General features: G+C 39.6%; 1 protein-coding gene across 1 annotated transcript; it reads left to right on the top strand.

Annotated features, from left to right (window-relative positions):
- The first annotated feature begins 33,523 nt into the window (after positions 1-33,523).
- On the top strand, positions 33,524-104,458 carry FTCDNL1 (formiminotransferase cyclodeaminase N-terminal like). Its single transcript, XM_058549519.1, is given in 8 exon segments — positions 33,524-33,845; positions 35,359-35,483; positions 37,002-37,006; positions 38,418-38,508; positions 39,748-39,809; positions 39,811-39,918; positions 58,603-58,788; positions 104,413-104,458. Coding segments are annotated over 6 exon segments (564 nt in total). The 5' UTR covers positions 33,524-33,845; positions 35,359-35,368; the 3' UTR covers positions 58,786-58,788; positions 104,413-104,458.
- The last annotated feature ends 6,895 nt before the right edge of the window (positions 104,459-111,353 follow it).

The following is a 111,353-nucleotide window of genomic DNA, read 5'->3' as shown; positions in this document are numbered from 1 at the left end:
GCTACTAGAGATAAAGGAGCCCCCACTCACTCTGCCAGACTTGGGAGAGATGTACTTCTAAAACAAAAATTAGAACTCGTTTTTTCTTAGGAATAATGTTAAAAGATAGGTACTTAGGTATTCATGTGTTAAATGGCCACTTTATGGTCTATTTTAGGAACATAAAACTGTTTATGGCTCCTCAATTACAAGTTCTAAACAAGCTTCTCTTAAAAAAAATTTGAAAGCTAAGTTGAGAGCTTCTTATCTGTACTGGTGTCCCAAGGAGTGGGGAATAGTTCACCTCAGCAAGAAGGAATATTTTATTGCTGACATTCTTTAGAATTGCTGTCACATGATGATAATAATAATAATGAAGTAGACCTATTTTGAGCCTGTTTTATTATTGTCTTTAAATTTTCTTGCAGCTAGTGCTCCCTTGTTGCCTGCTCCTGGAGCTTCCACTCTCCCCTCCCCCACTACTTGGTACACCTCTGCTTATTTATGAATTAGAACTTGGGACATGGAAATCAGAGTTACCTTGTGAGACAAGGAAGAATTCTGAAGGAAAAAACACTGGATATGAATCTATGTTCTCCATTTTACCAACAAAATGATCTAGGACTAGGAACAACTTCTCTGAGACTCAGATTTCCCATAATTAAAATAGGGTTAAAATATCTATTTTGTTGTGAATTAGATAATGTAATGTATTTAAAGCACCTGGCACTTAGCATATATTCTCAACAAATAGTAATTCTCTCCTGTAGTAAACGTTTTCTTATCTTCTGGCTGCTTGGGATGTTTTGAACATATTTGCCGTGTTTAGGGAATTTCCAATCTTAATGTTAAGTGCTGCTTCCCCAAAGTAAACTCTAAAAACGAAATCTCCAGGCTCATAGCTGGGGCGCACACGTGTGACCTAGGCTTCCACATTCAGCACACCTGCATGGGACTTTGATTTGGAAGTTAGAAGCTTGAGGAAGGCAAGATTCTTCTTGGAAGCCAATTTGCTGATAAAGGCATCTGACGTTTGGGGATGGCAGTGCTTGCACGGTTGAGTCCCTAGTGCAGAAGTGGCTTTGGTGGCAGTGGGAGTGGCTGCAGTCACCTGCAGTGTTTGTTGGGGCAATGGTGAGTCGTGGCCTTGACTTCCTCATCAGATCAGTTCTGTGGGGTAGTTGTAAGCATTGTTCCCAGAAGCTTAGTCCCGTAACTGCTCCTCAAGCTTCCCAACAATTCTCTGGGTTCTCCCATCTCCTTGTAATAACATTTCTGCTCACTCAGCCAGAATCAGCTTCTGTTACTTGCAACTATGAGCCCTGACTGATCCACATTTCTGCATTTGAAGTATTGTTACCTGTGAGCAACAGGCCAAGAAGAATGTCAAGGCAGAGGCAGTAATAGTGTAGTTATAATCACCTCAAACAAAGATACGTAATTCTGGAAAGCAAATCCTATGAAGCTTAGTGAGCTATAATTGAGTGGAGATTGAGGAATATAGCTTTTGAGGAAATTATATATAATACTGGAATACTTTTGCCAAATTTCTCTTTCTCTATTACTATGGGAAATAGGTAAGAGAACTTGGACTTTCGTGTTCCCCAAAAGAAATTATTTCAGAACCAGTTTATAAAAAAAAACTTTAATCCCTGGATATTGATTCTGCAGAGCCATCCCAAGTGAGTTTATCAATTCAAGTCAAAGCCAGAATCAAAATAAATCAGGCATTATATGGCATATTAAATTTCTGGAGCTCAATTCAGTTCCCTTAATCTCTCAGCAGCACTAACAGAGTGGCGGCTCTCATTCATTGCAGTGGGGAAATAACAAAGCCAGAGTAAAATTGCTGTTGCAAAATGAAGCACATCACCACATTTCCCTCGAATGCATTAGAGTTCATGAATCTCTCAGGAGCCAGAAAATACAGCGAAGTCTTTAAAAGTGAATCCAGATGTCGCCCATCACCACAGCAGTGCTTTAATTATCAAAAAACAAAGAAATAACTCCTTAGGTACATTCTAAGCAGGTGTTCCTTCACAGAAAACAGAATAACTGAAGAAACAGCTGGGGCATTATATCTGCTTCAAGACCAGGGAGCAAAACTACGACCGAAATCAAGAGACTACCAGAGGCAACAGAGAGAAGTCATAGTTATTAGGATTTTGCGGGTATTAATCTATACAACATAATGACTGATTAATATTAATTACTCCATTTTACAGATGGGAAAACTGAGTGCCTTACATGACAGCCATTTCTAATTCAAAGTCTGTCAGTCTTCGACGAGTTCACTACATAATGAATTTATTTTGCAAGATCTTTTAAATTTACCGTATAGAATGGGGTAGTTTTTAAGAAAACATTTATATATTTTAACACAAATAATCCATTTCATTTGGGGAAAATTAGAAAATAAAGATGAGAAAAAAGGAAACCTTTAAACCATCTCTAATAACTGCTATTTTAAGCTGGGCTTCTAAAACTGGGTCCATGGTTGGACCTCAGGGGATCTGTGAACCTCTGAAACTAAGCGAGAAAAGGCAATGTGCGTTTCTCTGGGGTGAGGGTCTGTATACCTTTCATCAGGTTCTCAAATTGTCTATCATTTAAAAATTGAGAACTGTCTCTATCCTTCTGGACTCGATATAATGTGACTGGAGGAACAAAGACACCACCAACAAAGACAGTCACAGCCAGAGAAAGAAGATGACCTTTGTCGAAAGTGTTATGTGGGCCAAAACAAGTAGTAATTTCTAAAATTTGGCTTGGCCTTTGTGCAGCGGTCTTTCAAAATTATGGAATATTAGGAAAATATTTCCTTTCTTCCTTAAGGATTTTATTTTATTTTGTGCATGTCTGTGTCTGTGCAACCTGCTGGACAAGTAGAAAAATAAAGAGATGCTTCACACTGGGGAGAAGATCCGGCAGAAATAATGAAGTATCTGCAAGAAACAGCAGAGTTAAGGTGGTGATACTGTGGATGAATAATTAAAACCTGAAAATACTTGACAGCAGAGGAAAAAAGCCAGTTGAAAAGGAGAGAGAGAGCAGATAAATAGGGAAGTGAAAGAACTGCTGATGTAGGCATAAAAGAGCTGGGAGTAAGGGCTGTGTGATTGAACATGAGTGGGAATTGGGGGACCATCTTCCTTTGATGTTAATGAGACAGTAAAAAGGAAAAATATTGAGAGATACCCTTTGGTGAAAAACACATTAGATGGATGGGATATTTGATGCTTTACATCATCCATTAACAAACTCTTAGGGAGAACTTACTATGTATGAAGCACTATGGTTAGAAACATGCAAAAGAAATAACTCTTGGCCCACGGAATTTACAGCATAACCAGGGAGACAAATATAAATCAGTTCTGCAAAGCAGCAGAGTCACAAATGAGGAATAGTAATGTTTGTGAGAGCACAGTGGGAATGGTCAGGAAAGACGTGAAGCTATGGTCCTCGAAATGGGTCTTGAAACATGAGTAAGATGTGTTGTTACTTGGCAAACAAGGAGAGAAAGGACAATGCGGGAGAAGAGAGCAAGTGCAAAGGCACGTGGGGGTAAGAAAGCACAGCATGGGTAGAAAATGCCTTGTCAATTGACTGGTGGGGAACAAAGGTCTCAGGGGGTGTGGACGTGGCTAGTAATGCAGCTGGTTTCTGCAAAAGCCCCAGGGGATGGGGGGGCGGTGGAAAGATGGAAAGAGAGATCCTCAACTAAGGCAGTGACAGTGGGGAGAGGGAAGAGAGGATAACTAGAGAAACAGTTAGAAAGTAAGAGTCTCAGGATTTAGTACCTGTTGGGCAAGCCATTGTGAACACTTGTGAACACTTGCCCCAACACTGCGTTTTCAACAAACAAGATACTGATACATTCAAGTTAGAATCAAAGTCCAACCCTCCTTTAAGAGACTGTAAGAAATAGTTCTATTATGTCTCACATCTCTGTTTACCTCTGTTTATCTCTGTTTGGGCCAAGCTTCCCTGAAATTTGTTGTTAGTGCTACCCAGTCGATTCTGACACCTAGCGACCCTGTGGACAGCAGAGCAGAACCCTGCCAGGTCTTTTTGCGCCATCCTCCCATCTTCTGGTGCTATATCAGACAATGCTCCCTGCTATTCACAAGGTTTCCATGGCCAATTTTTTCAAGTGGGTGGTCCTTCTCCCTAGTCTTAGTCTGGAAGCTCCACTGAAACTTGTCCACTATGGGTGACTCTGCTGGTATTTGAAATGCCAGTGGCATAGCTTTCAGCACCACAGCAACGCACAGCCACCACAGTATGACAACTCACAGACAGGTGGTGTGGTTCCCTGACCGGGAAACAAACCCAGGCTTTGGCAGTGATAGCACCAAATCTTAACCACTAGTCCACCCACGCTGGCTTTCCCCAAAATGCCCATCCTCATATTGCTCCAATGACTACCTCCAGGGCCCTAATTTCGCAAAACTCGGGAAGTACTGTTCAGATTGCATTCTGTGTGAACAGTACGCAGGCTAGAAGGTGACTGAGGCCCTGCTCACCCCTTCCCTAACTCCCACATCCTTCACTGTGATCTCCAAAATGCCCCCAGAATGGCTTACTCTGATCAGCAAACTGCCCTACAGCCTCAATCTCCTGTCTGAGTGGCTCCCTGCCTTAACTGAGAGCTTCCTCAGCTCCACTGTCCTAGCTGCTCTTGCAGCCTTCCACGTGGAGACAGTTTTTCTCTCACATCTAAAGTGCTCAGGGCTAAGGAGGAATAGATGGCTTGGCGTCCCATAGCTTTTTTCAAACCGCTTCATGCTCTTCTTCAAAACTCATCCCTCCTTCTTCCCCGCTCATCATCGTCAATGTTTAATATGCTCCCTCCCATCTCAAAGAATTTACCTTTTGGTTCACAGTCTTTCTCTTCACCTCCTCCTCCTATGTCATCCTTAGAACTTTGTCATTCATGCAGAAAACACATTTTCCTCCACACTCCCGTAGCCATTTCCTGAATTTATCAGAGCCAAAGTTTGCACTACCTCTGAAATTTTGGCAGCAAATATTTTGCCATTATCCTTTTATCTTTTCACCATTATCTTTTTATCTTTTCACCATTATCCTTTTATCTTTTCAGCTCTTTTTCTGTAGAACTCCCACAGCCACCATTTGTTGATTTAATTGAGACTCCCAGGACCCTGAACCCACCCCGTCTTCATTATCAGTTAACCCCCTTGTCCTTCTACCTTCCTTTTTTTCTGGCCTAAATTCTATGGGTGATTATGATGATGACTCCTTTGATAATAGCTATCTTTGCCTCTTTATTCGTTCTGCCTGGAGAGGTAGAGAAACTTTTCTGATTGGAAAATTTGGGGAGAATACACTGGGCATGCTCAGCTCGACTCCTCCCTTTTTTGCCTTGGTAACAAGCCTGCCTACAAAGGGCACACACTCCGCTGTACCCCTGTAAAGGCAGGCCCTGTGCAAAGATGGGAAGAGGCCTGCCCTGGCCCAGGGCTGTGCTGTGGTGGGTGAACAGGCTAATTCTGGAGTTCAGTATTAGGAGACTCATTTCTATTTGCCCCATTTGCCCGTGGTGTTCCATTCATACTGGTCTCTGATTTCCTAGTATAACCCAGCCCTTCGCATCTTCAGGGCTTTTGCCTTTCTCTTCCTGTTCACTCCTTCTTCTGCTCCTTTTTTGGCTAGGTTTTAATTTTTTCAGGTCTCAATGTACAACTCTCTAAAGAAGTCTTCCCTGACTTTGCTATTTAAGGTAGGTTATCCTCCTCCCATTATTCTGGTCTCAGCCTTTTGTGGAGTTTAACTTGAATTGAATGTATTGATCTGGAACTCAAAAGAGAAGGCATATACTAATTAGGATTTAAACATATGGAAGCATATAATGTGGCCCAAGGAAACAGTGTTGAATAAGTAGGGGGCCAAGATCAGAACTCTCAAGAACCTATAATAATTGTTTATAGGAAGAGAATTCAGTGACGGAACTTGAGAATGAATGGTCAGAGAGATAGGAGTACCTTAAGAGAGATGAGGAAGGGGAGATCTTTAAGAAGGGTTTAGTTTACAGTGTGGAAAGCTGCAGAGTGATCCAAAGGACCAGCGCTGAAAACTCAAAAGGAATCCAAAGTTGAGGCCTGGGCTTTTGTTACCTTTGCAAGAGAAATTTTAGTGTAAATAGTGGATTGAAGAGTGAATTAGAGATATAGAATAGTTTAAAATAAGTATTTTTGGAGACTTGGCTGTGAAAAAGAGAGAGGTGAAGCAGTGGCTAGAGGGCAACTTAGGACCAAAGGTAATTTTTTTTAACACTGGAAAAGACTCACCAGTTTATAGGTGGAGCTAAAGTATCAAATAGAAAGAGAGCAATTGGTGGTACAGATAAGAGAGTCTATTTGCTAGAGAAGGGAAGAGGTAGCAGGGTACTTAGCCTTGAAGAGAAGTAGCTAATTCTCCCTCTAACTTATGAACACTTCTTTCTCTGACACTGGAGGGAAGAATGCATATGGACATAGGTAAGTTTGGGAGACAGATGGACTGGAAATGGAGAGTTTTCTGTGAAGAAGGAAACAGAGCCGTCTGTTAGGAATGTGAGAGAAGGGGCCTTGAGGAGAGTGGTAGAAGTTTGTAATAGCTCTTGGGATGGCAGCTGAGGTGAGAGAGGGAGTTTTCACCAGAGGATAATAAGAGGATTGGCGAATAGTATTAAAGCTCCAGCTGAGACCAGTGTAAATTTTTGTCAACAAACTCAGGTCTGCAGAAAATACCACACTACCAATTTAAATTGAACTCTGAGCCTCAAGTTAGTAAAGCTGGAGAGTAATTCATTCTCAGTCATTATTGAGGCTCCCAACCTTATCCTCCCGGAATTGTACAAAAGCCACTACTGCAGAGACCCTTCCAGACACCTGGGTTTAGGTTATTGGCTCATTCTGTTTACTACTGAAATAACCACTGTCCCCACATGTGACCAGTCCTTAGATCCGGTAACTGCTGCCTGCTTGGGGAATAGGACTCTTTTGTAGTTGGGAGCTCCTGTGCCTCTAGTCCAGTGTCCCTGTATTCCGTCTGACGTCTTACGTTATACTTGGTGCTGACACTGGGATCTGGCAACCTCTGACCTTTCCCAATAAAGGAGGTAATATAATGAGAATAAAATTGTGCCTGGAGAGGCAGATAAAAAGAAAAATTTAAATAAAGTGTTACAAGCCAGATTGGGGGTAGTGGTGGAGTATTAAGTTAAGTTAATTCATCATTTACTAAGAGATTAGCAGCAAACTAGGTGGGAAGTTTCAGAATCCTGTTTTCTCAAATCAGATGATTAAATTTTGAAAATGTTTACAGTAAAACTTTGGAAAATTTGAAACTTGAAAGATGCCTAGAAGCATATGAATTTCTGGGAAATTAAATTCTCGAGGCTCAGCGTAAGTATAACTAGGGTTGTCAGTTGACATGGCAAGCCGAACTCAACTGTGGTGGATTAAAGATGGCTGCAGATTCTTTGACATTCCTCTCATTGAGATGTGGGGTCTAATTCCTCACTTCTTGAATCTAGACTGGACTTAATGACTTGCTTGATCAATGTTATATGGTGGAAGTGACATTCTAGAACTTCTGTGGCTGTCATAAAAGCCTAGAGTCTTCTGTCTAGGCCTCTTGAGACACTCCCTTTTGGAGCCCTAAGTAAGCCATGTAAGAAGTTTGATTTCTCTACAAGAGAGACAATGTGGAGAGGGGCCCACCTAAGCCCAGCCTTCTAAATGTCCACATTAAGATACAGATGAGTGAGTTACACTGTCTTTGACCCTCCAGCCCAGCTCAGCCATCAGCTGAATACCACCCAAGGGCCATCTAGTCAACGCCACTATGGAGCAGAATAATCTCCTAGCCAATCCCTGCTTGAATTTATGACTCATAAAAACCATCAGATATAATAAAATTGTAGTTTTTTTAAGCCACTAAGTTTTGGGGGAATTTTTATGCAGCAATAGATAATCTGAACATCAACAGAGCAAGCAGAAGTCCCAATAAGGACTCCATGAATTAATTTATAGCTTTGGTAGAATGATCCTGGAAATAAAATCTAATCTTCACTTGGTCTCAAATCTCTGTCCATTGACCCATATACCAGTTTGGAATCTCTGATCTAGCCCACCTGTGATGACAAACATATGCCGTATAGTTAGGTAAGTCAACTGTAATGATGAAGTCAAACCCATAAAAACAATGAGTTGGGAATAAAGTGTTATTTATTTTTTTATTTTTTTGCTGAGGAATATTCACCCTGAGCTAATGTCTGTTGCCAATCTTCCTCTATTTTGTATGTGAGCTGCCGCCACAGCCTGACCATTGATAGACGAGTGGTGTAGGTCCACACCCAAGAACTGAACCCAGGCCGGCCAAGTGGAGTGCGCTAAACTTAACCACTAGGTCACCAGGGCTGGCCCAGGAATAAGTTTTTAATTATTACTGTTGTATTTGTTATTTTAAGTATTTGAAAAGGTAAAGAGAATTTGATATATTAGCTTGTGATTTAAATCAGAAAAGATAATTTGATGTTAGACTTAAGGTTTTCATTTGAAATGTATAAAAGAACTAGTTAATTTGTAAACAGTGTTCGAATGTTGAAGAGAGCCCTGATTTAACATATGTATGAGTTTGATTCATTAGACTTATGATAGTTAGGAATATTAGATTTTTTTTTTTTTTTTCGGTTAGGAAGATTAGCCCTGAGCTAACATCCATTGCCAATCCTCCTCTTTTTCCTGAGGAAGATTGGCCCTGAGCTAACAGCTGTGCCCATCTCCCTCTGTTTTATATGTGGGACAACTGCCTCAGCATGGCTTAATAAGTGGTGCGTAGGTCTGCACCCAGGATGGAACGAAACCTGCAAAACCCAGGCCGCCAAAGCAGAGTGCGCCAACTCAACCACTATGCCACCAGGCCAGCCCCATGAATCTTAGATTTTGCTTGTTGAATTAGTGGCACATGTAATCAGATATCTTAAATTTGTCAATATAATTTAAAAGTCTTAATTTTCCTGTAAATGGGGAGCTAATTTTTTAAGAAATTTTAATTTGTCAAACTCATGAATTAATTGAACATTCATCAAATAATAAATGAAAGTCTTTTATAAAGGATTTTTATCCCCCATCACATTGGTAATGATGAAAAAGTCAGACTATACCAAGGTTTGGGGAGGATGAAGACCACTTTGCTTGAAGAAATGTAAAGTGACGGAATCCTTTGGAACACAATTTGTTATACCTTATAATCTAGTGATTCTACTTTTAGGTATTTGTCCTAGAAAGATTTTTACATGTATACACTGAGATATGCTCAAGAATGTTCATAGCAGCCTTGTTTATAACAGCAGAACAAAACAAAATAAAAACTGAAAACAAACCAAACGTCCACTGACAGAAGGATGGATATGTATTTTTTTGTTTATTCAAATTATGGAATAGTATACAGCAGTGAAAAACAAGTGAACTATAACCAGATGGAATAACTTAGGTGAATCTGAGAAATACAATGTTGATTAATAAAGCAAATCACAGACAAACATAAAGTATGATATAGTGTAAGTTCAAAGACGTAGAAAACTAAACAATATGATTTAGGAATATATACACTCATTTGTAAATAGAACTATTATGGAATAGCAAGGAATTATAAACGCAAAAATAAAATAGGTAGTTATTTCTGGAAGAGGTGGTGGGGAAGACGATGTGATCAGGGAGAGGATGAAAGGGCTTCAAAGGTAATGTTCGTTTCCTTAAGCTGGGTGGTGGCTACAAGGATGTTTATTATTCTTTAAACTATATATATTATTTTATATGTATCACTTCATATATGTGTATACACACATACATATACATAGATTCTTTTGTAAGCATGAAATATTTTAAAAATCTACAATAAATTAAAACAAAGTGAATTTATTAGATTTCCAACTTGTGTTGCAAGACTTAAGAAAAACTAGTTTTACATCACAACTTGAATAAATTGGATGCTATTAAAAGCACAACAGTTGTTAAGGACTGCAGACCTTTTCACCCATAAAAGCCCTTTAGAACATTTCAAAACTCAGCTGGCACAGGGGATACCTCTCTCTCTGGCTGCCCTTTCTCCCCTCCCAATGGGATTCCTACCATAATATCTTTGATGAATTTTGGCTTTACAATAGATGGAAAGGACTTGAGTATACTTTTGCTTTTAACCTAAACCAGCTACAAAACTCCCCTGACAAAGGGAATCCAGAGCAGGGCTGCCTGCTGGAGGCGAAGGGAGGGAACATACAGGGAAACACTGAGAGGACAAGCACGACTCCTAACTCGAAGCCCCTTGCTGTAGATGTTTCAGTCCACTTTTATAATTTTTCTTTTCATGTTCTATTTTTTCTAGGATTTTTACAAAAAACATTTATATGACCCCTTCCTATTAGTTTATTATAAATTACATGTTCATTTAAAAACTCCATATCTTATTTTAATAGCCAGAAGTTTTTCTCCCCTAACAAATATTTTTTGAAGTTTGTTTTAAATTGGTCTATTCCTGAAAGTCAGTCTTTCATCCTGATCTGAGTCAGGGAAAGAGCCTTAAATCATCCCTAGTGACTTTATAATCAAATTTCCTTCAGTGAAATCCCCGTGTGGGTATTCGCAGACTTGAAAGAAAAATCTCACAACTACAAATTGCCCTGTAGGTTCTGGGTTCTGTGCTCTTCCTTTCAGAAACTCTGCTTAGTTCTTTTCCTTCAGCAGAATTTTCTTTTCTGATGGATCTTAAGGGAATAATTAGGCAAGATACAAATTCCAGAACCCCTTTGCCTTCCTTTTCTTGCCTTTGACCTTCAGTTTTCCTCTCCTGTGTATTCATTCCTTTTCTCCCTGTACCTTTTGCTACTTTTCCTTTTAACTCCTTCCCCTTTCTGAGTGTGTAACTATTCATTCCCCAATTCCCCAAATAAACATACGAGATTCAGTGTTTGGTTGTTAATCTGCCCCACATTTTGGCTGCATCTCTGTTTTGCTTGTCTCCAGCCCCTTTTCAGTTCCTTTGTTCATATCCTGCCTCATTCCAAACATAATTTTATGCCTTCTACCAAACACATTTTCTCTTGGTTTTATTTCTTTTTTTGTGTGTGTGAGGAAGATTAGCCCTGAGCTAACATCCATTGCAAATCCTCCTCTTTTTGCTGAGGAAGACTGGCCCTGGGCTAACATCCGTGCCCATCTTCCTCCACTTTATATGGGATGCTGCCGCAGCACGGCTTGATGAGCAGTGCACCAGTCCGTGCCCGGGATCCGAACCTGCAAACCCCGGGCCGCCCAAGCGCACCGCGCCAACTTAGCTGCGATGCCACCGGGCCGGCCCCAGTTTTATTCCTTTTTAAACTTTAACTCTCCTTTTATAGGTTGTTATTTACAAAAGTTTGACCTGGGACAAAAGCAATAGTTTGATCTCTAAATTCTCATTTAGCATTTTATGGTAAGGAAGAAGTAGTTATTATCCACATTTTACAGATCGCTAAAGGAGGTGTAGAAAGGAAAATATCTTGCCTTAAACCATATGCTAAATCTGTTAGAAAGGCAAACTAGGTCAGAGAACCACTGCCCCCACATCTACCATCACCTGGTGCCCTTATCACCTGAACCATTTTTTCTCAAAAGGGAATCTAGGGACCATCTGCATCAAAAGTCATCCTTGGTGATTTTCTGCTCCAAACCCAAGAATTCACAGATTAGGGAGATGGGGCCCAGGAATCTCCATTTTTAACAATTCCCAAGGTCATTCCTACGCACACTAAAGTTTAAAAAAAAAAAGCTACTGTTTTAGCTCTGCTTCCTAAGATGGTAAGGGCACTAATCCTTTTGGGGCACATGCTGTGTGTCTGATATTGTGCTTTATTTTTATATAGAAGTGTTATTAGTTGATTTAATTCTATAAAAACCCATTGAGATAGGTTTTCTTATATCCATTTTACAGCAGAGAAACTGAGGTTTGAGTTAGGAAACTGCCCAAGCTCACTTAGCTGGTACCTGGAAGAGGCAGTTTAAAAAGAGTCCATGTCTGACTCCATCACGCTGGATTTTAAGAACTATGTCATGGTAAATGTTTTAAATTTAGCATAAATAGCTATTAGATATAATAAATGTTACCATATTTATGAGATTATATTAATCCCATAGTATACTGCAAACTATAAAACAGATAAATTGATTAAACGCATTCAAGTGTGTCTTTTTTATTGGGATATAATTGACATATAACATTATATTAGTTTCAGGTGTACAACGTAGTGATTTGATATTTGTATATATTGTGAAACGATCAGCACAATACGTTGAGTTAACATCTATCACCATACATAGTTACTATTTTCTTTCTTGTGATGAGAACTTTTAAGATTTACTCTCTTAGCAACTTTCAAATATGTAATACAGTATTATTAACTATAGTCACCAGGGTGTACATTACATCTCTAGGACTTATTTATTTTATACCTAGAAGTTTGTACCTTTTGACCCCCTTCATCCATTTCACCCACCCCCAAACCCCACATCTGGCAATCACCAGTCTGTTCTCTGTATTTATGAGTTCAATTTTCTTTTTTTTTTTAAAGATTCCACATATAAGTGAGATCATATGGTATTTGTCTTTCTCTGGCTGACTTATTTCACTTAGCATAATGCCCTCAAGATCCATCCATGTTGTTGCAAATGGCAGGATTTCCTTTTTTTATGATTGAATAATATTCCATTGTGTATATATACCACATTTTCTTTATCCATTTATCCGTCAGTGGACACTTACGTTGCTTCCATATCTTGGCTACTATAAATAATGGTGCAATGAACATGGGGGTGCAGATATCTTTTTGAGTTAGTGTTTTTGTTTCCTTCAGATAAATACCCAGAAGTGGGATTGTTGGACCATATGGTAGTTCTATTTTTAGTTTTTGAGGAACCTCTATACTGTTTTCCATAGTGGCTGCACTAATTTACATTCCCACCAACGGTGCACAAGGGTTCTCTTTTCTCCACATCCTTGCCAACACTTGTTATTTCTTGTCTTTTTGAGAATAGCCATTCTAACAGGTGTGAGGCAACGTCTCATTGTGATTTTGATTTGCATTTCCCTGAAGATTAGTCATGTTGAGCATCTTTTCATGTACTGGTTGGCCATCTCTATGTCTTCTTTGGAAAACTGTCTATTCAGATCCTCTGCCCATTTTTTTATTGGGTTGTTTGTGTTTCTTGCTATTGAGTTGTGTGAGTTCTTTATGTATTTTGGATATTGACCCCTTATCAGATACATGATTTGCAAATATTTCCCATTCCGTAGGTTGCCTTTTCATTTTGTTGATGGTTTTCTTTGCTTTGCAGAAGCTTTTTAGTTTGATGCTGTCCCACTTGTTTATTTTTGCTTTTGTTGCCTTTGCCTTTTTTTGCAGATCCAAAAAATCATTGTCCAGACCAATGTCAAAGAGCTTACCACTATGTTTTCTTCTAGGAGTTTTATGATTCAGGTTTTACATTCAAGTCTAGTCTATTTTGAGTTGATTTTTGTGCATGGTGTAAGACAGTGGTCCACTTTTATTCTTTTGCATATATCTGTCCAGCTTTCCCAACACCATTTATTGAAGAGATCGTTTATTTCCTCATTGTATATTCTTGGCTCCTCTGTCATAAATTAATTGACCATATATGCATGGGTTTATTTCTGGGCTCTCTATTCTGTTCCACTGATCTATGTGTCTGTTTTTATGCCAATACCATACTGTTTTGATTACTGTAGCTTTGTAATATAGTTTGAAATCGGGACGCATGATGCCTCCAGCTTTGTTCTTTTCTCAAGATTGCTTTGGCATGAAAGTCATGATTTTACCTTTGCCTGAAAATTGTCTTTTAACATAGGAAATATATAATCAAACATCAGGACAAAAGAATTGAAAATTATGACTGTGCTAACTATGTCATAGAATCATGATCACATGCTAGTCATAAAAATTACAATGAAGTGTTTTGGGTGGGGCATGCCCCTTTTTTCCTTCCTGCTACCTGGACTATAAATGCAACAGCTGGAGGTAGAGCAGCCGCCTTGAGTCATGAATTAAAAATTGAATATTGAGGATAGTAAGAAGAGCCTGAGTCTGAATGTGTATCCATAATACCAGCACTGAACTGATTTCTGGATTTTATGTGAGAAAGAAATTTCTCTCTTATTTAGACTGTGTAATTTGGGGTTTTCTGTTTCTCACAGTTGAACCTAATCCTAAACAGTAATTACTTCTGTTATAAAACTCTATCATGATAAATATTAGTGATTGTGAAAGTTAATAAAGCTATCTTTGGTATCATTTCAAAACCCTAGGTCAACAATGAGCATGTAGTATTTTAATGGCAATTAATACATATATTGCCATTTTATAGGTTCTCAATTACAATTATTAAAAGTCTGTTTTGTGGTTAGCAACCCAACATAAGAATTGTTTGTAGCACACTTTAAATTTAAAATAAACTCAAGATGAAAATCACATAAATCCATTGTTAAAATAATTATTTCTGATTCGATTGTAACCTTTTAGAGACAGCTTTGCATGTCAAAAATAAAATTTGAGTTTTATAGTATGAGTAATACATTGAAACAACAGAGACAACTCTCTCTTTTCCCAAAGTTTCCAACCAGGTTTCTGGCCCTATTGCACCAGGCCAAATGTCCCATATCCATGTAAAGTACTCTAGCAGATTTAGGATTGGAATGCAAAAATTTTGTTGTAACACTGGATAAAACTGGGGCTAATGGGAGGAAATATGAACTCTTGGAGAAAGTTCAAGTATCAACTGAGCTAGTCAACGAATTACAGTTTATCATCGTAATTGGTACTTAGAAAAATGTCTTCTGAAGACTGAAGGTGAAAATCTTGCATTTCTTATTCTAGAAGTTGACCCATTGTACCTAATTCTGTTATAGCAGAATTTATTCCCACGATTTAAATTTTGTTTTTTTCACCTTGCCCTTCTCAGAGGGACAGCGTCACACGTGTAGGAGGAGGTGGTGGTGTTTTTAATCCATTTCCGTTGTATGTTTAGAGGATGGGGAGGTAAAGTAGGATTAGATTTAGGAACCCATACAGAACATGAAGAATCAGAGTTTGATTTAAAAAAGGAAAATTTAGTGTTTTATAACTAAGGTAACAAATTTTAAGGAATTCCTCTCTTTTTGTTATTATTTTTGAATGTGAGATGCACAACAGGCCCAAGGAGGAAATTGAGAAGTGGACTTTAGTGGACTTAATACACGACTAAATGTCTGCATTTAGAATAGATACTACTAATATTTTCCTAAATGTTCAGATTTTAAAAAATATATATATATAACTTTAATTTTATGAACTTAATAAGTTGGATTTCCTCCTTTTTTATTTAAGATAAATTCACTTGGGACTCTAGAGGTACTTTCTGCAGCTATTAGAGCTACTGCAAATCACCACACAGGATTCCATTTTAAGATCTTCCCTAGAGGACAAATTTAATGAAACTCAGTTCTAATTTTCCTCCTGTATCACGCTAGAAGACCAAACTGACCCTGTTGGGATTTGATCCTTTAACTCAGTGATTTCTCACCTGAGACTTGGACCATTTACTAGTGCTTAAGTACTTTAGCAAGGCATTCCTACACTGCCTTTCTAATCAGGGAAGCATAACAGAAGATCTGTCCTTAAGCTGGTTTACTTTGCCATATAATGGTCTCCATTTCCTTTCATGACGCATTATCTTGACAAATTGCTGTTTCTAAAGATCACTTTTTGCCTGGAAATTGTGCAATACTCTAGATCAGGCACGAAAAGGTCTTTGTTGGGGTTGAGATTTTGGCCACATGTTGAATAACCTCACTGCATGCTGTATTAATACCCCACTATTTTCCTGATTTTGCTCTTTGTTTCTAATCTGTATATGGTTATTCTAGCAAATTAGACTGGGTGAATTCTCCCAATGATAAAGCATACTTTTTAGCTAAACTAAGGACTAAAAAGCATACAAGAATATTATTATACTCAGAAAAATCCACAGAGTACTGAAACTCTATTTAAAAAAAAGAAAGAAAAGAAATAGAACAGTCCTGTAAGTCAGGTCACATTCCTTGAATTCAAATGTTAATTATTCCCAGTGAAAATTACCATGGTAATTGATTTATAGAGATATGTTAAAATTTGAATCACTTACCTACATTCATCCCTAGAAATTTAGCAGTAGTTTAAAGAAAACTTACATGGTAATTTGTCTGTACTTATTACACTTGGAGGAACACTTAAAAAACACTACACACAAACAAAATACAAAGCAGGCACATCGCTGTGGAGTACAAGTTCCTTAGAGTGACAATAACAATTAGTATAAAAAGAGCAGCGTTGGCTCCACTGAGGACTACCATTTCCTCAAAAGCAAAGGAGTAATTTAGGGGAAAGCTATTGGAATTAGTCACCATATCAGTGAGCTCATTGTTAAATAATGCCCTGAACTGACTTTGAAATGACACTTGGGTATAGCAATGCTACTGGCAAATGATAAAAAAAGCATTTCTGAATTGATTTATATTTACCTGACTTTTCTTATTTGTCAAGTAAGTTTTTTACCACCACAAAGTCAAGCAAACACCTGTCCCTCTGTTAATTTTTCTATAGTATTAGATTTATCTCTCTAATAGAAGATTAAAAGACTACTTTGTAGTTATCAAGCATGAATCTCAAATTCACATTTAAAAATAAAGTTAATGTCATGCTCAAAGTCATGGAAAAATTTAGAAGTGGTGTTTAAAATAGAAATAGACTACTGACTTGAAATCCCATGCTCTGACCACCAGACCACACGCCTGCCCAAGGATACTTACATTTTTTACTGAGTTATTCTTCTTTGTAATTAGATGCAGTGATTAGAGTGTCTTTTGCATTACTCTGCATTTTTCTTTTAAGTCAGGGTTGTAAGCCACATAGGGCACTGTCCCTCACAAAACTAAACAAGGGATTTTCAGTCTTGCAATACAATCTCTTGATATTTGTTTATAGGTTTCACACATCAAAAAAACAATGAAATCTGTAATTTTTCAAATTACAATCTTCTCATTCTCTAAGTTATGTGCCTATGAGAATTTGCAAATCTTTTGAAGAGAATGTAATCTTTATGCTTACAAAATGTAGGCTTTCATATTTGGGTACAATTACAAATCAAGGCCTTTTTTCCCCCATAATAATCAGTTTCTCTAAGTTGTGGGTTTTCCTCATTTGAAAATAAATTAATGGGGATTTTAAAATATAATTCATCCAGTTATTAAATCTTTTCAATCTTTAAAATTAGGAACCATTTCTATTCTCAATCTCCAAAGAAGCAATGTCTGAAAATGCCTTATATTATAGTATATTACAATTTAATTTTTTTGATTAAGGAAATAAAAATAAACAGCTAAAACCAGCTTAAATTTAAATTAAAAACAAGGAGAAAACTTTTATGTGACTGCTTATTGTTTTACTTTTTTTCATGACAAGTGTAAACTGTGTGCTTAAATATTAAGTGTTTCTCTATCAAGTACCTCTCAAGAGAGAAAGTCAATTTTGGAACAGCAAAAACTCAAAGTATTATAGATGGCTTTCCAAAGGAATTAGAATTTGGTAGCATTTAGTTTTGCAAAAAACAAGGATAACTTTTATAGCCCTAAACATCAGTTTTTTGAATTAGAGATTGATATATAAGGGAACTAATTTTGCATAATAATTCATTTTAAAATAATACATCATAGTTACTACATTATACAGTAGTTTTATGTAGAAACATACATATTTTATGAATACTATCATGTAATTATTTAGAAATTTCATTCTCAAAACCATGAGTTTTGGACATAGGTTAATTTTTTTTCTATTAATACTTTATTTTGAGATGAAAATGTTGTCATTCACATTATTTTCCAGACCTTCCTGCAGCAATCTGTGGGGCAGGGAGTGGGATTTGGGGGAGTGCAGTGGCAATAGATACACATAAAACCTGTTAACCCTTCTATAAGAAGCGTGGGCTTTTTGTGAGGGTGTGAAGAATTTCCCAGAGGGAAAACAAAGTAGAATCAGGAACATCGATGCCCATATGAAGAGGTAGTCTTCCCAGTAGTGGTTGCCTCTTTATGAAAACTCTAGAAAACAAGCGTGGAGAGCAGGTTCTTCGTCTAATTTGCTCAACACCGTACCTCCAGTGTCTAGAACAACAAATATTTGTTGAATGAATAAATGAGTGAATGAATGAGTAGTGATTCCTTTAGACACCTTTTAAATCAAGTTGCCAAGTTAACATTAATAATCATGGGTACACTGAAGGTAATCCCATTGGTCAGTGAGTGGTATAGGAAGTATATACAATGAAGATATTTGAGAGAACAGAACCATGGCTGGGATCAGGGATTCTTGAGGGCAAATGGCCGCTTGGGTAACCTGAACTTTTCCAAAGCAGGTGTAAGTCATAGAAAGACCAGTAATCTGTTGACATCAAAAACCTCCTCTTAAATTTATGGATGAAATAGAATAGCTGGGCTTTCCTTTAGAATCACACATTGAGGGGTAGCGTGGAGGGAACAGGAGAAATAGATGGGGTATAAATTAAACAAAAATTGGCTACATGTTGATAATTGTTGAAACAACCCTGTCTTAGTCCATTCAGGATGCTATAACAAAATACCATAGACTGGGTAGCTTATAAACAACAGAAATTTATTTCTTACAGTTCTAGAGGCTGTAATCCATTATACTTTTCTCTACTTTTGTGTTTGAAGTTTTCTTTAAAACTCAACAAACACACAACCCTCCACTTAAGAGCTTGACATAACAGACATTTATGCTGCCTGATATGTAGATAGAGTCTAATCCTAGAAAGCCCTTCTTATAATATGTAGATTAAGAAAATTTTTTAAAAGATTTGTCTTCATGACAAACATTACTTTTAGCACTAGATGCAACAAATTATGATGGAAATCGTTACCATATCACTGATAACAGGTTTTAATAATCTTGGGGAAAAGGAGCTATGCTTAGACTTATCTGTACCCAAAGCCCACGGTGTCCTCAGCACATCTTCATACTCACTGGACAAGGACCGAGGAAGTCAAGGAGATTATTGGAAAGTTAACCGAATAACCAAGGTAACCTTGAACACCCACCTGCTGCTGACCATCTGAAGAAAAGACTTAAGTGTGGCCCTCTCATCAGGTGCTGGAATTTATTACTTTATGGTTCTTTTATGTGATTCTCATTGCTTGACCATGAACCCGATTTATTTATCAAATAAAATTAATCTTAGATTCTAGCCTAACAACCCTGTCTTAGTGCATTCAGGCTGCTATAAGAAAATACCATAGACTGGGTAGCTTATAAACAAGAGAAGTGTATTTCTTACAGTTCTGGAGGCTGGAAGTCCAAGATCAGAGTGCCAATGTGGTTAGGTTCCGGTGAAGGCCCTTTTCCAGGTTGCAGACTGTAGATTTCTTTCTGTATCTTTTTATAAGGGTACTTGGGGTCTCTTTTATAAGGGCACTAATCCCATTCATAAAGGCTCCACCCTCATGACCTAATCACCTCCCAAAGGCCCCGCCTCCAAATACCATCCTCTTGGGCATTAGGTTTTCAACTTATGAATTTTGAGGGGATACAAATGTTCAGACCATAGGAAACCCTTTAATGATTTTCCATTTCTCTTAAAGTCTAATTCCTTCACAAAAGATACATGTATTTCCCTGCCTCTTCAGAGGACTTTTTCAGCTCAGTGATTTGTGACTGCATAAATAGACAGTCTAATATATATTGAGTAATTAAGGTAAAATGAATTTGAATTCTCAATTTATCTTTAGGCACCATCAGAAGCGATGTGATGCATTCAAATAAGAGTTGATGAGAAAAACGAGGTGATTTTTCTACCCCAATCCCCATGCTTTCCTACTCAAAGGATATTCTCACTAAGATTGATTTGCGAATCTTTGGCATGAAAGCTTAAAAAAAAATAGCTATATATTACAGGGTCCTAGAGGGCAGGAATTATCTCTCTACAAGTACCTTTTCATTTTCTCATGGCACCTGATTCTGTTGCATAGTAGACCCCAACACCTTTCTTTGCAGCTATTACCATCATTATCACCACACAGCCTGACTTGAAAATAAGTGATTTCAATCTTTAATAGGGTTAATTTGAAATTTTTAGAGCCACTCTTGTTACTGAATTAAGAAAATATACAATGGCATCGGTACTAAGACTGAAAAATCATTACTGTAACAGAACAAGGTCAAAATTAAGGGAGCTGTTCACTTCAAATTGTATGTTAATTCTAGTATTCATACAATATATTGCAGCTTCCAGCTGACCCCTCAGATCTACTTACAAGAAGAGAGGTTTATAATTCAAATATTATAGGAAGAGGAAATCTAATTTTGACCTTGAGTCAAATTGATGCCAAAAGGACTTGATGGTTTTCTTTACTTTATAAGCTGTAATTGCAAATACAGTTTCCTTCATCTAGAAAACTATTCCACCCTGAAATTTTCAAACAAAAATAGTTTGCAGAAACATTGGCAAAAGACGTCTTCAAGGAAAACTAACTAGTCTGAATTAGAAGGAGAGGGAGGAGAGGGATGGTGGATATTTTTAAAGGGATTATGTTTTCAATATTTTGGGAACTCGATGTCTAATTCTTGTTGCTTTTTTTAAAAGCATTTCTCATTTAAAATTTAAAAGTAGATTAGTAATTTAAATGTGCTTAATTTGTAAACAAGATAAAAATAACATGAAAGTGTATAAGTTTAAGAGAAAGAAACATAATATGAAAATCTTTTCTTTAAACATTAAATAGAAACAAAGCTGTCATCAGTAAATGCCATAACATACTAAAATATATGTGTCCATATTATGGCATTAATAAAGACACAGAACTGTAGGAGATTTATTTACCAAAAACATTTTGACCGATTATTTTTATCAGAATATTTGATAATATAATTTCATATTTAATGCCAGTAAAGAAATTATGTTGGTTGCCCCCACCACTGTTTATTATGATGTGTCTCTAGGTTAAATTTAAAACCATGCCTAACTTTGAGATTAACTTACTCATCACCTTTGCCACAACTATGGCCTCATGTTCAACATAAGACACGTCAGGATTCTGGTTTTATGAACTTAGTATATTATTTCAGTAGGTGAGAAGTTAGTGTGGGCTGAGAGATTAGCATTAAGTAGAAATGTTATCCCTTCTTACTTCTTATTGCAGCAGGTTCCAGGTCCTTACACTCATTTTCTCAGTTCTTGTAAATAGTTAACTCTCTTATTTGTGTGTGGTTTGTGTGTATTTTTTTTTAAATTCTCACATTCAAGTACTTTTGATTCCAGTGAATACTGAAGGTGGACTGTCATTACCAAAACCATGTTTGCCCAAGGTAGCACAAAGGAACCCATCAAATTAGTCTCAAATGTTTTTAGTTTACCTTTGAATTAAATATACCAAATACTGAAATGATAGTTGCAGCAATGAAAACAGGAGATACCTGAATCATTGAGAGCACCTAAGTATTGGACTAACCTAGTTCGTTTAGCTGTTAAATGGCCATCCTCATATTAAAGAGAAAGTTCAGAGGTTCTTATTTGTTTACAGAAAGAAATAATTAAATATAATAAAAACAAAGGAGCTGGAAAAGATACAGAGATCACATCTTCCCAGGATTGGCTTCTGTGTCAGGTCAGGTTAAAATGAGAGGTTTAGAAAGATAAAGTCGTGCTGAAGTGATAGCTCCCCCAAACCCCAAAAAATCCCGCCAGATTAACCAGATAACCAAATAACCAGATAACCAAAATAAACTAAACCAAAACAAAAACAATCAGAAAATAAAGATAAAAATGGATTTCATAATCATTAACATTATAACGGCCATTGTGGATATCCAAGAAGGTAATATACCAGGTGGTGAGACCCAAACTTATTTTGATTGTGGAAAACTTAGCACCTCAAGGAGTAAATGTTCTGCAGGCCCTCTTCAGGAAAAGATTGTTTAAAGGATATATGATTATGGTCTGTAAAATATGAAAGGTTCTGAGAATTGGAACCTAGATTTTTGAATAGTAGAATTAGAAGATATCCTCTAAAATTTGAAGGAAATATTTATAAGTAAAATGAATTATTTTCTGCAGAGATGTGGTATATATGGAAAATAAATAGTATTATTAAAAGTTTAAAAAGTTAACAGATAGGGCTTCCACCTTTAATCACTAGAAGTTAGAGATGGTCTTGTTAGATCCTAAACTGTACAGGGTGACACTATTCAAATCATCCCTTGGTACCACACTCAGAAAGAGAATATGAAGGTTGGGCTATGCTCCTACCCAATAGGACAATTTGTAGAATCTTAACCTATTAAGCCAGAAAGGACATGCAGAATACCTTGTCCGGCTCCCTTATTTTACAAATATGGGAACAGAGGTGCAGAGAGCCTGAGTCATTTGTCCAATATTATATACATGGTGACAGGCTGGAATAAAAATATGACTTCTTGATCTCTGGCCTGAAGTTCTTTCCACTGTGCAATATTGACTAATCAGGAACATCTCTACATCCACTCAAAGCCAAAAACGTGTTCTCCATGGCATAGATTGCCTTCTTACAGAGGTAATGTGGATTAAAGAGAGCTAAATGCCATGACAATTATTGTCGTCGTGGTTGTTAGATTTCACTGCCCTGATCCACCTGCTGGGGCTCTATTTTAAGTCACACAGGCAGGCAAAGTAGTCCACTATCCTGTAACATAAAATAGTTATTTTGGGGTCAAAACAATTATGTGAAAGTTTCTGCAGGAAAAGTTCTCTTTTTAACACCCTTGCCTTCTCCCATTTCCCAAAGTAATGGTACCTTATCTTAGAGAAGAATGGAGCTTGGATACCCAACAGCCCCGGGCTGAACCTGATCGGCAATCCCTGGTGTTTCCATTTGAAGAGATGAACAAAGGACATGATCAAGGAACAAAATCTTTTAGCATATAGCTATGCTAAGTTTATCTCATGGAGAGAGAGGGAGAGAGAGAGGGAGAGAGGGAAGGTGATTGTGTATTGGGATGAGAAAAACAAATAAGAATTATAACCAATTAAACATTTTGTTTATAAAATTAGATTTTAATTACATCTGTTAGAAATGCTTTTTCCATATCAGTAATCCCATGTAGGCTCCCCATACCACCCTTAGTATTTGATGCTCCCGGTAGTTTGTGCTGAATATTTTCATTCAAGTCAGAAAGGAAAAACTCACATGTTTGAAAAAGAAGAAAAAACTTCAACTCTATTATGTTTTACATCATCTTTTTTCCATTTTAATCTCCTTTTAGATTTAGAATAGAGGTATATAAATACATATTTATGCCAAATGCCAAACGGCTTAGTATTATATCAACAATTTCCAGAGGCTGAAGCTGCATATCATCATAGAATGAACTTCTCGGGTATAAGAAGAAATGTGAAATGTAATTGCAATTACACTTTTACAATAAAAAATCTCAGTAATAATATTTTAAAAGTTTGATATCATGGTACGGGAACAAATATTCATATTATTGTCAATCCATTTCCCTATTTCTCAATTTAACAACTTAAAGATTCCTATTTGTTTTCTATATAAAATTATCAGTTTTCACAATCTTCTCTAATTTTGCAACACTTTGCTCTTCCAATATTTCCAGCACATAGGGAAATTTTACTTCCAAGTTATATCTGTACATTCAAATTGAATATTCAGATATTAACGATCACATTGAAATGGCCTTCCTTGTTGGCATTATGCCGCTGCTTTGCTGACTGAATATGATGCAGACATGATGATGATGACTTAAATATGTGGCTATTTGAGTTTCCTAAGGCCAAAAGGGAGGAGGCTGTAGGTGAAGCCAAATAGAAATCCTGGCCAAATACCAAAGTCAAAGTCAAACTTCACTAAGTCCCTAATTCAGAGTTTGGTAGAACATTTCAATAAGCAAAGAATGTCCTAATTTTTTATAGTTTCTCTAGTTTTTTTTCCTCCTTTTCTGGAGAAATAACTAGACATTTTATACTGAAATCAGTGAATTCCTCTAAAATCCACAAGATGGTGCTATGAAGTGGCATTTAGAAAATTTTTAAAAACCGTATGCCTTCTAAGAGCAATTTTTAGGCAGGGCCAAATAAGTACCATTTAATAACACTGGCTACAGATAAATGCTACTTTTAAAAAAGCAATGTATACCAGATTAGTTGATATAAGGAAGGCATATCTTGACTCCTAATGTTGCTTTTTAATACTTTAGCCCATAAATTTTACTTCTGTTAACTCTGTTATTGATCTCAGGTTTTAAGACTATTTTGTGAGAAAACTAAGAATTGACCTTGGAGCTCAGCAGGGCTAAGTCATAACAGAAAAAGTTCTGAACTGAAACAAAGTTCTAATCTCTGCCCTCCACCTGAATTGCTGCATCCAGCTATCCTTCCATCTATTCCAGTGGTTCTCAAACAAGGGTGATTTTGCCCCTGGGGTATTTTTGGCAATGTCTGGAGACATTTTTTAAAAAAATTGTATTCAATTTATTTAAGCTAAAATATATATATATATTAAAAAGCCTTAAAAGCTAAAGTATTAAAAAGCAACATTAGGAGTCAAGGTATGCCTTCCTTATATCAAGTAATCTGGTTTACATGGAGATATTTTTGATTATCACAACTGGGGGAAAGAGGGGAGCTGCTACTGGCATCTAGTGGGTAGAGGTCAGGGGTGCTGCTAAGTATCCTACAATGCACAGGACAGCCCTCACAACAAAGAATTATCCTGCCCAAGATATCAATAGTGCCAAGGTTGAGAAACTTGACCTGTTTATTCACTTCTTTGTTGGTTTGTCTTTTCATTCATTAATTAGTTCACACATTCATTCACTTATGCATGTACTTATCCACCCATCAGGCCATTAATTCATCCCTTCAACAAATTTTTACAAAGTGCGTATTATGATTCAAGACTGGACTAAGCTCTAGGGATAAAAAGACAAAAATTTTCCTATTCTTATTCAATCTTACCGGGGAGAGAGACACTTATGATGTAATATAACAATAATATGATGTGATCAGTGTTTTAGTGGTAAGTTTAAGATGTTTTAGGGACACAGAAAAGAGTATGATGAATTCCGGAGAAGAGGACAGAATTCAGAAAGACTTCACAGAGGTGGTAGTTGTTTATTTAGTGGGTGGAGGGTGGTCATAGAATGAAATTTTGATCAAAGCACAAGCAAAGCCAGAAACACATAGTAGTCCAAAGTGTGTCTGGTGAGCAGTGTACAGTTGTGGAATGAGATTAGAGTGAGGAGGAGGGTTGGGAAAAGAAAAGGAGAAAACCTTTAAAAAGTAGAAAGAAGTCCCGCTGGGAAGGGCCTTGGACTTCATCCTCCAGGCATTTAAAATTTAAAACAGAAGAGTGATATTAGACATGTGGCCATCACTTCACCTCTTTAGGCCTGGGTTTCATACCCTTACAGTGTTTAATGAGATGCATTTCAGGTTTCCTTTTAGCTTTAAAACTATGTTTTGTAATTATAAAGTCAATCCATTAAATATATTAAATATAGCATATTCTTAGATTTATATTACAACTATCAATAAACATCACATCTATAAAGAAAAAATCTTTTTTTATACACAAAAATTGTGTTGTCACAGATATTTACTTTCATTATAATGAACAAAATATAATATATCCCTATTAATATACTTGGTGTTTGTTTTAAGGCTGGACATACTCGAAAAGATCAAGTCATTCTGCAGCATATACAGTCTTCCAATTGGTTTATTCTTATGTCAATAACTACTTTACGTTGCATCCAGGATAAATTTTTAAAATACTTTTTCCTCAACCTTCTCTACTATTTATACTTTTATCAATAAGTATTAGACAATCTAATTAGATCTAAGTAATTTAACATGTTTTATAATTTGAATAATTACTTCAAAAATATTAGTGTTTTAGGGAAATAAAACATTGGAGTCTCTTATGTTTTACATTAATAAATGAAGAAAACCCAAAGACTAACAACTGTGTGAATTTTACTTGAGTAAAATTAGTAGCTGTCAAGTGAATATTTGATATAATTAGATTCTGATTTACAAAATATATTTTTCATTTAATATTTTTATATTTGTAATTTAAATTCAGCTTTAAAATATGGGTAGCTGAAACCACTGCGACAGACCAGTTCTGTTGTCATTCAGAATTTAAACCCATAGATCAAATGGCATAACATGAGATAAAAGAAAAAAAAATTAGATGGGGGTACAGAAAAGAAAATGGGCCCCATATCTGAGTAAAATACGAAATCTCCTGTGAGGAATACTGCCATCCTTTTGCCCCAAATAGAGAAATGCAAATACTGATGTTAAAAGTGACAGAGGCCCTGGGAAGTGCAGGGCTGTACGAGAGTCTTCTGACTCTTAGTTACTGAGACAGTAACTAAGCCACTTGCATCCTTGCCTGTTGTCTGACCATAATTGTCTACTCTATTTTTTTTTTTTAAAGGCGGGCTTTTTTTTTTTTTTAATTTTATTTATTTATTTTTTTTCCCCAAAAGCCCCAGTAGATAGTTGTATGTCATAGTTGCACATCCTTCTAGTTGCTGTATGTGGGACGCAGCCTCAGCATGGTCGGAGAAGCGGTGCAGCGGTGCGTGCCCGGGATCCAAACCCCGGCCGCCAGCAGCGGAGCGCGCGCACTTACCCGCTAAGCCACGGGGCCGCCCCGTCTACTCTATTTGATTGCATCTTTTTCATTCTTTTTTTCTCCTTCCCTCAAATTTTTATCCTTCTGGTTTCTGTACCACATTTCCTCAAGTATTAATTAAAGCCTTTGATGGATTGTTTCAGATTTGAATATCCATTCATATTTATTTTCCTCCACAGAAATTATTATTAAAACTCATCCACTAATTTAAAAAGTAATGTGGATTTTTCATAGTGCTTGAGTTTTGAGATAGCATCATGGACTCACTTCAAGCTAGAGGGTTAATCTTCAAAAGATGAGAACTTTTATGATGTTATAAAAAGGTTTTCAAGCCCCAGAAAAGTGGTTGAACTCTTTGGTGGTTTTCAAAGGCACCGTAGGGCTCAGAGTGCGGCCATGGAAGAAGCAGTCGTGGGGGCCAAGTGTACGACTGCAGGGACACCCCCGCCCAACCCCACCCCCGCTTCATCACAAGCTCTGCTTCCACCTCGATGACCTGTTTTTCCAGATCAGACATCATCTGAACACAGGTTACAAGGAGATGTCAGGTGATCTCTAAGGTGCCTTTGACCTGAGGTTCTAGGAATTTTTATTTTCAAATCTTTTCCAAAAACATAGAACTTCAAGTAAAAGAGTTGAATAATAACTGAGAGGCACAAGGTAGGATAACGAAAACATTAAAAACATCAGCATCAAAAAATTAATCTTTCCCACTTTTTCCTAAGAAATTAGACATTTTCTACTTAAATGTAATGAAAAGATACAATTAAAAAATTTTAAATCCCTTCAAACCCTGAGATATACAGTAAAAGACAAACAAATCAGCAGGAAAATCTTCATTCAAACCTTCAATGTGCAAGTCCTGCAGAGACAGCACTTAGAGATCTGCCCAAGAGCAGAGCTGCTTCTCTCCAGAAGGGCTCCTCTTCAAAGCCAGGGACGGCTCTGAGCACACATGTGAAGCAGGACACACAGACATCACATGAATGTTTCTGTTCAGGGTCTCTGATTCCTGTGCACACAGGATGTTACCCTCTTGGTGTCAGTGAGAGTTGCCATTCACTTGCATGTACAGAGGACATTAAACAACAACAATACAGAAGTGCCTACAAGTGCACAGAGCATGACTGGACACTACTGGACTGTCATAAGATATATCATCTTTCTTAATGAAGGTTGGCAGTCATCACCCACTGGTTGGAATTTTCAAGTAAATATTTATTGATAAAACCTCATAACACAACAAAAATTCTTGTTACTTCAGGGAAAATGTTTCTAAACATTCCCAGCATTTTTCTGGATATAATAAGATACATTTTGTGAATTATAATAGATTTAGAAATAATCTTAATGTAGTCCCATAAGTTAAAACAAATTTTCAGCAAAAATTCAAAGTCTATTTTAGAAATTGCCTTTCATCTGCCATATAACTAATAGCCATAAAAAAACAGCTTTGGAGAGAGGCTCTAGGAGACACTTCATTCCATTCAATGCCTAGGTTCCATAATAAAGGATTGCACAACTGAATAACCGCAGGGAAGGTCTGAAAAGGCAAGGAATGAATTAAGGGGTGGATGGATCGTAGACTTTTAACTTTTGGCTAGTTATTTGAGATGTTCTGAGTGTGAATGAATCTAATGCATAACAAGCGATTCCAATTTAAGCTAATAACTATGCTTACAATCTAGTCTACTGGTCTTTCATGATACAGAGATCAGTCAACTAAAGAGGAAGAAGCCAATCCATGCTGTGTAAAGGGAAAGACATTTCCCAAATATTAAGGTTAAAAAAGGTTAATTCTGGAAATTTTGCCAGTATTTTCCCTCACTCCATTAACACAAAAATGGCTAGAGATCATTTCCCATGATTAAAGTAGAAACATGTACGGGCAATGGAGGTATTTCTATTAGCTGCTGTAACTTCTTTCTGGACATCAAGCTTCTTTTCTTCATTTAAAATAAATGAATAGCATAGCTTCCCCCACTCCAAACTAAAAATGGCAGCAGTGAAACCCATTTGCTATTTTAGAAAATGACTAATAGAACACATATTTCATAATATCATGTGATTTAAATAATTTAATACAAGTAAGTAAAACCACTTCTACACTTAATTTGTCCTAGAATCACAACTGAAATCACTTTTTTTTAATCCTTCATTTATCAGACCACATTTGTGTGAAAGAAGAAATAAAATCTTTTCCTGTTCCATGAGGAGGGAAGAAGGTAGAATGAAATCTGACACAGTGCAAAAATGTGGTGAAAGTGAAATATTCAAAGAAAAACATTGCTTTAGGAGTTAGAGTTCTGTCTTTCTAGGGGAAATTCTCTACTCAGGTTTTCCTGAACACAGGTAAATGCTAGAATATGAAAATAGAAAACAGATTCATAGCATTAGTTAAAATGTTCTTTAAAATATTATTTCAAAATTCCATAGCACAACAGGAAACTTTCTAATTACCATATTCTGAAACATATCGGGTAAGTAGGTACTGAAATGTATTCGGTTAGTAGAGTTGAATTCTTTTTCTTGTTCTAATAAGGGTTTGCCTTCTTTTGAGATAAGTTGGCCAAGTCTCCTATATATGGAAGTCTAGGAAACCCTTGAACAGACTATGAATTATATGTATTCACTGGCCTGGAAATTTCTACCCTTGACATTTCTGGTTTTGTTGCCCACTTTGAGGGCCCAAAGAGAGGATGCAGGCAGCGCAGAGTGGTGCAGTTTCCTCTCAACCCTGCAATCAAAAACAGGCTGGCACAAAGGAGAATGCAGCCACAGGGCTGGGGTCAGGGTGAGGCGGGGGAGACTGAGTCCGGTAAGTGCAAGGTAGGATCCTGCCTTTACTTAAAATTTTATTTTGTTCCCCACAGATTTTTTATTTTGCATTAATTTTGACTTTTTAAGATATTGCATTACCAAATTTTTGGGCACCCACTTAAATTTTGCACCAGAGGTGAGTGCCTCACTCGCTCACCCTAGTCCTGGCCTGGGTTGCAGGGCTCTGTGGGGTCACACTAGAGCACAGCCTCTCCCCTCTACCGCCTTGGCTCTGCTGGGCCAGGGAAGGCTCCTCCAGGAACCACACGCTCCCCGCTGGCAAAAATGAAAAGCAAGGGAACCAATGGCAGAGTCAGCAAACAGCCATCATTGGTAGGACTGACAGTGGGACTTTCCCCTGTTCTCTATTCTGGTGCGAATTTGTTTCTGCACAGGAATCATATTGAGCAAGAGAACTAACACCCTCAACATGGACTTAGCAGGAGAAATGAGGAGTAAGAAAAACACATTCTCCCCAAAAGTATGAAAAATCCCTCCAAAGCATGCTAAGTTAAATAAAAATGTGGGGCCCGCCTGGTGGCACAAGTGGTAAGTGCACGTGCTCTGCTGCGGCGGCCCGGCGGCCCGGGCTCGCTGCATCAGATCCCTGGCGCGCACCAACGCACTGCTTGCAGAGCCATGCTGTGGCGGCGTCCCATATAAAGTAGAGGAAGATGGGCATCAGATGTTAGCTGAAGAGGAGGATTGGCATCGGATGTTAGCTCAGTGCTGATCTTCCTCACACACACACAAAAAATAAATAAAAAAAAATGAGAGGCTTGATTTACATACGTTGTAAATGTAACATAAGCTCTTTAATGTTTTTGTCTAATTTTTTTTTTAATTTTATTTATTTATTTTTCCCCCAAAGCCCCAGTAGATAGTTGTATGTCACAGCTGCACATCCTTCTAGTTGCTGTATGTGGGACGCGCCTCAGCATGGCCGGAGAAGTGGTGCGTTGGTGCGCGCCCGGGATCCGAACCGGGGCCGCCAGCAGCGGAGCGCGCGCACTTAACCGCTAAGCCACGGGGCCAGCCCCCTAATTTTTTTTGCTGAGGAAGATTGTCCCTGAGTTAACATCATGTCCATCTTCCTCCACTTTTGTGTGTGGGATGCTGCCACAGCATGGCTTGATGAGCAGTGCATAGGTCTGCACCTGGGATTCAAACCTGCGAACCCTGGGCCCCTGAGGCAGAGTGCTCCAACTTAAGCACTGTGCCACCTGGTGCCCCCCTGAGCTCTTTTTTTTTTTTTTTTGAGGAGGACTAGCCCTGAGCTAACATCTGATGCCAATCCTCCCCTTTTTTCTTGAGGAAGATTGGCCCTGGGCTAACATCCATGCCCATCTTCCTCTACTTTATATGGGACACCGCCACAGCATGGCTTGACAAACAGTGCGTCGGTGTGCACCCGGGATCCACATGGCCGCTGAAGTGGAGCACTCGCACTTAACCACTTGCACTACCGGGTGGCCCCAACAGACTGACTTTTTTGTGTGTGTGTGAGGAAGATCAGCCCTGAGCTAACATCTGCCAATCCTCCTCTTTTTGCTGAGGAAGACTGGCCCTGGCTAACATCCGTGCCCATCTTCCTCCACTTTATATGGGACACCACCACAGCATGGCTTGACGAGCAGAGCGTCGGTGCGCGCTCGGGATCCCAGCCGGCGAACCCCTGGCTGCCGCAGCAGAGCGCACGCACTTAACGGCTTGCACCACCGGGCTGACACTCCCCCTCCCCCTCCAAGCTCTTTTAAATCATGAAATGGACAGGATTACAAGAGCTAAACTAACACTATGGGTACCTTTCCACTCATGAAAAGAACAAAATAAGACTTTCAATCTTATTACTAAACTTCTCATCACACTTGCTGGTATCTGTCTCCTTGCCTTTTCCAAAAAGACGTGCTTACAGTCCTCAGGCAAGGGCAGATGCCGCCCCTCTCCACAAAGACAGCTGGGCCCTGCCTTCTCTCCATTCATGTCTGACATGAGTAGAGTGGAGAAAGGGACTAAGGTTTACGGAGTAACTCCTAGGTGTAGACGCTTTCAGAAATGTGATCTTATTTGATGCCCCCGCAGCCCTGTAAGGGAGAGAGATTCTCGTGGAGGGGGTTAGGAGCCGTGGGGAAGAAGCTTTAGTTCTGGCAGTTGCTACAGCTAGAACCATGAAGTCCCTAGGCATCACACTGTTTTCTCTGGAGGGATACGATAACTGTCTCAGTTTTAGCAAGTAGTCTCGTCATAGGACTGTTTGCAAAGGTGAAATCCAGGGGCTTCAGTTCCATTGTCCTCTATGGAAGGAAACTTTGGACACTGCAGTACTTTTTGGAAATTGGAAGCTATAGGCAATAAAAGCTCTGAAAAGGAAAGAAGAGAAAGTTAAGGACATCAATCCGATTAAAACGCTCTCAAATTTATCTGCTGACATTAGATGGGCATTGGTTTTTAGGCATTAACATGGGTATATATCTATTTTATGCATTTCTATGCAGATTCAGTAGGAAAAAACCTAAATATATATTTAATTCCATAGGATCCCAAAGCACTTTGAGGATTTAAACTGATAAGCCAACCTCAAAGGGACTGATTCTTGCAACTAAAACACAGACACCTCTGGGGTGAAATGTGGCAACAGTTTGACAGGCAGAGCAGTAGCTTAGGCCAGAAAGGATTTATCCAATTAAAATTATGGGATGAATTTTGGCTGGCAGAATGTAATTACCAGTCTTGGAATGGATCCAGGATCCTGAGGTTAACACCCCTCCTCTTGCCAACAACCCTCCTACCTGCCAACACTCTGAGATGGAGAAGGCTGGATCTGACACAATCGCACATAATACTGTTGTGACATCTAAGTACAATGATGATGATGTGAGAAGCATCATGAACCTGATTTTTTTTAACACTCATTATGTTACTTATTTTTATGCCACATTAGGCTAGAAACCAAATGTCCACATAAATGTTAATTTCCTCAAATCTGTGTTTAAAAAGTATAATTAGAAAATAAAAAATAGATTTAAAAATTAATTTATTCCGTCAAAGTAGTTATTTAGTGATTATTTCACTTCAGGAATGAAATTGGATCAAAATGGTGACATTTAATCCTTGCTACGTTAAAAAAAAAAAAAGAAAAAAGCAGGTCTTCATTTTTTAAGGGAAATGTGTTCTCAAGGTTCACTGGCCTAGAAAAAAGGGAAATGCTTATTGCCTGGTTCATATTGGTGGTAACTTTGACTAAATGGGCATGTGCAAGTATTGCTTTTGTCCTGGGGTGAGTCCAGTTCACATTCACAAGCGCTCGCGGGCAGTATTTCTCAGGAGGGAATTTATCAAAGGGGTGCGTGCGTGGGTGTGTAAACCAGAGAAAAGAGCCCCCTGCTGGTGCATGATCAATGGGTAAGGACCTCATCATTAGAGTCTAATGCCCTTTTAAGAAGTCATTCATTTACACGAGAGAAGTGCGGAGAGTTCCAAGATGACGCGTAGGAGGCGAGAGGGCAATTCTAGACAGAACGCCGAGCTTCCCGGACGCCGGCCGGGCCGAGGTCGGGGCGGGACTCGGAGCCGGCGGGCGGCGCGCGGCGGGGCAGGCGCGCGCCCGGGGCGCACGGGAGGCGGGGCCGGCGGCGGAAGCTGCGCGCCGGTCACGCGCGGCGACCGGGCTCCGCGCTGTCCCAGCCTGCCGTCCCTCCGCGCGCGCAGGTCGGTTCCTCTCCCCAACCGCGGGGCGCCGCCCGCAGACGCTGCTCCCGGCGGGCCTCGTGCGGCGGCCGGGGCGTCCCCCGGGGCCCTCGCCCAGTCCCTCGGGTTGCCATGAGGCCCGCGTGGCCCTGGGACCCTCCACACCGCAGCCGCGGCGGGACTGCGCAGGGGGTCCCATCTGCGGGTTCCAGCTCGGAACACGCGGCACTGCCTCGTCGGCGAGCCTCTTGGCGACACTAAAAGTGCCAGTGGTGGTGCGTGCGCCCGAGGCAGGTGACCTGGCGGAACCGTCTCGAACTGCTCCAGCCCGCGTTGGTCCTGCTAGTTCCTCCCGGGAGAGGCAGGTCTTTGGTCTGTCACCGGAAGTAGTCGAACGGTGGTTGAAGGGATGAGTGGACTAGGATCACACTGTCCCAAACCACAAAGTGTTTTGGGGGGCTAGCTCTGGGACACTTTTTTAGAGGAGGGAGAGAAATCCTTACCCTTTTTACTAATAATCCTGACTGCTCTTCAGAAGCCTGGTACTGCTGCTGATTTCAGCTTTTGCTGTGAAGGTAGATTTTTCTAACACCATCTTTGTGTGATTTAGCTGTCCACAGGGAATCAAAATGTGGAATGAGAGGATGAAACTAATCCTTTCTTTTGCACTGTTAGGGGTTGCCATAAACACCATTTGTTAAAGAGCATAATTATGTTGGGAAAGTGCCTGATGAGACAATTAAGCTACATAAACACACTGAAAACAAATGAAAGCCAGAAGACGCCCACACCCCTTGTGTAAAGCAATTTTTTGTTTACATAAAAACGACAGCGGTCTGAGCTGCTTTATTACAACAATGTTATTAATGTCTAGAAAAACCTAATAACCATATTTTTATGAATTTTCAATTATGATGGTCACAATATGAAAATCTGCCTACAACCTGAACTAGCCATGACTCCTGCATTCTCTCTAGGTTAGGGTGATGAGGCCAACCAGCAATCCTGGTGAACAGAAGCCAGCGGATTTATGCATTGAGAGCACTATTATTGACACCAGAGCACAGTTTAGCTTGAACTCATAAGCTTGACGTTTGTCTCAGAGTTGGACTCTGTTCACTGCAGTAACCCCCACGTGGAGAACATTACCTGACACAAAATGACCCTCCTCAAATATTTGTTGAATGAACTCATGAACTCATGTTGAATGAACACATTCATTTTTGGTTATGATATTTAAAAGAGGCCAAAATATGATGGCTTGATCTTGAAAGGAGAGTTATTGTCTTATTATTTTGAGATATTTAAATTTCTTTAGTTCATAATATCAAGTGAGTTATGGAAAGATAAGTTGAAAAATGCCATTCTAGAGTACTAAAAAGAAAGTTACCTCCAAAACTTGTGTAATTAATCCATTTTTGACAAAGGAATCAGTCACATTTTTGGCATTATTGAGTAACAGAGTATATGTCAGCTTTCAGTTCAAGGTGCAGAGTCCTGTGAAAGGATTTTAGACTGATTTAGAAACTTGGGAGATCAAAGTACAAGAGGAACTTAGTTAAATAGATGTCATTTGAAGCACCCAATGAGTCCCTTCTGTTTGTTCACATACTGCCGATGGCATGGCCCATAGAGATAGATACCTTTTCTTTTTGCCAGAATAGTTTTTGTAAGAGTCCGCATGTGAAATGATCTCCCTCATTCCCCCTTTTTGCGTTTCCCCAGTGAGTCTCATTTAATGAAAAGATCGTGCTGATTTGTTAACTAGTATAGACCTTGAAAATGGGGATAAGCTAAGGCTTGGCAGTGCTTAAAATGGAATAACACACTTTAATGAAAAAGTTTTACTGACATCACAGAATTCAAGCTAACTTGCTGGATATTTTCTAGTCTTGTCACCGTGTTCATATGTGCATGACCACATATACATGGTTTCCTGGTTGAGTCAGTCTGAGGATTTTATAGTGAAGTGGTCATATTATGACTGCCTGGTTTCCAAAAAGCTATGATGTTTTTATTGTTAATGAATGTGAAAATATGAATGAACTGTAGAGACTGAAATGAAGACTCATTTTTCTTCTATTCTAGAAAAATCACCATGTCTTCCTCCAGACTGGGGCTTCGTTTGGCTGCCTGTTTACTAAACATTTCAGAAGCCAGAAGAAAAAACACCCTTGAGAATGTAGCACAAGCAGCTCTTCTTGAAAAAAATGGTGGGAACAACAGACAATTGAAGCGAATATGTAGTGTTTTCATAATACAGTAATTTTTGTACTCTGCAGACAGTATCTGCAGAACACTCTCTTTCTTCCTACGTGTCCCCCCCTTATTCTTGGGGTGTTGTGGCTTCTGCAGGACTACAGGACACAGACGGATCAGTTACTCAGATGCACACATACGCTCTTTTGCAAATGCCTGCCATGGGCTCGGCAATGCAGTTCTTCCTGTTGGAGAATGTGTCTGAAATGCGCATTGTTCAGGATATTGACAGGCTCCTGAGGAGAATATATTTACATAAAGGTTTAATGATTCCCTCATGGGCCATTTATTTGATCATTAATAGAATGAGCATCATTGTACATTATGCTTTTTATTCAGCAGGTTAAATAAAAAATAAACTTGCCAAATAGCAGCTACTTTTCAAAGCACTCCTGCCGGCAAAGCCCATGGTATCATTATGGCATTATTACTTCTACTCCATTTTCTCTATGTAAAGACTCAGGCAATTGCATCTGAGTGATGTGCGGAAGGTCACTCAGCACTTCAGAAGACAAACCTCGAGCCTGCTTACTCCTGTGACCAGCATTTACTGAGAGAGATGCTGCTTTTCTTTGTACCCTCGCTAAAATGTACGTGCGGTGACACAGTTCTAGATATCATTTGTTTTTACTTTCACACACAGAAAACTGTGTGTGCAGGCTTCTAATCATTTACATAGAAATGCTTTGTTATTAAATCAACAGCTTCTTGGCCACAGGTGAGCATTAGGGCCACAGACCTGATGCCTTTGGCGAGAGTGTATTTTAATTTCTGGTTGTCGTTTTTGATTTGGTTACTGTTTTTCATGATAAAGAATTGTTTTCCCCCAGCCCATTTCTAACGATGAGTACATCGAAGTTACTGTCTTGCAACTCTGCAGGAGCTGGAGATGTCTGTGAAAATCCCTGATAATTGCTGATAAGCAAGCTTCTCTGGAGTCAGGTGGCAGCTGTGCTTTTGCGTTCTCTTTGCGGGAAGAGACTGCATGGGCCCCTCATTGTCAGACATAGTACATCTAATGGGATTGGGTTACCTGTCTCTGTGATTAAGTGAATGTGCAGAGAAATTTGTGGAAGCCACACACTGATAGATGCCTGGGTCTCAACTCACAGTTTTTATCAGCTTATTAGTGGCAGCAGCTCAAATGGAATTATCGCTATTATACTCCATTACAAATACCAAACAATTCACTTCTGCTGAGATTTGTACTGATAGCTCTTCCTGCCAGCAGTAATTTTTTTCTATATGCATGCTTAAGAAATTGCAGGAGAGAGCGTTTCATTTTTTCAGCATTTGATTCAATTGAATCATGAAACTGAGAATAAAAGCTTTTCAGAAGAAGATTTAGGATGAAAAAATAAAATAAAATCATCTCTTTTCTTCCAGGAGCTAGAGTATGTTGAAAAAATACATAAAATAGGAGGTTGTGTGATCTTGTTCTTGCTTCATCTTTCATAGTTTTAAAAATGCAGGGAAGGTAGCACTAGTTAAGAAAATAACCTGTTGTTTTATAAATATTTTAAAGGCATTTATTTTTAAGTGAGTGGAATAAAACTATATCACCTATATTTTTTCTAATTAAGCAATGTGAAAACATTTAAATGGCCTAAAAGGCCTTAGGTAAAGGAATCCGAGTTATAAATTTTAGACCTACCCCAGGGCCGGGCTGTATAGATGCTCATTTGGCTGTGAGTGAGTGACATATGTTTATCTTTTCATGTTATTAAAATTAATGGCATAGGGCTGCTGTAAGCTCTGTAGGTCCTGCATGTAACTTATTTTTCCTCTCCTCTGAAAAGATTAATTGTTAGGCTGCCAGGGGACAGGGCGACAAAGGTATAATGGCATAGTGAAAGGTTTAATTACCGCCTGAAAACTTTTGTCCTTCACTTTGAATTTGCTTTTGTAGGCTTAAGGGGGACTTTTAAGTAGCCTGAACCAGGCTTGTAAACTTCAAAAATAACTTTGGGGTTACATGTAGCTGCCATACACGGGTATGGCAGCTTTCTCCTCCAGGTTACACATTCAAGTGAGTCACAAGCCACTGAAAGCTGGGAGTCCGTTAACATCTGAAGGCTGTTGGTGGCCTCTGAAAAGGAGATGGTGGAGTCAGAACAGTTTCTGACAGACAGGTGCGTGCATCCCAGAAACCTCTGCTTCAGGCACTAATGGGCCTATCCTAGTTTTTCCAGATGTCGGATTTTGATTCAGACAGTTTGATTTCTGGGTTTTGGAAGGAAAAATTGACAAGGCCTAGAAGACGAGGTTGTTAAGGAGCAGAATTTATAGTGATATAATTTGGCAATTGAAAGAAGAGGCTACCATCTTAGACTGAGTTAAGAAAACTTTGGCAGATTCAGTAGCGAGTGCAAAAGGAGTTCTCTCATAGACACCAAAGGCTAGTGTCTGAGCTGAGCCGTCTGGTTATATAGGAAGTCGTTGTAAGAAGTGGACATTTGGGGCAGTCCCGGTGGTGTAGCGGTTAAGTTCTCGAGTTCCGCTTCGGCGGCCCGGGGTTTGCTGGTTTGGATCGTGGGTGTGGACCTACTCACTGCTCATCAAGCCATGCTGAGGCGGCGTCCTACATAGAAGAACTAGAAGGACCTACAACTAGGATATACAACTGTGTAATGGGGCTTTGGGGAGAGAAAAGAAAAAGAGGAATATTGGCAACAGATGTTAGCTCAGGGCCAATCTTCCTCCAAAAAAAAAAAAGAAGTGGACATTACTATCCATGAATTTCATGATTAGCCAATGTCACTTCAAAGGTCACATCCCAGAATTTTTCTATTAAATAAATTTAATTGTATCAGAAGATATAAAGTATTAATGTTTCATCACAGAAAAAAAAATTCTTGCATTTATATGTTGTTTTCTTTACAAAACAGAAACATCCTGAAGTCTCAGCATTCAATGTGTTTTCTGATCAAGACTACAACAGATCAGTCATTCCAATAGCGGCTTCTGTGGATGACTTAGGTAAGATTTCAGTTTCTTTCTTTACGTGTGTCTTTTGATGAAGGGTAGGCTTCAGGGAGACCTAATGCTCTTTAGTCATTGATGTCCTGTGTAAATCTGAATATTCCCCTCCGTTAGGTAGGGAGTCTACCTCAAAACCACGTTGTGTGGTTTTTCTGAACGTGTACATCTTAAGCATTTCTCCTTTCCTCTTCATTCAAATCAACCTTAGGGTGCAAGATTTAATAACATTCTTTCCTTGAAGATGATCACATATCTTTTGTGGTTAAGAAAAACATTTTCAAGTTTTAACCTGTGACGTAATGGTGCTAAAGTCAGCCTTGATTTCACTGAGGAGTTGGCATGGAGTGAAACATGCTACACAGTTGTGTTTTGGGTCGGGAGCCTGAAATCTTGAGTTGGTTCGTGGGTTGAAAAGAAATGAGCTTCCTGTCTCCTTTTGTAAGGTTTAGTGAGACAACTTGAATTTGAAGGATCATAACTGTTTAAACAAAAACCTGTATTATCTTAATATTGTTTAGTAAAAGGTTCAAAATATTTTCAAATAAACTTGATTTCAACTTAGCAGATTGCCTTTGTTCCAAAGGTATGTTTGTTTGGAGAGCAAAGAGCTGACTGATAATTCCCAGCAAACACAGGACAGATTATCTTGAATGTTAATCGTAAGATGTAAAATTTGCTTCTTTGTTGTGTATCTCTTTTGCTAAAGTAGTCATACTGCACTGCTAATGAAAACTCAGAGTAATAACATAAAACTCTTAGGTGTCTATAATATGTATTTAGATATAATAATTTAATGAAAAATCTAATTACTGGACAAGAGCAAAACTAAAATAAATACTTATGCTTTTAAAAATTTATGTTTGTATATATTTTAATATAAATTCATAACACATTCTGAAAATAACAAGGAATTTTATCAGGTTAATTTGATAAAATTGAAAAAATTTAAAGTAGTCAATTGTAAAAAAATACGAAGTTGTTTAAGACTGATAAACATTGCATAATTCCTCCACTTTCGGGAATAAAGAGCTGGAAGAAATGTGAAATTTTATGACAGTTGAGAGATGAAGCGAGGGGAAATGTTGGATCTTTTATTCTTCTCTTATTTTGGATGAAAAACAATCTTTTATATAGATTACAAAAGAAAAACAACTAGTGGGGCAATAAAATTATAACTGCTTCTTTAGATGCGATTGAAAGTTTAATGATTGTTTTTTACAACTTCACGTTTTTAAGGCAATTCTGTTCTGGCTGCCTACTTGGAGGCCTTCCCATCTATTGATATGGAGGTTCAAGAGGGGGGTCCACCCTTGTCTGGGAGCGGTGGACTTAATTCCGATTTACCCTCTCTCTGGTGTTGGAGTGGAAGAGTGTGGAGCCGTGGCCAGAAGTAAGAGAAAGTTTCAGGTAGTGTGATATTCCTTGTTGGAAATCATTTTACAATCACAGCAGCTTGTGACAATAAAATCACTCCTCCACTCCCTGGGAAAAGTCGACCTTGAAGAACTGTGTCAACAGTAAGCTTTCACAGGTTGCAGTGGCACACCGGGTCTTTGTGACTTTCCACCCCACGACACTATGGAGCACTAAATGCTGCGGGATGCAGCAAATCCATCATTTTGTCCCTTACAAATTCACAGTCGATCATGAGGAAACAACAATAGTTTCTAATGAGTTCCTCAGACTCTTCAGGGCAGAGTGAGGGTGTGTTTTGCCCATCTGTGTCCTATTTTCTTGAGCAGGGGTAATGATGAGGTTGAAGAACCACTTAAATGTTAACTCCTACCCCTTTTTCCTCTGATTTTTTTTTCTTTTTTCCCTATGCACAACTCTCTTTAAGATTTGCTTTAGAACTGAACTGTCACATGCTTGATTTCAGCCCCAGGGGCAAGTTTAATTTGGAAAATTTGAGCTATGTCACTTGAGGTGTTTTTGAATTAGGCAAATTGGGAGAAAAGAAAGACCTTTTGCCTGGACTGTCGAGCTGCTCCACGGTTAATTACGAAATGTTGGGGCTCATAACCTTTGGGGAAAAGTCTGCCTTAGGATAATTGCATTCTCTCTGTATGACCTCAGAAATCCCTCTATGATGTGGCCTCATTTTTATTTAATAGTGAATTGTCTAACATTTGGAATGTAGATCTGGGCTCGAGCTGAGCTACATCCAGCACTAGAATTGGGGAATGAGACTTATTTCTGAGGGGGAACCTCACTGCTTCTGCTGCATGTTAATGGGACCTGACAATCTATGGATTATTTCCAGGGGAAATCTTGGCCCAGAATTTGCTTTACTTTTTTTTATCCAAGAAAGAGTTAAAATTCAGCAGGGGGGAAAATACATTTCACACAAAAATGAAGAGTTCAGAATTGTCCGGATCAGAATAATGATTTTAATTGTCTTCAGAACAATTATGTTCAATTACGTTAAATCTCAAATTAGCTAGTACATGAAGTTCTTCATTACAACAGGACTAGTCCACCCCAGATGTTCGTCCTGCGTAGGAGACAGTTGACAATTGGAGGGTCTGGACGTAGGATTTCTCCCTTCCTTTGCCCTTTTGCTTCATTGGCAGCTACTGTACCTCATGATTTAAACATGGACATTTCTAATTAAATGAGAGCTCAGCTGCATTCGTGAACTAATTTATAACATTTGATTTGAAATGTAATAGCTTCAATCTTCATCTGATTAAAAGCAGTCATATACTGTACATGGTTACTATTTTGATGCTCCAACATGCAGTTTTTATTTTTACATTCCCCTTTCTACACAGCTGTTCATCTAATATCATCCAAATTTTTTTAAGTTTTTTTTTTTTGTAACAGCATGCTCAGGCATTCTTATGAGGCAGAAGTATTCAAATTCTAGGATCTTGCTGTTCTCAGAACAGTGAAGGGATGTTTTTCACTAGAGTAACCTCTTCTCAGGGAAACCAACTTTAAGATAATAATTTAACTAACTTTCTTTGGCAAGAAGGGCAATAGAGAACATTCCAGTGACATAAAAGATAGTTAATATTGATATGTATAATTCATATATACTTTGTAGGCAACAAATCTGAATAATATGTATCAGAACTTTTTGACATCAACTGTAAGCTTGCTTATACCTTAAGAAAGGAGTTCTTAAAGTAAGGCCAAAATTTGTGTTCAAAATACTGTCAAAATCATTTGCAAGTTTTTATGCATGTGCATTTGTGTATACATACATAGAAACACATACACATAATTTTGCATATAATTTTAGTTTAATAATTTCTATAATAAAAGGCACAGCAATTCGGAGGCTCGGAGGTGAAAGTGGCCTGGGCTTGAGGACCCACAAAGGACTTCAGCATGGCTGGCTGCAACTTAGAGACCAAGTGGGATGGGAAAGGCATTCCTGGGGATGTTAAGAAATGAAGCACAAGAGAGGTCATCAGAGGTCAGATCATGAAGTCCTATATGCCAGGTTAAGGAGTGCAAACCTTATCCCAATGGCATTGGGAACCATTGTAGAGTTTTAAGCAAGAAAGTGGTATGATTGGCTTTGAATTTTAGAAAGATCACATTGCCTGCATGATAGAGAACAGACAGGAAGCAGGCAGACCAGTTGGGAAAGGCAATGGTAGCCTAAGATAACAGAGAATGGAGAGACTCCATAGGACGTTGGGGGGTGGGGAACAAAGCTGTGGTATGAAAGTGTCGTCACTTAGAAATGGTGGAAGAAAGGGAATTTGGGGGGAAAGAGCATGAACACATTTTTTACATGCTGCCACTTGGCAGGTGGATATAAAATTGAGAGCTAGGAGACACATAGATCTATCTATATTTATTTAAAGCTTGTAATTTTTAAAAAATGTTTTGAATTTTGGTTTTCATTTTCTATAAAAACCATATTTGCTGTATTAAGCTACATCTCATTTTTATCTCTATTATGTCTCTAAAATTTTTCCTCTCCACCCTTTTTCCCTTCCTCCCTCTGTCCTTCCCTCTCTCTCTCCTTTTCTCCCTCCTTTCCTCCCTTTCCTTCTTTTTGTTATCAAATTGCATGTGGCTAAAAGTCAAATGTTCTCCAGGATTTGTTCCAAAAACTCTGAGTACCTACATAACCCTCTTTTCCTCCTCACCGTAGGCACACTGCAGTTTCCTTCTCCCCACAGCCATGGTCTTATTATTTAGGATTCAATTCCAGATGCCTAAATGTCACACTTATATTGGTATTTCTTGTTTTTTCAGTTTTAGGCATTGTCTACTGACTTCTCACTGCAGAATATGAGAATTTAGCTTCTGTTCACCCCACTCCTCACCCCTGACACACACACATACACAGACACACACACTCACTCCCTCCCTCTTACCTCCCAATTCTCCCTCCTCTTAATGTAGTTATATCAAAATTTGGATCAATATTTAATGGTTATATTATTATGACTTTATAAAAATTGTTCACAATGAATCATTTAAAATGTTACTATTATGTTCTTTCTGCACAACTTTTTGTTTTTGCTGGAGTTAATCATTATCTTTTTGATTGTTTACTTAGTTTTTTTAATACTCATCACCTGTTTAACCCCAAACTCTCTGTCAATAACATCTTGCCATGCATTCAGATAGAACATTCCATGTGTTGAGTGTTCTATCAATTTCATCTTCTTAAAGAAATATCTTCTAGAACTCTCTGACCTGTTCCAGTTAGGACTGTTTACCCTCAGTTTATTGAGAATAACTGTCATCATGGGCTCTTCCTTTGCTATGATCCTGGGTGTTCCCATCATCTTTCTCCATGTTGGAGTCCATGTGTTCTCTCTCTCGCTTGCTTTTTAAAAAATTTGTGTCCTTGTTTTTGTGGAACACATCTTCTAGTAGCTTTTTAAAAAATGGGAAATACATTTTTGAGACCTTGCATGTCTGAAAATGCCATTATTCTACCTTCATGTTTAATACTTGGTTGGCTAGATATAGTATTCTAGTATCCCCCAGTCCAGATCCGTTAGAAATAATTTACCTTTATTTTGAATACATTGTGTCATCGAATTCTGATTTCCATGTTGCTATTGAGAATTCTGAAACTATTATATTTCCTGATCTTTGTATGGGATCTGTCATTTCTCTCTGGAAGCTTGTAAGATCTTCACTTTGTTCCTGTGTTCTGAAATTGCTGTGATGAACTTTTGTATGGGTCTGTTTTCATTCATTATGCTGGATACTTGATAGGTCCTTTGAATCCTTGAAACTCTTGTCCTTCAGTGCTGGACAATTATGTTGAATTATTCCATTGATGATTTCTTCTGTTTTCTTATTTCTTTCTGGAAGCCCCATTATTTGGATATTGACACTCTTGCAGTGGTTCTCTATGTTTATTTTCTCTCTTTTTTCTATCACTTTATATTTTTATAATACTTTCTGGCAAATTTCCTCTACTTTATATCCCAAGTCTTCAATAAATTTTTCATTTCTTCTGTATTAGTTTCCAAGTGCTTTTGTTTACTCTCTGAATGTTCCTTTTATTTATTATTTTAAATAACATCCAGGTCTTGTCTCATGAATGCAGTCTCAATGGATAATTTTTGACCTTCTTCCTGCAACAGTGTCTCTTCTCCTCCCTCCACCCCCAGGTTGCTTTTTCTTGTTTGTTTTAAAGGCTTTCCTTGGATGTCTGATGACCCTTGGTTGGCTGTTACTGCAAGAGTGGGCACTAAATGACTGAATGGGTACTCTGAGTATGTAGGTGGAGTCTGGCAGCTGTAGGCTGATCTGGCTGGGTGGTTTCTTTGGGGAACCCCTATGTCAGTAATTTTTTGGTCTTTCCTCTTGGGCTGTTCATGTTCCCCAGAGAAGAGTCTTCCAGTCTTCAGCCTAGCATGTAGACATGTCCATGTTTTAGGAGCTCAGTTGTGGAAGAAGGCTGGAAGAGTCTCAGCATTTAGTTTGTAAGTGTTCTCTAACTTCCTCTCTTTGCTTTAACACCCCTACCCTCAGGTGTGCCCAGTGTCCCCCAGCCCAGATCCGTTGGCTTTTACCTCTTGTGTCTTCTGCCAGGCTGGGGGCAGGGTCGTTGCCTATCTGTAGAGGGGGGTGGGATCTAGTTGCTGCTTAAGCAGACTTCCCGCTGGTCTCCCTGTTTTCAGCTTTGCCTTTACCTTCCCTTCCAAAGTGAGGCTGCCAGTTCTGACCATTTTCAGGGGCCTGTGCTGGAAGTCAGGTTGCTTCTCTGCTGTCCCTCTCGCTAACTTGGGTCTGCTAAATCACCCCCCACTCATATCTGCTCTTTGAGTTCCAATGCTATTGCCTCCTCTTCCTTTTCTGTCTGTTTGAGCAAGTCAATGCTTTTAAGAAATATGTCTTTAACATCTTTTTCTGGGGTTTTTGGAAGAAGTGAAAGTAAACATAGGGATCCACATTCCCATCTTTACTGAGAAGTCCCTACTGCTCTCATTCTTCTTGGTGATTTTTAATTATCCTGAATCCTTCAAGAACAATGAATTCACCTAATTTAGAATCACTGGTAAATTTACAGGAACATTGTTCTTTTGTCTGATGTGTAGCTCAGTATGGAAGATATTTAGTCTCAATTTCTGGACTTCTATAAATTTTTTATAGACAGTTTCTCTGAAGGATTACTGTGGGCCATAGTATTTCCTGTACGTTTTTCAGTTCTTCCTTCCTCAGTGTTTTCATGTGTGGAAGCCAGTGTCTCTGAAACATGACTTTGTTTCCCATTCACATGAACCTTCATGAGGACTGAGTGAAGATGGAGGGGAGGGGTCAGGGCAGAAGGTGCTCAGGCAAATTCTCCCAATAATTTGCCAGTGAAAATGGGCTTACCCAACATGTAGGTTCATAATATTCAGCTTTAAGAGTCTGTAGCATAGAATTTTGGAAATGATATGGAAACTTACTTTTTGTTTTGTGTCATTAATCAAATGAAATAATGTTTGTACAATGCCAATTGACATTATTTAGAAGACTGGAAAGCTAAAGTGCCAGCTAAGTAAGTTATAGGAATAAAGAAATAACTCTTACATAATTGATTTTGATTTTTTTAAATTTATCTTAAAATATATAAAACATTAATGAATTTGATTAGAATTATCAGCCTCGTTAGATGTTTTTTCGAGTATTTTTATGAGTTGGAGGACATGTGCCATGACAAATTCACACGATGTCAACACTTGTGTGATAGTCTTGAGACCCTTTGATTACCTTATTACAGATTGTCAAAACATGGGCTGATCTGGCAAATCAGGAACAACTTTTCACTTCAAGAATTTTCCACTCTGAGTCTCCAGTTGCTATGGAGATTGTCTCATAAAACAGCCTTGGATTTGGTAGAGATTAGTCAATTTAGATCCTAGGTTCTGATACAATTCTCTTACCCATCAGCACTACCCTCATTGCCATGGCATAAAAACAATGGTTGATTTTACAAGCGTAATTAGCATATTTTTAGGATGTAGCATTTAGTTTGAGACTTAAAGGATACTGCCACCATATAAAAAGCTGAAAAAACAAGGGATTGTGCATTGGGAAAGTACTTAAAACATTAAGATTGATCTCCAGTGACTTTAGTACGTTTTATATACGAGGGAGAGTTACCAGGTTGTTCATAAATGCAAAATGCTACAGGCTTAATAAATGCAACAAGATTATATCTATCACCATAAAACAGGTACTAAGGAGGAAGGAAAAGGCCAAATGGGAGAACTGCGGTAAACTAACTTATTCTTCCATGACTGGCAACTACCAGTGAACCCACGCAGACTTGAAGAAGCTACACTCCTTTCTCTCACTTGGGCTCTGTGGTAGCCTGAAGTCCAAGCAAGTTAACCCCCCAGGGGGCAACCCTTGACCAGTGGGGGACCTGAACTCATAGATGAATGCGCTCATCTTCTGTCTCTGAAACCAGTGATTCTAAGGCCCGTTCTGGCAAGATCAAGCCCCAGCTGCTCACCGCAATGACTGATAACACGCCCTTGTATTGGCTTTCCCTCCTTCCCTGTTACACTCTTGATGTATATTGCACAGGGTTTATTGAAAATATTGACAAGAATAAATGTACTATAAGAATCTTCCAATTGGGGTGAATAGGTGGAGTGCATAAAATCTTCACTGCCTGACAGTACACTTCTTGTAATTATTTCCTAGTCTAGAAGTTAGTTCTAAGATTTATAGTTAAAAACTGGGAGACCCCCTCCCTACCTCCACTTCACCCAGGGTGAAGGGTCTCTTAGAATACTTAGGATTAAGTCAGGGGTCACTGCGGGAGACATTAACATTCACCCCTTACTAGCAAAGGCAGCCCTGGGGGGCCTCAGAGTTTGGGGGCTCCAGGTTTTCTGGTTTTGAGTAGGTATCTACAGCACCCAGAGATAGATTTTTTATTGTTGCTGATGGTGTTTTAGAGAATGTAGTCCTAATAGGGGATTTATAGCCTATTTGATTGATATGCTAACTTTTCAAGCCCAGGACCCCTGATCTTGGTGATGCTTTTCCCAAATTCCTTTTCCTTTTTATCCCTGCTTCCTAGCATTTACAGTGACTTCTGGTGTCAAGGCTGCTAGGATTACAAAGTTCTGAAGAAATGACATAGTGATGTTAGTGGCATCGATGGGCCTGTAAGATTAAGGACACCAACCCAAGTCTCTCCACACCCTCATGTACCCATCAGCCCACCCACCTGGTCTCCATTGGTCAAGTGAGGGTGTGCTTCTCAAGAGCCCCAGAGCATGTGATAATAGTAATGATGACAACATATGATCATAACATCATTGTTAATTAGATTAATTATCGTTTATTATTTGACTATTAAAATTGCATATGTTAAATAACTCATTCTCTAATTCTAATTAACCAAAAATATTTAGTAAGATAATATCTTGGGATATTAATTGTTGTGCATTTCTTTCCCCCACAGCCTGTGCATGACTGTTTCCTGGACAGTCTGAGTTATCTGCTTCCTTGAGGGGTATGGAATTGTCATAGTGAGAATGAGGAAGTAACAGTCAGTGTTCACATGTGAATTTTTGACAACCAAAAGGAAGGCATTGGGAAAGCAGGGCACAGAGTTTATTCCATAGCAATAGAATAGGGAAAGAAGGAGGCCACCGCACTCCCTGCCCCAGAAAGATGAGGACTGGGGGTGGGATTTGAGAGGAGGGCGTAATAAATAGTACACTTTTTCCTTTCCCTAATTTGAACCAGTTCGACAGTAGAAAAAGGCAGGTGAGAAATGGAAATGCTAATTTTATTACTGATAAAACTAATATTGACAGCTGAGCTTACCCAACTGGAGAATTAGACAGACTTATCCAGCCAGTCACAGGCAGCACTGGACGGCACAGGCCTGCCCCTGGAAAGCTTATGGCAAGGAGGCGTGGACCGGAATGTGTGTTTCCTGCTGACAGCTAGCTCCTAAGAAGGAAAAGAGGAAGGGGTAGGCCTATGTAAACCCAATTTGTCTCCCAGACTCCCCATCAGTGAATGAATGTTGAGCGGGAGCAAGGCCAATGTTTTAATTTCCTAGGGCTCAGTAACAAAGTGTCGCAGACTGAGTGGTTTAAACAACAGAAATTTATCATCTCGCAGTTCTGGAGGCTAGAAGTCCAAGATCAGGGTGTCGGCAGGTTGGTTCCTTCTGAGGGCTGTGAGGGAAGGATCTGTTCCATTTTGGCTTGTACATCACCCTCTTCATGTTCACATGGCATTCTCCCTGTGTATTGTCTGTGTCCGAATTTCCCTTTTTTATGAGGACACCAGTCATATTGGATTAGTGACCCACCTTACTCCAGTATATGACCTCATCTAAATTAATTACACCTGCAATGACCCTATCCCCAAATAAGGTCATTCTGAGGTCCTGGGAGCTACAACTTCAACATATGAATTTTAGGGGACATAATTTAACCCATAATAGCCAGCAAGACCAGCAGAACTCTCTTCATGTGGAAAGAAACATCAGTAGTGGGCAAGAAGCATTTTTCTCCAAAAGGAGATTTAAAGAGGTGAGCATGGGGTATGTGGAAATGGGCATCCCCTGGGAGGTGGCAAAGAGGAGCGGGACTGTGGGAAGAAGGGTTGGAGGACTTGACCTGTTTTGGGGTCAAATGGCGAGAGTTAGGGCTAGGCTTGAGACTCGGAGAGGTGGTTGAGCGTTGTTGGTGGCCAGTGGCCAGGAAGATGTGTAGGAGCCGAACACAGACAACGAAACCAAGCTAACCCATGCAAACTATTTGTTTGCCGTGTTGGGAGCACTGGTTGCGTGGAAGAGACACAGGAACCCTTCAATGCTGTGGGAAGTGGGCTTTATACGGAAAGCTGTTCACTCATTACTGATACCTTGGCCGGCAGAAGGATTCCTGGCCATCTCCAAGGCTTTTCCATGTCCCGTCTGAACTGCTCTTTGGGGCAGCCCCAGCTTCTCAATAGTCCTCCTGAAAGAAAGTGAGAGGTCCTTACAAAGGGGGAGCACTCTATGGAAGCAACAGGCCCAATTCTAATCCTACCCACTCATTACATATGTACATATGTATGCATGTGGGCCCGGGAGGTTTTTTTTATCAGCACGAACTAAACAATTTTATCACATTGAGTGGTCAGAAAAGAAAGCCACATGGTAAGTGGGCAAAATAAGAATTTTGGAGCTGAATAAACCTCAGTTCAGATCCCAGATCTGCTACTTATTTGCCAGCTGACTTTAGGAAAACTTTTTAGTCTCTTATGTAGTTTTCTTTGTTTTTATATCTATACAATGGGGAATAATATCATCCTGTCAGGATGGTTATGAGAAATAATGCCTGTGTGTAAAGCCCTTGGTACTCTGCCTCCCACCATTAAATAGCTGTCACTGTGGTTAGCAATTTTCTGTGGCCCTGTAGAGGCAGGTGCTGAGCAGTTGGGGCCCAGGCTATTCCCCTCCACCGTAGAGAGAGTGGATCCCTCTTCTCTGTTTTGTATTATCAAGATTCCAAATAAGGTGCCTTTTGAGAAAAGGGATTGCATAACAAGGTGTTTGGAAACTACTTGAGTAGGAGATCTCTGAAGTGCTTTCAGCTGTAAAATTCTAAGTTCTATAGCAGACAGCTTCTTCCTTATCAGTTCTTCATTTGCAAAATGATATTTAGTACCTGTTTCAGAGAAATATGACGATAAATGAAGAGGTATTTGCGAACATCCAAACGATATTGGAATGACTGTTAGGCTTCCATTTACCATAGTAAGTGCTGTTGTGACTATCAGAGAAGTATAATAGAGTCCTTCCTCCCAAGAAAGCTGGGGCCATGAATCTATGGATCTGGCCATGAATCTGAAGCAATTAGGGAGCACTATAGGACAGAATAAAACAAGCTAATGGAAGACAGTACAAGTTACATTTGTTAGGTCACTCAGGAAAGTGTAATTCTTTAAGCTAACCATATCATGTCTGCACAAAGTGGTGATTATATCAGCATATGCCCTACATAGGAATAACATCTCCATGAATATACATCTCCATGAAAGTGTATGTTATATACAAGGAAATAACAAGATTCTTGAGTTCTTTATACGTATATGAAGATATATATGTAAAATGTGCCCCAAACTACTAATATACCATGTATTTTCCTGGATATCTATATCTCCATGAAAGTATAGGGTATTTAAGAGTTTGGGGGCACATAATTCTTATGTTCATAATAAGGATAGAGGATAGGTTCAATTTTTTCATTCTGTAGGTGGAAAACAGACCTGGAAACATTAAGAAACTTACTCACAGTTTTCCATCAAGACAGCAGGAAAAAGAAAGGATCCTCACAGCTGTTTATTTATTAGACCTTGCCTGGAACTTTTTATTTCTCTTTTTCAAAGTTTCAAACATTACAGGTAAGGTTAAAATTCACCTCTGACCACCACCCCTATTCCTGGTTTCCTGAACCACTCTCTGCCAAGTTATGGTTTGAGTACACTATGTTCACACTCAATCCAGAGTTTTCCCCATGCTTTTATTTATGTATATGTGTGTATATACTCATAAATCCAATGTAGTATTTCTTGTATTTGTTTGTAATATAAATGCTGTCATACTATAACTTGTTCATTAAGCAAGATGTTTTGGAGAGCTGTCTGTAGTATTACATACAGTTCTAGCTCATTCCTTTTAACTGCTGTACAGTTATCATAGTGTGAATATATCACATTTTATTTCTTCCCCTATTTGTAGACATTCGGATTGTTTCTCATTTTTCCTACTACGAATAATGGCAGTAATGAACATGTTTGAATAGTCTTTCTTGTGCACAAATGCAAAGATTTCTCTGGGGCAAAAAGAAAGGAATGGAATCATTAGGTACAAATGTTTAAAAATATTTTTTACAGATTAATTTTTACACGAAAATAAATCAAGTGCTTATTCTGACCTCATTTCCTTTAACACATAAGTTTTTTTTTTGCATTTTGTTTTTTACCACAATGCCAATGATAAATTGACGACTCAGAGACACAAGTGAAATGACTTTTTCTTAGCACATCCTGTTCATTTTGAATCATAGGTGTATTATCAGCATATCACTGTTCCCAAGCTAATTTGTCCCTTAGAAATGAAAGGTGACAGAGTACACAGTAGCATCCAGTGACAGGCAGTAGAATTGTGTTTTCCCCCTTAAATTGTTTTCTGCTGCCAAGAAAGAACAGCCAACAGAATGTGTCAGTAGAAATGCAGTTTAGGAATTATACTTGATCTCGTTTTTCAGCCTGGTGTTTCTGTTCTTTCATCGTAAAGATCAGCTGCATTTTATTTTTTTCCAGTCCCTTAGAATAACATCCAGTTCTAGTCGGCGTGTTTAATGTACTTCTCAATGAGGTTCTAGCACAATAAATTTTCGTATCTCGTGCATGTGTACATATGGTAAAAATTTCTTCAAGTCCTAGCCATGCGGGGGAGGAATCTCGCGGTCGCTTTGTTAATGCAGTGTTGGTGTTGCAGCGATTACGGCCGCGCGGTAACTCTCAGCGCTGTGCTTAACGAGATGGCTTTGATGGTGGCGTAAGAGTCTAGTGGGATGGTCACGGCTTCACACTTCAAAGCCGAGCATATGGGGCGAAGACTGGGCGGCTTTGTGCTCTTTGGGGATGGTTGGGAGACAGTTCTTAACAGCTCTCTTTAATGAAGACATTGGAAAAGAAAGGCTCTATCTTGAAAGTAATTTTGAATTGCAAAGAGAGAAATTTCCACCCCCACTTCCATAGACTAAACTAAGAATAATTTTTCCTAGTCTGCACTTAATTAGAGGCAGTGCAGTATCACACTGCTACACTGTATTTTCAGATGTCTTCTTTTTCAAAGTACTGTAGCAAGATTAATCGGCCAGTTTTATTTTAGGTATGTGTATGAATTTAGGCAAAAACTTTTAGGGTTATCTGTTTTACCATCTGAGAGATTTTTATGGCTTCTGGTAGAGAATCTTTTTTTTTTCTTTCTCATTAAAAAATACATAAATAAAAAAATCAACTAAACAAAAAGCTTGGCTATATTAAGAGAGCTATACTAAAACTAGAGGATGTTTGTACGATTTCAAGTCTAGCACCCGGTTTAATTTTTAGATTCTGTGCTTTTTTCCCTCTACTTGTTATTGAGTATGAGGTGGTGGGGTTGAAAAATACTCTTTTTGATTGCTGTGTATTTATGAGAAGATTTGAAACTTTTTTGAGTATTATTAGAGTTCTGGTTTAAAAATAATAATAATAAGCCACACATTCATACTCTGGGTCAGAGGAAAGAGAATTTATCTATTCCTAGAGGAAAGAGAATGACAGACTTGAGATTTTTTCCTAGTTGTGCATTTTGGCTGCTATCAAAAATGTAACAAAACCAAGCTTATCAGTTATGTTGCTTGAGCTGCTGAAATGCAATTCTGTTTAACAATCAAATTTCAACTCCATTATACCAGTAGTTCTAAATTGCTCCTGAAAGAAACAAAAGCACAGGGAAAAGGATGATGTTAAATACCCTGTAGATAGGAAGTGTGTGTTAGTGTAAGGCGGACATATATGTATAATGAATCGGATTCTTCAATACTGGCTTAAATATTGTATATTCTCAATAAAATGCTACATTTCAGCCATAGTTATGTGTGATAATAGGCTCGGAAAAAACATTTGTGTTAAGAATGAAGCTTAAGTTTCCTGTCTCATTGCATTGATCCTCCGTTTGCTAAGAGGAATAACCAAACTCATAGAAGTCTCTAAGGTTAAGACTGAAAGTGATAAATATACATCTATAGAAATGGCTAAAAATCATTTTTAAGTAAATAAGGTCAGCCAACCGTGAGGGTTAAAATATATTTAAGAAATATTGTGATTAAATCAGCCTTTTCAGAATATGACTAGTGAAAATAGAAAGATTGGAACTACTAATAATAGTGGTGGGAAAAGCTTGTCAAAAGCGGAAAAAACCTGAAAAATATTGATCTTTTAATAAAGAGCAATTTAGGAAGCTGCAGAGATTTGCGTTGCCTGTTTCATGATTGCAGGATGGCATCATTCTCTTTCTGCACAAGGTGGGTCGGATGTCTGCCTAGTCTGACAATACCGACCGGCTCAGGTAGCTCATGAGTACAGGCGGCTTTGACAGCTGTGGATGGGACGACTGTTCCGAGGACTGCTCAGAACACATGATGGCAGTGGTGGAAAACTGATCCCATGGCCTCTCACTGGGGATGCACCGTCCTCTTGCTGGTGTTACATGTGGTTCTTGTGTTGTTAGCACAGCGGCCCCTCACTCATGTTTGTAGGTTTGGAATAGACACCCTATTCCAGGTCTGCAGCATCCAGCACCTGCAGAGTGCTCAGGAACCAAAGTCAGTTCATTCAGCTTAACGAACGCTGATTGTTTAGGGAGTTTGAAACTTAGGTGGAGAAACAAAAGTCCACTATTAACTATGTAATACAAGTAGATTAGACTTGGTGTTATATCTAGTAAAAGCCGTAAAATACTACACAACCGAGAGAGGGAGAACTGAATTTCAGTGGAAGGAGAGCACAATTATAAAGCAGGGATTAGTTCAGAAGTTCTGGTTTCTTAGGTTTTATTGAAAATGCTAAAAGTCTCCGCTCTGGAAATGCTTGGCTCCACTGTAGAGGGAACAATGGCTTTACAGGAAATGTGCACAGAACTGTTGTTTTAAATAATAATACCAGGTAACCTGAGAACTGATCAGAGAGTTTCCCATAGGTTTGAGCTTGAAATATTCAGAATTTTTATCTTCTTTCAGAGGCCTACTTGTTTGCATGATGTTAGCCTTGACATTACATGGGATAATTTTTACATGGATTAATGGTGAAAATAAAGTGATAAAATTAAAAATAGCTCTTTTGAATGTGCAATTTCTGTCATAAATAAAATAGCTCGTGGGGCTGGCCCTGTGGCCTAGTGGTTAAGTTCGGCACACTCTGCTTCGGTGGCCCAGGTTCATTCCCAGGTGCAGACCTACAGCACTCATAAAGCCATGCTGTGGTGGTGACCCACATACAAAATAGAGGAAGATTGGCACAGATGTTAGCGCAGTGCCAATCTCCCTCAGCAAAAAAAAAAAAGCTTGCCAGTAAGTATTCTTCTGACTAAATTTGAGACATTTCTTTGAGATGTGGGCAATCTAAATTTACTTTTCAGCAAAATTACAAATGGCTACTTGCCATGGGCCCTTGGATTGCAGTCATTAGAAACACAAAGTTATTTCCTTGAGCCTGAAGGGTGTGGTGTACTGTCTCTGTTACTAACTGTCTCTTTGGCTTTTGTTGTCTTTTCATTGTGTGAGAATAATGAAATATTTCCTTTTCTGGCCTCATTAGAGAACAGAAATTAAGTTTGATTCCTTCCATATTGAATTTGTGTAGAGGAGATAATGGAAGAGGAGTGTTGTTAAAATGTAGGGGGATTTCTAGTAACTAGGGACCTACCAGTCCAGGAGGGTGTGCAGAAGTTTCAGAGCTCAGAACAGTGGTGTAGCCTGCGAAAGGGAGAGGAAGCTGGCATCACTGAGTGCTGGGTACCGTGCAGTGTGCTAGGTGCTTTTCTTAGTTTATCTGTTTTTGTTTTTTGCATTTTCTCTTTCATTTGGATAAATCTAATTATACCAGTATATAAAATTTGTATATATGTATTTATTTTTGTTGTTGTTGACATCACATTGGTTTATAACATTGTATAAATTTCAGGTATACATCATTATATTTTGACTTCTGTATACATTACATTGTATTCATCACCAAAAATCTAGTTTCCATCTATCACCATACAAATGTCCCCCTTTACCCTTTTTGCCCTCCTCCCACTCCCCTTCCCCTCTGGTAACCACCAGTTCCCTGTATCTATGTGTTTGTTTGTTGTTGTTTTTGTGTTTATCTTTCACATATGAGTTAAATCGTACAGTATTTGTCTTTCTCTATCTGACTTACTTTGCCTAACATAATATCCTCAATGTCCATCCATGTTGTCACAAATGGTGAGATTTCATCTTTTTCTATGGCTGAGTAGTGTTCCATTGTATATATATACCACATCTTCTTTATCCATTCATCTGTCAGTGGGGCACTTAGTTTGTTTCCATGTCTTGGCTATTGTAAATAATGCTGCAGTGAACAGTGGGGTGCAGATATCTTTTCGAATTAGTGTTTTTGTATTCTTTGGATAAATACCCAGAAGTAGAATAGCTGGATCATGTGGTAATCCTGGTGTACAATGGTTCCCTTTTCTCCATATCCACTCCAACCCTTGTTATTTCTTGTCTTTTGAATAATAGCCATTGTGATGGGCATGAGGTGATATCTCATTGTGGTTTTTTTTGTGTGAGAGGAAGCTCAGCCCTGAGCTAACATCCGATGCCAATCCTCCTCTTTTTGCTGAGGAAGACCGGCCCTGGGCTAACATCTGTGCCTATCTTCCTCCACTTTATGTGGAACGTTGCCACAGCATGGCCTGACAAGCGGTGCATCGGTGTGCGCCCGCAATCCAAACCCAGGCTGCGAGCAGCGGAGCTCTCGTACTTAACTGCTATACCATGGGGCCAGCCCCTCATTGTAGTTTTGATTGGCATTTCCCTAGTAATTAGTGATGTTGAGCATCTTTTCATGTGCCTGTTGGCCATCCGTGTATCTTCTTTGGAAAAATGTCTGTTCAAATCCTCTGCCCAGTTTTTAATCGAGTTGTTTTTTTGTTGTTGAGTTACATGAGTTCTTTATATATTTTGGATATAGTCTTTCTAATCTTAATATCTCCATCCATTTCTTTTCTTTTTTTTTTCTTTGCTTCCTTTATTTTTCTCTTCTTTCCTCTCTTTTCATCTCCCTCTTTTGTCCTTTGGTTTTATTAAAGTATTTTAAAACAAGTTCCAAAGATCATGTTATTTCATCCCTACATATTTAATATATATCTCTAAGCAATATAGACATTTTCTCACATAGCCATGATGCCATTATCACACTCAACAAAATGATAATTCTTTGGTACTAACACTCAGTATATAATCGGGCAAATGTCTCGTCTGATGGGCCTATTTGAATCTGGATCTACACATGGTTCACACATACACTGATTGTTGTGTCTCTGACTCTTTTGATCTAGACCAGTTCCCCTGCCCCCACATTTTTCCTGCCGTTCACTGATTGCAGAAACTGGATTAGTTGTCTTATAGAATTCCCACATTCTGGGTCTGTCTGTTTGCTGCCTTGTGGTGTCATTTAACTTGTGTCTTTATCCCTCACTTTTCCTACAAACTTTAAGTTAGCTCCAGAGGCTTGATTGGTCTGAAGTTCAGTTTTTAAAAATTCTCCCAGGGTGGGCTCTGAGCGTCATACTGCCTCATAACAGGAGGCCATGACGTCTGGTTATCCTCCTTCTGATGATGCAAAGATAAATTGTTCCAAATTGACTATTCATGAGACTTTCATCCATTGATGATCTTTGCCTGGAACAATTATTTTCTTAGGGGTTGCAAATGGTGAGTTTTTAGTTATATCATTACTTCTGCATTTATTAGTCGGATTTTTTCTATTAAAAAATGTTTTCCTCATAAATTCAGGCTATCTGGCTACCCTGAAATACAGTCGATACAGGAAAGGCAGGATAAATGCTTATTTTTTTCCCTTTTAATTTCCAAATTTTTAGATAAAGAGTTGGTGCTTTGGAGGAAGCTTTTTTTTTCCCCCCTCTCATTTTATAGATCAAGAAGTTGAGGCTCAGAGATGTCAAGTAAATTGTTCAAGATCCCAAATAGCTATTAAGGAGCAGAAATGGTGTTGAGACCAACATCTTCTGGCCTCACAAGCATATGCTATTTCTACTGAATCAAAATGCACCCTGCCATTGACCCCCACCAGGCGCTGCCAGCTGGGAGTTGCTCCTGCGAATATCTCCCACTGCTCTGCCCTTTAGGAACCAGGCTCCAAGACTCCTCTGTAGCCTTCAGGGCTTTACAGGCTTATGCAGTACTCCAGAACTAGAGCTCCAAATGGAGGTGCTGGCCTGGAGGGGCACAGAGCGGGGCAGAGCAGAGACCACGTCACACTGTGTGGTAGGCGAGGCTTCAGGCTCCTGCAGCAGCCACAGTGCGAGTCACTCTACGTGATGGTTGGAGCAGAGATCAGTGATCCGAAAAATTTAGAGAGCTGTCCGATGTTAAGATGTCTTAACCTCTTAACTCTCCTAACTCTCTCCCCTTACTTCTGCCACCTCCACCCCATGCTGTTCCAGATGGGAGGGGAGAATTTTAGCTAACTGCCCAAACATTATTTTACAATTCCTAAACCTCAGTTGACTCTAAGTGTCCCTGACATCTGGTCTCTGCCACCCCTAGGAGCAGTGGTCCTTTCGTATCTTAGAGTAGTGTTAAAGAAGCAGAGGTCGCTTAGTAAGTTTGGGAGATTTTCTTGGCTTCGTGAGACCCAAAACATCACGGCCTTCTAATGCTAGAGTTCCTACTTGACTCAGAGAAAGAACATTTCCCAAGACTTCATACAACCAAGAGGTATAAAATCTGTTTTAGTATCCTCCACATTTCACCTCTCCCATCAACGTGGCCGTCTACATTAGAAACAAACAAATAACGAACCCTGAAATTGCAGTTGGAGAGGTTTCCTGTGCTTGTTATGGCTAAAGGCCCCGTCTCAGCCTCTGATGCTCCATGATGTACCTCCAAGTAAAGAAGGCCCGTACTCCTGCTACCCCAGGCCAGTACCAAAATTCCCTAATTTTATACATCAGACAAAATTTTATGCTCTCTCTATCCTTGCTTACAGGGGGCTGTAATTAGTGAACACATGCTGTCAGCTGCAGAGGTCCTCTGAAGCGGTTCTCTGGAAAAAACAGGAAAGCAATTCTGTAAACTGCCTTGAGAAGGAAGGTCAGAGACAGAATCTAGATATAAAGAGTGGAAGAAGAGGATGAAAAAAATGTTGTCATTCAGAGTAACCTCCATAAAACTATGTTTAAATATTAGGCTCCCTTATAGAACATTGGCCCAGCGCTGTCTGGTAGAACTTTCTGTGGTGATGGAGATGTTCTGTGTCTGTGCTGTCCAATAGGGAGACCACTGGCTATGTGTGGTACTGAGCACTTGAAATGTGGCTAGTGCAACTGAAAAACTTAATTTTTAATTGTATTCGTTTTAATTAATTAAAATTAAATGGCACATTATTGGACAGTGCAGATCTGGCCCTTGGATTCTTAACATTTTATTTCTCTTAACAATAAACACTATTTGGGGCTATTATAAAATTGTTCAAAAATCGAAGGCACCAATTTCATTAATCTTAGTGATGACTTTTCCTTGTGAAATTAGGTTTGTAATGGCTAAGAAATTCTCGCCTCCTTGTACAAACTTTTATTATGAGCCTTCAAGGGAAAATTAATTATGTTCAAACTTTGATTTTTAAAATTTGTATAAATTATAAGCTTTAATGGTGATGGTTGCACAATGATGAGAATGTACTTAATGCCAGTGAACTCTACACTTAGAAATAGTTAAAATGGTAGATTTTGTGTTAAATATATTTTACCACAATAAAAAACTTATATGCTCTATTTTCTTTCATTGAGCCTGATTTTAATTTAATTTTGTTCAAATTTCCCACTGCCCACAGGCCTTGCTGAGAGTCTGGTCCTGCACGTTCCTGGCTGCAGCGTGTTTCTCTTTGGTGAGGCTGACCTGCCTGAGAAGCGCACTCTTGTCCAGAGAAGGAAGCAACTGGGCTGGTTCACAAGGAGGGATTTCAGTGCTCTTGAACCTGATCTGGGAGCTGCACCTACCCGGAGATGTGGTTTAACAGGTTCTTAGTATGGTTTTGTTCTGCTTTTGTTTTTAAACTTGATGATAGAATCCTGAGGACCCCTTCACCTGTCCCTCCTGCATAACGCAGGAGGGTTACAGTTGGAGCTCCTTCTTGAATTGGGTGAAGGGTCTCCTCTCGGCTCTTACTCTCACCCACGCCTTCGTAAGCTGACCAGAGAGGCTAGGTGCCCTCGTTGCATGTTTGTTGAGAGCCCCAGGAGTGATATTCAAGATGTATAGCGAGCCCTGTAGCATGGCCGCTGCAGCTCCTGACACCGGGGCGGGATCCTGGCGGCCCGCTGCTGTGCCAGGTGTGAGGTTGTTGTCCTGGGGTGCGATGGGGACATTTGGGGGTAGGGACTTGGGCAGAGGTTACTTATAGCTGGTAGGAAAGTCTTTCAGTACTTGAACATGAAGTGTAGCTAAGTGGATGCTTACAACTGGAAATCAGTTCTAGAGGCACCCTGGGGAAAAGCTTTTCTAGACAACAGGCTTCTAGAACAGAGAGAACAAACACCAGGAATGGTATTTCTCCCTTCCCCTGTATCTCACCAATTCTGGCCTCTGTCTGCTACTGCAGCCCCCCACCCCGCCCCGTGCTTAGGGCTTACCTTAGGGTAAGGTGGTGATGCCCCCCTCCAAAGCTCCGTCCCCATTCCCTGCCCTTCAGCATCCTAGTGCCATTTATTTCAGTCTTAATTCCTTCATTCTCAAATATCTTCCGTAGGAGTCAAAATTAAACCATGTTAGGTAACATTTTGGTAGTCAGTTAATACTTTAGTGGTTACTAAAATATTAGATACCCGAGGAGCAAGAGGTGGGCAGGCATAAGAAACACATTTCTTCGTGGCATAGCTCTGCTGCAGTTACACACAGGCCTCTGGTGACTAACCCCTGGTACAGAATCTTGCTCTCCAATGATTGATGTCTATAATCAAGTGGAGTGGTGCAGCGAGAAAGTACAGGCTTTCAGGCTGTGCTCAAATCCTGGCCTTGCTGTTTATTGCGAGAGGGACCTCGGAGAGTTCTTTAATCTTGTTAAGCCTCAGTTCCCCTATCTGTAAAATGGATGTAATAATTGTATTTCCCTCATAAGGCTGTGAAGTTGAAATGTCTATTGAGTGCCGCACACAGTACTAACTAAAGGGCCATTTTTTCTTCCCCTTAGAGAGGAGATTTATAAAAAAGTGATTATAAATGTATTTCAGTATTTAGTTACGGAAAAACGAAGAAGCTGATTGCTCCTTGCCAATTTGAACCTCGCATATTTTCCTACGATTTGTCTCACCAAATGTAGAAGTGTAAGTTTTGTGACTAAATTTTCAGAAACCTATTTCCTGGTTTCTAATTTGAGCTCACTAAAGACTGCAGAGATAGTACCACAGACCTAGTCAGCGCGGAGCCAGGTGACTAGAGTAGTCAGTGGACAGGAGGTGGAAACAGGGACGCTGGTGTTCGAGGACAGAAGCACTGGCTTCAGCGTCACGTCAGGCAAACCCTTGAAAAAAGTGCTTCTCGTTTTTGCAGTGCTGTGAGAATGGACGAGTTGGTATTTGGGAAGAACTTTAACCTGACATAAAAAGCATGTCTGAGTTGAAGACCAAATATTCATATTATCCCTAATCATATTTAGTTTCCTAGGAAGAAACTCAGTTTGTAATTGTTTAAACCAAAGCAAGCACTGCTCCCCAGTCTCAATGATTGGCTGTGGCTGGGACGATCACACCTGCTTTACATTTTTGATTTGAAATGATAACCCATTGGGATTTCTCATTTCTTCTCTATTTTTACTCCACACAGAGATCTGTGATTTACATGGAGAATTTCATCAACACCCGAAAATCCTAAATTAAAACTTTAAAATGCAAAAATTGGCACAAAAATGTTTAAAGATGGTATTTTAAAGGTAATGTTTGATACTGATAAAGATGTAGTTAAGAGGCGCTCATACTGCCAATGGTAGTATCGATTGGTATAAACTTTTTGAAAGTGAGTTGGTGATATGTAGCAAGAAATGTCTATAACTGCCTTGCAGGAATTCTAGTTAGTGATAAATCCTGAGGAAATAATAAAAGGTAGATGTACTTTTGTACAAGTACGTTTATCAAAGCATTATTTATAGTAGCAAATACTGGAAACAATGTAAATGTTTCATATTTAAGAAGGATTAAATAAACTTTGGCATACCTAAGTGAAAGAATACTGCTCCAGCAATGAAGTGTGAAGTTTTGGAAGAATTTTTAGAGGCATGGAAAATACAATGTGGAGAGAATTTGTAGTTAATGAATCAATGCAACAAATGTTTTTAAGTACCTAGTATGTGCCAGGCACTATTATCAGCGGACAAATAGAATTTATAATCTGGTGGGGAAGGGTGAGGAGACAGACAATAAATAACAAGCTTAATAAATAAGTACACATAAGTACACATGCATCTATTTTATTTATCTCATATATTTATAGGAAAAACGTTTTTAAATTCTTAAAGCTTCCAACTTATTTTCATAACTTGCCTAAATCAATCTTGTGATTATTTTCCGTCATCTTTCATGAAGGATAATTATTAAGGTTATCAGTGGTCAATTTGATAAAAGCTGGGTTTCAAAGTATTCATTTAATTTGGATTTGATGGAAAATTCAAGATAAGAACGAAAAAGTAGCACAACTTTTCCCCCATTTGTCTTATTTGCTAATATCTTCTGACAAGTGATAGAAACCTTAGTTTGTGCAAAAAACATGAAAATTACAAGAGTTGCCAAGGTTAGGCAGACCGTCGTTCATCGGGAGACCCTCATTTAATAGCCTCAAGGCAGATGCTAAGAGCAGAAAAAGAAAATGTTTCAAGGCAGAGTAGTGATTAAGGGATGTGGATAAACAATTAGTTTCTAATATTTCACAAACCAGATTGTAATTTGAGTTTAAGACACATGATCAACCGAAATCTTAGGTTATCTTTCCTGCACAAATTCTCCCTTAAAAAACATTTATGTAGGAAGGTAATATCTATTGAAGTAGAATTTGTAATACCTCTGTCATTAGAGTAGAAAAGTTAGTCATCTAATTTTTCAATGAGTTTAGTTTCTAACAATGGCGATTTCCTCATTTTTAAATGTAATGGCTTTATATATTTTTCTAACATTTTTTTAGTTACATCATTGTTTCTCAACATATTTTTCCACTCCTCCCATCAAAACAGAAAAGCCTCAACACATTGTTGCTATGTTTATTTCTTTTCCTAAAAAAATTAAATAGAAATGATTGGCGCTATCAACTGAACACTTACAGTTAACTTTCCAGTGACAAATTAATCTACACAGTACCCGAGAGGAAGCAGAATCTATAAGGGAACAGGTTTCTGTTTTGAAGTTCCCTGAGAATATTATAAACAGTAGAGAAAAAGTGAGCTCAGAAATGATTAACACCCTTAGTCAGTGCCAAACACACAGAATCTTTTAAACCAAATTCCTTTTAAAAGTTTGTAGTCGGCCAGCACATGGGGAACAGAAATAAGGGCAAAGCAGTAAGAGTTGATACTTTCAGATCTATAAATAAATACTTTATACATATATGTTTTAAAACCCTAAACATTTATGGGATAATTTAAACACTGCTGGCTGATATGTTGTATGAATGGCCTGCATATATGCATTGTTGTTTAAAAATACAGGGACAATTCTTTGAACTATAGTTTCATAAGAGGCCTTAGGAATCATGGACGGAGGTAACTGGTACATCTTGGAGTTGGGGACTTGTGTTAGTTACTTAAATGGATTGCTGAGAGCTGCCTTTGCTTGCTTCTCTGTGAGTGAGAAGTGCAGCATCAGGCATCAGGTGCCTTCCTTGACATTGAGTAACGCAATTCACTTCACACCAAAAACTACTTTACCTAGTCTTTGAAAAATAATTTCCAGTTTTGGAATGAGTCTTCTTTTAAGGAACCTGTTTTCATAATTTTCTGTGTTTGCTTGTAAATCTAGTTGCGATGATGGAAGATGAAAGTCTCAATGTGTAAGTAAGTACATAATCTGGAATTGAAACATGAAGGATCTCCGCTTTGTCTCTGCATAAACTGGTGGAGGGCACTGTCCTACTTTGAAAAACCTAGGAGCAGGCAAGTCACCTGAGGTTCCCCTCCCCTGGGCTGGCTTCATTCTATGCCGATGTTAATGTGTGCCTACTTCTGTAATTTCCTCTCTGAATTATTGTTACTCTGAAAGATTCAAAGCTGAGAAATTGAGGGTCACAATTCCTTGTGGAGCGGGAAAACATCATAGCCATTTTGCAGACAGACAGCTGAGCAGAGGCAGTGTCCTGAAGAGGCAGAACTTGAATTCAGACCCGTGGGGAGCCATCCCAGCCCTGTGCCACATGGTCCTCACTTAGCTTGCTTTTCTGTGGATTTGGCCACATGCCTGAGAGTTCTGCATTCTTCCCGCCATGGGAGCATCGGGCTTAGCAATTATGTTTGAGTTTTACGGCTTTAGTCATCAAATGTCCTGTTTCAGCTGTGGTTTCTCTTTAGTACATGCTCTAAAAAGTTTAAAGTACCAATATGTAATGATGACTGTTTTTGATGTAATAACTGCTTATATTTTTGAACTTGAGGTCCAAGTCTGTTACCTTGCTGTGTGTTATTCTGAAGCAAAGACCACGTTTAGGCTAAGTTTATCTTATTTCAGCCTTGGAGTTTTTATACCCAGCAACCTGCATGGTGCCTGGCACTCGGCAGGTTTTCAGTAAAAACATATTTAATGAAGGATTGCACACTGGTCCATAAGAATCTGTTTATTCAAGCGGTAATGTAATCCACAAATTTGAAGTTCTCTCTTCAGATATAAAAATGCCAAATATCCCAAAACACTGCCTCAGCTCTCTCCTCACACATGTTTTAATACCAGCCACCAAAATGGAGCTTAATATAATAAATTGAACTTCTAAAGACATCCCTAAGCAACTTCTGACCCCCTAAAATGAAAATCTTTCTGTGGAAGAAAATATATAGAATCTTTTCACCTTTAATTGATTGAAGATGATGGTGGCTGGAACTATTTTTGAGAACAATTTTGATCTAAAGGGAAAAAAATACATGTATTTCTTCTGAGTGCTGCTTTTTTATTTTCTAATGGGCTCTTCACTATTGTTTTGTCTGAATGCAGTTTTTTATTTGTGCTATTCCAGACGTGGTCCTACCACAAGCATCTTTAAACCAGACATTAATAGCATAGTTCACAGTCATTACTGCCAGTGCTCAAACACAAATATTGCATTTGTGTTTGCAAAAGCTACACATCAGATGTTAATTAAGTGCATTTGGTTTTTTTCTGCTGAAACAATCTGGCATAAAGAGTTTACGTCTATATCAGTTCACCATAAGGTCTCTACAATATCTGACTCACCAGCCGTGCAGTATATGATAAATACAGTGTTTCCACACAAGAAAATAACAGAATTGTCAGGAAAACATCAGGCCTGTTATATTTCCCTGTGAAATAATAGCAACTGAATCTCAGTTTCTTTTTCTTTTTGATTAAAAAAAAAGTATTTAACTAGGAGTCAACACCAATATTTAGAATGATAAATTTTTCATTAAAGAACACATGGAAAGTGAGATCATACCACAGATTTTTTCCTTGTTTTTAGCTTGCTTCAGGGCGTTGTGACAGTTGCGTTGGAATAAAATTGGAATTTCAGCTTTGCCGTGAGGGGATTCGTGCTGCCGCCATAGCAGCTGAGTGCCAATCTAAGGGGGGCAGGAGCGTGCGGAACCACAAACTGAGAAACAAACTTTCACATCAGGGTTCTAATTTTAAAGCAAAAAGTGGAATTACTTCAATTATATGACATTTAACTAGAGTACAATTTGCTGCAATTAATTATCTCCCTTATTTAAAGATTCTTACTAAGTTTAAGTTGGCATGAAAAATCAAATTCGGCATTTGCATATGGTCAGTGGAACTGCTGGATTTCAGCGCAGAGTTTGGTTCATTAGGATTGGATCGCCGTGTTGGCGTTGGCCCTGCGGAGGAGTAAATGGAGGAAATTGGAAAAGCCTGCATTTAGGCAGAAAGCAGTTTTCTTTTCTTTCTTTTTTTTTCAAGGGAGAAATGGGTCGTGGCCTCATGACCCCTCTGGGAGGAAATTACTGCCCAATTCGTCAGAAACGTCTCAGATTCATTGGTGTCTCTGTTTATTCACCGCTTGAATAAGATATAGCGATAAAACAAAATGAATTATTATGTAACTGAAGTTTAATAGAAGAACTCCAGATACACTTAACAAGGGCATATGCGACAAATGACCATTCTGTGTTAAGCAGTTACCTCTTACTTTATTTAAAAGAGAATATAGAAGTTACTTGTGATGTTTAATTTTACTTTTCTAAGACATAATTAACTTTAAAGTATGCTTTTGAAGGAATTTTTTAAATAGGGTTTTATTTAATTAAGTAAATCAGTGTTGGGTCAAGTGTATTCTTTATAGAACTCTTGTGTTCTGGGCTCAACATCTAAACTTTTTCTATCTTTAATAATTTACCTTAGGCAATGCATTCATTTATTGCAAGAATGATCAACTTTGGAAATTCTACTGAAAAAAGGACAGTTATTGGGTACATGGTGGTAAAAGGTGCCTTGGAATTTGCTGGGTGGGGGATTCAGAAGTCCCAGGGCTGTAGGGATGGAACGGCCATGCCCCCATAGTGTCTGGAGGAAGAGCCCTGCGTCCATATGAGAGAACTTCTGGTGAAAGTGACTTGCTCTCCCAAGCTGGTAAAGTACATGTGACTGTATGAATGTTGATTGGGCATGTCAAAGTTCTGGAATGGCAAAGCACACTAGGCCCAATATGTACTTAGAATAGGTGTACTAATCGTAACCTAGTATATATGTATAATCTTCAGCAAAATCTGGGTGTGATCCAGCTATTTGTTGGAACGATAGGGCGCCTTCTTGAGTCAGAATGGGGTATGTATATCAGACCTGAGGACATGGGACTATTTGTAACATTACCTGTTGGGGGGCGGAGGAGAAAGAAACCATGCTTGGACGTTTTCCGTTAATGAATGAATTAGCATTGACCAAAAAAAATTCCAATTGTACTCTGTGAAACGTTAAAACTGATATAATTTTCAAAGATATTTAGAGTAAGTGATTGGTGTATGAGATTATAAGAGAGAGATGTATCGACTGTTAGGAAATTTAATTTTTATGAAATCAGCATTATGGAGAAGTACTGTAATTTGATTCATTCCTGCAGAATTCCCAGTAGGAACAGGCCCAGCCTCGGGAGTTGAAATGTTTCATTATGTACATGTGTGGGAAAAAGATGAAATGTGGTTTCCGTGTGCTGATTTTCTGTAAAACGTCTATTAGTATGAGAGTACCCAGGCTAGGCAGCAAAGCCCCCAAACCACAGCTGTCTAGGGGGAAGTGAACGCAGGAGGCTATCTCTAATGGATACTGACATCATGAGCAATAAGTTTGAAAGTAGCAAGAAAAAGCAATGCCAGTGAAATAATGTTGAAATAGTAGCTAAGGAATTGTCGTATGCTGAAGATGAGGTCAGCCTTTATTCCCCATCAGTTCCTAGTCAACTCTGCTTTTAGAAATGTAAAGTTCCCCAACAATGAAGAAACTGCAAAGCTAAGCTTTTCGTACTAATGCTAATTTAACCAAGTTGTCCATCTTATGGTGTAAACTATAATTAGAGTAGCGCTATTTATGTAACATGAGCTGCACCATCCCTGAGGCAGGGAAAGTGGGACATTTGGCCCTGGGCTCGAGAGTGGCAATGGCAGTCCCAGTCCCCTGGGAAGCTGGGGATGGAAGAAAGAGGTGCCTCCAGCACGTTATTCCAAAGAAGGTACACAAAGTGCTCCGAACCTGCCAAACCCCGTCATCCTGAGACCCAAGAGTCCCTTTGCCCTTCCCAATGCTAAGGCTGTTTGTCACTCTTTAGTGACTCCTTCCCTAACCAAGACTGTTATTGAGGGTCATTTGGGTCGGATGTCTACCTAACTCAACGCTGACAGGTGTATGTTTGGGGAGAAAGGGATGGGTACAGAGTGTGATTTACTCCTGTCTCCCAGACTCTTAGAGTTAGGCCTGGCACTGGATTCCAGCCCCTGTGGAGATGGCCTTAGAAATGAATGGAAGGCCCAGGCTTTTTGCTGCTGTTGATATTTAGTTCTCAAGTGTGCTTTCCTTTTTCTGTTGCCATTTTGGAAATATCTGGGCCCTTAACTATTCTAGAAAAAACGTCCTTTAGGTACTTTTAGAGAAGATAAAAGTATCTGCTTGTCGCTGAAATAGCTCTGTTATAAAAATATATATATATGACCTTTAGAAAATTCTGAAGTTGGTCCAGAAATATTTGTATTAATTTAAATAAAACCAAGTAAAGGAAAGTCCTTGAATTAAAATTAGCTGAAGAATAGAATCTTCAAAGTGAGTCTTTTGCTTTGCTTGATTAACCTGCTTTTCTGATGATTTAGGCGTCAGTGCCAGCCCATAGGTGATGAACTGCAGTGTTACCATAGACTCGTGAGACTTGGCTTTGGGAAAAGAGATCGCTGGTGCCCTTCGGGGCTCAAATGTGAATGGATTGAAGGGCGGCCAAGCAACGGTGTTTCCTCACAAAGGGAAAATTGAGGTAGCTGGCAGTGTAGAGAGTGTTGAAGATGAAGAAGCCGCAGAAACCTCAGCGGAGTCTCTTCCCTGCCGTTCAGTGTCCTTGGGGACCGTCTTTCTCGTGTGTCTCCTCACTGCATAGAAGCTCAGGTTAACAAGTTAGCGCGTGACCGGGGGATTGGTACCATAGGGAGAGCAGTGATTTGATTTACACCCCAAGAATGCCGGAACTGTGCCGAATGTGCTATAAAGGAAAGTATTGGGGAATTCTGGAGGAGACGGGGAGGTGTTTTCATGTGATCCAATCTAAGACTTCATTGAAATTTTAGGCAAAACTGTCAATCATTACAAAATTTTCTTTTGGCCAGTGAAGATGAGGGGAAGATACAAAGAGCTGGGTTGTAGCTATGTTTTGGAGAATTGGAAGCATTCTCTATTCAGCAACAACAGCAAGTGTTTATAGATTGTCTGTAATCGCCCTGTGATATTTCTAGTCGTCATTAAAACTTCTAAAGAACCTACTCTGCATGAAGTTCATGCACTTGCCTGCATTTAGACGCCTTCCTTGATGAATCAGCTGGTTAAAATGGCCCTGGTTGCTGAATGACCTTTAATTGTTGTGAACAAAACTAAAAATGGACTCAATTTATTTGATTTTCTTGAACTCTTATTCCCAAGTTCCATATTCAACTTTCATTTTCTGAGTAAACATTTTTTTTACATATGCACTTTAAAAAATCAACCCCGGGGCCGGCCCTGTGGCATAGCGGTTAAGTGCGCGTGCTCCGCTGCTGGCAGCCGAGGTTCGGATCCTGGGTGCACACCGACGCACTGCTTGGCAGGCCATGCTGTGGCAGCGTCCCACATAAAGTAGAGGAAGAGCGGCATGGATGTTAGCTCAGGGCCAGTCTTCCTGAGCAAAAAGAGGAGGATTGGGATGGATGTTAGCTCAGGGCTGATCTTCCTCACACACACAAAAAAAAAATCAACCTAAGTGATTAAAAAGTGGGGAGAATTATAAAATAAAATTACTCTTTCAAAGCATGGTTGTTCTTTCTTGCCTTCCCACTCTTAGGATGACCTATTGTTCATTCTGGAGATAACTCCAAAAGCCAGATTTGTCTAATTTTTTTATGTTTATGTAGGGAGATGGAATGGCGGTGTTGGGCATGTCTTCAAGGAATTGTGTTTATCCTTTTTGGAATTTAAATGGAAAGTCTGAAGGTTTTAGGGAATATATTGCTCTTGAGCAAAGAGAAGGGTATTGGTGAAAGAGCTGTATTTGAAAGAAATCAAAATATGTTGCCTCTTTGTGAAGTAAAGAAGCCACTTGTTGATTCTGGCAATTTTATGTAAATCTTTAGTATTTATATTGCTTTAGAACAAGGTACTTTCTATCCATAAAGCACAGAGAAATGAATTTTTCCGTAGACTTTGTTTAGCAAGAAAGATTATGGTCTTGTCTAATAAGAACACATAATGTGAATTTATTTTAAGTAATTAAAAATAAGAAAAGAGGTTGAACTCAAACTTTTTATAGGATCCAGTAATCTATGCTAATTTTGTTTTTACTTACATTTGATTCTTGAATCTGATTGCATTAATTTTGTTCCAGAATTATGCTTCTTTAGGTGTTTTCTTTTTGCTGTCAATATAAATACAACAAAGACGGAGAAATGATGGAGTAGGTATGGTTTTCAGGCGTGGGGAAGTTTAGTCGCTGTGGTGAAGAGAGCAAATGCTATCCAGTTAGACCCAATGGTCAGTTCCTCAGTCTGGAAGGGCTGAGAAGCTGCAGTGCCCAGTCCTTCTCGTGCTTCAGCAGAGGCCACGTGGCCCAGTAGAGAGAGCACTGGACAGTGGGCTGGAGGGCTTGGATTCCGGCCCTTGCTCTTTCCTTCTGGAGCCATAGTTCCATTACTTATAAAATAGGGAAAAGAGTTCCCAACCCGACTGAGGGCCATATTCTGGGGGGTTAAGTGGAAGTACTTGGTAAACTGTAAGGTAAAAATGAAATGTATTATTAATATTCTTTCCAGTTCTATTCTAGAGGTTGGCTCCAGTTTTGGGCGTCAACATTAAACAGATGAGAAAAGGTAAAAGCACGTGATGCCACTGGGTCATTTGGGGTTGTAGGAGGGGCCGATTCATTTGCCAGTTAACCTGAATGAACCTCTCCAGGTTCACATCCCAAACGACTGGCTCTGCATAAGACCTGTTTAAAATCAAACATCTGTTTAATGGGTACAGAGTTTCAGTTTTGGAAGATGAAAAAAATTCTGGAGATGGATGTGGTGATGGTTGCACAACCATGTGAATACTTAATGCCACTGAACTATACACTTAAGAATGGTTAAAATGGTAAATTTTATGTTATATATATTTTACCACAATTATTAAAAAGTGTATATTAATTTCACAATAGTTAAGAAAACAAACATCTGAATAAGATAATTTCACTAAGCCCAAATTTTCTAAATAAAATTTTGGCAAGTTTCTACACATTAAAGTATACAAACATATAAGACCTGTTCTTCCCTTTTTAGTCTATTATGGTGGACTCTGGCACTTTAAACATGAGGTTTAAAATAGAGTTGATTAAATTTGGGCTTTGATCCAGCTGTCTATTCAAAAACAATAATTTACTATTTTTGTTATAATTTTCAAAACCAGCACAATCCCACTCGTTGCCTCTCATTGGTATTCTGATACCGTTGTTCTTTCTGTTGTCTTGCTGTCTTGCCGTTCTCCCTTGCTCCACCAGAGCTCTGTAGAAAAATATGAAACAGCTCTAAGTTGCTGAAGGTTTATCCTGTGGGCGGATACGGCATCATCAGCTCTTTCTGCGCAGGAACTGGCAGAAGTAGCTGGGATGGACCTATGACAACTAAGAAGGATTATCAAATTGGGTTGAGAAAATCTGACAAAATGAACAACAAATACCCTGACTCATATTAACCTTTTCTCATATTGGCCTCTTAGAAACAAACTGACAGTTTGTGCGAATGTTTCTGTGGTGTTTTTGTTTCCATCGGACCACAAAGTGGACATTGTATGGAGTGTGGCTTCATAGCTCGTTTAACCTCCATCTCCTCAGACTTGTGCCAGTGGTGACTAGGACAAAATTGATGTGGACAAATAGAGTTTACATTTTATCAACTCTTTAGGGTTTCTGCTCTACCCAACTTTAAACTTCAACTTTCAGTTTCTTAGAAGAGGGACGAGGAAAGCAAAAAGCCAGGCTATGAGTGTGATAAGGGCTTTCGTTGTTGTTGGGGGAAGGTTGTCATTTGTTTCCAACCTGAATTTGAGCTTGACTCAACAATAAATTAAAACTACTTCAACATAAGGGGGAAGAGCAGGCTAAGTAAAATGTAACTGCAAAATAAATGAAGATGGGGGGGTAATATTTTCATTCCTCAACATAATGGAAAGCCTTGCTCTGTAATTGGTTGAACTGTCTTGGAAGTGGCGTCCGTGGTTCACAAAGGCCCACTCTCTGAGAGATCTGCAAGGAATTTATCATTCCCTCTGGCTGAGCCAAAGCAGGCTTGATATACAGTTTTGTTTAGTGTAAATATTCTCATGTTACTGTTTACTCTGCAGGGCTGTGAGGATCTCACTGACGGGTATGTGCTCCACTGCCTTGCTTTTAAAAGGCATTTATTTGACTCTGTTGTTTGTACTTGCCCAGAAACTTCAGAGAACTGCCCAGGCACTTGTTTGATAAGCATCCAGACCATGCTCCCGGAGTATGTCGTGCTCAGGGGTTAGAAAAGCTTATTGTTTTAAGCAGGCTGCACATGGCTTCGGAGGAGCCCATTTGTCACCAGTAAGAACAATTAGGACACTAACAGCAGTCTCTTCATTGCTTCTCTAAAGTGTAAGAAAAGGTCCTGGTAAGCGTGGCTCTGCTTGACCTCAGCCTGGAGGTGGATTACTCTGCCACTTTTTTTGTCCCTATTTGCAGTTTTTTGAGGCAAATTAGTTTTTTGTGGTGAAATTAAGATGTGAGTCAGATACCTAAACATGGGTCAATTTCTCTTTCTAAAGGTGCAGTGTGTGCAGTGTCCCGCTCTTGTCTCTCAGCCCCAGACCCACCCTTCATCCGTTGCTTTCTGCCGCTGGGACCCTGCAAACCACGTTTCCCCTTTGCCAGCTGGTTCCCTGTCAGGCTCTGCCAGTGTGGGTCCTAGATGGGGAGGCTGCAGGGCTGGAGGAGGAGAGGGGCTTGCTCCTTCCCCTTTGCTTCCTGTTTCTGGCAGCCGCACCTCAGCAATGACTCTTGACCTGACAGTGGCTCTTGATTCCAGATTCCAGCTTTTCCTTTTGACACTTTCACAACTGGCCTCATCATGCCCCTCAGAAGCACCAGCAGTTTTAGCGGCAGCTCTGCAAGGCCTCTCCGAGGCTTCTAGGCTCTGAGAACCCAGCCTCCCTTTGTTCCTTTAGCCGCGGGGCGGAGTGTGTCCTGCAGTTGTATCTCCGGGGTGCCGTGTTCTCTCTTTGCTCTTTGGGTTCTCTAACAACTGTTGACCAATTTTTTGTATTATTTCTTTGGAAATACTTAGTGTGGTTTCTGTTTTCTTGACTGGATCCTGTCAGAAATAAACCTCTCAGCAGACCAAACAGAAGGAAGCGAGAATAAGGCAGAAAATATGGTGTGGGAATAGTTCCTAATGAAAACAACCCGGTAATGGTTACTCGGTTTTTCTTCTCATTAGCATTCTATTCTCTTAATTTCATTGTTTTCTTATTGTCAGAGTCTAAGTTCCCCTTGACAGTCTTGCTATTCTTTCAGCTCATGGGGAGTCTAAGTGTTGGCTTGAGGTAAGGGTGGGAAATATCATGGTAAGCCATTGGATGGAGTTTTCCAGTGAATGTCTTTTATGGAGTAACTTATTCCACCATGTAAAATGTAGACTAATATAATTTTAAAAATTAAAGTATTTTCATTCTAGTTATATGTCTTTCCTTTTGAGTCATCTTTACCTGCCAGGTAGATGATGCTTTTTAGCTGGTGGTAGGCTCCCAGCCAAACACCTTTCCCAAACTTGCTGTGTACCATCCTATTAACTTTTTCTTGGGGAACCCCATCTGTAGCCAATCACTGTTTCCTGATTTCTTAGGTACCTATATCTTCATGAAGACCAACTGCTTTGGAAAAAGTAATCATTGTTATTGATGTAGTCTAGCAATGACCCGTTGTTATAAAACTATATTGTTTCTAGTAAGTGTAAGGAATTTTTGGAAATTGATAAGTATTACTCTCTGTCTACCCTGAAATTAAATAGTTCATCTTCCTTTTTGACATCTACTCCAATATTTCACAAGGATAAAAGGAAGATAAAATAGCAAGGTACAGGAAAAAAAAAGTCTTCAGTGAACCCTTTTAGCATCACTAATTGTGGCTGTCTTTCAGTGAATTCCAACTAAGTGTCAGGTACTATTATATGATTTTCACAACAACACTTTGGAGTAGGTGATTGTAAAGTAATAAAATTCCCCAAGTTCTTTTTAGCCCACTGGGTCAACCAGGAGCCTCCTCCCACCATATCCCATATCCTGTAGATTTATACCAGGCTCTAACCCTGAACAGTGCCCTTAGACCCACATCCTCAGACCTCTAGGCCTCCTTCTCGGCCTGGTCAGCTTTTGTCTCTAGTTTCTTGTGATCCAGTTAGAATTTGTACATCTGGTTGGTTGACCCTCCCCTTCTATGGCAGTTCTCTATAGGATGGCCCACCTCCGAATCCTGAAATTTCTTCCAGACCTTAGACCTCTCTCCAATACTGCTATATTCTTTTTCATTTAAAATTTCTTCCAGATCTGTCTTTTACACAATTGTCATATGCTGAGTTCTTGCCCATTTATTCCCTCCTGTACCTGGAAGATCCATCAGGGTCTAGTTCTGTAGCTTCCTCCTCTGGACTGTCAGTGCCCCCTCTGCAGGACTGGCTCTGTGCTGCTGGGCACAACCCTGCCTCCTCAAGTGAGGGAGTGGAGTTTGAAGTCCCACATCCCCAGATTTCTCTCAGCTGAATTTCCTCAGACTGAGCCACAAAACTTGCTCCAATTAATTGAGAGTTTCCTGGAATCACTCCCATTGTCCTGAAAGAGCCAAATTGGCCATAGGATCCGGAATGGTCCCCATCAGTGTTTAAGTCAGGGAGGAAGATTGCCACCAGATGGTGCCAAAACTGCAGCTAGGACCAGGGTGGCTCTGGATTGTGCAGCCCAAACCCCAGAATTGGCTGGCTGACCGTGTAGTCACTTGGGTTACTTCTTTTTTGTTTTTTTTTTTGTGAGGGGATCAGCCCTGTACTAACATCTGCCAATCCTCCTCTTTTTTTTGCTGAGGAAGACTGGCCCTGGGCTAACACCCGTACCCATCTTCCTCCACTTTATATGGGATGCCACCACAGCATGGCTTGACAAGCAGTGTGTCGGTGCATGCCAGGGATCCGAACCGGCGAACCCCGAACCCCGGGCCACTGTAACGGAGTGTGAGCACTTAACTGCTTGCGCCACTGGGCTGGCCCCGTGGGTTATTTCTTTTACTTTGAATTCACAACCCCACATTTTATGCAATTATGTTTTTTGGACTTGACACATTGAGTTGTGGCCAGGTTTTATTGCTCTCTTATTTGTCTTGCTGATTAGACTAAAGTTTCTGAGGATAAGGCTTCATTCACAAGTATTTGTTGAGCACCTACTGTGTTTCAGTGGGGTGAATTTACCAAGATGCTCATGAAACTTAAGCTGCATGTGCCTTCACTTGCATAAAGCCCTTCTAAGGCCTGGGACAGGCCCTGGTATGATTTTGTAAAACTTGCAAATGTAAGATATTTTAGCCACAAATTGTTGAAAATGCTCTCTCTTTCCAATTATACTTCTTCATTAAACTTCCTCTCATGACAGGTGGTATTGGAGTGGCCAGGGTCAGCCCCATGGGACTGCAGCCTGTGCGGTAGCCCAGAGTCGTGTGCTTGGTTCAGTGCTCTGCTGTCATTGAAATCGTGAATAATTTTTAAGACGAGGACCCCCATTTTCATTTGCAGTGGGCCTCACAAAGTATGTAGCTGGTTCTGGGAGTGGCATTTTTGGACCCAGTGAAAGGAGAAGTTGAATTGGGGATAATTAGGACTTAATGGGATATATTTATGTGGTTCGTAGTCACTTCCACGTAGAGTTAAGTTATTGCCAACTCTCCCAGGGTAGGAATGGCTTCTGGGAATAGTGCTCCCCACACTGTGATGGCTCTCCCAGTGTTGTAACACACAAGGCAGGGCCAGAGGACTGTCACAAATGAATGTGTTTTCTGGTGCCCAGCACCCCAGTAATGGCTAAGTTATGGAGGGAAAACAAGTTTCAAGAGGTATGGAGCCAGAAGCCAGTCTGTGGAAAGTCTTTCCAATTGTTAGCAGCATAAAATTGTAAGCCAAGGATGTGGTTCTTAATAATGTCCATTCAAAACAGAAACTCTGTCCTGCAGGAATATGTGTTGATGTAATATATACAGTTATAAATACACCAGATTATTTTTTTCATGATAATCATACAAAGTAGAATTGATCAAAATTTCTGTTTTAGGGAACAAAGCTCTGGTAGAACTACGAGGAGCAGGCATGTCTGTGTGAGAAGTTGCATCCCCAAGATTAATAACATAGACAGATTTCTATCAACCATTCTGGAAAAAAGAATGAATTAGCTTTAGGCTCTCTCTATATAAAGTGACAAATCATTGTCATTTGAATAGGTGATCAAGGAGTATGTAGCCATAAAAATGTGGAAAACATGTAGAAAAGTATTATAGAGATAATTAAGAAAAATGTTATGTTATTTTCCAGGAATTTAGAATAATGATAATATTTCTCTGCTTTTAAAAATGTGTAATTTGTTGTGATTTATTTTCTCATTCTAAATTCACTTATGAGCTTATTTCTTTATTATTTTTCTATTTGTTTTTAATTGAGGTTAATTGACATAACATTATATTAGTTTCAGGCATACAATCTAATGATTTAATATTTGTATATATTGCACAATGATCACCACAATAGGTCCAGTTAACATCTGTCGCCACATGATTATTTTTCTAAAAGATGGTACTCAGAATTGTGTAAGCCTCAGGCCTCACAGAACCTGAATCTGTCCCTGTGTGCTGAACACATGCGAGCGCTTGACTCATGTCTTATCTTATTTAAGCCTCACAGAACCTGGATCTGTCCCTGTGTGCTGAACACATGCGAGCACTTGACTCGTGTCTTATCTTATTTAAGCCTTACAACATTCGTCTGACATCGAGATTATTCCCACTCCACAGGAGCAGAAACCAAGGCTCAGAGAGTGTAAGTAACTTCCTTGAGGTCAAGCAGCTGGTGAGTTGCAGGACCAGGTTTCTGTTTAGGTCTGTTCTTTCTGAAGTCCGTGCTTTTACCCATTGCTCTCTAGTTTCTAGAGCAATGAGTCACTTCCTCGGAAAAGTCTTCTAAGACCACCAGGTTAGGTTATGCTCCACAATGCCTGTCCTTTCTTTCACAGCCCGTGTCACAGTGATGTAATTACTAGAGTGCACGTCATCATTATGCTTCAGCCTCCGTGGAGGAAGCTGCTTTATTTATAGCATAGGGGCTCAGCCTGTATAGTCGGCGAATTACTTCCCTTAGGTCTACTAGTTTTCAGAGGCACCTTAGAGCAGCTTCTTGCTTCAGACACTTTCTTTTTCACCTTTCTTCCTCCCAGGCAGAGGAAAGGTCTAGGAACCACAAAGCATTAGGCTCAGAATGAACACCCAAGAGTGTTAGGGTTGTGCAGTTGATAATGGAGAGATGTGATCATTTATTCATTCACACCTTCATATGGATGCCTGGTACCCATTCTAGGTATCAGGTACCCATTTCCACGGGGAGGGGGTGGCAATGGTGGCCCTTCATGCCATAAATGTGTCTGTTTCATCGGTTTGTATTTTCGTAAACTGAGTCGTCTTAAAATGGGGGAACACCTGTATCCAATTTTCCCTGGAATGTACAACTGAGTTCTCTTATACCTCTCATTTCAGATGAGGTTTTCTGGATGACACCATCTGGGAAATGTCACTTTGATTAAAGTAAATACGCAGCATAGTTAACACTGGGAGCCTATTTGAATTTCCCTAAGTAGCCACATCTTACAGAAGCAGAAGGCAGCCGGCTCTTTGGGTTGGGAGAACTTGAGAGTGTTGCATTCCACGCTTTGGTGTCAGTCGAATGGCAGTGTGTGGCCGACAGAGCTCTAAAGGGTTTTGTGTATTTTTCTTTTCTTACCATTGGGCAAATTTTTTTCTTTTTCAGTTTATTTTGACACTAACAAGAAAATATATAAAAATAAAAAACTTAGCTTTATGATTGCCAAGTTTTTCTTCCAAACTAAGAAAAGAAGCCAGTTGTTGAAAAATATGATGAATGGTATCCTTTGTTTTACTTTCAGTGTAGCACATGAGGGCACTGCTGTGGAGCGAGGCCAGATTCCCCAGGCGGGCGGGAGCGCTGGGCTGAAAGAAGGCCCAGTGACTTGGGGGGAGGGGGCAGGGTGGTGTGTCAGGATTTCCTCTCTGCTACTGCACACCTCTCTCTCCTTTCTCACTTGCCCACCCCACCTATCTTTCAGTCATTCTTTGTGTTTTCAGCGCTTGCCACTGATGAGGATGTCATCGATTTGGAAGAAAACAGCATTGGTACAATGTGGGGCTTTCAGCTTTAAATTGTGGTTTTCCCAACTTCCACAGCTACTGACTTGTTTGACTGTGGGATCCTGGGTGGTTGAGGGCAATAGTCAGTTGTTAATGTGTAAGCAAACCCTACAATTGTTGGCATTATTCCTCCTTTGTTGTTGTCTTGTCACCAAGTGGTTTGGGAGAGCCAAGGGGCAGAGACTCAGAGTTCCCTGTTCTGTAAGTCAACCTCAGAGCAGACCCTTCCCATCCCTTGCTGCCAGCTTTGAGCTGGAGTTAAGGGGAAGGGGTGGGTGGGAAGGATCACACTTGACTTGCAAGGAAGTGAGGGAAATGTCTCAGGTGCTTTAAAGCATCCACATTTTTCCTAAGAAGTTAAATCTAAAATTGCTCTGTGGACAACGGTAAACTGTAACTCAGCAGAACCTGTAGCACTTTCCCCATTTGGAAGTCCCCTCTGAAAACTTTCTGTATTGACTGGAGTAGTTAACTCATTTACTATAAATTTTGTTTGCAAGGGTGTTTTCCCCCATAGACTGTGAGCTCTTTCAGAAGAGGCTGTTTTATTTGCCTTGGTAATTCCAATGCCTGGCGTCAGAAAATCTTTGTTGACTAAATTAATGTACAAACAATGAATTCAGAGCCCTGGCGTTGGGTCAGAACTAGACATCTCTCTAGACACAGATGGTTTAAGCATTTATCAACTGGCTTGAGGTTTTGTTGCATGAAGTTGCGTTACGTTGAGAAGGTACGGTTAAAGGAAGGAACTGTTGGGAACTTCTAGAGAACAGAAATTTTGGCTCAGCCTGTGTGTGAGGCTGGGGAAATGGGGTGGAAACATCAAAATTCCTCATAAAGATAGACAATAAAATGGCTTCAGAATGCAAACACCTGACTAACTTCCCATGGAAACGTCCGAGGAGGACAGTGTTGGTCTGTGCGCCTCGCACTTCTTCCTCTGTCTTTGCTCTTGAAGTTCAGGCTGTCTCTTAAATGCCCCATGATCCACTTGTAAACTCTTTAAGCAAAAATGATGCCAGGTTCTCTTCTGTGGCTACCAGATTGGAGCTTTTCTCTCCCTGCTTCATTCAGTTAATTGAGCTGTGCTGGAAGGTTCAGTAATTTATTCTGTGGAGTCTTTCTGAGCAAACAATCCCAGGCTGAGGGAAAGAGACTTAGCCGAATCTCTCCAACACTTGAAATGCAGGATTCACGTTTTGGAAAACACCAGTGAGTCAGTGTCCTCAAATGTCATCAATAAAAGACAGTCTCCATCATCAGCTTTTCATTAACGGAGCTCAGAGTTGCTTCCTTTTATTGCTTTTTACATGTTTACAGTATCTCATTCTTTCCTTGATTCTGGATTTTCACACCATATGGCCACATCTTTAAGTCATTTTTCAGCTGCTCTATTAAATAGTAAAATGAGATTCAGAACAGATTTCTTTGATTTTAAAATAGCATTTTGGTTGTGTGACTTTTTTGTAAATAAAAAAAGAATTAAAGCACCCAAAAGCATGAAATTTCAGGTATTCCTACTCAGACAGTGGAATCTGTAGCTTTCTACTTACTTAGAGTAAATATATGTTTATCTCGTGGAATTTCACCTGCAGTATAAATTGATTCATTCATCCTACATGTTGAAATTCATATCACCTTAAATAAGATTTAGCCTCCACTATTGCTAATGAACATAGATTGAAAATGAAATTGAATGTATATCTTTTATAACTATTCAATAGTATATTGCTCATTAGAAGTGATTGCTGTAGTTTATGAGCATACATACTACATATCAATAATGCTCTGTTGCTATAATTGTGGTGGTGATTCTAATATTTAATAAAATAAAATGTAGGATTGGTTTATGTTTGACTTTTCTTTCAGGACTATTTAGTGGTTGGTTCCTTGAGAAGCTGCAAAGGAGAGGGTGTCACAGCTGACATTTAGTTCTCACTGCAAGGAGTGGGTCAGTGAGGGCTTAAAGCACATAGCCCTGCAATTTGATACAATTTACTTGTAAAGGATGAAATATTTAAAAGGCTATTATATATTTACGGCTTGTTTTCTGAGCCAGAAAGGGCATTTTGGTGTAAGCTGATTGGGGTTTATTTGAGGCTTTTTTTTAAAGGACAGTACTTAACCAAAGGAAACCACTGCATGAACAAATTTTGTAATATAAGTAAATTTGCCATTGATCTAGACTTTAGCAGCAGGGACTGTGTCAGTCACAGTTAATCAGCTTATGAGTATGTGATCTGAAATCTTCAATTATCCATTAAAATCTGGACATCAGCTTGAAGAAATGACTGACTGAGACTTGACTGTTTCAAGTTAAAACCTAGTGCACTCAACATCCAGAAGGTCAATGGTCTCTTAATTGTAATTCAATAAAGTCAATTTTAAGTAGTATCCAATTCGTGAGTGTTATAAATTCAGTTCACATATTTTGAATCCAGTGATGGTACTATTTGCTAGAGAAATATGCTTTAGTTGAAGATAAGTCCACTGAATGAGGATATTTTGATTTCAATTCATATTTTTAATCTTGTTATTTAATAAGATACTTAGGAAGGTAGCAATTTGGAGCAACTGTTCTAAATAATTCAGATAAATTTCTGCTTTTCCTGAATTATCCTGGTATGTTAATTGGTTTTATTGTTGCCATGACAAACTTACACAAGATTTTTAAATCACAATAACAAAAAAGTCAAAAATTATTTTTAATTCTGTTTAAAATTTGAAAATCACAATCACTTCCATGTGTTCTATTGTATTTTTTCCATAACATAAATCTCTGGAAGAAATAGAAGTCGTCTCCCAACATGTTGGGTACCATTTATAGAACGTAAAGATTATCTTCAAGGCCAAAATTAAGAGGGCTGCATGTTTTCCACAGAGCAAAAATCATCACCTCTCAGCATTTACTAAACACCTGCAAGTTAGTGGTAATAGAAAATTGTCTAGACATGGTGCTTTTTCCTAAAAACTTGAAATTAAAAAAGATGGCACTTACCCAAACAAGTAAAAAAGGGTGAATGACAATGTGATATAGACAGTCTGCTGATGGGTCAGAGGGACAGACATTCCTCCAACTCTGTGTGGTCATTTCAGCCTGAAGGAGAGCACAGAGGGTCCCCTCCTTGAAGGAGATCCAACAGGGGATTTGGAAGCCAGTCTTCTGGTGTTTCCAGATCATTACTTGGCAGGAAGCAGTTCATTTTTCTCAGGAAATTATGTATTGAAGATTCAATACATAATTCAATAAATATGTATTGAGGATCTACTGTGTGTCAGGCAATGTTCCAAGAGATAGGGCTGTGAATAAGACAAGGTCCCTGCCCTCAGGAAGCTTGCTTTCTAGTGGTGGTCTACAAATAAACAAGTAAATAGAAAACTTTTCAAGTGATGCTAAGTATCACGTAGAAATATAAAGCAGAGTAAGGAGGATGTGGGGGCCTGGGGTGTGCTTGCATTTTTGTAAGGTGGTCAGAGAAGGCCTCGTGATAAGATGCCCTTTGAGCAGAGACAAGGCAGAAAGATGAGGCCACCTTGTTTTCAGCTATCATGTCTGACATAGATAAGAAGTGGGAAAGAGACAACTCACAAGAGTGGTCAGATCAAAGATCCCTTATTCTCCAGTAAATACCACCCTGAAGAAATAATTTTATCATCTACCATTTATTGAGTGCCTTGTAGGACAGGCATTGGGTTGGGCATTTTGCAACAATGCAGGGTGAAATTTTTTTTATTTCTTTTCCTCTGTTAGGGAAACTGATGCTTAACTGAGGTTGAGTGACTTGCTCAGGCCCACATAGCTTTGAACAGTGGAGCCAGAATGTGCCCTTGAGTCAGTCTGACTCCCAATCCCTCCCTGCTTGCTGCTGTCTCTCCAAGAGGGTGAAATGCCTGGGGAAATGGCAACATGAATGGATTGTTAACATATCTTCAAAAGGTGACAGATATCAGTGTTCTTCACTGAATGAGAAAGGCTGAATTGTCTACTGGGAAAAGCCGGAATAGCAAATGGCTACCAACCTCTGGTTGACTTCACTAAGGGCAGCAAGATTTCCCACCACAAAGAAGTGGAAATGTGGCTATTATCTACTAAGTTTGGGCTCTTTGGGCCACTGACCCACATAATCCATTACTCCTTTCTCCCCTTAAATGAGAAATATTTGCTTTGGCCACAGTGCTTTTTTATTTTTAAACTTTTATTTACTTTATTAGGAATGTTGGTTCTTCTATGCAAATATAGCCAGCCTACTGTTATGAGTAAAAATGGCCCAGTTCCTTTAAGCAGCCTTGGAAATACATTAAAAATTTGCCAGCTCCCAAACTTTCTGCCAGTCTGTACTCAAATAGATAATATTAATAAGATTAATAGCCATTACTTTCTTCTGGGGTTATAAATTTTTTAGGGCATCTGTATTTTCAGTGATGAAGTTTACAATATTTCTATCCATCTAAGACACGTCAGCGTCCAGCAGGGTACCGACTCATTTGAACATCAGTGTATGGAAAAGTCATCTTCACCCGCGATAATTAGAGATGCAGATCTTACCCGTTATGTCTCTCCTTTCTGTAAGGCTTCGGTTCTACACTTTGAACTAACCTCGCAGAAAAAAAAATGATAACGAACTGAAGTGCACGTATAATGAGTATCTGTTAAAATAATAGCTCTGGAAGAAAAAGCTGAAGTTTAATGCAACACAAGAATTTTCTCTACTTCTTGAGCAGGTTCCCATTACAGCTGGTTTTAGGTCTGGCCCAAGTGGTTGTGAGTTCTTGATGTCAATGCCATATGTTTGGGGGGAATATCAGTCCAATAGCCCTTTAGACCCTCCCTTCATTCATGTGTGCTACGCATTTATTTTAATACTGGACTCTGCTTTTTTGAGATGAAAATGTCTGTATCAAAAATTGGCTTAGAGTTTTAATTGTCTGTAATCAAATCATGATGGAGCTTTCAAGAATGAAGAAGATTTTGTGGTAAAGATTCACAAGGGCAAAATGTCTGTATTAACGCACTGCACCAAACTTCAAAATACTTTTATCCCCTCTTTGTTCTCTAGTCAGTTTTTGGTAATTTTATTATTTTTTTATTGATGATGAACATTCATATATGTTATATGTTTCTGTCAATTGCTTCTCAAGTAAATATCCTCCCCACCCCCCTGTCTATTCCCAGGCAATTTGCACTAACTCTCAGAGGGTTTGTGTTGAAGACTAGACAAGAATTATGCCTTGGGTTATTTGTCCTTCGTTCTCACCTAATTTATTATTATTTTTCAACCTCATGTATTATTTCCATTTCCAACAGTCTCATTATGTTTCTAAGGGACCTTTGGGCATAGAGATACTGCAGGCAGTTGGAGATGTTAATTCCATATGTACAAGGGTAGCAGTTCGGATGAAGGGCTGTCTCTAGTAGGAGGAAGGAACTTGGGTCCTCTTGTAGGGAGATGAAGAAAGGCTCATTGCCTCGCTTTCCCAGGGTCTGCTCTGGCCATTGTGTGATTCCAGAAGCATTTTGAGGTGGTTGTCTTTGTGTGTGTGCTCCCTAACCCATCCATTAAAATAGAAATCAGAAAATTATAAATTTTGTAACAAATATGACAGTACAATGAGACTCTAGAGAGAGGAAAACAGGTGTGTTCCTTAACTGAACCAGAATTGATGATTAGATTACTTGTGCTTAGTACTAGGATATTTGAAAATTTTAAAAATAGTCCCCATGGTTTCTGTTTAGAATCTTACTTTGGATATGAAGTATGCACATATGGAGTAATTAGAGAGCAATTTGAAGCAGTGCACGGACACAAGAAGGAGATAAATCTCTATGCGGGGCATAAATGGACTGTAGAGATAAGAAATCATCAGGGGGAAATACAATCAGTTTTGCAGGAAACAGATTACTGAGAAGAGTGAAAATATTAAAGAATGAAATAACACAAGCAAGAGCACAGAAATGGGAAATAAGCGATACATAAACAGGCCATTGGTAGGCATGTGTGCAGTCAACACCGAACGTCCAGAAGGGCCTTGGTTTTTGCCCTCCAGGACCTCACAGACAAGCAGAGAGAAGAATATGCAAACTGCCCATTATAGCACCAGTGGTAAGTGAGGGTAGATGGTAAGAACAAAAAAATCCTCTGCTGGATGGAGTCTGGGAAGGCTTCTCAGAGGAGGAGGTAAAATTTGAAGAATGAGACAGGGACTTGCAGACAAAGGGAACACCAGATTTAATTGGAGAGAAGTAAGATCGCTGGTGAGAAATAATCTTCCATGTACTTTAAATTCTAAATTTACCAGAAGACCTACTACTTTGTGAGACCTTGTTGCACAATTGCATTGGGATTTCATATTTCAAGTATTTGTGAAAATTGATAACAATTCAAGTACAATAGAAAAATTACAATTTTCCCAAAATTCCATCTTCCATCATTTCTAGAATATTTTTAGGTTTTTCCTTTTCAACCAAATTCACAGTGAATTGTTTATTACACATAAAATTGTAAGGAGAAAAAAGGCAAAATTCATAATGGAAATCACTCCACATTCTTTATCTACATATTATCTTCTAAAGGGGGTAACATAATTTATTCTTTTAATACCATTATGGAAATTAACTCATCTAAGTGATGTGGTTTTTAAAAGCTCATAGTATATACAAATGTAGTATATATGTATATACTATATATATATGTATATATATATTCGAAAGGGACACCTTATATTTGCTTGTAGTCTCTCTCATCACCTTGTACTGTGAAAATCAGAAATTTTTCTTTGTACTATTAGTCCTTTAAAAACCACAGTCATCAAAGTAAACCAAATAGATGGCCTTGACTGTATAATATTTTATGGATTTAACATAAATTTTGCGTTATGTACAATGACACTATTAAATGTGTTAATACAACACATAAAATGACCAATTCTCTTTAAATTTTAGTGTTGGGCATATTTGTTTTGATTGTACGTGTGGGAGCTGTGAGAACGGCTCTGCAAAAATACTTTGCAAGTTACCATAGTGACTGAACAGTGCTGCTTGCTGCTGTTGTCCTTCCCCTGGGTCTTAACTCAGTTGCATGTTTTTTCAATCACAATCCAATAGGTGATGTTTGAATTTTCCTATTTTTAACAAAAATGTGTATACACACATAGGGGTTTATAACCTTTACATAGATGTATAATTTGATCATATTACACATTCTTAAAGTAGAATCTCCTTTTTCTCTTTCTCTTTGTACTGGGTTCCACATCCCTTTTTTCCTTTCCTTCCTTCTCCGTCCCAGTAAGCTATGTTAACAAATGGTATGTATTCTTGTAATTATGTACACACCTGTATATGCATGCACAATAATAAAGCAGGATTTCATGGAAATCCTTCCAAATTAATTGATATATGTAGTTCCTATTTATTCCTTTTAATAGCTGCTTAATATTCCATGTTCTGAATGGGCCATAATTTATTTAACTACTTTATTTCCATTTTTTCTACTATGAATAATAACATCATTCAATAAACATCATTACACATATGTCTTCACTTACTGATGGTGTTTTTATTTCTATGGGATGGGTTCCAAGAAGTTGGGATTGCAAGGTCAAAAAATACAGTATATATGTTAAATTTTCGTAGAAGTTATCATGTTGCTTTCCAAAGGGCTGTAACATATTACATTTATACCTAGCAGTATTTGCAAATATCTTTTCCCCATGTGCCTACGAGCAATGTATCATTCTCTTTAGTTTTTGCTACTCTGTTGGGTATAAAGTAAAATTTCATTGTTACTTTAATTTACATTTTCCTGACTATTAGTGAATTTTTTGGTTGAAAATTTGGATGAGTTTAAAGAATATGTTTATAGAAAAATTGTATCTATTTAAGAATTACTTGTTCATATCCTTGCCCATTTATTAGATTTTACCTTTTTTTAAGAAATTATTTTATTGAGGTCATATTGGCTTCTAACATTGTGTAAATTTCAGGTGTACATTATTATGTATCAGCTTCTGTATAGACTGCATGAGTTCACCACCAATAATCTAGTTTTTATCCATCACCATACATATGTGCCTCTTTACCCCTTTCATCCTCTCCTCACTCCCTTCTCCTCTGGTAACCACCAATCTGTTCTCCTTAGCTATGTGTGTGTTTGTTAATCTTCCATGAAATCATATGGTATTTGTCTTTCTCTGTCTGACTTATCTTGCTTAGCATAATACCCTCAAGGTCCACCCATGTTGTTGCAAATGGCATGATTTTGTCTATTTTTATGGCTGAGTAGTATTTCATTGTATATATATACCACATCTTCATCCATTCATCCGTTGATGGGCACTTGGGTTGCTTCCACATCTTGGCTATTGTCAATAATGCTGTGATGAACATGGGGGTGCATAAATCTTTTTGAATTATTGATTTCATGCTCTTTGGATAAATACCCAGTAGTGGGATAGCTGGATCATATGGTATTTCTATATTTAATTTTTGAGAAGATTTTATTTTTTTTACATTGTTTTTTATTGATGTTTTAATGGTTTTTAACATTGTGAAATTTTGGGTTGTGCATTTTTGTTTGTCCATCACCATATATATGACTCCCTTCACTCCTGGTGCCCACCCCCCACCCCTACTGCCCCGGTAACCACAGTACAGTTTTCTCTGTCCATGTGTTGGTTTATATTCCACATATGAGTGAGATCATACAGTGTTTGTCTTTCTCTTGCTGGCTTATTTCAATTAACATAATACGCTCCAGGCCCATCCATGTTGTTGCAAATGGGACGATTTTGTCTTTTTTTATGGCTGAGTAGTATTCCATTGTATATATATATACCACATTTTCTTAATCCAATCGTCAGTCGAGGGACACTAGGAGTGCTTCCACTTCTTGGCTATGGTGAATAATGCTGCAATGAACATAGGGGTGCATAAGCCTCTTTGGATTGTTGATTTCAGGTTCGTTGGATAGATTCCCAGTAGTGGGATAGCTGGGTCATAGGGCATCTCTATTTTTAATTCTTTGAGGAATCTCCATACCATTTTCCATAGAGGCTGCACCAGTTTGCATTCCCAACAGCTGTGTATGAGGGTTCCTGTTTCTCCACATCCTCTCCAACACTTGTTGTTTTTTGTCTCGGTGATTATAGCCATTCTAACGGGCGTGAGGTGGTATCTTAGTGTTGTTTTTATTTGCATTTCCCTGATGATTAGTGATGTTGAACATCTTTTCATGTGCCTATTGGCCATCTGTATATCTTCTTTGGAGAAGTGTCTGTTCATTTCCTCTGCCCATTTTTTGATCGGGTTGTTTGTTGTTTTGTTGTTCAGTTGTGTGAGTTCTTTATATATTATGGAGATCAACCCCTTGTCAGATGTATATTTTGCAAATATTTTCTTCCAGCTGGTTGGTTGTCTGTTCATCTTGATTCTGGTTTCATTTGTCTTATAGAAACTCTTTAATCTGGTAAAGTCCCACTTGTTTATTTTTTCTTTAGTTTCCCTAGTCTGGGTAGGCATGTCATCCGAAAAGATTCCTTTAAAACCAATGTCAAATAGTGTGTTGCCTATATTTTCTTCTATAAGTTTTATAGTTTCAGGTCTCACCTTCAGGTCTTTGATCCATTTTGAGTTAATTTTTGTGAATGGCGATAGCACATGGTCCACTTTCATTCTTTTGCATGTGGCTGTCCAGTTTTCCCAACATCATTTATTGAAGAGACTTTCCTTTCTCCATTGTATGTTCTTAGCACCTTTGTCGAAAATTAGCTGTCTGTATATGTGTGGTTTTATTTCTGGGCTTTCAATTCTGTTCCATTGATCTGTGTGTCTGTTTTTGTACCAGTACCATGCTGTTTTGATTACTGTTGCTTTGTAGTATGTTTTGAGGTCAGGGATTGTGATGCCTCCTGCTTTGTTCTTTTTTCTTAGGATTTCTTTAGCTATTTGGGGTCTTTTGTTGCCCCATATAAATTTTAGTATTCTTGTTTCTATTTCTGTGAAGAATGTCATTGGGATTCTGATTGGGATTGCACTGAATCTGTAGATTGCTTTAGGTAATATAGACATTTTAACTATGTTTATTCTTCCAATCCACGTGTATGGGATAGCTTTCCATTTCTTTATGTCATCATGAATTTCTTTCAATAATGTCTTGTAGTTCTCTTTGTATAGGTCCTTCACCTCCTTGGTAAGATTTATTCCTAGGCATTTTATTCTTTTTGATGCAATTGTAAATGGTATTATCTTTTTGAGCTCTCTTTCTGTTAGTTCATTATTAGCATACAGAAATGCAACTGATTTTTGTAGATTGATTTTGTACCCTGCAACTTTGCTGTAGTTGTTGATTGTTTCTAATAGTTTTCCAACAGATTCTTTAGGGTTTTCTATATATACAATCATGTCATCTGCAAATAGTGAGAATTTCACTTCTTCGTTACCTATTTGATTCCTTTTATTCCTTTTTCTTGCCTAATTGCTCTGGCCAAAACCTCCAGTACTATGTTGAACAGGAGTGGTGAGAGTGGGCAGCCCTGCCTTGTTCCTGTTCTCAGAGGAATGGCTTTCAGTCTTTCCCCGTTGAGTATGATGTTGGCTGTGGGTTTGTCATAAATAGCCTTTATTATGTTGAGGTACTTTCCTTCTATTCCCATTTTATTGAGAGTTTTTATCATAAATGGATGTTGTATCTTGTCAAATGCCTTCTCTGCGTCTATTGAGATGATCATGTGGTTTTTATTCTTTGTTATGTTGATGTGATGTATCACGTTGATTGATTTGCGGATGTTGAACCAGAGAAGATTTTATGTTTTTTAAAAATAAGATTGTGAGATCTCTTTGTATATTACAAATAGACCGCTTTGTATATCATCTCTGATGCAGTTATGTTTTTTCTATATCCATTGTTTTTTTCTTGTCTTTCAGGTATTTTATGCTATACACGAGTTTAAAAATTTTTTTTACATAACCCTTCACAGATATTTTAAGATAAAATTATCTAATCCTTTCCCACATCCATAAGACAAAACTCTGTTGAAATTCTAATTGGAATGTCATTACATTGATATAATTGACATTTTTATGAAATTAAGTCTTCCCAACCAAGAACCTGGTATGTCCTTCTACTAGCCAGACCTTATTTGATATCTTTCCGTGTTGCTGTGGTCCTCTTCATACAGGTCTTCTATCTTTCTTGGAAATTTTATTCTAAATATTTTATTGTTGCTACTGTGAATATAATATTTTTTCATTTCTAGGTACATAAGTAGAGAACATATGTTGATATTTATCTTATATCCAGCTATCTTGCCAATTTTGTTAATTCGAAAGGCTTTTTGTTTTTTTTTTACTTGCATTTCTCATAAGCTTCCTGGTCATGTGTTCATATTACCAACAGGAAATATATAGTTTTCTATCTTCTTTTCCAATTTTTTTTTTTTTTTGTGAGGAAGATCAGCACTGAGCTAACATCTGCCAATCCTCCTCTTTTTTGCTGAGGAAGATTGGCCCTGGGCTAACATCCATGCCCATCTTCCTCCACTTTATATGGGACACCACAACAGCATGGCTTGACAAGTGGTGCGTCAGTGCGTGCCCGGGATCTGAACTGGTGAACGCTGGGCCGCCACAGCGGAGCGTGTGCACTTAACTGCTTGTGCTACTGGGCCGGCCCCCTTCTTTTCCAATTTTATGCCAGCTATTTTTTTTTTTTCAAAAATCACCAAGACATTATTAAATAATAGTGAAGATACTGAGCATATGTGCTAAGTTCCTAATTTTAATTAAGATTCTTGTAATGTTTTACCATTTAGGGTAATATATGCTCTCAATTTTTAATAAATATTCTGTGTTTTAAGTTGTTTTCTTCTATTGCTCTTATTCTTAGAGTTTTTATAATTGGAGATGATTGCTGAATCATATCAAATAACATTTTGGCATTTACTAATATTTTCAGTGATCTTTCTTCTTTCATGTGTGGGTGGAAGGGACTATGTTGATAGATTTCCTACCATTAAACCACCTTGCATTCCTTGAATAAACCACCCTTGGTCATATTATAGCACTCCTTTGGCATATTGACTCTGTTATTGCTAATGTTTCGTTTAGCATTTTACCTATGTTTATAGTGAAATTGGCCTATAGTTTTTTTCTTTTCTTGTATTACCATCTTTAATAGGTTCTGATATTAAGGTTATGCTATGCTTCTTTATGAAATAAATTCAAGAGCTTTCCATCTTTTTTATAGTCTAGAATAATTTAAATAAGTTTGCAACTGTAATTGTTTAAAGATTGGATAAAATTATGCTGCCCTGGTGACTTTTTCAAAATGATAGCTCTCTTCTGTGGTAATTACCATATTCAAATTTTCACTTCTTCTTAGGTTGATTTTGGTTACTTATAATCAGTTAGGAAATCATCCATTTCCTTTAGATTTTCAAATTTGTTTTCTATGAAGTTGCATATAGTATTATCATAATTTTTAATCTGTTTTTTATCTGTGGTTATTATGTATCCTTGTTCACTTATATTTTGCTTGTTTCTCATTTATCTTTAATCAGGTTTTTGAGTTTTTAAAAAATCAATTTTTAGGTCTTTTCAAAGAATGAACTTTTTATGATGTATTTATCCTTTCCATTTTTTGTTCCATTTCATTAATTTTACCTCTTGTCATTATTAATTCTTGCTTCCTACTTCGTTTAGGTTTATTTGTGGTTATTTCCTAATTGTTTGAGAGGGAACACTTAATTCTTTAATTTTTAGCCTTTTTTCTGTAAAAACAAATAATTTAAGGCCATAAAGTTTCCTCTGCAAAGATCTTGCTGTATCTCATAGGTTTTATTGTCTAAACAGTTCCTAATTTCTCTTTTTACTTCATCTTTAGGGTTTACTTAAGATTTACTTAAGAGAATATTGTTAGATTTCCAAGTTGTTAAGATGATTTTAGTCACCCTTTATTATTTACTTTCAATTTTATTACATTGTGATCATAGAGTGTGCCCTGCTACAATTTCTACTTTAAAACAATGCTGTTCCCTAGAATGCCTCTCTTTCCCTTCCCTTCAGCTAGAAAGCAGATATACCAGTCCCTACCTCGTGCCGAGACAGAGGTGTCCTTGGGGAGGGCAGAGCAACAAGCTGGAAAGAACCTGGTCCCTGAATAAATACATGGAAAAAGCCGCCTCCCTGCCAGGCCCTCTGCCATCAGCACCCTTGTGGGAGAGAAGAATAAGCTTTTCTCTTCTTCTGGACATTGTCCCTGTGCTCTTTGTAATAGCACCTCCGCCCTTACATTTACCAGCCTTGTCTGCAAGCTTGTGTTCACATTACCTATCCATGATGCTTTGGCTATTATTCTTTAATGCAGAAATCAAATTCCTTGCATGGAATAAAAATTGTAAAAAATGCCTACAATTCCAATTTTGCATTTAGTGGTAATGGCAGTATCACCACAGAGACACAAAACAAATTATGTCCTTGGAAAAAATATATATGTGTTCATATATATTTGTGTAATATATATTTTTATTTAAATATGAAAACACTAAAATTGACTGTCTGTGAATGGGTACTATGGGTTGTTCAATCTAAGATACCATTGCTCTAGGTCATATCATTATTTTTTTCACCATTAAGAAAGAAAAATTTCTTCCAGTTGCATAGGTTGATGACTCAATTCTTCTTAACACTTAGAATTTTTATTTTGTGCTTACAGATGACTTTTAGACTTCTTTAGACATAGATTTTTAATCATATGTTACTCTTTTGCATAGATAAAATTGAATGGATAAGCAACACAAGTTAGATGAAGTATTCCCCAAACTTCTTCACATTCAGACTTCGACCTTTCTGAGTCACTTTCAAATCATAGTCGTCGATATTCATATGTATTTTTCACAAAATCTCATCCTCTATGACGTCAAGATGCAGAATAGTTTAAAAGAATGCTTCACTATTGCCTCTGAGATTTTCTCCCAAACCTCTGACACCACTTCTGCAAGTTTTAGTATCCATGTGTGTGGTAGGCAGAACAATGGCTCCCCAAAGATATCTGTGTCCTAATCCCTGGCACCCATGAATAGATTACATGGTGAGAGGGAATTAAGGTTGCAGATGGAATTAAGATTTCCAATCAGCCAACTTTAAAAATATTGCGATTATCCTTGATTATCCGTGCGGGCCTAACCTAATCTCAAGGATCTTGAACGCAGAAGAGGGAGGCAGAGAGTCGGAATGATGCAGTGTGAGAAGGACTCGACCTGCTGTGGCTGGCTTTGAAGGTGGAGGAAGAGGGCTGTGAGCCAAGGAAAGAGGACAGCCATTCGAAACTGGAAAAGCGAGGAAAACAGATGCTCCCCGAGCCTCCATAAAGGAACGCAGCCCTGCTGACACCTTGATCTTAGCACACGGAGACACATTTCAGACTTCTCAACCCCAGAACTATATTATAAGAAGTTTGTATTGTTTTAAGGCACTAAGTTGGTGGCTCAGCAGCAATGGGAAACTGATACAACATGCAAGTGATGATAATGTTTCAGTCCGACACCTGGCTGACAGCAATTTGAAGACATAGCTGATTTCAGAGACATTCACGTGTGAAAAAATATGTACCTTAAAATTGATGAAATATGGCAAATATATATTAAATAGGTATCATAGGAAGGATCATCTTAGAAATTGTGACTGTGGACTCAGATGGTCTTGTGATACTCAAAATCCAGTTGGGCATCATTTTAATATGTGAAGTAATTGTGTCACTGAAAGGAAGTGAGATTCCATCAAATTCAAAGGTCTTTAGGGCTAGGTAGGAATATATGTAAATACCTTAAGAGCCAAAAAAAGTGTCAACTTTAATCAAGTAATGTGGCAACTGGGGTATGGGCTGACACCCTCTTTTAAAGTTTTGGAGCCCCCCCACTATATACTATAAGCAAGGCTGGAGGCAGCCTATTGTTGTCCCAGATAAGAGTTGAGACAATGATCACACCTGTGGTCATTGCACAACCTCACAATCAAGGATGTAGCACAAAATTGTTTAAGACAACATCATTGTTCCTTTGGTGACTAAGCAGCATTAAATCCCATCATGTGATTTGCTGCCAATAATAGCTAAAACTTTAAAAATATATGATTTTAAAAAATATCTACAGGTTACTAGTGAAAAGCACAACAGCTTGAGAATCTATAAGGTTTCAGAGACCCTTATAGAAAGAAAAGTATCTGATGATACATACTAATTCAGATTACTCACATTTGAGATCTGTGAAAATACTCAAGAATTTGCTCTAACCAAACAGTGAATGAAGCAGAACAGATAACTCAAGTTAGGGAAGATGAAAGAACAAACAGTTGTGAGCAATGAACCTTGCCACTTCATCACACAGCTGGGAAATCCTGATTTTTAGCTTCAGATGAATAGCATTAAGTACTCCTATTATTATTTTTGTTCAAATGAATATCAAACTTCTCCAGCAGTTCTAGTTAACTGGGCCTGTGTTCTGTGTGTCCCAACTATTCTCTGGCTACAAATCCCTCTTTGATGGCGTAGGGGATGCTGTGGTGAACCATGCAGATCCCCCTTTTCGGAAACCCTCAATTGCCAGCTGCTGGGACAGTTGGTGGCTGACAGCTCACAGATAAGTTTCTCCCTGGGAATTGCTCCCAGACAAAGGGAGATGCCTTGCCCAAGTCAGGCTTCCTCCCTGGAGAGAGGCTACACGATGACCAGTTGATGTGCGGTACATGGCCCTGGCCCGCTTGCCTCCATCGGGCAACTCAGAGGGAGCTTCCCAGCTCTGACAGCCCCCAGTGGGTTGGCTGAGGCCTCTGTTGCAACTGTGTTGCATTTAAACTCCTTCTGCATAATACTGCTTCCTTTACCCCTGAGAGGTGTTGTTTCTGAGAGTACTCCTTGATAAACCTCAATAAACACAAATCCCAGAGTCTCAGAGTTTGTTCCCCAAGGAACACAATCTACAACAGTGATTTTGGAGCTAAATCACATGCTGCTGGTTGGCAGTGAGGGCCCCCATTGCTATGGAGTACCAATAGCCTTGGCATACAGTGTTGGTGCAATTCATAAACTTTACCTGGTGGTGAGCAGGGAAGGGATGTGTGTAGGCTGAATGCTTTGGCAGAAGCATATCTCAGGTGTTTGAGAGCAGTGAGTATAAGGATTTTGGAATCAGACTGCTGTTGCTAGAAGCCATTGATACATTGGAACAAGACAAGTTTGAGGGTAATTACTCACCAAGCGGGCCTACTTGGTAGCATATAATGACTCTCCTGTAATTGAAGGGCAGAAAAGACTAAGGATCAGATCCTGAACTTAATTATAAGGGCAATGGAGCATCAACGCAAATTCAATTCTCAACCCTGAGAGGTTGGCTACACTGAGGTTAGGGCCCCAATTGGGAAAGAGTGGGACCCTGAAACTGGAATGGGGACATGTGGGATGATGCACTCAAAAATCTTGAGTCCCCAGATTCATCTGAACTCTAGGTGTGCAGAAGTGGTCCGCTCCTCCCTGTCAGAGGCTGGCATTCCCTTCCGGCATGAACATGATGCAGTGCCTTCTTTTTTGCGCACAGTATGCACCTCACTCAGAATATACCCTGCCTGCCCGTAGGCTACCAGACCAATAACTCAGGTGATTTACAATATAACCCCGCTAGGGAGGTGCTGGGCCTGCTAGGGGAGGAGAGGAATTGCGTCCTGAAGTTGCTGCAGGCCCCAGCTAACATGCCCGGCGCTTGTTCTGCTAACATGTAGCAGAGCCTGAGGGCTCCAGCGTCTGTTTGGTCTGAGAGACATATAGACTGGAATTATGAGTGTGGATGTGGGTGATGGGTGGATCTTCTGTATGAAATGATTACACCAGGCCTAGATAATTGGCAAGAACACTTATATAATTGTTCAGTAAATTGGGGAAGCTTAGAATCCTTGGCATACCAAATAACTTCTAGAATATGTTTCACTCCAACTTTATAGTTCTAGTCTTGAAATTTTACTTGAGTGAACATTAATAAAGTCTTTTGCTCAGATGATTTAGCCAACTTACAAAAAATAATTCATTCTCTGTGTAACCATGATTTGAATGTAGTAGTGGATATTTCTTTTTTTTTTTTTTTTTTTGTGAGGGAGATCAGCCCTGAGCTAACATCCGTGCTAATCCTCCTCTTTTTGCTGAGGAAGACCGGCTCTGAGCTAACATCTGTTGCCAATCCTCCTCCTTTTTTTTCTTCCCCAAAGCCCCAGTAGATAGTTGTATGTCATAGTTGCACATCCTTCTAGGTGCTGTATGGGGGACGCGGCCTCAGGATGGCCAGAGAAGCAGTGCGTCGGTGCGCGCCCGGGATCCGAACCCGGGCCGCCAGCAGCGGAGCGCTCGCACGTAACCGCTAAGCCACCGGGCCGGCCCGGTAGTGGATATTTCAATTGGCTTTCTCTTGACTTAATGAGGAAAGCAGTGCTAAGTCTTTGTTTTACTGTCCATCTTGCCCTCAGGCACTTGGAGAGGTACCTTTGAAGACTAAGCAAAGATTTCAGTTGTAATCTGGTGGACAAGTACATGACCAAGTGCTCTTTCTGAGCAAAAAAAATGTTCTGGGGATGATGACTTGATACTCTCGTCTGCTGATCAAGGCTTCCCTGAACAGTTATCCATGTGCTTCATAGGTCATTGCAGTCAGTAGAAATTGTTTGCCTGTCACAGGAATTTGCAATTACACTAGAATGTCATCATTTCAGGAAACTATAAAGCAATGAACATGTTTACTTTCAGCCACAGAGGAAAAAAATATCCTGAGAACCAGATTTTCTTGGCAGTTTGAAGCATTTATTAGAAAATCTGTAATTTCTTTCTGTAATCCCACACTCAGTGGGCATCTCTTTTAATGGAGGTATGTCAAGACTGGAGAATTATATGGTACATTCTGAACTTGCTTTGCTGGGAAAATAAGACTCATGACTTAATTTATAGGCTTGTTGAGTTTACCACCCTCCCGGCTCCCTGGAAGGAGGAATTAAACTCTCATTATGGCTTAAAGGGGCCTAAAGTGCTCTCAGGTGCCCTTAGATGAGAGGAATGGAGGGCACAGATTTTCACACCGGTGTCTTATCTTAAGTAATGTGTAGTACAGAAAGGTTCTCGGCAAAGTTAGAGCCTATATGGGAGCTTTCTGGGTAATCCCACTGGGTGGGGCGTGTCTCTATTTTTCTGCATTTCTACTGTGTTTCCAATTTTTTATTTCTCCCCGCCTAGAAACATACTGGCTTTTAGGTGGTTGCTCCCTCAAATGTGCTCTCAATATGGAGAGAACAAGAGTCATTGACGTGCTAGGGAGATAAGGCCTAGCTCCCCTCTAGACCCGGAAATGTACCAGCTGGCCACATTCCAGTTGCTGGCTGTGATGTCCTGAGTTACCCTCTATCGTGTATCGTGACGGCTTCAGATGGACTTCCTGTTTAAGTGGCAGGTGTCTGCAGTTTTAATCAAGCAGGATTTAAACCTACTTTGGTTAATATTTCTTCCTTTTGGTTCATTACCTCTATCATTATGTTTTCTTATCCATTAAACTGAGCCAAGTCTGCATTCCCTTTTGTAAGAGTCTGACTCCATTTTTGATGTGTGATTGCTGACATCTTTTAAGCTTCAACCCTCCTTCTTCCCCCTGTGCCCCACATCTAGATGTCCATGATGAGAAAGTCTGGATGCTTCTTCCTTTGGTGCTGAGAGGGGTTCAAACTACACACAGCCCTGCCTGTGTGGGAACACTTACCTAGCTCTACCCCTCACCACCATAGAAACCCCAAGCCGGTCCCTTTTCTAGACTCTCTCAGGCCATTTTTGGATCCGCTTTGGAGCTGCCCTGCTCTCCCCAGAAAGCTTTGTCATGTAAGTGTGATGGTTAATTTTTGTCTCAACTTGGCTAGGCCACAGTTTCCAGGTAATTTGTCAAACATTATTCTAGATGTTTCTGGGAAGGTATTTTTTAGATGAAATTAACATTTAAATCAGTAAAGTTTGAGTAAAGCAGATTATTCTCCACAATGTGGGTGGACCTCATCCAATCAATCAAAGGCCTTAGTAGAAAAAGACTGACCTCCCTTGAAGAAGAGGGAATTCTGCCAGCAGACCACCTTCAGACTTGAACTGCAGCATCAACTTTTCTCTGGGTCTCCAGCCTGCCACCCACCCTGTGGGTTACAAGGTTGTAGTAGAAGTCAGGGGGATGTGACCCACATGGGGCCATGGAGATGGTTACTAGAACACAGGAAGATAATCTCAGCAAGGGAATCGCACAGTCTATACAATGAAAGCAGTCAAGAAGGCTAAGGGCAGACATGACCCCTAAAGGTCACAGTCCCTTACCAGTGTCTGGACATGCCAGTTCTCAGACCTGGAAAGAGAGGCTGGGTCCCTAGGAGGAGGGACCTGTACCACCATGGCAAGTAGGGCAATAGCTCACCTGTATTTTTCCCGCAGGGACCTGTGGCCATTTACTCACTGATACTTACTAAGTCCTAACTATGTGCCACACCTTGAGAATGTGACCTCTGCTTTTTGGGACTCTGCAGGGAAAACAAGAGTTAAGTGCTCTAAAAGAGGAGGTCCAAGATGTTACAAGATGCTTTCATTATCTAATTCTGCTGTTTTAATTGTAGGTGGTAATCTTTGAAGATCTAAATGCCGTGAAACTTGATTCTCTGCAAGAAAATTGTAACATCACTCCCTGTCCTTGGGTAATGCAGAAATGTTCCCCAGCCCAGAGTTTACAAAGAATCTTTTCATTTAATGAGCTAAATGACCATGCATAATACATTTAAATTATGACTTATACTTTTCTCATTTACTGTTTTTGTCTTTTATACCATAAGAAATTAATGAGGCTGAGAGTCTTAAACCGTGTTTTATGTATTTAAAATAATTATGATTAAAGGCCTTTTACACATGTGTATTTATCAGGAATTCTTGTTCAAAGAACTATTTTTCATGGTTCAAGAAGCAAAATTAATTTAAATCGTCAGCTAATGCACAGTTCTCAATTCCATGAGTCAACTGGATGCTGCTGACATTTTTATGTGGAGCCTCCTTGAATGTAATAAAAGTGACGCACTAAATGATGTGTCTAATATGGAAGGGGTGGAACCCTCGTTGTCTGAAAGCTGCGCTGCGGTGTTCCGGTCACGCTACAGGCCATAGCCCTCCCTCGTCTTCATATTCTCTGTTGTCCTGAAGTTGACTGGTGTAATACAGTGCTAATCTTGGCAGTCGTGTCTGGTTATACGTCAGGTGACTAATGCACATGCCTCTCATTCTCCATCAGAGCAGGGAATAAATTCACTGTCGCATGTCTGGGATCTCTAACACATGGCGGTCAGAGGACTGAGGGGAAGTCAGCTCCTTCGCTGTGCACGTGCGCTGCGAGCTCGCCTTTGGTCCGAATGTTCAGAACTCCATGTCTCACCTGTGAAGGGGCTGGATTCCGTGGCAGAGGAAGAGCTTACGGCCCTGTGCAGTTTTCCCTGCGTGTGCATCTGCCGGCAGCCGGGTGCTCCTTGTAGGACCGAGTGTGTAATCATGAATATTTTAAATGAGGGCAGTTGATCCGTTTTCTATTCAGCATGTAGCTGTGAGTGAAGCTGCAGACAATGGCTAGACTACTCTTTGTGTTAGCCTGAATTTATCTGAGAATATTGAAGTAAAGAGCCAAAGGGCTCCCCTCCCAGATATGCCAAAAAGAATAGAATCCAGGCTTTGTCTGGGTGGGGAATTTTTAAAGTGGTAGGTGCAGGAATAATGTATGAATAGGTAACAGCTCTGGGGGCTCGGAAAAATTGTATTTCACTAAGAGGAACAAATACATGCTGCTTTTGAAAGGGAAGGAATATCCTAAGGATCCAGGTATGAAAAGTGAATTTTTTGCTAATAAGACAAAGAGATACTAAAAACTGGTATCAGAAGCAGCACAGAATGTTGTAAAAAAATTTCTGGCTTTGGGCCCCAGCTCTGCCGCCCACTGACTGTGAGATGTTGGCTGTGAGGTCACCTCTCTAAGCCCCAGTTTTCTCCTTACTACACTGGGGAGTTTGGGCCACATTATCTTCTCAGTTCCTTCTCACTGTCTCTGCGGTCCTGTGACATGCTCTTAAGATTTCGGGTGCAATTGCATTCACAGCTCCCTTCAAGGGAGGGAGTGACCTCCACAGCCCAAGAAAGACGCTTATTGAGTGCTCTATACTCAGCCCACACAAGATAGCAGTGTACTGGCGATGCTGAGCAGATGGAAAAGAGGCTGAACCAGAGGACAAATTGTGAGCTGTAGGTTTCAAGTCTAAAGTACATCAGATGGGAGATATCAATGTGGAAGGCACAAATATAAGAGTGAAATTTGAACTAAAATGCAAGTGGAACTTTAGAGCTAAGATTTGGATGGGTGGAGAAAGGATTAATAATAGGTCATTCCTGGTTTGAGGGGGAATCATGACCCTAGGAGGAAATAGATGACTCAGTCGAACTGGGTAATTGAGAAGAGTTTAATAAAGAGGACATGCACACAAGGGTAGCCGAGGGTTAGGTAAATGAACGGAGACGATGCAGTGCCCTGGGCTAGCAACCGTGGGGAACCATTACTACTCTAGGACTAAAGAAGCAAGGGGTTGGAGTGGTTCCCATGATAGGACATGACTGTCTGAAAGAAAGAGAAGCCTTCAGCAGAGGGGCTGATGGAAGCCAACTCATTGCAACCCAGCAGACAAGAACGGGAGGAATCAATACCCAATTCTCATTTTCCTCCCACCTTCAGTTTCCTTCTGGAGCCTCTGCTGGGCTAAATTCAACTGGAAGATCCATGAAAGTCAGCCTCCTGGGACACAGGTGGGAAGGGGTGAAAAGTAGATCAAAAGGAAGATATCAAGCAGAGCAGGGGACCATGAGCACTCACATATATACAAATGGAAACCGAAAGAATGGTGGGGAACTCTCTGTGGAGTCTTGCAAGTCAGGAAGGGGAATTGCACACATATGGCCACTGAGCGGTGGCCCTGGACTAAAGGACCTCCGTGGATTGCTCAAAGAGTTTGCGGATGTGTGAGAGAGCCTGGAGAACACTTCTGAGCGTTTCCTGGCCGTGGTGGGAGTGCCCACGATGCACAGCTGTTCAGACCTTCTCTTTGTGGAGGAGCAGACTCACCCCTTCTCGTTCCCACCTCCCGTCTCAGGAGCCAAGTGTGTGCTAAGCAGGTAAGGAATCCTGGAGCCTCAGAAAATAAAAAAGTAGAGTTCTCACTCTCCTCGCAGGCCCCCGGTGCTCCATGGCACGCCTGTGGTCCACTGAGGCCCTGCCTTCTCTGCCTTTTCCTGCCACACCAGCTACCCTGCTGTTACAATTTAGCCAGTCATTGTCTTCTTTAAATGCTCTTTTCTCTGATTTCCAAATTTGAATAGCTGATCTCAAAAGGGGGAAGTGGAAAAACGTCAAAGACAAAGTTTACCTTCTTCATGATTTTGCAGTGGGCTAATGCACTAAGTGGGGTTGCAGATTCTTCCTTCTGAAAGGCTTTGAGATCACAGTGAAAAGGCTTTCTTTTGTCTGGAAAGTGGTAAATGGAATAATGTATGAAAACAGAAAATGATGTAGAAGACCTCTGTACTACCCCTCTAGATCTATGATAATTTGTGGTGGGGTGTATGGTATTCTTATGGCAGTGTAAAGACTCTGTATTAAGAATTTTTTCTGCATGCAAATATATGAACCAAATAACAGTGAGATCTTCTATGTAGGATTGATGTTTGTTTTTGTTAAGAATCCACAACTTCCAGAATACATCCTGGAATCAACATAATTCATTCCCATGTTTTACACTTCTTTCCATCTCCTCATGGGTCCATCTCTGTTGAGAACGCACGTAGTGAAACACAAGGCCCTCTACTGTATGCATCGCTTCTTGCTCACCAGGCCCCCCAAATGGGCCAAATGTTAAATACTCGTGCTTCAGGTTAACAGAACTCAGTGAATATTGTCAATTCATTGAGAAATTCCTTCATTTGGAAGTATCCTTTTAATTCATCAAGATAATATTTGGTCAGTGCTTATCTGGAGGTTTCAAAACTTAGATTGTCCAAAAATTGATGAAGGCAGTTCTTTTATCGTCCTGCAGGGTTAAATTAATATCAGTGGGTGAAAGTTGATTCTCACCAAGCTGTCTCAAATGGAGTAGGGTTGTATCACGAGGGATTCAAGGAGAGGCTGACCAGCTGCTTGGTGGTTAAGACCTTCGAGGACTCAGATGCTGAATGAAAGAACAGGATCCAAGGGCGTCTGAACCCTGAGTTTCCAGGACTCCCTGAGAACTGAAATTGATAAGCTCATTCGTGAATATTCATGGAAAACACGGTACCTGGTGTGGAAAAGAATCTAAGTTTCAAGACCTTTTTGTTTCTTAAAGATTATTTGGCACTTTGCTTGGAAATTTTTAAAGAAAATCATTTTGACTTTACAAACTTCTCACCTCTGACCTTGGTGTTGTCATCTTGATCAAATATAACTATTTTACATTGGAGTTTTTGATCATTAAATCATATTTATATCAAAATTGTTTTGACCTGGAAACTTAGTAGCAACCTGCAATATTGCTTTGCTTTCTCTTCCCTCCCCCTACTCCAGTAACTGCAAATATTAAATATTTTTAAGGCCTTTACTTATGTTGCTTCCCATACATTGCAGTAAATCATTATTGTCTAGACACCAAAAGAAAGTCAGAAACCATTGCTGGAAGTGAAGATTCTTTAGGGATTTTTTATTCAATAATGGAGCAATTAAATAGGACATATTATTGAACAGTAGAAAGTACTTTCTTTACAATCTGCACGCTTAGCAGACACATCATTAACCATCAAGTCAACACTTAAGTTCAGGGACACATACGCTGAAAAAGCACTGTTTTGTATATGGATACATTATTTTTCTTTGGAAAATACTTAACACTTTAGGTAGACAATGAAATAGTGAATTCCATATTAAGGCTACAATTTAGTATGATGTGATTATCCACATATTTATGATGCCTAAATTATATAGCAGGAACAAAATTATTAAAGTATAACAAAAATCCTTCTCATTTAATCAAAAGATACATCCTGAAGCCCTTGGGAATTCTAGTCTGCCAGAGTTCAAGGCCATAGCTCATACCAAAGGAGGGCGCGTGTTGCTGTTCGTAGGCTGATGTGGTGAGGCCGCAGCAATGGCTAAGTTCAGTTTACAGTTTATTCATCCTGTCAGCTTGGAGTTAAGTAATCTTTACAAATGTTTGTTTGTGGGAGATACACGTTATTTCAGAATTTGTGCATAAAGTAGAGCTTTCAATATTGTTAAAATTATGCTGTTTCAAAATCACAAAATTTTGTGCTGTGTGCAATTTTAAATTTAAATTTGCACTTATAATATTACCTGATTGTATTAACAGCATTTCTACCTACTCAACATTTTAAGGAGGGTTTCATGTAGGCCCCGCCCAGGTCGTCTGTACTTTGAGGATGGGAATAAGGGGTGTGAGAAAAACCGCAGAGAGAGAAGCGAAATTGACTGACGTGAGGAAAGATCTGTGCGTGTGCATGCGGTGTGTGTGTGCACGAGTGTAGTATGTGTGCATATGTGTGTGTGGTATATGTGTGTGCATGTATGTGTGCATGTGCACGTCGTGTGCGTGTGTGGACCTGTAAGTAGAAAGAGAAACAAATGGAGCAGGACAGAGAGTGAGAAGGAGACGAGTGGCATGGCAGGAGAAGCCCAGGGCTGTGGTCTTAGGGAAGACAGAAGACAGATGCCATGTGGTGATAGTTTCAGGGTGGAATTTTCTTTTTGTCTCCTTTTCAAGAGACTGAAGTAAAAATTCATTATTTTTTAAAACAGATTTTATTTTTTTAGAGAAGTTTTAGCTTTGCAGCAAAATTGAACAGAAAGCACAAGTTCTCACAAACCTGCCCCAGCACGCCCACAGCCTCCCCCACTATCAATGTCCGGCACCAGTGGTGCATTTGCTACAATCGATGAACCCACGCTGACACACCATCGTTACCCAGAGTCCACCGTTTATGTTAGGGCTCACCATTGGTGGTGTACTTTGTGTGGGTTTGGACAAGTGTATAATGTCATGTATCTACTCTTACGCTATTACACAGAATAGTTTTACTACCTGAAAAATCCTTTGTGCTTTGCCTGTTCATCACTCCTCATGTTATTATTTAATGCTCCTTGCTGTTGAATATTTTGGGACTGAATCTTGCTGGTCTGAGTGTCGAGATGGGAAAAAGAAGGCCTAGACGTATTCAGGTTCTAGATGTGGGCTGTTTCACCACGAGCGACACAGAGGTCTCTGATTGGGCCCTCAGACCACTCAGAGAGCTGTGCTCAGGTGACACAAGAGAGCTTCACCAGAGCTGTGTACCCAGGTCAGAGAAGCCTCAGAGCTGGGCCTCGGCAGGTCTGAACGCCAGCAAGGGGGATGAGGAAAGTGGGCCTGGGGGAGAGGTGGTGGGCGTAGCACAGGGTCCCTGAAGGTCCCATGTGTACTCAGAGCTGTCGCAACAGAAGGCACATCTGGGTTCCAGGTTTCACATGCCAGGTCCACTGGGAACATTTTCTTTAAGGAAGCCATACTACATTCCCCTCCAGTGAAATAAATGGCAGGCAGACTCCTCTGGGTCCTGGAAAGGGGTAGCTTCAATATCTCTGAGCGCCAGTGACAATAGAATCCCTTTCCTGTATCCCCCACTTACGAAAAAGGTAGAAAGTGGAGAGAATCTGACAGAGTAATCAATCTATCTTATGAATATTAGACGCATTAGAACGTATTGGAAACCAAGGCACTGAGGGAGCTGGATCATGAGTATCAGCACAGTATGAGACTTTGGTATTAATCTAAGTGGCAGTGTGGCACGATGGCTGAGAGGTGGCCCCCAAAGCTGGGCTGGCTGGGGTCAGAACCCAGGTCTGCTGCTTTCTCAGCTGTGCAACTATGGGCAGGTTACTTAACTTCTCTGTGCCTCATTTTTTCATCTGTAGAATGGGGCAATAATAGTGCTTGCTTCAAAGGATTTTTGTGAGGATTAAAGAGAGTAATGTGTAGTAATTTAGTGATGTTTTTAGTAGTGTCTTTCCTACTGGACATTGCCTGGCACATGATGTGTGCTCTGGCCATATTTTTTAAATAAATACTCCAACCTTGAACAGGTGAGGAAAGTTCTCTTAGACATAATTTACTTCAAATTTTCATAGGGATTTCTCCAGTCTGACCATAAAACCTCATATTCATGATGTCACCGGTGTCAGGAACTTTGAGATTTTTCTAATTACTTGCATAAGGCTCTTTCCCATGGAATTATCTCTAAGTTCAAATCTTCAGGTCGCCCCATTCCTGGATAGGATGACCAGAAACAAGTGGCTAAGTGGAGGGTTGGGGAAAGGCGAAGAGGGAGCTGGAAGGAGGCTGAGGAAGGTGCCATCATTTCTTAAGACGCCCAGTGAATCTTCAGTTGGTGGGGGCTACATAAAAAATATTGAAAGCCAGAAGCCTCCTGTCCCTTCCCACCTTGTAACGTTGTACAAGACTTGTTTTGTAGCATAAGGGTGCAAATCACCCACATTGCAAGAGGCTCTGCAGAACTCAGTACAAACTGCAGGTCATGCTGAGGAGAGTGAGTGTGAACATTCCAGACCCCAGAAGAGCATCCAGCAATAAGCCTGGTTTTCCTGGAGGGTTGGTGGAATCTACCTTATTAGCAAGGGTGAAGCCCTGGAAATCACTGGAGCGTTGTCATCTCTTCAGGCTGTCTGCGTAATTGTGGTGACTTAGAGCTGGTTGGGCCCTTGGTAGTGCTTTTTGGTGAGAAGACACTGATGTGTTATTACTTAGGACTAGATGTGCTGAGGATGCCTCTTTGACCCCTTCACTTTTCCAGCACCCCCTTTTTGAGGGGAACAAGCATCTAGTGAATATTATGTGGTCTCTCTAAACGATATTTCACAGCAGAAACTATTAAGGTTGACCCGAGATATGTGCATTTATGTTAAAACCGAACCTTGCATTTTACAGGAATGATATTCTACTTTACGGTTTTCAGAATATTGTTACGTTGTCTCATTTGATTATTATATGCAACATATAATATGACAAGTGTTATTATACATAAATACACAGTTACGTGATACATGTAATTGTATATAATATAATATAGTGTTAATACAATCTGACAGATTGTTTTCTTGTCCCCAGTGTGTGTGCTGATGAGGCGCCTGAAAGTCAGAGTGACTGATATCACACAATAAAGGGTAAGGTTGTAAAAACTCATTCACTCACAGTTATTCATTCACTCACTAAATATCCGTCGTGAGAAGAACTAGTCTAAGTTTGAGGACAGAGAACAGACCCAAAAGACCCCACTTCTCCCAGAGCTGACATCTCAGTGGGGGAAAGACAGGCATTAAACAAGCAACCAAGAGATAATGTGAGATGGTAAAAAAATGTTAAGAAGAAAATAAAACGCGTGATGCGATAGAGTGGCTTTTGATTGGCTGGTGAGGGAAGGCCTCTCTGAGGATGTGATAAATGATCCAAGGCTTGAGAAAAGTCGGAACTGGCCACATGAGTCTTGGGACTGAGCATTCCACAGAAAGGGAACAGAAAGTGCAAAATCCTGAGGACAGGACTCAGCTGGGTGCCTGAGGAATGGAAAGGAAGAAGCCAGTGTGGCTATTGTGTAGCGAATGAGGATGTCAGGGTTGGAGAGTTTACCCTTCCTACAAGCTCGTAAATTAGTCTATTTCTATTTCGTGACTGCTGAAGAAGACAGGAGACATCTGGGGCAGACTCACCACAGAGGCAGCGCGAGCATTGTGTTTGTGTCAATTCCTTTTGTTCCCCAGGTCCCACGGGGCAACATAGAGGGGCCAGGTGGATGCTGCAGACTCAGCGGGTGTGTCCAGCCGAGGAACGCTGAGCTCGGGAATGCACTGCTTTCTTTCTAGCAAGTGGTGAGCAGGACTTCTCTTTGTCCTGGAGAGAGCCATTGTCTCATCCAACTGACGTGCTCGGGGCAGCCAGGGCCTTGCAGTCTCAGCGCGCCCAGCGAGAAGGCACAGGATGCTCAGATCTGTGGCAGGCGGCCTCTCGCGACAGGGGGCAGAGCGTGCAGAGGCAGATTTGACTTGTGCAGGACCCAGTCTGGCCCTGGCCACGATCTGTTCCGGGGTGGCCTGGGACTTCATTTACCAGTTGCCGACTTTATACCAGTATTCATAGATACCTACAGGCTTCTCATTACTCTGTGCAGTGAGCAGTTAGGGTCCTGGCAGGAAACTGATGGTACTTTTATGGGGTTAAGTGTAAAGAGTTTCATGCAGGGCCTAGTTACAGAGGTGTGAGCTGGATCAAGGGCACTAATAAGGGGTGACGAGGGACTCAGAGACCACTGTTACCTGAGTCCGGTGAGAGCTTGGAGGGCCTGCCAGGTAGCCACTGCCAGCAAGAAATGGGGGCAGAGAGGTAATGCCCAGTCTCACTTTCTCCCCCACATACTAGTCTCTCCTGCCTTATTTCCTACTAGACGAGCTCAACCGAAGCCTGCGGACAAGGGAGCCCACCCACTGTGGAGGTCAGCTTCCAGAGGCCAGAACAGGGCAGGGAAAGATGGAGAATGGATCTGGGATGGCACCTGGAGAATAACCAACACACTGGATCATTTTATTCTCTTTTAAAAAAGATTAGTAGGAAATTACTCCATATCCAGAATTATTAAATTCTAATAAAAGGTATACTATATTTACCTTTGTAAAAGGTTTCCCCCAGAAGTCTTCTTTAAATTCACTTTAAAGATATACAATGAAAAGCATTTAACTCCGTTTTTCAAAAATAATTTCCCTATAAAATTGGGCTGACTCATCCATTTGTACATGAGGTGCTGAAGTCATTCGAGTTTCTTCTGTTTACACTTAGGAAGGAGCCCTGGCTGAGGAGACAGGAACGCTGGATTCTGGTCCCGAGTTTATCATCGACTGGTTACAAAATGAGAGGGTTGTTAATGGTCTCTAAAGCTCTTTCTGGTTCACTGCTGTGTTTAAATACTGCATTTGATCAAGAAGGCAGGACTTTCTCTTATGGGGCAAAGTTGATTGAACTTTGTAATTAGCTTTGCCTTACTCTTTGCTTTTTAGTATAAATTTTGTTTTCTTTTTAATTCTTATTTAATCAAGGTTCTTGTATCTATCCCTATGGGAATTCTGGTTTATTCAGATTTCTCTATATCTTGGTCAAAACCAATCCAGATTCATACATGACACAAACTGCTTCTCTTTCTTAAATTTTAAAGATGATAAATAAAATTGAAGAAGTACAGAGTGATTGACACAAATCTCTAGTTTTTCTGTTAGAATGGAATATGATACTGATTGTCACTGCAGCTCTTCAGTCTGAATCTGCCTATGTGCCCAGGGTAATTACATGCTCACCACATGCATGATTATCGTGGGAGCCCATGCATTCTGCTCGATGGGGCAGTGATATTATTTATGTGCACACACTGATGCTACTGGAACCAGCGTCCTGAAGATTCATGTAAATCCAAGCCTTTGGAAAGTTTTGAAGATAATTTGTTTTATCAGGTCTCTAAACTTTTACTTTAAAAATAAAGAGCTTCTCATAGCCACCATGATATTTAAATACAGGAAATCTCATATAAGTCATTTGTCTTAAAACGACGTGTGGAAGTAATTATTAACTAGTTCCTTAAGGAACACAGATATGCATGCTTCCCTTTATTTCTTTCATCAGATTACTAAGCAACCTGGTTTTACACTAAGACAGCTCTGGCAGGAATCACAGTATGACGAAGGTGAGTGAAAGGGCTCTGGGGTTAACTGGCCCAGTTCCTGCTTTGGCAGGTTAGGAACCTCAAGCACAGGGAAGCTGGCACTTGCTCAAGACAGCACAGCTGGAGGGTGCCCAGGCTGGGTCTAGAACCCAAATCTCCTGCCTAAACATATAGTCTCTCAAATAGTACACGTGTGAGCTCTTCTTGCAAAAAATCAAATGACAAACGCAAAGCTTCAGCCTTCCTTGACTGCTGTCCCCATCCCAATCTCCTTTGCCAAATAACCTCTGTCATCAATTGGTGTGTATTCTCCAGACGTTCTGCCGAATGTTTTCACATAGTATACGTGAACGTGTGCATGTAGATACATGTCTGTGTGGAAGTATATGATATTGTTCTGTAGTTTTTTATAAACATGAATAATATTATACTTTACATTTGGTTCTCCAATATATCTATCTTGGATATTTTTCTGGATCGGCACATATCTACCCCAGTCTTCTAAACTGCTGGCTAGTTTTCTAAAATATAAATAAGCCATGGCATGTGATGGACATTTAGATTATTTCCATTTTTCCTCCGTTACAATGTTATGACACAGTACTTTTCAAAGTCTAGTGAGCATCAGAATCACCAGAGAGGCTTGTGAAAATAAATTCCTGCCCACACACACACTCGGATTCAGTAGTTCTGGGACAGGGGCAACCACCCCACTTCTAACAAGCTCTCTGGGAACGCTAATGCTGGTGGTCCGCGGACCATACTTTGAGTTGTATTCTGTCATGAATGTAGTGCGTCGGCTTCCTGTGCACATTTGTGACTGTTCTTACGTGGGGGTGGGAGGAGGAGATGAATATGAAGGAGGATTTGCTGGGTCATAGGGTGTGTGCATTTTAAATTTATAGATACTGAGAAATTATCCTCCAGAGTGGCCATATTGCTTTGTCTATTTGGCTCTCCCCCTAGCAGTGTCTGAGTAGGAGGGCACTTGTTTCCTCGAATGCTCACCACCTCCAATGTAAACCATCTTCAGTTTGTCCCCAGTACGTTTGTTGGGAATGGTATCTTGCTTTTCCCTGATGCTAGGAGGTTGATCATCATTTCATAATGTACAGGCAATCTGAATCTCCTCTTCTGTGAGTTGCATATTATACCTTAAGCATGTTTTTAAAATAGGTTGTTGGTTTGTTTTTCTCATTGATTTATAGCAACTTAAAAAATATATTTTGGATGTTAATTCCTTGTCTGTTTTATATGTCTGAAAATGTTTTGCCCAGTGCTCTTTCTTCTACACAATGTGGTTGTTACTTTACTCCTAATTTTATAACATTACCTGAATGGAACTGGTCCCTCTGAGGATCATAAAAATTCCGAATAAAGTATTATTTTCCTTTTGGAACCTCAGTTCAAATCCTGTGACCGTACTGCTAAACGTTGGCTAGTGATCAACAAACTGTGGAGAACCTGAGAAAGGAATAGGCTGGAGACTCCCCAGCCCCTTTCAGCCAAAGGAGATTCCATTGTGGAGGAGCGCCCTGACCTTGACCTAATTTAAAGGAATAAGATGCACATATGTAGTTGAAATAAAGCAACCTCCATCTTGTCAAAAAGGAATTTCTGTAAGCTCGTGAGTAAAAGTTCTTTTAAGCCACTTTGACATAGGATTATTCTCTTTTGACATATTATAAACATTAAAGAAAATTTAATGCCCATCTGGACAGTTAGTTTTTGCCAATTGCTACCACCACCAGCTGCAAAACTACACTGACTACAAGCCATCCAGCTGCCGTGCATCCCCCGTGCCGAGAGAGAGCAGGCTGCCAACGCTGCTTCAAGTGGCTGGGCTGGTCCACAGCCAGACTCTGAGGGAGGATGTGCTGTGAAACACAGTAGTCACAACTCGGAGTTTCAATGAGTGTTATTCGTGTTTGCATTTTTTTCTGGTCATCTACTGTGGGAGGCTGCTGGGGACACCATCCCTTTCCTGGAAATGGCAACAAAACATGTTGATCCTTCTTCCTCTGCCTTTTATGTGCTTGCTGGCATCCTTTGCACTCGCATTCTGCTTGCACGCAGTCAGTAGCTGGAACCGCCTGGAGCTGCAGAAAATGGTGTCATCTCTCCAAGCCTGGGTTTCCCCTGCTCCCAATCTCCCTCTCCATCCCTAACGGCACCCCTTACCTTTTTTTTGTCCTTATTTGTTTACCATTTATTTTCTCACACAATAGCAAAGGAAACTGCTTTCTCAGCTAGTATTTTCCTAGAAGTGTTCTTATATTTGTGCACTTGGGTTCCAAATACTCCTGTATGGACATTTCCCCTGAACAAAAAGAGGGCTCGTCTTCCTTCCTTTTAGGAGGTAGTCACTTTCCAGTTCAGGAGATAAATTCTCACCGACATCTCTGGTAGACTGTACTTGTGTTCACCAACTCCTCCATTTTCTTTCCCTGTCATGCTTTCCCATGTGGGTGGATTGATTATTTATTATTGATGCCCTCTTTGTTGAAGTCAGGAAAAGCCATGTGACTTGCTTTGGCCGATAAAACGTGGGCACAAGTGACGTGTGTAACTTCCACATGGTAGTTTGAAGAGCCAGCTTGTTGTTTGAAATGTGTCCTTTCCCTCTGCCAGAGGAACAGCGATGCCCAGACAGAGGCTGCCCCGTCAGCCCAGCTCCTGGAGTGAAGACTTGGAGCAGAGCAACAGCTGACCTTGGGTGGACGTGTAGTGTTGTGAAAACAAAGCAGAGTTGTGGAAGCCGCGGAGAGATTTGGGAGTGTTTATTACTGCAGCATAGCCTAACCCGTTGTGACTGATACAATAGCCTTTCATTTGTAGGTCTTTACAACAAAATCCTCTAACAGGTTGAGATAAGTCAGTAGAACATGGAATAAGAAATCTGGGAAAGTTACCCCTAAACGCAGAGAGTGCTGCTCGCCTGCTAGTGTGTATCTGTCCAGGTTAACTTACGATCTTAGCACATGAGACATTTCAGGGCTCTCAGAGCTCTTCTAATTAAGCCCTCTCATCCTGCACATAAGGAGACTGAGGCTCCGAGATAAGTGACACACTTTAAGTCAGCCAGCTGGTTGGTGGCCCAGGCTCCTGTTCCCATGCTCTTTCAACCATGCCTTCTCCCGAGGTTTTTGGTTCACTTGGCATTGGAAAAAGATAAGAGAAGATTCTTAAGTGAAAGTTTTCTATCATTTTATGTAAAATATTTTTGAAAACCTTGAACATATTAAACTTTCATCTGCCCACTCTAAACCCCAGATTGTCTCCTGTTCTCTTACTGCCGCTTCATGCTGAGGACACTTCATGTGACCAAATGAAACGCATGTTTAGAGAAGCACATTTACTATAAAGGACAAGTGTGAGAGGTTTTTCCTTTAGGCACTATTCCAGAATATCCACATTTGTGATCTTCTTCATTTTACGGTACAGTTAAGAACTGACGCTGTGTAACTGTTTTTTCTAAATCAGTCACATCTAATTTTATTTTAGAATGTGTGAAGGACTCTGCTCTCTTCCTGGATAACAGGACTTCTTATTTTGTAAGTTATGACTCCTTAATAGTAACAAAAGCAGATATTTATTTAATGCTTACTATTACTAAAGCTCTGTTCAGAGCGCTTTCTCTCTTTTTACACACTTAGCCCTCGCAGCAAACGTGTGGTGCACTACTACCATTACTCACTTACAGACGAGGAAATGGAGGCACAGAAAAGTTAAGGAACTTCCTGAGGTCATACAGTTAGTGAGAGGCAAAGCTGGGGTTGGTACCTAGCCAGTCTAGCTATGCAGCTCCGGGAATGGCGACAGCACTGATAATGTAAGGGTGACAATAGCAGCACAGCAACCATGTCGGTATCAAGTCATTGCCACTGCACTTTGAGTTCTTTTGTGAGCCCTAGAATATGTATTACAATAACTTAGGAAGTTGAGGCTTAAGGACACTAAGTGACTTGCCCAAGGTCACAGAAGTGGTGACCTGAAGTTCAGGGCCAGATCCGGTTGACTTCAACGTCTGCCCTCCCTTCACTTTGTCATGCTGCTTTTCTTTCTCATGTCATCTCTACAAAAAAGCAGTGTGACAGAGTAAAGGCATTGTTTTTAGCAAATGTTTAGTGCTTTGTGTGTAAATTACACTAAATAGAATAAAGGTGAGGTCCTTATGACTGGAAACAGACTCTGGGCGGAATAGATGGCAACCTCCTCCTCAAGGAAGTGACGAAGAGCAAACAGACATCAGATGGGCATTTGGACCAGGTGCCTAGCGACATCTTCTCTTGCCCAAGTCTCTGCGATGCTAGAATCATCACAGTCTTTCTTGAGGAGAGTTGCTATT

Source organism: Diceros bicornis, chromosome 10, assembly GCF_020826845.1.
Source record: "Diceros bicornis minor isolate mBicDic1 chromosome 10, mDicBic1.mat.cur, whole genome shotgun sequence".
Taxonomy (NCBI): Eukaryota; Metazoa; Chordata; class Mammalia; order Perissodactyla; family Rhinocerotidae; genus Diceros; species Diceros bicornis.
The sequence above is the reverse complement of the archived record's forward strand: the minus strand, read 5'-3'. Positions and strand labels throughout refer to the sequence as shown.